General features: G+C 54.3%; 1 protein-coding gene across 1 annotated transcript; it reads right to left on the minus strand.

Annotated features, from left to right (window-relative positions):
• Positions 1-10,150: 10,150 nt before the first annotated feature.
• On the minus strand, positions 10,151-112,144 carry PHACTR3 (phosphatase and actin regulator 3). The gene is made up of 12 exons (XM_042930519.1): positions 111,988-112,144; positions 108,313-108,390; positions 101,576-101,758; positions 92,408-92,620; positions 87,650-87,824; positions 86,676-86,923; positions 52,274-52,427; positions 20,830-20,885; positions 16,773-16,834; positions 15,635-15,775; positions 13,317-13,393; positions 10,151-10,655 (listed from the first exon to the last, which is right to left on the minus strand). Exons 1-12 carry the CDS (start codon positions 112,142-112,144, stop codon positions 10,640-10,642), a joined length of 1,560 nt encoding a protein of 519 aa, XP_042786453.1. The 3' UTR covers positions 10,151-10,639.
• Positions 112,145-143,351: the final 31,207 nt, after the last annotated feature.

The following is a 143,351-nucleotide window of genomic DNA, read 5'->3' on the forward strand; positions in this document are numbered from 1 at the left end:
TACTATCTCAACTTGTACACTTCTTGCTTGCGCTTCACCCTCCCTCAGCCCAGCTGCTTTACTTACTATTTCCCCGAAACGACTTTTTATGAAAATCATCAGTGATTGATTTTACCAAGTTTAATCTCTATCTTCTTCTTAACTCAGCTTCTCAGTGCTTTGTCACCCAGACTTGGCCTGGCATATTTTCCATTCCTTGTCTCGCTCCCGGCTTCCCCTTTACCTCTGGATGTGGGGCTCATTCCTCAATCTATACTTCCTCCTTAGGTAACTGCATCTGGTTCCACGTAATCACCATCTCTGTGTTGATGACTTCCAGATGTATCCAGGTTCTGACCCTTGCTTTGGACATCAGCATCTCATACACACTCGTTATTGACAGTTCTAACAAGCATCTCAGGTCTCAAAACAACCCTTGATTTCTCTCCCTTGGCATTCCTTCTCAACACCAAAGGAAAAATAAACATCGTCTCTCCATCTCAGTAAATGTCGCTTTTAGCCACCCGACTATGCAAGCCAAAACCTAGAAGGAATTTCTGATTTCTCTTTTTCCCTTAACTGAAACTAAGTGGCCACTTAGTTGATCAGATCCTGTGGATTTTACTGCCCAAGTATGTTCCAAATGTGTAATTTCTGTCACTTGCACTGTCACTACTATTGACAGTGTCACTATTTGTCACACAGACTACCATACCAGCCTCCTGAATGGCTCTCCAGCACTCACACACGTGCTCCCACAATACTTTATTTACTTTGCAGCCAATATATTCTTGCTAAGTCATAAATCCTAGCGTGCCACTTCCTTACTTGAGACTCCAGTGACTGCATCCTCTTACCTAATGGGTCAAAGAATAAATCAAAGGGAGATGAGAATATACTTTGGGACAAAAATGCAGCATCCTGGAACTTCTATGACACAGTGAAATCACTGAGAGGGAAGTTTACAGCTGCAAATTTATAGAAGTTAAAAACGAAGAACTCCAATCAGTAACCCAACTTTAAAAAACTAGGAGAAAGAGTGACACCCAAAGCTGTTAGAAGGAAGGAAATAATAAAATATTGGAGATTTAAGAAAAAAACACAGAAAAGCAACAGAAAATCAAAACCAAAAGTTGGTAAACCATTATTAGACTGAGATACACAGAAGACTAAAATTTCTAAAATCAGGAATGAAAATTTGGGACATTACCACTGACCTTAAAGAAACAGGATCATGAGAATACTATAAAGAGTCATATGGCAACAAATTAGATAATTCATGGGAAAGTGGTGAATTCCTAGAAACACAAACTACCAAAACTTAACTTCAGGAGAAGCAAAATCTGAACAGTCCTATAACACGTGAAGAGATTGAATCCATAATCAACAAAGAATTCTACCAAGTATTTAAACAAGAATTAACACCAGAAGATAGAAGAGAGAACGTTCCTAACTCACTCTATGAGATCAGCATTCCCTTGCTCCCAAAATTAAAGACATCACAAGAAAACTCCAGACCAGTATACCTTATGAACACAAGGTAAAAATCCTCCACAAAATAACAGCAAGCTGGATTCAGCAGCACATTAAAAGGAATGCATTTAATGAAGGAGGTAAAAGATTTGCACATGGAAACCATGAGATGTCAGTAGAAATTAAAGATCTGAGCGAGTGGAAAGACATCTTGTGGTCGAGTGCAAAACTTAATATTGTCAAGATGGCAGTCCTCTGAAGTAATTTACAGATTAAATGCAATCCCTGTCAAAATGCCAATGGCCTTTTTGCAGAAATAAAAAAGCTGATCCTAAAAATCAAATGGAAATGGAAGGGGCCCCACAAAGCAAAACAACCTCAAAAAAATAATACAGTTGGAATACTCACACTTTGTAATGTTAACACTTAACTACAAAGCTGCATCAATCAAAATAGTGTAGTGCCTCAATAGGGAAAGATACCTAGGCCAGTGGAATAGAAACGGTGGTCCAGAGGTAAGCCTGCTCGCCTGTGGCCAACCGAGTTTCATCGAGAGTGCTAAGCCATTTGGTGGGGAAACGAACAATCTTTAACACATAGCTCAGGACAGCTGGCTAGCCCCATGCCAGACAGGTTGTGCCCTGACTTTACACACACATAAAAGATAAACTGATCCAAAATTCTTAGGAAAGTACAAATTCTTAGGAATAAACATAGGAGTAAGTCTTCATGACCTTGGATTTAGCAGTGGAGTCTTAGATAAGACACCAAAAGCACCAGCAACATAAAACAAATGGGACTTAAAAAAAAAATAAAAACCTTTGTGCAAAAATAATAAGAGTGAGAAGGCAGCCTACAGAATGGGAGAAAATGCTTGCACATACCTGATTAGGATCTAATATTGAGACTATGTAAAGAATTCTTACAACTCAGCAACAGAATGACAGATGACCCAATTAAAACATGGGCGAAGGACTTGCGTGACCATTTCTCCAGGGAAGATGTACACCTGGCCAACCAGCACACGAACATGCACAGAATATCATCAGTCGTTAGGAAATTGCAAGTCAAAACCATAACGAGATGGCACTTCACACCCGCCAGAATGGCTAGAGTCAAGGAACAGAAAACACGCGTTGGCAAGCTTGTGCAAGAATTGGAACCCTTGCGTGTTTCTGGGGAAGTAAACTACTACCAGCCGCTGTGAAAACCAGTTTGGTGGTTCCTCAAGAGTTAAATGTGGAATTATCCCATGACTCAGCAATCTCACCCTTTGGTATCTACCCTAAGTATTGAAGACATATTTAACAAATACCTAAGAATGTGTACCAGTCACAACGGCCAATGTGGACACGACCCAAGTGGGCATTAAATGAATAAACATATGTAGTGTATCTACACATGGACTATTTACTCAGCCACAAAAGGAAGAGATACTGATTCGTGTTACAGTGTAGACGAGTTTCCAGAACATTATGCTAAGTGAAAAACTAAACATGAGGTTACACCATAGAACTGGACTATTATGCAATCTCCAGAATGTGTAAGTCCACGGAGACAAAGCAGATGAGTGGCTGCCAGGGGCTGGGGGAGGGGGAAGCTGAGGAGAACCTGCTTCAAGGGTACAGAGCCTCTTCGTGATGGAAATGTTTTGGAACTAGATAGAAGCAGCGGTTGTATGGGCTTGTGAGTGTATTAAATGCCACCAAAGTGCACTCAACATGGTTAGCTTTAGGTCGTCTGAATTGCACCTCACTTTACTTCAAAATGAAAAACCACCACCCACAAAACCTCTCCAGAGGTGTCCTTTGCACTTTACAACCCGCCTTTATAGTGGGACCTAAAAGTCCCCACGTGAGCTGGCCTCTGTCCCTTTCCTCACCCTTATTTCCTACCCCTCTTGTTCAGACTTCAAGCAACGTGTCTTGAACAATCACATTCCTTCCTTAGAGTCTTTGTTCCCAGGAACTTGCTGTCCTTCAGGTCCCATGTAAGTGAGACCTCTTCAGAGAGATCTTCCCTCACAATCCTGTTAATGTTAATATCACTCCAGAAATTTCTTTCTTCTTCCCTTCCATAACCCCACTCCTATAAATCCTACAAGAACAGGAAGCTTGTCTTATTCACTTGTGAACAGTAACTTACACCACTATTTCCAGAACCTAAAAAGTGCCCTAAAAAGCCAGCTTGCAACAACGTGAACAAGTGAACAAATGTAGCATTTCTAGATAGGACTTTACTGAAACCAGAGAGGGCCAATGTACCTAAAACTCAGACCCTCAAATTTTATGGAGTTGCAGCATTCCCATTAAAATTGATAACAAAATATTAGCCAATCAGCCACTTGAGCCTCTGTTAGAGGACACATACTGTGCTCCACTCTAGACACAGATGAGTGAGAGATCAACCCTTTCCTTTTACTTAAAAATGAAATTCAAGGTAGTGATGCAGAATCCTAGGGACTTCCATTTGCTTGGCCCCTTGGAAGAAATGTGTAGGGGTATCAATTGTGCATAGATGTTATCAAAGAAGAAGTTATATTTTTTTTATGGCTGGGCTTGTAATGTTTAGTTTGGGGAGGTTTTAAAACACATCGGGTCAAAATATCCATGGAAATATTCTAAAATAACATCTAGAGGAAAAGAATTCAGTACATCCCCGCCCCCCGCCCCCCCCAGGAATACAGATGTTTATTTTTTAGTGTTTATTTTTGAGAGGGGGTGGGCAAAGAGAGAGGGAGACAGAATCAGAAGTAGGCTCCAAGCTGTCAGCTGTCAGCACAGAGCCCGATGGGGACCTCGAACCCACGAACCAGGAGATCATGGCCTGAGTCAAAGTCAGGCACTTAACCGACTGAGCCACCCAGGCACCCCAGGAATCAGATGTTTTTAATGAGATTTGTCTGTTGTGCTATCTTGAACTTCAGATACTAGAATTTTGGTTTATGCTGCAATAGCATTAATTTTAAATGCAAGGGAGTTGGAGGGGTGAGGGTTTTCACACTAATGAAATGCCTGCCTTAACATCAATAGGGCCTTTATTATTCACCTAATAAAATGTGCATTTTATGCAAGTCAAGTACTGTCAGTATGAGATTACAATGAATACTGATGTTTGGGACAGATTTCATGTTTAAACAGTTTTAAGCTTATTTAGAAACAATGTAGCTGTTTCGCTTTGTTCTGTGTAGTTGATTTTTAACATTTTCTATTATATATTTATTTAAACTTAAGAAAAATTAGAGCAGCCGTTGGTAAATTATCTAAAAGACCATACAGGAAATGTTTTAGGCTTTGTGGACCGATAGGAAAATTTGAGTGCCGGAAGCCGAGCTATCCAACCGGCCTGATGGCAGGGCCCGCGCGGTGGACGGATCGGGACTGCAGGGCAGCCTGCCAACAGTAAAGCTTCTTGTGCTCCGGCTTTTATGTAATCTTGCCTTAACAAAAGTACCTGGGGAATTATGTGTTGGGGAATTGCCCTCGACAGGCCTCCTGGGAAAAGAACCATTGGGAAAGAAAGAAGGTTCCGCAAGGAGACTGTGTGGCCTTACATTTAGCCCTTGCCACCCCCTATAAAGACTCCTCTACCCAAAGGAAGGATAGCCTCATACATTTCCCAGCCAAGGAAGAAACAAATGGATTTGAAAGCCCCACTCTGGCAACAAAGGAGTGTATCTGTGGGCACAAGTTACTCCAACCCCTAGGCCCGCTTGGCCCCCAGGAGGCATTCCAGATGATGACTGAACCTAGTCGGTTAAGGTACAGAGTGGTTCATTAGTTCCTAGGTGCATTGTCTCTCTGAGAATGTGTAAGGCATGGGTTCCTAAGGCCCTCTTGGCCCCCTTCTAGCACCTTGGACCGAGGCGAACACTTTTGTTCCTCAAGCCACAAGTGGTTCAGGGAAACAACTAAGAGGTCATGTCCCTGTAACTGTTCCACTTGAGGTGTTGAGAGATAAATGACCTTTCATGAAAACAGCAAGGCAAATGCTTTATAGATTATAGATAAACGTACATAATGAAAATAATGTAAGAAATTAATAAGCAAAGGGCAGGAGGGAACGTTATGAGAAAATTACCATGTTATTCCTTAAAGGGTGATTATCCATAGGAACATTTTTAGAATCAGGTAATGCCAGAAAACATAGATGACGCACAGTACAAGGAAATTGCCAACAAATATGCCACGTTTGCCACAATAAAGCGGCCAGTTCAACGCACTGCTGTGGTCTGTGTTCATTTTTATTTTTGTTCTATTTTTTTTTTCACTTTTTCGCCGACGCTGTTCATCCTTCGGGAACCCCTGGACCTAATGGAGCAGGACTCTGGCATTTGAGAATATATATATAGGTCTTGTATAAACATGTCAAGTTGTAACCGTTTAAAAATGTACGATCCATTTTTAGCCTGCAGGGCATTAAAAGGAAAAAAAAAAAAAGGCCAGATTTGGTCTGTGGGCTGTCGTTTGCAAGACCCCTAGTGTAGAAGAAAACTTTTAAAGATCAGCTCTCTTCTTTATTATAAATTTCTTTCTTAATGTATCTTACTATTTAACAAAAATAGTGATTTAAGTCAATTTTGCATTAGCAGAGGCTAATGATAATGTTAGTTAACTAACACAGAAGTACGACTTCTTGATCCTCCTATTTCAAACACGTTAAAAATAAATGATCATTGGGGCGCCTGGGTGGCGCAGTCGGTTAAGCGTCCGACTTCAGCCAGGTCACGATCTCGCGGTCCGTGAGTTCGAGCCCCGCATCAGGCTCTGGGCTGATGGCTCGGAGCCTGGAGCCTGTTTCCGATTCTGTGTCTCCCTCTCTCTCTGCCCCTCACCCGTTCATGCTCTGTCTCTCTCTGTCCCAAAAAATAAATTAAAAACGTTGAAAAAAAAAAAAAAATGATCATTATAGCCAATAATTTATATTTCTTACCTGGATTGCAACTTAACACCATGTTGGTGTAGGTGTATCGCACCTCCTCGACCCAACCGAGCTGTAAAGTGGTAACTATTCCAGAAGAACATGTGGAAGAAAGGGAAATTTTGCGGCATTAGTATAGCCAAGCAGACACGTAAATCCTTGGCTCTACAGACGTTACCAGACAGCCCCAGATGCCACCACATCCTGATACCACAGACGGCGAGCAGACCCTCTGAGCCGTACTCGACTGTGCGGGTTCCGTCCAGGGCTTCATTCCACAGTAAACTGGAGGTCCCCGGTGACGAAGTCGGCTCCAACCTCAGCACAAGGCGTGAGGCTCCCAGCTGTGGGAGGGAGTCTTCACCCAGCTGTCAACACCACCTGTTGGCCGGTAACCCACTCACGGTTACCGTCCACGAACTCATACTCCGTTCTTTAACAGCGAGTGGAAAGTTCAAGAAAGCAGACAAGGAATCATAACTCCCATGAGGAAACAACGAAAGTAGAATTCTGATCACAATAACACATTAGGAAATAGTAGCAACAAACAAATGTAAGAGCAAGGTGTGAGGTGTTCCCGAGACCGTCTGTGCCACACCGGGGGTCACCAGTGTCACCCGGTTCTCTGGGTGGAAGGCAGGGAATGGACCATTCTCTCAGGGCACACACCTGCGCTGAAATAACACTTCCAGTATATGTATCTTTGAAAAAGAATAAATGCATTTAGAAGGCAATAATGCATATATAATAGCATGTTTCTAAGAATTATTAGCATTATGCCACATCCAGCTTTCTCTCCCATTGCCTATTGTCAAGAAAGTGTGATTTTTAGAATTTCCCTGTTCACCTTCTTTCATCTCAACTGAAAGACTTAAAAGTTATTATTCTAAACATAAAACAAGATTGTTTTTCATAAAGCAGTGGACCTGATAGCTAGTAGCTTTTCCATTGTTCAGTCTAACATCATCTAAATATGAGCTAGTGATCTGTTCCTGAGATCACTATCAATAAGTCCACAGAAAAATTAATTTATGGTAATTCACTGTTTAGAAATATTTTCATATGTTCTGTTGGACTCTCAACATGTTCAGTTTCTTATCAACGTCTCAGAGGTCTCTTTCACACGAAAAACTGAAAAAAATCTCTGGAAAAGAACTTGGGTAAGTGGAGATTAGAAGCATGTGAGACTAATGATATTATCAATAGAATTATCCATTACTGGACTTGAATTTGCTATTAAAGAACTGTGGGTATGTAGCTAAAAACTTGGATTTTCATCTTCCAGAATTTAGACTTGTAATTACCACATATTTCCACAAGATGGACTTCTTGATGTTAGGGTTTTGGGTTCAGGGGGCTTTAGACATTTCAGTTGTCTCAAAATTATTCATGTATAATTTCAAAGCCCCTTTTAATGTTTAAAAATGTAGTTTTTACAAAGACTTATAATGTACTATTTCTCCTATATTGGATTAAAACTTGGTATTTCTAAAAGTGACTTAATTTCCCCCATAAAATAATCAATTATGGTTTTTAAATCTGTTCAACTGCTTAAAAACAATTTAACGACTTCATGTTGTTACTTTAATAGCTGATCTTATTTTGTAAAAATTAGAACAAATGATTTGTGAAGTCAATGCATAAAAACCTCATTAATGCCTCCCAGTTGTGGAGAACTGTGATAACTCAGACACTGTATGTGATTGTTATTGAATAAGAAGGCAGACGTGGTTTTTCCTAAGTCTCAAGGCTCTTAAGTACGTACACTTTCTCCTCAAATTTATCGAACACATGTGCGTTTATATACACATGCATGTGTATCACCCATTCCGTGAGATTTATACGCTGCTTTTTCATCTTGTTCCTCCAGACAGGATAAGAGACATTCGAGATGGCATACCAGAGCCTTCCTTAGTGCAGGGTGGACACACTCCATTCATGGTTTCAGTTCATCTCTTGACCTCTAGGATAAGAATGTGAACTTCAGAAATACAATTTAAAGGAACAGTTTATGATTAAGACAACGTAGAAGTTAGATACTGTTGCTAAAAATTTTGATTACAGTGAAGATGTCTTCTGGTTTTAGGATATCTTAGAGCCCTCGAGCCTGAACCACACCAAACCCTCCATCGGGTATCCTGTATCTTAACTTTTGAATTTACCCATTAGTTACGGAACTAACCGTACTTGGGCAAAACTACCCGAACACGTGTCCCATCTGCCGAGCCACCTCTAACCAGAGGCCTAGTTTAGCCATCTTCTAAACAGTACCGGTCCCTTCTGCTTTGGGGGCCAGGATGGTTTCGAGCAGAAGGACCCCTCTCTGTTCCTCATTTCATAGGAAGTAGGTGGGTATTTCTATATGAAAGAGATGGAAATCATAGTGTTACACAATCTGGGCCCCAGCTAATACTTTAAACGGAATAAAACAAAGTAGGGAGCTGCTAGTATGTACTTTAGGTTGACTGGCTACAAATAATGGCTTATGAATACAGTAAATATAGGTATATGCTAAATACATCATATATATATACATACACATAAACGCTCGCAAAAGCATAACCAGGCTTCTGGTTAGAAAATGTTTACATATCATCTCGTCTCACAGGCAAAGAAATTGAGGCTCCGAGAAGTGAACCGATTCACAGAAGGTGACACAGCAAGTTAAGAGGTAGCTGGAAGTTTGCGACCAACAGCGATTGCTTTCAAAGAGTCGAATTCAACCAACTACCACTGTGTTTGCCAGCAGCCAGGATCCAGCGCCTGTCCCTTAGGACAGAGTGCTGCCACGAGGGCCGAGCAGCTTCCACGGGCACCCTACCCGCTTCGGTCATAAAGCAGTTGAGCAGGAGGGGTCGTGGGAAGCAGTGAGGCCGTGTGTGCAGGAGGAAGTCATAGGGGACACGCACCTGCTCCGGGGCTCCCTGGCAGGCCCACGAGCAGGTAACATTCGCCAGATGCATACAACATGCCGGGTGCTGTTCCCGCATTTAGAAATTACAGCCATGTGTTGAGAGAGAGACAGAGAGAGAGACAGAGAGAGCGATGATCTTCCTAGAGAGAAAGTCGGAATCTTGGTGAACAGCGCAGAGCTGGGATTTAAGCCACAGGGTCTGCAGGCTTCTCAAGGCATGCTCCGAGCCCTGGGCTTCCCGCCTCCCCATGTCTCCAGAGGCTCTCGGGTGGGCAGGCGGGCTCTCTTCTGTGAGGACACTTCTCCAAAGGCCAAGTAAAACTACCTTTCGGGGAACGTTAATTTGTATTTATTTTCCCCCTTGGTGCCAACATTCCTTTTTACCTTTGTGCTGGGGTAACTTTCCTCTTTATAATCTGCACTCCATCTCAACCTTTGTCTCTTCTAACGGTTTTCAACAGTGTTTACAAATGCAAACCTGAAGATACCCTTAAAGAGGGCCTCATCTTCATCGTGGTAGAATTCTCCCGCCGAGCTGGTACTTACTTCCAGGGTCATTTCTCTATGATACGTAAACTCAAATTAACTTGACAAAGATAATTTGATTTCCCAAGGCACAAACCACATACGCTACCAGAATTTACAAAACAAAAGCACACAAAGTTGGAATTCTCTTTCACGTGTTTGGATTTGATGGCTCAAAAGTAAGAAAACTGGACTTCTATCACAGATCTCCGATCTAACACACCTCTCTCATCCCACCTCCAAGAAAACGTAAAACCCAGGTTCGTTGCCTGCAATAAGTAGTCATTTAATTAAAGAACAAAATTAACAGGAATCAAAATGTTGCAGCTGTATTTTTTTTGTTAGACATTATATAAAAAAAGAAAAGTATAATACAGTAAATAATTTTGTATAACGTGAACTTAAAGAGTTCTCAAATTAACTGTGATCAGAATAAAAATGTCTTTCCAACAGAATACTGAACGTCACTGTGCCGCACGTCCCGTGTCGGGGGCCCGGAGGGGTGCCGGCGCCTGCCCGTCGCCCGCCCTCCGTCTCACCGCAGGGCTGCGAAACAAGGTTCAAAGGCAAAGGACAGTTTTCTTCTGGGAGAGCGACTCTGGGTCGTAACTGGTCCGACAGTTCCTACCCCTCAGACACCAGAGAGTGAAGGCCGTCCCCTGGTTTCTCCTCGTACAGGTGAGCACAGCCCAGACCACCTGCCCGCGTGATCCTGCTCCTGGCGCTGACACAGCAGGGGGTCTGGAGCTGAACTTCAGGAAAGTTCCCTGACGAATGTTCAGTGTTGGTATCAAAAATTAAACAAAAATTCTTCTCAGAAGAAAATCTCTATGGCCTGTGGAATCTAGGAATTACGAAAAGACAAAACAGTTTAAGGCTGTACACTTCTAAGTGAAAACGGCCAAAACCTTCCACTATTAAAAGCTGCTCAGACATCCACCATATAAGACCCAAGGATGGACGTGCTCTGCGTCAAGCAGCGGGGGCCCAGAGGGCTCCCGGCTCCCAGGCCCACGCTGGGCCCCCAAAGGAATTATACGCTGAATTCCAAAGACTTCCTAAAACTCCGTTTGAAGGGCTGCCTGCCAAGCCCTTGGTGTGCACAGAAAAGGCCAAGGCTTTGCTACATCGGTAGAAGTAATGAAATGACGGATGAAACAAACTATTGGAAGTCCTAGTACAGCTGTGGTTTGGTTTTATTCCGGTAGAGCTGGTAATGTGCTTGTGGTGACGTTGAACACATCGAAGAAAATCTCATGTGGCTGGTGGTGTTCTTTTAACAGTTTATACCAAGTGCTGGCATGCGGTATATACCACCTTATCACTGTTTCCTGATGTCCAGGTTTGGGGTTAACTCTTAAAATCCCATCATCTAAGAGAGGCATTCAGGGCTTACAAGAGAAAATAGATCTCTTTGGTAAACAACCCTTAATAATGTGCAATGAGAAAACGTATTAAATGTTAACATCCAGAAGACCATGTCATAATTGACAGCCTTTTTCCTCAACACAGGGTGATCACTAAAAATAGCTTTGGTTTTACTGGGCACGGTTTATTTCCTAAACATTTTTGAGTGTTTTGAATAATCAAAACTAAGACGATCTATTCCTGCCAAACGTATGCCAGTCAGGGGGAGGGAAACCTTAAAGTTTTTTAAACTATTTATTTGTATCATTTTCTCCTGCTTTTGCAACCTCAACTTCCTCCCTCAATATATTCGTCCTAAAACTGCCTTGTGGGATAGAGTTCCATCACACCTGCCTCTGCTCCACAGCCGCACTGACCTTACAGACGGAATGTTTTAGAGAACTGCAGGGGCCACCTTGGGACAACCAGAAGAGGAAAGGAGTCCCACTATTTTAGTTTAAGGAAGTATCTACACCCAGGATTTCCATTCTCCTTGCATCTGGGGCTGGAGCGCCTTGAGGCCAAGGGAGAAGTGATACGGGAACTGGTTCAGGTGAAGGCTGGTAGCCACACACCCACACTCGTCAGGATTAAACAGGAGGACTTTCATCGGGCGTTACGACTCGTGGCCATGCAACGAACACGCAGCCAGTGAGCCAGGGCCGCTGCGTCACCCAGAGGCCACCCCGTGGCATCTTTATGATCACACGAACACGGAGCGCATTCACCTTGAAGTGGAAAGTCTTGGGCATGGATGAAGGCCAGTGTATTCCCACCGGAACAGAGGTTCCCTGCAGAGGGGGCCTCCGTTAGCTGATGCAGGGCTACGTTCTCAGCACCTGCAGATGCACTTGGCACACGGCAGGTGCTCAAATACGTGAGTGATGGGGAAGCATCAGCTCGTGTTAAAGATGTGAACAGAAATTCAAGCCAGGAACAAGTACCTGGGAGAGACTTCACGGCCTCCTGTCAGTATCGAGGAGTGGGGTTCTATAGTGGGGACGTCTGGCCTTCACAGGAGGCGGAGCTAATGTGCTGGCAGATTGCTCACATTACTTTGAGGCTTTTCTTAAAGGTACATTCACTACTGGGCACCTGGGGGGCTCAGCTGGTTAAGCATCTGACTTTGGCTCAGGTCATGATCTCACAGCTCGTGGGTTCTAGCCCTGCGTCGGGCTCTGTGCTGACAGCTCGGAGCCTGGAGGCTGCTTCGGATTCTGTGTCTCCCTCTCTCTGTCCCTCCCTGCTTACTCTCTCTCTCTCTCTCTCTCTCTCTCCCTCTCTCTCAAAATAAATAAACTTAAGGGGTGCCTGGGTGGCTCAGTCAGTTAAGCCTCTGACTTCAGCTCAGGTCATGATCTCATGGTTCATGGGTTTGAGCCCCTTCTCCGGCTCTGTGCTGACAGCTCAGAGCCTGGAGCCTGCTTTGGATTCTGTGTCTCCCTCTCTCTGCCCCTCCCCTGCTCGTGCTCTGTCTCTCTCTCTCTCAAAAATAAATAAATATTAAAAAAAAAAAAAAGTCCTACTGTTTTAGTTTTTTTTTTCTTTTTTTTATCTTATAAAACATAACTAAAATATAAACTTAAGGAGGAAGGCACTAAAGGTAAAAACATGGGGCGCCTGGGTGGCTCAGTCGGTGGAGCGTCCGACTTGGGCTCAGGTCATGATCTCGCGGTTTGTGGGTTCGAGCCCCGTGTCGGGCTCTGTGCTGACAGCTCAGGGCTTGGAGCCTGCTTCGGATTCTGTGTCTCCCTCTCTCTCTGCCCCTCCCCTGCTCGCACTCCGGCTGGCTTGCTCACTCACTGGTGCGGGCACTCCCTGTCTCTCGCAAAAATAAACAAACGTTAAAAAAAAAAAACAACCGTACGTTAACTACTTAAATAAACCCAGGACCCACGGTCTACACGCCACCTTCCCCCAAGCCCACAGGAGCCGTGACCAAGAAGGAGGCGCACCGTCTATTCAGTGCATCTCTCAGCAGAAATACGGGATCTGTTTGCCTAATTACATAGATCTCTGTGGCGTTTTATCTTTTCTTTCTAAAGGAACACCGTGTTGTAAGTACCATGAAATCCACACGAACATCTAGAAATCTGACCTTGTCAAATGCTTGCTTGATGCATGGACCTCCATCTCGTTACTTTTGTATTCATTGAGCTCTTTGCGAATGGCTGCCTGAAATGTAAACACAGGACAGGAAGAAGCCGACATAGGAAATTAGTACCCTGGCTGTGGCTCAACAACAGTTCGCCATCCTGGTTGAGTTCTGGTGTTTTGTAATGTAGTTCAAACAAAGAAAAAGAAACCACTTGTGGCCCAGGATTCAGCCTCTTAGCACGTGCACGGCCCTGATGCTGGTGTCCGGGAAGAGGTCAGTGAATTGATTTGCTATGTCGGAGAAGGAAGACAACGCCCACCTTATGTGACAGGTGGCCCCGGCACGTGCTTAGGAACTCCAGGAAGTAGGGACACCAAATTCACGAAGGAGGTCGGGCTTTTGGTGGACTTATTTGGAATTCTGCAATTAGATCATTGAGAAGCCATTCTAATTTCAGCATGAGGTCAGGCTTGGTGTCACGTGAAAAACAGTATCGTGGCTACACGCGGGTGGGGTGGGGGGCGCATCTCAGTGTTTCAGGGCGGGTCCTCGGGCTCTTCCAGCCGTCCCCTGCCCCCTGGGACCGTGCACTCCCTCACATAAACCCTCAGGGGCCAGCAGGGGGCAGGGAGAGGCTCTGAGCCAGGGATCCCAGGGAGCGCTCCTCCCGCGCTCAAACCCGGGTGCTGCCAGAGACGTGCTCGCTTCTCCCCTCGCCCAGGGAGCCGAGGCTCGGTCCGCCTGCCGGCTGGCTGCGCCTGGCCAAGGGGATGCGACACCTGCGTGCATTTACATGTCACCTCACTTATTCACGGTCCGCACGCGGGGAACAAGGAACAATGAGCGCGTTCGGCCAACTCGCTGGCTGAGCAAATGATTTTGCTCTTCCTAAAAGCTGTAAAATCATGAGCGGCCAGAGGGGATGAGGCTTCAGTCCTGTCCGTCCACAGCATGGGACCATGGACAGGAACATACCCTCTGAGCCCGTCCAAATCATCTGTCCGATAGCACCTCCATAGGGGTGATAATGACACATCTCTCACGGGGACTTTCTGAGGATTAAATGAAATAATAATGCCAGACAGGCCGGTTCAGTCCAGGACAGGGCGAGGGTTGGGTGAACGTCCATTCCCTCTGCTCCGTCCCCGAGTGTCTGGGACCCACTGCTTCCTTGCTCTCGTCCCGCACCCAGAGCGTTCAGGTCACACTGCCCTGGAGGCTCCCGGGACCTCACACCGGACCAGTCCTGGATGCATCCAGAGCCTCCTCTGTCTTCACCGCCAGGGTTTTCCTGAGGGCCTCGCCTGTCTCCCTCTCTTCACCCCTCTCTGTCTCACTGTAGCTAAGTCTGTTTAAACCTCTGTCCCCTGCCTCTTTTCCTCCAGCCTTGCCTGCTTTTGGTTCATCCAGACCATAGTTCCTCAACTTCCATACTCTTGACACTCAGGATTGGAGAATTCCCTGTTGTGGGGCCATCCTGTGCATTACGGGACGTTTAGTGGCATCCCTGCGTTCCACCCGCTACACTCTAGTAGCACTTGTCACTTGTGACAGCCAGGGATGTCTCCAGACATTGCCCCCTAGTTGGAAACACAGCCGTGACCCCAGATTGGCTTTGTGAGACCAACAACGGGGCTCAAAGCACAGGCTTAATTTCCAGACCTGGCGGCATCCGCTTTGGTAGGGTCCCCTCTCTAAGGAAAAAAAAAAAAAACACCTCAGGGCAACCTGGCTATTCACGTATGTGACAACATCCCTCACGACCTTGTAACATGAGACCACTTAATCAGACTGCAAGTTTGTATGTTACCATATATGAGAGACAAAGAAGTAAACATATAAAAAAACTACGCCACATGGGGGCACCCGGGTGGCCCAGTGGGTTAAGCATCCGACTTCGGCTCAGGTCACGATCTCGCGGTTCGCGAGTTCAAGCCCCGTGTCGGGCTCTGTGCTGACAGCTTGGAGCCCGGAGCCTGCTTCAGGATTCTGTGTCTCCCTCTCTCTCTACACCTCATCCGCTCACTCTGTCTCTGTTTCTGTCTCTCTCTAAAATCAACATTAAAAAAAATTAATAAAAAAAACAACCCTACATCACGTGGCGTTCGGGGCTCAGTTCTTCGGGTACGAACCCAACTGAGCGGTGCCGGCACGAAGAAACTCAGGAAGGAAGAGAGAGCCTGGGTGTCAGGACTCTCTGGGCGAGAACCCCGCTCACCACCATCCAGGCACGAACTCCCTGGCATGTCGTGGCCTGCCCTCATCACATGATGCCATACCCCACCCTACCCCGACCAGCAGACGGATCTGCTCTGTACCTTGTCGGCCGCTGACAGTCGTGTCCACGGCTTGTCTGCCCGTCTGTCATAATCCTGAGCTTTCGCCACCTCCACATAGTCACTGAACCGTATCAGAATCTTTCGGTCTCTTAGCTCGTCAACTGTGGGTCTCTGATTAAGCTGAAATACAAGAGCGTCACAGTTAGCTATTACCACCTGCCAGACCAGCTTTCTCCGGAAACTCCGAACAAACACGTTTCTATAGGTAAGCGGGAAACTCTGCGACTGTGAAGTAGAATGACCTAACGCCTACAGTCTCCCACGTGAAGGCTCAGATTACACGCTCTTAAATTGCAGCCCCCCCGGCACCTTCCCTCAGAGGGGTCACTCCCAGGAGCCTGGCTGCACCCTGTACACCGCGCAGCCTCAGGGAAAGGGCGGCGAATGAATGGCGAGCAAGCTGTACTCCAGCAGCCGCCTCTTCCACTCTCGTTAGAGGAGCTCTTGACAAAAAGTCCCCGACAGAGGGGTCGCTGCCACACCAGACTCGCAAGTCGAGCTCAGGAAGGATAATCGATGAACCTGAAGCCCATGGGTCGAGACGTCGTCGTCATCACTACGGAGCACAGAGAGCCCCCAGGACGCTCGAGTTCAGACACGGTGGGCACCCCGAACCAGATGGGACTGTGCAGCTGTCACCCAAGCTGGCCGGGGCCAACTTCACCCTGGCCGTGTGCATCCCTGATGCACGGCCCGGACGCCAATAAGAAGTTTCTGCCATCAGGAGCTTCTCGACAAACTGAACGTGCCGAAGGGCGTCACAGGGACCCGAACGCTGGCACCCAGGGGTGCACTTCTCAGGCACCGCGTAGAGATCCAGGGGGATGAAGAAAAACGCCTTTAAAAACTTATCCCTGGACATAAGTGGTGACGGCATCGGGCTTGTCCCGCCACACGAGCTGTTCCTGTGCCCGGTAAGGGTCTCACCCGCGGGCACGGAGGGTCACAGCAGGGGTGGCAGGGGCACTGGGGAGTGAATCCGCTGCTGGCCAGGAAGACGTCGTCCAGTGACACAGGGACGCCCCCCCTCACCCACCCCAGCACCGCCCAGGCGGCTCTTCTCCAGCGCGCCTGTCCCTCGAGATTCAGGGCGTAAAAGGCGCTTAAATCACAGTACCTTTCTTGTCAATCTCTGCTTGATTTCTCTTCTTTCTTCCTGCTCTGTCTGATCGTTCCTTTCTGTGAAAGGTTAACACAGAAAAAAAAAAAAGAAAAGAAAAAGAAAAATGGGTTTAGACTTTCTTCTTTTTGGTGGAGAAGTGAGCTCACGGCCTCCACTTTCTTGTGGCTGAGGCGGGATGTCAAGGACGCCTCACGGGGGGCACTTTTTTCCATGTCACAGCTGGCTCTCCTCCACTCCGCCAGCCACGGCTCAGACCGTGGTCTCACTGCCACACAGAGACACGTGCGCGGGGGTTTGTTCTGCCCCCATCCCAGCCTCCCTCCTGCCCTTCCTTGGGGTCATCGGTCGCTGGCCCCCCTCGGCTGTGCATTTATTTGCAGGAGAAGCAGGGAGTTCTTCCCTCATCAAATATCGCATCTCTTTACGTCCAGGAACGTAGACGGCACGCACAGACAGTTTTGGTGGGACGAGTGAGTGTGCACACACAGGTCTACTCACGTATATCATCTATGAATATTATACGCGGATACTAACAGAACTGTCCCTGCTTGCTGTTCTCTTCTCCTCCCCCCGAGGTATGCGGACTTTTCGCCAGCCAACATCCGACAAGGAACAACCTCTCCAGACTCTGGGCAACACGGGCTTGCCTGGAATTTATACTTCCAGGGTGTATTTCAAATCTAAACATAGCACGAACCCAGCCGACTCCCCGTGGCAGAAACGAGCACGCTTAGCACACTCTACACGCCGTGCCTTTTAAAGGAGCCTCCGTGCCTCACGGAGCTCGGCTCTGCTTCTGAGTTGTTACTATTAACATTCAAGCTGTCCTCGTACCTACACCCGGGAGCTAAAAATAGAGAATTGGGAGCTGCGGTGTAAAACGCAGGCTTTGCCCTGGGATATGAGATAATGGATGTCCTATTTCTGGCACTCTCTGTTGCTAAAGAAAGCCTCGGGACCCATTCTGGGAAGGGACGCTCACCTGCCAGCACTCACTCCTAGAAACCCGGCTGCTTGGAGGAAGGGAGGGAGGGGAGGGAGCCCGCTGCCTGCAGGTGACGCAACCCCACGTCGCCCGCCTTTACTTAAGACATTCTGCACGTGTGTGCGCTTGCGGGACTGGGTGCGGGATGTAGTGTACGTTTCAGTAAGTTTTTGAAAAGGGAGATTTATTTCCGGTTTGAATGTTTTAGAAAAGGAAATGAAACCCTGTTATGTTCTTGGTTTTTAATCCAAGTGATAAACCAGAAGAAAACCACAGTTGCAAGGTCTCATCAGGAAGCTGATGATACGGTCAAGAAAAAAATGGTGAAAGTATCCATTCAAGGCCAACCGTGAGGGATTGAAGGGGTGATGTGAAGCGAATTTTTCAGATTTCTTGAAAAACAGGCCACGGGCAAAGTCCAAGCAGTACAGGGACAGAAAACCAGACCTTTGTTTTTCATCATCAGCGACGTCATCACCAAGGTCTCGGTGCTTTGGAGCGCTGGTCTTGGAAGGCGGGGTCCCCTCCCCAGCAGGGTCCCCTCTGCGCCAGGTGCTCTACTGGGCACTGACCCCAACAAGGCCTTCCCCAAAGCCCGAGCCCCCAGGTTGTCTCCGAGCTCCACCTAGCGATGGCTTTGTGGGCCTTTTGTTCCGAGACCCAGAAAGGCCCCCAGCCTTATACACAACAAGGGACCCATGACCATGGTCTCCACACCCACACGTCCGGAAAGAGTGCCAGCGGCTTGGACAGCCACATTCGAGTCTTCCACAAATAATCAGAGATGCATTGCTGCTTCTAAGGCAGGGGCCAGAACTGGCCCGTGGAGCCAGGCAGCCTGCGGCTCTACCTCTTTGCCAAGGAAATGGGACAGCGGTGCAAACCACAGGACTCCGTTGTAACGTTGTAACGAGTAACCGGGCGGGCACAGCAGGGGGGGCCTAAGGCGGACGTATCAGGTTTGGTGCCTTCACCTGGAAAGGGGCCTCCGCGTCTCATCCAGGAATAACAACCCAGGCCGAGCTCTAAGTGTCCCTGAGACCCGATCGCAGTCAGTCACGAGCTCCCCGCTTGGGAGGGGAGCAGATGCGACGTGACAACATGCTAAGAAGTGATTATAGGTAGGAAACGCACTGTAGCAGGAACGTTTGGAGCCGGTGTCGGGGGCCCGTGATTATATGCTGTGTGCTGGACCACATGTGGTTACCCTATTCTCAGCTCCCCAGAACAAAACAGAGCCAACACCCGCCATGAACTAGCAGTGACATCCGCAGATACTCCCACTCAGGGGCCTTGAAAAGCTTCCGAACTGTGGCCGGCTCGATGGCGAAGCAGGGATCGCCATGGCCACGGCGGAGGAAGCCCATTTCTCCCTTCCTCTCACAGAAGGTGAGTGCAGGAAGTTCCACGTAGCCACTTACCCCCTCTATTCAAGCACCGGTTCTATTTTTAAGGCTCTGACGTTTCATTGTGAAGGCTGCTGCGATCCCAGGTGCTTACTGGCCAGAGGACCTGGTGTCCCCAGCAGCAGGGGAGAGGTCCACACGGAGGCAGAGCCCCCTCAGCTCACTGGGAAGCCCCGCCCCCTGCCCCCCGCGGTGGCAGCAGACCCCTCCCAGGGCTGCTCAGTGAGTCCACACCTCGCCCACCAGCTCCGAGCTGCTTTAAGGACACCTGTGACTTAGCAGCCTTATAAGTAAGTGATGGGATTTTTAACAAACCAGATACTTGGGGGACGGGTGGGCACCTGGGTGGCTCAGTCAGTCAAACATCTGACTCTTGATCGTGGTTTTTGTGGGATCGAGCCCCGCATCGGGCCTTGGGCCGACGGCATGGAGCCTGCTTGGGATTCTCTCTCTCTGACCCTCCCCCACCCTCTCAACATACATAAGCTTTTTAAAAAATTCAAATACGTGATAACTTAAATAGCTTGACTTTCTCATCTGTCTATGTGATTAGGCAGGTAATCAATGACAAGTTCTTCTTTAAATCCCCAGACGTGACCAAGTCGATACAACACAGAAGACCAGATCCCCTATCTTAAATTTGACAACAGAAACGTGCAATCCCTCGGCATAGGGTGAAATATTTCCAACCGTCTACGAAGGAGGGGACCCCCTGGCAGGTGAAGGTGCCCAGGCAGGGACAGGAGACAGGGATCAGCAGGGACTCAGAGCCCAGACCGTCAGGAGGGCCCACCGCCCGGCTTCTGGCACAGAGTCAGCGTGGGCACTGCCCTAACTTTGTGACAAGATGTTCGCAGAATAAAAAACCAAACTCAGAGGACATCTGTAGTGTGCATCATGTCAAGACGAAAAACAATGAAGCACTTTAAGGAATCCAGGCCCTAAGAAGACACTTTTTGCAGAAAATGTTTTGAAAACTAAAGTCTGTGGACCAGTGAACTATCTGAGAAACGCTATCTGAGAAACACTTCCAAAGGGGTTTGACTGCCCGGAACCACCGTGGACTCTAAGGAGCCCGAACAGCATTCCCTCTGTTGCCGAGGCAGTTTGTGGACACCGATGATCACACACCTGGGGACCCCCATGCGGGTGGAGCCGGGGAGGGGGGCCAGGGGATCCCCGAGACAGAGTTGTGACCCCCAGGGCAGGCTTCCCGTGACTGCGCCCCTTGGAGGTGTGGGCTTCCTTTCCCCTCCTGTCTCGCCCTGGTGCCACGTCCCCCTCCCTACACTTTCTGACACTGTCCACACCCTGCCCGTGACCTCTGCGGCCGTCAGAACTCCCACCCCAAACTGCCACGGAGACCTGCGTGAAACCCACAACGCAAAGAGAGAATCGAGCCATTTCCCTGAGATCTACAGGGTTAATTAAATAACCCTGAAAACAGGAATATCTTTAATTATGCTGGGAGGCAAGCTTTTTTTTTTTTTTTCCTCTTAATTTTAAAAGGAGATATTTCCGACCAAATCAACTTTCCTCTAGGGTTTCCTTTCGCAGCCCGGTGGGACCTCACAGGGCCACGGGGAGCGACAGCCTGCAGAGCTGGGTGCACCTGCCACGGACTCGCCCCCACGAGGAGCCAGGGGTCACAGCTACTCACGTTTCAAGATATTTCTTCTCTCCAGTTCCTCCACGGCAGGTCTTTGGCTCAGCCGTCTGCGGAAAAACACTAGAATTACATTTTGCACCATGGTGGCCGCCTGCAGATTCCTCCCGGGCTCTGCCGGGGGCAGGGGTGGCCGGCGCGCCCCCGAAGATGGTGAACCCAAAAGCTGGAGGGAGGGAGGGGACCTCTGGCAGCCGCCTCTTGCTGGCGCTGGAGTCAGATCCCCGCACAGGAGGGGGGTCACCGGCTGTCCCGAGCTCTGGGGCCGACCCCCCGTGCCACCTCGGGACCCGAGAGCGCTGCCGGCCGGCGGGACGCTCCCCCGGAAGGGAGGAGGCCCCTCCTGCCCAGCCGAGCAGCGGTGGCACCTGCTTCGGCCCCAAGCAGCCTCGCCAGCAGCCCGCGCAGGGGGAGTGACAGCGAGCGCCGCCTCCTGAGCCGCGCGGAGCCAGCCGCAGCCCGGGGAGGGGCACACCCCCCCCCCCCCCCCCCCCCCCCCCCCCGGCGGCCTCCCCCGGCCCAGCCGTCCCCACCCGCGGGGCGCAGGACCAGCCTTTCAGGGGGATTCGCGTTGAAGGAGTCGGCGGTACAGCGAAAACCAAATACATACGGCAAATAAAAGGCTTGTCAGGAGCGGGAGTCATAATTAGCCAGAATGAGCGCCAAGCTCCAGTTGTCCCTGTAACTCCGGCGACGCTGTGCTTGGGTCCCAGCCAGGAGCCGCCCCGCTTCCGGACCCTCGCGCCACCCCAGGGCGACGACAGGGCTGAGCCTGCGAGCGCCCAGAATCTGGGGCCACGATACTTTGCCCCGAAGAGGATGCTGCCTCCAGAAATATCGGTCTTCTATTCACACTCCCTGTCCCGGCACAAAGCCGAGGGCGTCCCCAGGGCTCAGCTGCTCCCGCCTCCTGGGAACACCACAGGCGCGGGCTTTGTGTGCGCCCTTCCGGGGGCGGCCGCTTTGACATCTTGTCCTGATGTCTGGTGGGGACCGAACCCGCCCCTCCCCCCCCCCAACAGCCCCCCATCTGCCCCGGGGAAGGGAAACCTGGCTCTCAGGCGGGGCTCCCTCACCGTCCCCCCGAAACCTCCCAAATGCCATTCGTCGGTCAGCAAAGGACTGTGGAGTATCCGCTCTGTGCCAGGCAGTTCCAGCCCCCAGACACAGTGGCAAACAAGCCTCCCCTGTCCTGGAAATCTCACAGTCTAAACGGGGAAGGCAGACAAACAGTAAAAGAAAAAAAAAAAAGAACAAAAACCATTGCAGAGAGCGCTAGTGCCCCGGAGAAAATAAAGCAGGGGCTGTGACAAATGAGTGACCAGGCAGGGGAGGAGGAGTTTGGGGAGACCCATCTCCTCCGAGGCTCACCTGAAGAGGTGCCGGCCCTGGGAAGATCACACCCTCCAGCCTCAGTGTCCCCTAACTGCTCACACACTGGGCTTGAAGACGGTGGGGAGGGAGGGGGGAAGTGATCATGGCAGGCTTCATGGAAGAGGAAACTTTTGGCAGAGCCATGGAGAATCTACAGGGGGCAGAGCCTGGTGCCTAGTGACTGCCGGCTGCTTAGCCAGGATGCCCGCAGGGACACCCGAGCGCTGAGGCCGAAGATTTCCTCAAACCTGAAAAGTATCTCAGATCTACACTGGCAACGTCCCCCCACCCCCGAGCCTTTTCTTGCCGGAGGACCGTCCGCTCTCCCAAAATGACAACCCAAACAGACTTTCCCAGAGGTGTGAGAACAGAATGAGCCAATGCACCGAGTGTGTGTTAAACGCCTGCTTGGTACATAGTAATCTCTCACGAAAACCCAGCCTGTGAGTCCTCAGTCATGGAATGAGTTCCCAGAAAGGCATTTCATCTGATTCCTAGTTCTCTAAAAAGTGTGGACAGCTCGTCACCAAAATCTAAGCCATTGGCCTGAGGGGTGAGGCAGGTCGGGTCCTACCACGCACTGCAGGGCTCCTCCCAGAGGCCACCAGGCTGAGCACACAGCTGGCCCCCGGGGTACCTCTCAGCGAGCAGGGAACAGCCCTCTGGGTGGACACAACTCCGCGGGTACAGTCGTGGGCACTAACCGACCCTCCCCCTCAGAGTCAGCCCAGGGCTGGAGCAGAGGACCCCAGCCCCTTCCCTGTGTGGTTCTTCCCAGGAGGCAGGAGCCCAATCACCGAGGACAGGTGCCCCTGGGGGCGGCGCTGCGTGTCCAGAGTTCCAATCCAGACCCAGCCCTACCCGGGAAGGCCAGCGGGCACCGGGATCCCTCTTCATGAGACTGTGAACTTCTGCCTTCATCAGACGTTCTGTGCACACTCATAACATGCCTGGCCCCTGGTGAGAAGTGAGACCCAGCCCTGCCCCCGGGGCCTGCAGGCTCCCTCGGGGGACACACCCTCTGCCATCACACAGTACTAGGAGGAAGAACCGAAAGTGATATGAAAGCCGAGTGTAGGCGGGCTGATCTGGGCAGGGCCGGCTCCCTGGAAGGTGACCCCTGAGATGAGAGCCAAAGTGTAAGTGGGGATTGCTAAGCGAGGAGGGGAGGAAAGAGCAGGTGCAAAGGTCCTGAGATCGGGAGGAATTCGGCAAGCGCCCTTTAGACTGAGTGGAGGGTGTGAGCCTCTGTGGGGCAGGGAGCTGGGTGGGGCACAGCCTGGCGTCTGCGGTGAGGAGTCCAAGAAGGTGGTTTGAGGCAGGCAGGGGTGGGGCGGGGGTGAAGGGATGCCAAGACCGGATCAGGCTTCAGAAGCACTCTCTGGACCCCTCCAGTTTGCTGTCCGAGAAAGGACGGGGCGGAACCAACCACCAGGAGACGCAGGCCTTCCCGGGGCCAGGACCCCCTTCGGACGCTCAGGGCAGGTGCTGTGGACCCACACGTGGCCGAGGGCCCCATAAAACGTTCAAGACGTGCGGAAGATGTTGGCCCTGGAGGAGGGCCGGTGCCACTGCAAGTGAACACCCGTTAGACTAAACACATAAGCCCACCGTTCCGTCCACTTCCTGCCTGGGCAGGATGGGGCTTCCGCTGTCCAGCAGCGACAACAGTCCCACGTGCCTTCCGACGGCAGGAGGCCGGACTACGCCCACTTGGCAGAGACGACCGCGAGGGCTCAGAGAGGCAAACGTGATCAGGTCTGACGGCCCACGTAGACCCCGGGGCCCGGCACAGGTGGGCAAAAGCAGCGAGACCGAGGGGCAAAGGGGCGCACGGAGACCCCTCTCCCTCCGAGGCGTCCGGCGGAGCCTGGGGGGGTGGGGGGCGGGATGAGGCCGGACCATCTTCACTCGGGAGCCTCAGCCGCGAGGGGCTCTTGGAGGACCCGCAGACCCAGCCCTGGGGCGGGGGGGGGGGGGGCTGAGGCCTCGGGGAGGGGTGCGGTGGGGTCCAGCTCCCGAAGGGTTTCCCCGGCTCCTCCTGGAGGCTGCTCCCTCTCCTGATCCAGAAACACAGCCCTGCCGGGAGGAGTGGTGCGCAGGGGCCAGGGGCCGCTGGGGAAGCCACGGTCTATTTCTGACTCTTCCCGCTGAGAAAGCTGGGGCGCGGGGAGACTCTTCCCGCTAAGCTGGGGCGTGGGGCAGCACCAGGAAAAGAAACGCCGGGGTAGAGAGAGGCTCCCGCCCGTCTCCCCGCCTGGTCCCCACCTGGGCACACAGGAGAGGTGCGGATGCCAGCGCTGGGCCAGGCCCAGGGATGCGCTGGACGGGCCTTGGGGACTTGGACGGAGCACCCGGCCAGGGGCGGGGCGCCCGGGGGAACTGTGTGCACCTGTGGGTCTGCGTCCTCGGGGGGGGGGGGGGGGGGGGGGGGGGCCACTCCCCCGGCACCAGCTCGTGCCCCTGGTCCCCAGGGCCCGCCTGCCCGTCCGCCGAACGGATCCGTGAACTTCTGCTCCGCACCGGACCCTGTGCCGAGAACACGGCAAACGGCGGAGCAGGGACGAGACCGCCGAGCAGATGACGGGCGGAGAGGACGGGTGGGTGCGTGGCAGGGAGCGGACGCGGGCAGCTGGCCGACCGGGACGCCCGTGTGGGTCGTACGAGAATCAAGGACGCAGCAGCACTGTCCCCGCTCCTCAGGCTCTGCGGAACGCGGTCCTGTTTCCATCCCCCCAGAACCGGCACCGAGTCTCAAGGGGAGCCTCGGTTCTGCCACCTGCCAACGCCCTCTCCCGCCTGAGCCTCCTGTCCCCGGCCCCACCTGCCCCTGCGACCCACGGGGTACTGAGGGGTGAGAACACAGAAGGCAAGGGGCTGGCGCGCACACGGGGTGTGTTGTTATCGTCACTGGCATCCGTATAGTTCACCCGGTCCCTCCCGGCCTCAGCCAAGGAGCTGCAATCTCTGTCCTGCCAGCAGCCTCCGTGCCGGCCGGGGTCCCCAGGAAACACTCGCCCACCAGACGCTCACTCACCCCTTCCTCCACCAGACGCTCACTCGCTCCCTCACATGCTCACAGACCTCTCTCCCTCACTTGCCCCTCCCTCCCCCATCAGACACTCAGCCCCTCCTCCATCAAACACTCCCTCCCTCCCTCCCCCATCAGACACTCACACAGACCTCCTTCCCTCACTCAGCCTCCTGTCGGACACTCACCCACTCCTTCCTCCATCAGACACTCACTCACACCTCCCTCCATCAGACGCTCCCTCCCTCCCTCCCCCATCAGACACTCACACAGACCTCCTTCCCTCACTCAGTCTCCTGTCGGACCCTCACTCACTCCTCCCTCCATCAGACGCTCCCTCCCTCCCTCCCCCATCAGACACTCACACAGGCCTCCTTCCCTCACTCAGTCTCCTGTCGGACCCTCACTCACTCCTCCCTCCGTCAGACGCTCCCTCCCTCCCTCCCCCATCAGACACTCACACAGGCCTCCTTCCCTCACTCAGTCTCCTGTCGGACCCTCACTGACTCCTCCCTCCATCAGACACTCACTCACTCCTTCCTCCATCAGACACTCACTCACTCCTTCCTCCATCAGATGCTCACTCACACCTCCCTCCATCAGACGCTCCCTCCCTCCCTCCCCCATCAGACACTCACACAGACCTCCTTCCATCACTCAGCCTCCTGTCAGACACTCACTCCTTCCTCCGTCAGACACTCCCTCCCTCCCTCCCCCATCAGACACTCACACAGACCTCCTTCCCTCACTCAGTCTCCTGTCGGACCCTCACTGACTCCTCCCTCCATCAGATGCTCCCTCCCTCCCTCCCCCATCAGACACTCACACAGGCCTCCTTCCCTCACTCAGCCTCCTGTTGGACACTCACTCCTTCCTCCGTCAGACACTCACACAGGTCTCCCGCCATCAGACACTCAGCCCCTCCTCCATCAAACCCTCCCTCCCTCCCTCCCCCATCAGACACTCACACAGACTTCCTTCCATCACTCAGCCTCCTGTCGGACACTCACTCCTTCCTCCGTCAGACACTCACACAGGCCTCCCGCCATCAGACACTCAAGGCCTCCCTCCATCACTCGCTCAGTCGCCTCCATCAGACACTCACTTACCCCCTCCTCCATCGGATTCCTGGTACCCCATCCCACGGCCCCCGCCCCATCCCCCTGCCCCGTGACCGTGGGCTCCGGAAGCCGACCTGGGCCAGCCGCGTGGACGCGTCCACTGCTCTCCAGGGCCTGGGGTCTCTCCGCATTCGCCAGCCCCCTGCAGCCAGGCAGGGCCGCACGGCCGGTCCGGAGCAGCGACCGGGAGCAGGACGGAGGCCGGGTCTGGGCTGAGCCCTAGAAAAGCCGCGGGACCTTCCACAGGCTCCCTTCCCCTCCACGGCAACCCGGGCCTCGCCCCAGGCGGCGGAGCCTCCAACCCGAGCCGCACGGGCCAGCCTCGGTGAGAGGACAACTGCCCGGAGGCTCGCCCTGACCACGGTGGGCCGTGTGTGCGAGACACGCCCCGTGCCGGGCGAGGCCGCTGGGGTTCGGGGCGTGACCGCAACACCGTGCCGCCTCGCCTACCCTCATACACGGGAGGCACGGCTCGGACACGGACACGGGCCGTGGCTGGCCGTGACGCTGGCCCTGCCCCGCCCCCCCCCCCACCCCCCGGGGCACCTCCTCCCACCTCTGCCTGCAGCCGGGACGGCCTCCTCCAGCACCCGGCCGGGGGCAGGGAGCCCTGGAGCCCAGGCGGGCCCGAGGTGGGCAGGCACTCCTCCGCCTGACCCCGTCGGGGTGGGGGGGGGCGGCCTGGCCCCCAGGCCCATCAGTGCTTCATGTCCAAATACAGCAAGCAGCTGCATTTCGGGCTCACACGATACTTTAAAAAACGAGAACGTGAAGTGACATTAATCGACTGGACGTTTCACTTTTAAAAGTCCGTTTTCTGGCTTTCCTTGAAAATGCACAAGAATCGGCTACTGGGATGCGTGCCCCCCGCCCCCAGGCAGAGCGGGCACCCTGGTGGCTGGTAGTCCCCGGGGCTCGCCTCCCCGTGGCCTCACCCCCATCTCCCGGGCTGTCCGTTCGCCCTGCCTGCGGGGCCCGGCTCCAGAGCGAGCCGGGCCCTGGGTACCACCACCCGCTCCCTGTCCCGAGGACCCCCTTCCTGCCTCCCAGACGCACCTGGGGGGAGGGTGACTTCTCAGCTCGGAGGCCCAGACAGCAGGTGCAGACCTGAGCTGAGGCCAGGAGTGAACGGGCCACCTGGCGAGCAGCCCGTGGGAGCACCTAGCCGCCCAGGAGCTACTCCGCACAGACGGGCCTCTCGGCACGCCAGCTCGATTCCGGAGGACCTGGGATCGGGCACGGGGGCATCGCTGTGGCCGTGGGTCTGCCATTTGACACCCGTTTCTCCACGGTTGCTCTCCGGGGGACCCTCTCAACTAGGGGCACGCGGAGGCGAGCTCCCGACGCCTTGGGAAGGGGAGAGGAACCAGGTGACGCCGTGCTTCGTGCTAAAACTCAGGGACCAGAAGGAAACGGGGTTGCGGGAGCACAGGGTGAGGGCTGAGCTCTTCTGTGCATAAAGCCCCCCTCGGACGGCATCACGACGTTCCACTTTTAAACAATAAAAGGTCACACGATAAACAGGCTGCAGCCGCCCCCCAGCTGGCCTGCCGTGTGCCAGTCACAGGCTCCGTGGCCCCGCGGGAAGGAGGATCCAGCTGAAGACCAGGCTGCCCGCCACGGGGCCAGACACGGCAGGACGTGGACCCCAGGCCCCAGCCAGCAGAGCAGGGGCACCTTCCGGTCCCAGGCCGGGGACAAGCGGCATCTCAGTAGCTGACAACACGGCCTCTTCTTCCAGACACTGGGCACTGGGGGTCCTGGTGGGCGAGGGGCTGGGCTGGCTGGCGTGAGTGCTTACAGGCTCTGAGCCCCTCTGCCCGGGCGACTCCAGGAAAACGGCCATCGTCTCCTGGAGGGACCAAAGCTGTGGCCACCAGGCCTCTCCTCCTTCCGGACGGGTCAGCGGTCCTGGCCAGACCCCGAGCCCAGGGCCCCAGGAGAAGGGGTCACGATGGGGACCAGAGCCCGCCCGGCGACAGGGAGGGAGGCTGGTGAGGGTACAGGTGCCGCCTGCGTGCCCACCCCCAGGCCGTGCTCCGGGCGGTTCTGTGCCCAGGCCACCCGGCCAGCTGCTGGTGGGGGATTCGTGCGAGGGTCCGGTCATAGTGCCCAGCCGGTGCCTGGGAACCCCGACTCAGCGACCTGTGCTCACCTCACCACCTCTCATCTGCAGGGAAACTGAGCCACAGGATCTGCCAGGGAAACTGAGTCACAAGAATCGCAAACTCCAGGTCACCCTGACCCCCGACCATAGTGCCACCATCACCGCGCCCTATAGGTCTTCTTTTCACCTGCAGCCTCCCCTCGAGGCCAGCCGCCGACCGGGCCCTTGGGCAGACGTGGAGGCTTGGCTGCCACAGCCCTGCCCGTCCCCGAGGCCCGGGACTCCCCCAGCCCCTCCCTGGCCCTAGACGCTGTCACCCACTTCTGAGTACCCCTTGCTTTCTAGCAAGGGTTTTTCTAAACCACAGAACCCCCAAACCGAGGTCCTCATGAAACTGCTAACGAGAAGCCAGGGGAGCCTCCGAAACCGTGTTCCGTGGCACCAAGCCGTCCCTCACACCGTGTGCCTGCCCGATTCACCGAGTCAGTGGCTCCTTTCCTGCAGAGCAAGGAGCACCGGGAAGGAGCACCCGGAAAGGGGCATTGCTGGGGCTCAGAGCCCGAGCCCTCGTGTCTCACTGTGCGACCTGCTCGGTCCCTCGAGCCCGGGCCTCCCTTTCCTCACCTGCCCTATGGCTTCATGTCAGGGCCCCAGACGCACACTGGGCTTATCCTGCACTTCTCGGCCCGGCCCAGCTTGCCCTCGCCTGCGATGGCCCCTGTGCCCCGTGTCACCTTAGGTCTAGGACTTGCACACCTGGGGCACCTTCTGCCAGGTGGTGACGTCCCTGCCTTTGCCAGGGCTCACCCCAGTGTCCCCACGTCCCTTCCAAGACTCCCAGCCCCTGACGGTACATCCGAGTTGACTCAGTCCTGCCTAGAAAAGTGTTCTCGGGGTGCGGCATCTGCTGTCAAGGTGAAGGGCACGCATCTCGGCCCAAAAGTCATTCCAGACCTTCGGTCCCGAGCTGCCACCTGGCCACTATGTGACACAGGCCTTCATCTCCCCCCAAAACAGGAGGATGGTGACACCCGCCCCCCGGGGCCGCTGCCTGGTGCCCGGTGCCCGGCACACAGCAGGCCCAGGGCTGTGGCGGCCGCTGAACTGTCCCCGCACTGCTCTCGGGCTGCAGAGAACCGGACCGGCAAAGGGACGCCCGGCTGGGCGGGGAAGGGGGGGCAGGGGTCAGAAGCAGGTGCTCCAGCGGCCCCCTCTGTGCCCGAGCCCCAAACCCCCACTACACCCACGGCTGAGGTCCTGACGAATGACTGAAGTCACCTGGGCGTCAGGCGACAACGGAGAGCAGATTCCTTCCAAGAGACAGAAGCTCAGCTGCACAGCCGACATCCCCACGCCCACGGGCCGCCGGGCTGTTCCCCGCGCTCCTTCCCGGGAACACCGATCCCGCTGCTGCGCCAGCCTCCAGTCAGCAAGCCACGCTGTGTCCCCGCCTGGGACGGGATTCCCCCCCCCCCCCCCCCGCCCAACCCCGGCGCGTCTCCACCGCCATTCAGCGGGGATTCCTCCTGCCACAGGCAGGCCCGCGCTGGGGAGCCCCACGGCGGTGCTGTTGGGGCAGCAGAACCCCAGGGCCCTGTGGGCCGGCCTGAGAGGGGGCGGGGAGGCCTCTCTGGGGGATGAGCCTAAGACCAGGCCACAGAAAGAGCAGGGACAGGCTGCAGGGTCTGAGGAGGGGCCTTCCACGTTGGGGAAGAGCAGCCCCCCAAACTTGAGCCCCCTTCATCCTCGCAGTCACCCCACATTGGTTCTATCCCTCACTGTCTGTGCCGAGAACCGGGCCCATCCACGGTTGTCTCTTATACCAGGAGACAGGAACCCGAGGCCCGGTTCTGACACAGCCGCGGGGTGGCCCGGGGTCAGCCACTGGCCAAGCCTGTAAAGGACGCGCCCACGGCTCCCCTACCTGCCGCACATGCTGGGGATACGGAGGCCGTGCGCGCAAACCCAGGACAACGCGTGGAGTGGCCTTTCAGGGACCCGAGACTCCCGGGGGAGGCGGGGGGGGCGCTTCGTCCATCTGGCCTCCTCCCTCCCCCTTATTCCCTCGGCTGCTGCCACATCCCCAGCACCTGGCACAGTGCCAGCCACTCAGCCAGGGGTCCCGGGACACCCTAAGCCTCCCCGGGGGACACTGGGCTGCAGCTGTGGGGAAAACCATCATCCCTCACCCAGATCCCGCGGCAGTAACAACGACGGACCACCAGTCGCCGGGTTACCGCAGAAGGGCGGAGAGCCAAAAGGGAGGAAATTCGGTGTTGGCCGGAGCGTAGACGAAGAGTCGCCCCCATTGGTGGGACCATCGGTGCCGTCTGCCAAGATTATAAAAATGCCCGTATGCTTTGACCCAACGGTCCCAGTTCAAGGCTGATGTGTTCAGAAGTGCCCTTAGGGGCACAGACGCATTAGAGCAAAATGCAGGGAGAGCCCTTATGCACTTTTAGGGCCTGGACAAAGAGAGCAGCCGGCCGGCAACAACCCTGTGCAGACACGGGAAAGTGCGGGCCGCGTCTACCCTGGCCTTTCTTGGAAGGGTCGCCCAGCCGGACTCCGGAAAGAACGGACAGAAAAGCAGATGCAAAAAAACACAAAATCGCGTTGTGGTTGAAGAATCTGGGTTCCAGACCCGGCCCCGGCTGGGATTCTCACTTCTCCAGCGATCAGCTGCGCGACCTCCCACCTGCTCACCAACGTCTCACTGCCTTTGGCTCTGTGACAGTCAGAGGTGTCCATCTGACAGGGTGACAGGCCCAGGTGGTCGTTCACTCATCCAGGTGCTGCAGTGGAGGTACTTAGGAGATGCGAATGATGTCCACTATCAGGTGACTTTACGTAAGGGAGACTGTCCTAGGTGCTCTGGGTGGGCCTGGCCCAATCAGTTGAAAGGTTTTAGGAGCTGGGCTCAGGCTGTCTGGTGAAGAAGCAATTCTGCCTGTGGAGAGCGGCCTCTGCCTACGCCTGAGGGTTCCGGCCCTTCCCAACAGCCGTGTCACGGATTCCAGACCTGCCTCGCCAACGCCCGCACCCGCAATAAATCCCTTATTGCAGATAAGGGATTGCAATAAATCTCTTTATTGCAATAAATCCCAGATCCTGCTGGGTCTGTTGTCCTGGTGCCTCACTGACACAACCCCCTTGTCTATATGGGGATGGCAGTACTACGGGGGAGGCTCTGTCCAGTATCCCCACTCCCCGACTCCGGGTGAATCACCGTCCCCATCCTGGAAAACCGGGACCCGATGACCACACTCAGTCCGTAGCCCCTGCCCATCGCTGTCTGTCCTCAACAGCGAGCTCTGTGCCTGTCAGAAACTGGCTCCTCTGTCCCCAAACCTATGCGCCAGGTGTACTTAGTTTGATAATTAGGAAATTTAATCAAATTTTATGCACATTGATTAAATGACTTACTACGGGTGTAAAAGGAAAACGTCATTTCCAGGAGAACGGGGTTGAACGCTTGGAGTCGGCAAAGGCACGACGCTAAAAATCCTGCCGTTGGCTAGCGCGGGAGAGAGTGCGAAGGTGGGGACGGAATCAAACACTCAGGAAGGATCCTGCACTCAGCTCCTTCCAAGCACCTCTGAAACCTCAGCGCTCCTCTGGGAAATCGACCCTAGAAATCGTCCAAGGTGCGTCCCACGCTTGTGTCACAGAAGAACTCCAATGTCGGTCCCTCCTCAGCGGAACATTCTCGACTCCACCCCAGAAACATGGCTAAGTGTGCACCTGTGTGACTTGGGACAGTAAAGCATTTGGAGCAACACCAGATCGTGTTGGTCCTTTCTTCTTCCAAGCGGCTTTTTGGTTCATCACGTCTCTCTCTGTCCAGTCTCCTTCGTGGGCCTGGGGGCTGAAGGCGGGGCTGGCACAGGGCGGGGGCCTGGCGGGGCCGCAGGAAACGGCCCATCCCCGAGACCAGAACACCAAGGCGGACTGAAACGAGAGCTCCACTCGAAGCCGTCCTTGATGGGACGCTGCCACCCTACACGCCGGATGACTTCTACGGGACACGGAACTTCGTCACGACCGCGTGGAGCGGCTGGCCCTCGCAGCCCAGAGCGGGGGAAGCTGGTAACCGCGGGGCAGGGGAGGGGGACACAGGAGGACCTGCACAGCAGCGCCCCTGCACCTGGCCTGCGAGGGGCACTTCCTGTGTCCCCGCAGCTGTCACACACCGGCTCGGCTCACCTCCCTCCCCCGCTGTCCCTCGTCCCGAAGGCAGCGCCTCCAACCCTTCCTCTGTCCCCAGCGCTCAGCGCAGAGGGCGGCACACAGAGGTCGCTCAGGAAGCGTCTGTCCTTGAGCTGAGATGTCGTGGGAGGGGGTCTCCCTGGGGAAGGACAACAGTATCTGTCCGTGGCACCCCAGCTTCCCGCCAGCCCCCCCAGATCGCCTCAGCCCAGTGCTGGACTGTGCGCGGGGCACCGATAAACTAACAGGTGTCAATCTCCTGAGCCCAGGGGCTCCACGCAGACTCCTTGGACCAGACCGCATTGGAAACCGCTGGTCCCTAAGGCAGACTGTTTTCATTCACTCGTCCGTGTTTGCTCGTTCCTTCCCCCTCTCTCTTCAGTCTGTCCACACAACAAAATTAACTTGAACACCCACAGGAGCACAGGCTGCTAGTTTCCCGCCCAATCTCCATTCTCCCTTCCGATGAAGCATCAGAAAGAGGATTCTGCTGAAGACAACCTCTTTTTCAGCTCAACATCACCACATGGAGGGGTTCCAACCTTTAAAGGTGTGCTGAGGAGCCTCTGGGAGCCTTTTCAGCTTGGATATGTGTACCTCTGGGACTTAAATATGATGTCCGGTGCTCCTGCAGCCATCTTAGACCACAGAGGATAAATGCCAGTGTGAGCATAACTGAGCACCTGCAATAAATCCCTTATTGGTCTCCTGCTGGGTCTGTTGCCAGTGGAACAAGTGACCGTGGAACAAGCATGACAGACCTGATGGTCTGCAATTACTCCACGAAGCAGAGAGTCTCCAGGCCCAGTGTTCAGAGCCAGCCTGCCTGGGTCAGATCTCAGCTCCATGGCATCCTACTTGTGTCACTCTGAACATCTCCCTACCCTCTCTGAGCCACATTCCCTTAGCCATAAGATACAACTGACAAAGTACTTATGTCTTGGGCTTCAGTGAATACAGGCAAAGCACAGTCCGCGGCACGTAACACAAGTTAATGAATGTAACAAGCCACCCGATTCTCGGCAAAGCAGGGCAGAGTTTTGCAGTCTCCGTGAATGCCTTACACACCCATTTCACAGGCGCAGACCAGTAGTGTGATTCGCCTGTGCTCAGTCTGCAAGTCCCAGCCGGGGACCTTTCACCCACCAGACCACCTGCTCTCCTGGTTTGGGATTCGTGTTTTATTCATCCTGAGGGGAGGGTGGGCGTCGTTTTGCATTTGCTTACAAAACCTGCTGTACTTTCCTTGACAGATTCCCAGGCAACCCAGGAAAACAACAAGCAGCTGGCCCGGGGCTGACTCAAGGCCATGGGCTCACCACACCGTGGTCCAAACAAGGGAGCCTGGGCCCCGCCTGCAGGGACCGCTGAGCCCCACACACCCGTGACCCCTGCAGACCATGAGCTCCTCCCAAAGACCAAGACTGATCGTTATGTTCCCTGAGGATCAGAGGGGCCCAACTTTCCCCGATTTGGAAGCGCAGCATCTCGGTCTAAAAGCAGAATGTCAAGGCCCACGCTTTACAGGCACGGCTTTGACTGGATCATACCGGCCTTGCCTGCTCCCCAGGCCTGGCAGGACCACCTGACACCCTCCACCCCCCCCACTCCAGGGCAGAGGGTCAACATCCCACAGAGCCTGCTCACAGCCCTGCCTCTCCAGTTCCTTTTCCATTTTTGCAGCAGACCCAAGAAAGTGCCCTGATAGATGCAGGCATTTCTCCTGACTTTGGGGGCCATGTAATACCGGCAGCAGGTCCCTAACCACAGCGGGAGGGGCCGGCGGGTGCGGTCAGGATGGCACCCGAGAGGGTTTAGCAGGACAGAGTAGACCTGACCGCATCGTATCTTGAGTTTCGAAACAGATAGAGAAGGAAAGTCCCCGGAATGCGCCGGAGCCCCCGGCGGGGGTGGGGCTGGGAAGCAAGTCAGGTAAATCGGCCTCACCAAGAAGGAAAAGAAAAGCAGAGAAACTGCTCAACAGAGTCTTTGTTCCTAGGATCTCAAAATCTAAAGACAGTCATAGAGCTGGCCCTGCACACCCTGGCCGAGGGGAGAAGAGAGCATCATCCAACCAGGGACGCTGCCCGCGACAGTGACCTGAGCCAGGCACGCAGGGTCTGTGATGTCCCGGCCCCGCCCCACCGCTTCCCGGCCTCCCTTTTGCTGCAGGCAGGGGTCAGCGTGAGGCTCCTGACCCGGCCTCAGATGTGCACTTCCGTCCCCCGAAAGGTGGAGCCCCTGGACGCCAAGGGGCTGAGAGCCAACGTTCCCTAAGTGCTTTCTATGCAGCAGACAGGACACGTCAATGACCACGATGAAGACAGTGAGAAAGATCCTGGGAAAGATGATCGAGTCCAATGAAGACAAAGCTGAAGGAGACCTTGACACTAACACTTGGTGACGTCCAGGCCGGGCCTTTACAAGCAGCCGCCCTCCAGCCTTGTGACCATAATCACTGTGCATTCAGTGCCCCCGTGGTGCAGGGACCCTCCTGGGGATCGGGCTAACGGCAGGGCTGCTTCTGGCAGGTAATGGAAATGGTCTGACATTGATGCTGGGGAACACACAACGCTATGAGCACACAAAAACCACTGAATTGCACACTTTGAAAGCATGCGTTGATCGGTACAGAGACTATAACTCAATAAACTGTTGAGACAAAAAGCCAACTCCCCATTCTCATGGAACTCTGTTTTTCCCTGGGTGCTTCCTCCCCACCAGGCACTCGTAAGCATTTTAGGGGTCCCATCTTACGGCATCCATTCTGTGGTCCCGCGAGACAGACTCCTCTGTAATCACCCCCATTTTACAGAAGAGCAAAGGGAGGTGCGTGTCAGGGGGGTGGCCGCCCGCGGTCACACAGCTGGAAAACAGGGCCGGGACAGGAACCAAGGAGTTCTGGCCACAGCTCATGCCTTCACATCACAAGGGGATGCTGCCCTCGATCGAGGTGAGCCGAGGGTCAGACCCCAGGTCTTTGAGTCGCTGCTCGTTGCAGAGGAAGTGAATTCCATAGACCATGCACGGGACATCGGTGGTTACACCTGTGGGTTTTGATGCTTCTGCCGTTGACAGCCAGTTTAGATCATGGTGCATTATTTCCCTACGCAGTCAAAAATCCCCTAATCTCAGGGGCGCCTGGGGGCCTCGGTCAGTTAAGTGTCCGACTTTGGCTCAGGTCATGATCTCATGGTTCACAAGTTCAAGCCCTGCGTCGGACCCTGTGCTGACAGCTCAGAGCCTAGAGCCTGGAGCCTGCTTTGGATTCTGTCTCCCTCGCTCTCGCTCCCTCTGCCCCTGCCCCATTCATGCTCTGTCTCTCTCTCTCTCTCAAAAATAAAGAAACATTAAAAAAATTTTCTTTGATCCTCTAATCTCAGAACAAGAATGAGCTTCTCATAAAACGAGCACATAAGGGACTTTATATCAGAGGCGCAAATAGGTGGCCCCCAGGCCAAATATGGCCGCAAATGTGTTTCATGGGGTCCATGCTTTCCCGTTTTTAGAATGTTGAAGAGACTCCCAACATTTAACGGAAGGAAATTTCGCATGAACATTTCCGGTTTCTCTTGAGAGATCCCACCGCACTGGTCTGGCGTTCCAGGGGGGACACGCACGCTTGGCTTGACAGCGGCTGCCCCCTCGGCAAGGACACACACTTCCCGCCCGCCACAGGTCCGGCCTGGCCCAAGTCCCTATGGAGCCCCTGGGATGTGACTTCTACTCCGTGAAATCAGCTGTGGAGACAGTCTGACTCCCCCTCTGGAGAGTCACAGGTTAAGGTGAGTCTTTGTCCTGCAGGGAAACTCCACTTCCTCCTGAAAATGCTCAGGAAGCTTTTGGAGCAGCCCTGCTGTCCACCAGCTTTCCGGTGACGGTGAGGGGGGACCTTGGGGTACTCCCACCGCAGGGCCTGAGGCCCTGCAGCCCAGGTGAGGCCCGGCCTGGCCAGCTGGCCACAGAGCAGCTGTGCAACGGGATGTGAGTCCCTGGCCAGGACACACCCCCAGGACAGAACCAAACTCCACGTTGAGGAACGCCCTCTGTGGACCCGAAGGTTCACACCACTCACAGATGTGCTTCGGAATATGTTGGTTATATATCAAGCCGGTGAAAGGAATCATTGCTTCAAGTTACCTGAAGACCCTACTACTTAAAGCAAATCATTCATTCAATACATATTTACTTTGTGGAATTGAATTTTACTGACTTGCATTCTATCCACGGAGCCGGGTCCACCTTGATGGCCATCCACCCAACCATCCATGTACCCAACCACCCATCCACCCCACCCATCCATCCATGTACCCAACCACCCATCCACCCCACCCAACCATCCATGTACCCAACCACCCATCCACCCCACCCATCCATCCATGTACCCAACCACCCATCCACCCCACCCATCCATCCATGTACCCAACCACCCATCCACCCCACCCATCCATCCATGTACCCAAACACCCATCCACCCCACCCATCCATCCATGTACCCAACCACCCATCCACCCCACCCATCCATCCATGTACCCAACCACCCATCCACCCCACCCATCCATCCATGTACCCAACCACCCATCCACCCCACCCATCCATCCATGTACCCAACCACCCATCCACCCCACCCATCCATCCATGTACCCAACCACCCATCCACCCCACCCATCCATCCATGTACCGAACCATCCATCCACCCCACCCATCCATCCATGTACCCAACCACCCATCCATCCCACCCATCCATCCATGTACCCAACCATCCATCCATCCCAACCATCCATCCATGTACCGAACCATCCATCCACCCCACCCATCCATTCCAAGCATCCATCATCTACCCACCCACATAACTATGCAACCACTTAACTGTCCAGCCATCTCTCCATCTCTCTGTCTACCCACCCACCCACGCAACTACGTGACTATCCAAATCCCTCGTCTAGCCATCCAGCTACCCATCCATTCAACAGCTGCCATCTGAGAGCCTGTTGTGTTCCAGGCACTATGGTAGGCACTGAGGTCAAGGCATCGAAGAAGTAGGGTCCTCCCTTCCCCTGCCTCGGTGGAGAATCATGAGCAATTCAGCGGTTCTGAACCAGGGATGGCTGGTGGGCATCTTTCAGGGTGCTGTGATGGGGCTACAGGCCGTGGGTGCTGAGGGACAGGACTCAGCTGGGCAGGCTAAGCTCAGGCCCTCACTCACTGACTACTAACAACTTTGAGCCTTGGTGTCCTCACATGCAAAATGCAGCTTGTGACATCTATCACCTGGGGATTGGCTGCCATGACGTCACAAGGTCCCAAACCCATGTGGACTGTGCCAGAGAGGCAGTGGCTACGAAAGTAAAATTCCAGAAATGTTTATAAACTTTAAACATAAGTGTTTATATTTTATGCATAAAGCTTTCATCAAATTTTAAACCCATGACCTCGAAGGTTAATCATCACGGGCATGATCCCCCCTTTTGCAAATTGGGGATTCACGGTGAAAAGGAAAGCCCATGATAGGTCCAAATTCATGCTCCACACCACAGCTGCATTTCTTTTCGAAGATGCCCAAGCTATTCATTTTTGGCTCGTGAGTTATCTTGGGCACACCCAAGATTCTATTCTATTCATCCCCTTTCTTCCCGCCATTCTCTGAAAACCCCTTTGGAAACCGACCCACCGGCAGCTTCTGGGACCGAGCCCATGAACGTGCTCTTGTGCATCAGGGAGCTGAGCTCACCCTGTGAGGAGTCTCACCAAGCAGTCAAGCTGGTGCCGGAGAGCATTCTGCGCTCTCGTCGTGGAAGGCTGCTGCCACTCAGGAGCGGTCCTCAAACCGACACCTCTCCTGGCTCTGAGTCCCAGGTCACCCCTGATGGGTCAGGAGAGCCCAGGCCCCACCCTCCTCGGCATCTGAGGATGACTGAAGCCTTCCCCCCGGCCCGTCTTATCCAAACAGAAACACTCGGCTCCTAATATGCCCAACCCCAAATCCCGAATTATTCAACAAGGGCCAAGCGCTGGAGCCCTGAAAGCACTTAGAACAAAGAAAAGGGGATTCCAAATCCTCTCTGTTTTCCTTTGATTGCTTTAAATGCTGCCCCGTTTCCAGGAGATGGAGAGGCTTATCAACCCTAGCACAGGGACTTGTTCTGTCCCTGGAGGCCACTGAAAAGCCACTGACCACTCGATCTCTGTGAAAGGAGCGTGAAGTCAGAGGGACGACAGCGTTGTAGGAAATGAACCGACATTAACAGGAAACACCCTGTGAAACACCACACCTGTCTCCCAGTGCCCTTGGTCCATCAGTTCAAAAACTGCCAGCAGAGGCCCCCACGTGGTCTGCACACTCCTTTTTTATTTATTTATTTTGAGAGAGAGAGAGAGAGAGAGAGAGAAGGAAAGAAGCAGAGGGAGAGGGAGAGAGAATCCCAAACAGGCTCCATGATATCAGCACAGAACCTGACGTGGGACTTGAACCCACGAACTGTGACATCATGACCTGAGCCGAAGTCGAGAGTAGGACACTCAACCGACTGAGTCACCCAGGCGCTCCAACCACACACCCCTTCCACAAGCCCCCCCCGCACTCACGGATTAACTGCAGCTAAATGTGAAAGGGACCACCCCCCCCCCCCCACTCTGCCCAAACCCAGACACAGAACCTCCCTCACACATCCCCCTTCCTCCTTCCTGTGTCCCCTCTCCCGGGGTAGAGCATCCCAACCCACCCGGCAGGTGAGCTCCTCAAGCTCTCGCCGCCTACCCCAGTCCTGTACCCCCCCAAGTCCAACCCCCCAGCCCCATCGCCCACATGACAGTGCCCACCTCCCCGGCCAGAGGCACTGCCCCATCCTGCTCCCCAGCCCCCCTCGTGTTAGCACAGTGGTCTTTCTCAAGACACCCCTCATCCCGCCACGCCCCTCCTTGTGATCCTTCAGGCATCCCTGTGCGCCACTTAGCACCAACTTATCGAGCGCCTACTGAATGCATCGGGGACACGTCAGTGACGAGACAGAATCCAGCGTCCTGTGGGAAGACGGACCCTGAAGAGGCAAACCAAGATAAGAGCTAATTTCGGGCAGCACTACAAGAAAAAACCACAGAACGATGTCTGGGGGAGTCGGGGGGGCGGGGGTGGTCACAGCAGGTGACCTCCCAGGAGGTGATAAGTTGGGGCCGGGAGGAGCAGAGGCAATCACGTGCGGATCGGGAGCACGGAAGGCCCACACCCGGCACTGCTGGGCCCTCTGGCCTTGCGCCCGTCATGCCCCGCACAGCCCCGCCCCACGTTGGCCACAGCCCCGCCCCATGCTCCCCACAGCCACGCCCATTCAGTATTTGGCACTTTTTTTTACTTCTGCTCGCAGCCTAGGACACGTGACACTCCTGCCCGCACGCTAACGGACACCTACCATCCTTCAGCTCTGCGCTGGGAACAAACCACGCTCTGACACCCTCACCCATCCCTGCCTCCTCCTCTCCCTCCCAGGCCCTGCGCCTCTGTGGCTGGTGTAGACATTTGCCTTTGAGTGTGTCTTTTCAAAAAAAAAATTTTTTTTTTACCTTTATTTATTTTTGATAGAGACAGAGCACAAGTGGGGGAGGGGCAGCGAGAGGGAGACACGGAATCTGAAACAGGCTCCAGGCTCCGAGCTGACAGCACGGAGCCCGATGCGGGGCTCAAACTCACAAACCCGGAGATCATGACCTGAGCCGAAGTCCGACACTTAACCGACTGAGCCACCCAGGCGCCCCAGACATAGTTAGGGCTCCCAGGCGGTTCTGCACGTCGCAGGAACCTGGCGTTTCTGTACCCGGGGGTGGGCGCCCCGCACATGTCCCAAAGCATTTGGTGTAGCTGGAAAGACAAGGCCTGTCCTCCTGCGGTCCCAACTTCCCCCTGTAAGTGATTTAAACCCTCACCTTCTAACCTCAGCAACCACGGATCAACTGCAAATTTTCTGAGAATTTGTAAGGACACAGCATAACTTATCATGAGGGCAACATACCCCGCTGGCCGTGGCCAGGCCCTGGTCTGGGGGCATGACGTCCGCACACATGCTCAGTGACGGCTGCAAGGTGGGACCGGGCGTGATGTTCTAAGGACCAATGCAGAGACACGTGCACAACGTCTCAGGCCACACGGGACACAGAGCCAAGTCCCAGGGCTGCTGACACTGGAGCAGGCCCACTCAGCCCGGCCGAGATGGCTGTTAACAGCTTCATTAGTACGACACCTACCAGAAGCTGGACCGTATCCCAAGTCATTAGCCTCCTACACTGTGTGCAAGATGAGGGCAAGACACCCTGGGATCGGGTGGGGGCAGGGGCTCTAGAACCTACCGTCTGGCTGCTCGCTAATCCTGAGACGCTGGGACACAGTGTGGCCTCTCCGGCCGTTTCCTCATCGGCAGAGCGGGGACAATAGGCTCTGCCTGGGACTGTGGTCAGGCTTAGAAAGCGGTCAGCTCAGCGCCCTACCAGCAGTCAGGGGCCAGTCTGTCCAGGATGCTGCTGCTGTGGTCATGACATCTGAAATTTACCAAAGGACACTTCTGTGGACGTGAGAATCACGGGCTTCAAGGGTTCAGGTGCAACAAAGAAACAAAGGCCCAGCAAGACCAGGCTCATCCCCGCCCTCCGCTGGCCCAGGGTGATTCTCCCCCCCGGCCAGCCTGAGCGAGGGCTCCTGTGGGCACCACGTCTGCGTGTCAGCACGTTCTGTCCCAGGACCTAACGCAGACCTGCGTCACCTGCATCTGGAGACCGGAGATTCTCCCGACTCAGCTGTCACACTATGCTCTGCAGGGAGGAGACCACACCTGTGGTGATGCCTTGTCCCCACGAGGCTTTGAATCACAGCAGGTGTGCAGACAATGGGCAAGTGTGAAGACAGCAACCAGGCTCTCAGGCCACATTCACTGGGGACACCCTGAATCCGTGTCCCCTGTGCAGATGTACGGTTAGGGCCCCCGGGCGGTGAGGGCAACGGGCCGGAGGTTTAACGACCTACCTAGGGCTGCACAGCCCAGTCCAACGCGGGCCAGCCTGACTGTGGGATCCTTGCCCCGGGGCAGGGCTGGATCCAGACCCCCACGTAGCAGTGGGTAACCCGACCCAAGTCACCAACATTTGCTCAGATCGGGCCGACCTCCTTGCCTTGATGTTCGTGACGTGTCGGAACAGTGTCGCCCAACCGAAGCAGCCGGGATGTCGGCTGGAGCTGCCCCGGTTGCTCACGTCTCGGCAACGGTCCCGAAAGCCAAGAGGCTGGGGAGACTTGGAAAGTCAACTGGCCCATCGTCTGCCATCACCCGCTCCCCAGGGGAGCAGAACCTGCTGAAGGTGACGGGTAACCATCACAGCATCCTTCTTCTCCTTCTTTAAACTCCCAGAAGTGGAGGGGCGCCTGGGTGGCTCAGTCGGTTGAGCGTCCGACTTTGGCTCAGGTCATGATCTCGCGGTCCGTGAGTTCGAGCCCCGTGTCGGGCTCTGGGCTGCCGGCTCAGAGGCTGGAGCCTGCTTCCGATTCTGTGTCTCCCTGTCTCTCTGCCCCTCCCCCGTTCATGATCTGTCTCTCTCTGTCTCAAAAATAAATAAACATTAAAAAAAAAAATTAAAAAAAAAAAAAAACTCCCAGAAGTGGAATGTTCGGTTACAACGGGCCAGCTATCACAGAGCTCTCCGCGAGCCCTGCTCAGTTATTTCTGGCCACACGGCTGCCAGTGGGGTGTGTGTGTGTGTAAATCACCACCTCACTAGGGCTGATAGCGTTCTATAGTTTCATTATTATTACTTCTATTAATACGGATAGTAAAAGGTACGATTTCAAAGCAGTATTATTTAAAAGTTTTATTGTCGGGGCGCCTGGGTGGCTCAGACGGTTGAGCCTCTGACTTCGGCTCAGGTCATGATCTCGCGGTTGACGAGTTTGAGCCCCACATCCAGCTCTGTGCTGACAGCTCGGAGCCTGGAGCCTGCTTCCGATTCTGTGTCTCACTCTCTCTCTGCCTCTCCCCTGGCCATGCTTTGTCTCTCTGTGTCTCAAAAATAAATATAAACATTTAAAAATTTTTTTTGGTTTTATTGTCATTTTAATTGAGGATGAAAGGCTCTTTGTTACTATGAATTTTTACATCTGCATTTCCTAGTGAAGCTGAGAGCTTCCCATGCATTTGTTTACAAGCTTTGCGCCCTTTCTCCTGAGCCCAGCGGTCCAGGCTTTTTCCCCCAGTCGGATCTGTTGGGATCCAGCTGACAAGTGGGCCTTATTCTGGAGTAATGACCTTGTCTAACTCAATGTTCTTTTCCTCCTCCTGCTCTTATGTTTCTTCTCTTCTTCCCATTTCTTGAAGTGTAGCTCATGAAAATAATCCATAAAGAGGAAGACATTGACGTGTGAAAATGAGCCTTGTAGTTTTACCTTAAAAGCAAAGATCCCAAGTCTGTGGATTGTTGGGAGGGAAGAGCGAAGCCGGCAGACTTATCTGGTCCTGGGATACGAGACACTATTAAAGATGAACATTTGTAGGGCGCCTGGGTGGCTCAGTCAGTTAAGCATCTGACTCTTGTTTCGGCTCAGGTCGTGATCTCGCAGTTCATGAGTTTGAGCCCCGCATCAGGCTCTGTGCTGTCAGCAAGGAGCCTGCTTGGGATTCTCTCTCCCCCACTCTCTCTACCCCTCTCCTGCTCACACATGCACATGCTCTCTCTCTCAAAATAAGTAAATTTTAAAAAATGAACATCTGAATACTGTGTCACAGTATGGAAACACTTCTGACACGACACTACATGGTAAAATCTCATATACCCTAAGAGGGCCTCCATAAAAAAATATTTTTTTTTACAGTATTGCCATGGGAACCTGCGCACTTGACTCTGAGAGTCCCGGCGGCCAAAGCAAAAAGGGAAACGCAACTGATTACAAAGTGTGCATTCTCCTTAAGATACCACCAGGCAGCTGTGGTGCAGAAACACAGCACAGTGTGATCCTGAAACCTCAGAGAACAGTCTTCCAAGAGTCCCGAGGCAGGGATACAGAGCATCGTCAGGCACCGGGGACACTTGGGGAGGAAGGGCCCGTTACAATACAGATTCCTACTCAGGAGGTCTGGAGCGGGGTCCAGGAATCTGTGTGCTCCCAAAGTCCCCTGGTGATCAGATGGGCACACTGACGTGACCAGGTGACCAGCTACCCGCCCACGTTTCCTGCTGTGCGCGCAGGGGCAGGTGACTGCGCTGTTCTGAGGCACTTCTCCTCATCTGAAAAATAGGACCATTAGGAGTAGCTACCCCCAGAGTCCCTGTGAGGCTTCGAGGAGATAATGTGTATGAAGCACTCAGCAGGAGGCTGGTACAGAAAAGACGCTGAATAACTAACAACCATATTAATAACCACGCTGCTCTGTCCCCATCTCGGAGGATGCCTGTGTCCCCATCTCGGAGGATCCTGGGCGACTGGATTCAAGTCGCCCAGGATGAGCTGGGTTCCCACGCTGCAGGTTGGGGGGGGGGGTGCACAGAGCGACGGGTCCTCAATCGGCAAATATTTATCAGTGCCCCGCTGCTATCATAACCCCCCGGCCCTGCAATGAAGCTTCAACTCTGCCCAAATGAGTGGCTTCCTTTCCAGAAATTAAAAGCCATTTTTTTCTTCCTGGTAAGTCCACAAAAAAGAAAGATTTCTGTGTTTTCCAAATTCTGTGTCCACAGAACTGAGACCCTGCACGGGGTCCCCACTGCCTGTGAGGCCTCAGTGGACAACAGGCACCAAGGCTGATACTCGGGTCCCATAAAGCCGTGCCAGCCTCCACCCCTGTCCTTAAAGGCCTCCAGCCAAGGGGGGCGCCTGGGGGGCTCAGTCAGTTAAGCCTCCAACTTCAGCGCAGGTCATGATCTCACAGTTCACGGGTTCAAGCCCCGTGTCGGGCTCTGTGCCGACAGCTGGGAGCCTGGAGCCTGCTTCAGATTCTGTCTCCCTCTCTCTCTACCCCTCCCCTGCTCATGCTCTGTCTCTCTCTCTCTCTCTCAAAAATAAATAAACATTAAAAACATTTAAAAAAACAAAACAGCATCCAGCGTCTTCCCTAAAATTCTGCAGGTTTCGAGGTGACCATGGTGGGTGGGGGCAGCTGTGCACGACTCTCTTTTTTTCCTGCGAACTTGTTTCCATGGAGGCTGAGTGGTGGCAGCCTGTTCCGGATGCAGAACGAAATGTACAAAGGGACACGACGAGGAGCATTTAACTCCCATGGTGGCATGCTAAGGACCAAGTCCCGAAGGACATCACTGAGCCTTAATCAGCTGCTCACAACACAGCCCCAGAGCGGAGAACCCCCACCCCCACCCCCACGGGACACTTAATAGAAAGTTCGTGCAGCACTCAGGCCCCTCTGTCTCCAGGAGGGTCACACGACAGTCACAAATGAGAACAAACGAGAACAACGATCGCATCATCATTAACAAGGATGCGGGGCTGCTCCCCGACCTGTAGAGGCTTCTATGGCCTCCACTCAAGCCTCAGTGCGGCCCACCGGGTGGCCTCCTCCTCTATGGAGGTGACAGGTGACAAACAACCCAGGTGTGTCCCAGCCAAGCTCCTGCCAGCAGCAGCTCTGTCTCCCTGAGCGCCTCCTGCCAGGGATACACTATTACGTTCTTTCAAGGACTAACCTAGAACCTCCCCAGGAGCCCCAGGGGTGCTGCCGCGGTCTCCATATGCAGGCAGGAGGGGACCCAGAGGCGGCCCTTGCCCTACTCCCACCGCTGTGACAGCGAGGCAGGGATCGAGCCCGCCTGGCCCCGGTTCCCCAAAGCCTATGTGCGGCTAAGGGGCCCTTTCTGGACACCTTCACTCACCCCCACTGCTCCGCACCAGGGGACACTTTGCATCATCTCTGTGCCCCCCCCCCCTCCTGGACACAGGCAGGAAGGACTGGGAGCCCAGAGGCCGGACGTGTTGGCCGGAGACCAGAACGCACGGTGATGGGAGCCAAGCCAACATTGGACCGTGCAAAGCCCGAAGCGGGTGAGGCAGCGCTCCGGCAGGAGGCCTCCCCTGAGCCCGGGTGTGGTTCCAGGGCGAGTCCCCTAACTTCTTGGAAAGGCTTAGTTTTCTCCTCTGTAAAGTGGAAAGAAGACCCATCCTTCCGGGTTCCTGCGAGACTGAATCAAAAGAGGGAAAGTAAGTGACACTTACTGCCCGGGGCCAGCACTTAAAACTGAAAGCGCGCGGGCGTCCTTAACCGTCGCTCCCCTTACACCGTGCGCACGACACTCTGCGCCTGTGGGCATCATGTCCAGAACACGCCTACTGTGTGACACACGAGGGCTGAGGGTCCTTAAATGTGGCGGAGTCACTGACAGGGTCACTCACAGAGGTGAGCTGGGCTCCCGTCTGGAGAGATGCCCCCCACCTCGCGGAGCCCCCACACCCGGCACCCGGCAGGTGCCTGTGCCAGGGAGCCGGGGACAGCGGCCACTTCACCCGCGACAGCCCTGGGAGCGCCCGGAAGAGAAACCATTAAAGGTCTGGAAATTAAAGAAAATAAAACAAAACAAAAACACCCATCGCGCTTCAGGCTGCTTCGGTGGAGGGCACGTTGCCATGGCAACCAGGGCTGAATTATTCAGCAAGCGATGGCGCAAAGACCCCGCAAGGAGGCAAAACAAAGACAAAGGGATCCAATTAAACCGTGTCTGTGGGGAGACAGCAGCTGACCCTCCTCCCGGATGCGGATGCGACTTCTCAGCTGCCTCCCTCTCTGGGTCCCGGGTTGCTTTTCTGTTTGTAAACCTGGTGACAAAAGTCACAGGTGCTCCTCCGTTCTAGTCCAAGGTTTAAGATGCGTGACAGACTCAGCGAGTAAGGGAGGAAACCCGGTCCGGGACATGTATTTCGGGTTCCTCGAAACTGGGGGCCTTCCAGGGCCTCAGGCTGGTTTCTGGCCCCCGCCTCCTCCCACCTCCCCTCCTGCACCCACAGGCAGGGGTGGGGTGGGGCGGGAGGGGGTGGCCTGGACTTCTCTTACACCAAGTGTCCTCGTGATGATTTTGTCCTGGTTTTGAACCACGTATATACCACCACTGTTTACTATTTTTCCTTTAGATCAATTCACATAATACTCTATTTTGAAAGAGAACCTGGTCTGTTTGTTACATAGAAAACCATTATCATTTGGCAGAACTAGAAGGCAGGTGCAAAAATAGTACAATAAGTGACTCCATTCTTGAGGCACCTGGGGGGCTGTCGGTCAAGCATTGACTTCGGCTCAGGTCACGATCTCGCGGTGTGTGAGTTCGAGCCCCGCGTCGGGCTCTGCGCTGACAGCTCAGAGCCTGGAGCCTGCTTCGGCTTCTGTGTCCCCCTCTCCCTCTGTCTCTCTCTCAAAAAAATAAATAAACATTTAAAAAAAAAGAGTAAGTTTATTCTGTACCTCTGGGTAGGGAGGGATTTTTTAAACATGACACAAACAGCAGAACCATAAAGTGTATCGGAGGTCGGCAAACTCTGTCCCACGGGCCGCTATCTACATTTGTAAATACAGTTTTCTCCTCGGCACAACGCCACACGCACTCATTCCACACGGGCTAAGCCCACGTTAGTGCTACAGTAGCACAGTCGTGTTGTTACAACAGACACTGTAGGGTCCACAAAGCGGGAAGCATTGACTTGCTGGCCCCTGACAGAAAAGCCCGCTGATGCCTAAGGAGTATGACTGGTAATCCAACGACCTTACAATGAAATACTTCTGCACACAGGGAAGTATGACCTAAATGAAAACACGAGCCCCAGAGAACGGCTGTGTAACTCACCAAACTGAGGAAGGAGTCGAAGCCACAATTTCCAAAGCAAACTCCTAAAATCATTAACACAAAGAAACCTGCAGGTGAAGTTCATGAAAAGAAGAAACAACCAAGGAGCCAACAAACACTGAAAACACGTCCAATCTCACCAGAAATAAGAGAAACAGAAGACCAACCCTCACGCAAGTGCACATCCCATCGAGGAAACCAGCAGCTACGCAAGCCAAGCTTGATTAATGAGCATGTTCCCTCGGCCACGGTGATCGGTTCAGTGATGAGCATGTGATCTAAACGTGTCCAGGGAGCCCCTTCCGTCCCTTTGGTCAAGGTGATCGCTTCAGGAATGGGCTCCCATATAGAGGTAAGCCTGGAGCTTCCTGGACCAGGATGTGGAGCAAAATAGCCAGAGAACGAAGCCACACGGAGCACAGCCAAGCCAAGAATCAGAAGCAGACCAACTCCTATCAATGCCGTAGGAGCATCTGGATCCAGCCATGCCTGCAGCATACTCAGGTACAGTAAGCCCCACAGGGCAGAGACTACCTCCGTCTTGTCTGCTGGGACACCTCACGCCCAGCAGCGTGTCGGGCACGTCACAGCCATTCGGCAAATACCTGCTGAGTGCATGACTGCGTGAACGTGGCCGGTGCACCAACAGAAAGGGGAAGGCCGCAAAGACGTGGCGGAGAGAGGGTCAAGACAGGCCATTCCAGGGGCACCTGGGTGGCTCAGCCGGTTAAGCAGCCAACTCTTCATTTCGGCCCAGGTGATGATCTCACGGTTTGTGAGATCGAGTGCTATGTTGGACTCCACGTTGACGGCTTGGAGCCTGCTCGGGATTCTCTCTCTTCCCCTCTCTCTGCCCCTCCTTTGCCCCCACCTTCTCCTCTCAAAATAAATACTGGGGGCGGGGGGGGGGGGGAAGATCATTCCAGCACACCTGCAGGAGACTTTATTCAGGACGCACACCCCCCTCCCTGTGGCTTCTCATTTGAGGCTCAGAACCACCCCCACCGCACCCCCTACCCAGGTGAAGAGTTAGGAAATCTCTTCTCCTTTATTTAAAAAAGAAAAAACATGTAACGAGAACACGGGACTCAAGGCTATCACTGATGAGGCTGAGGCCAGGGTGAGTGAAAGGAAACTGAAGGTCGTCAGGCACTCAGGGGGCCGCAGACCGAGAAGCCCCCTCAACGGTGCCTGCCGTTCGGGAAGCACAGACTGTCCCATTCACGTGAAACGTTGGAGCTAGACGTCCACGGCGGCCTGGGGTCAGTCAGTGCTGGGACTATAGCCCCGGCGCCCGGGAGCCGGACCCCAGCAGCCTGCGGCCCCACTGCGGGGCCGGGAGCCCGGCCCACAGGCACAGGCAGTCGGGGCTCCACTGAGGCAACGGCCATCAAAGTCCCCGGGTGGTGGCACCAAGTCCCCAAATCATCCCAGGACGTGGAGACTGTCCCCACTGCCTCCCTGGCCCACGGTCTGACATTTTTTCCACTGTACCAGCAGCTCCCCAGAGGGGTACAAGAACCTCCCTGCCTGCCGTGGGTGAGGTCTGGACACCCCACGGCCCGCCCACGGCGCCTGCAGCACAGCTGAGGCCAGGCATGGCGACACCCCACGTGGCCGTGGACGTGGCTGTGCCCGTGCCCTCAGGTTCCCCTCACTCAAGAGGCCTCTGGCACAGCATGGTGACTACAGCCGCGACCCCGAAAGGGGCCTTGCGACACCCAGGAGGAAAGGCCTCGGGGCCCCACAACCGGGCCCAAGCTGCACCTCGGACAACCGCTCACACCCGACACCTGCCGTCTCTCTCGGAAATGCTGGTCCAGACCCCTCTCCTCAGGGGGCCTCTGGGACAACCCCCGGCAGCAGGGGCAGACCTTGGTCTGGGGCCCTGTGTCCACAGGGGTCCCCTCCGCCGGTCCAGGCCTCCTCCCCGTCTGTGATAGCTGGACCCCTCCCGAGGGGTTCATGCATTTGCTTCCTAGGCTTCCCTCCCCGCTCCCTCCCGCGCGTGTTCCTCCGGCATCTGCCCCACACCAAGCAGGGGGACCAAGCACGGGGGCGGGGGGAGGGGGGGCGGTTCAGCCACACAGGAAGAGGTCTGAGGCCGTGGCTCTGCAGGAAGGCGCGAGCTGACAGGAGCGATCTCCGCTGCCCAGGGCCCCTCACACGAGTAAATTAAGTCCTTGACGCGTGACCCAGATGCAACGATAAGGGCTTGAGGGGCATCACAGCCTCATTCAATCCGCTAATATGGGCTCACACTGGTGGCTTGCCTCAGCCCACCCATACCAGGCAACTTGTTAGAATGTTCCGGTCTCGGGTCTGGACGGGGCTCACCAATCTGTTTTTTTTTTTTTAATTTTTTTTCATGTTTATTTATTTTTGACGGAGAGAGAGAGACAGCGTGCGAGCAGGGGAGGGGCAGAGAGAGAGGGAGACACAGAATCCGAACAGGCTCCAGGCTCCGAGCCGTCGGCACAGAGCCCGACGTGGGCCTGGAACCCAAAGACTGAGAGATCGTGACCTGAGCCGAAGTCGGACGCTCAACCGACTGAGCCCCCCAGGCGCCCCATCAATCTGTATTTTAAGAAGCTTCCCCGTGGGGTTCCTGAGCCCCAAGTAGCCACCAGACACCTTGAGAGCGGTCTGTGTCACAGACACCGTTGGCCACAAGGCTTAGAGATGACGCAGGAAGAGGCCCCAGCTCGCAGAGGTCAGCAGCCCAACCTGCCGAGGGGCAGGTGCTGTGTAACACGCCTTCCTTACGGGATCTCCCAGAAACAGACGATGACCTTGGAAGGTCAGCATCCCACCTTAAAGATGAGAAAAGACCCGGACAGGGGTAAGGTCACCCCGGACATCAGCGCAGAGTGGAATTTGAACCCAGGTCTGTGTGTGTGACTCCAAGTGTCTAGGACCCCAGCTTGGGGCCCCTGTGCCCTGCTGAGCCGGTCCCTCCTCTGCCATGGGCCTGGCAGCTGCTATCACCCCATTTTACAGGTGAGAAAACCGAGGCACAGAGAATCCTAGCACCTGGGGTCTGCACATTCCCCGCCCTCCCCCCTCGACAACATTCAGTGAGTGATTTCAGTGGAAGATGGGCTCAACAGGGCCCACGCTCCCTGGTGCAGAGCGGAACAAGGGCTGAGCCACCCAAAGAGCCCCGTGCCTCAGGCAGAGGAAAGACCCCCGGGGGGGAAGAAGTCCAAGTTGACCTTCAGATCAGTGCTTCTTGACCGGGACGATTCTGTCCCCCAGGGGACACTCGATAATGTCTCGAGGCATTTCTGGCTGTCACAGCTGGGTGGGTGGGAGCAAGATAGGAGTAACCCCTCCCCCCCACCGGGCGGAAGCCAGTGTTGCTGCTAAACGTCCTAGCCTGCCCAGGACACCCCACCACAAACTCACCCGGCCCCAAGTGTCAAGGCTACCGAGGCTGGAAGACGCTGAGGGTGGCCCACAGACCAGCGGCACTGGCGTCCCCTGGCGCTTGTCTAAACACAGACCCCCAGGGCCGCTGCAGACCTGCTTCATCGGAACCTGCATGTTCCCGTGGTCCCCGCAGGTGACCTGGGTGCAGGGGTCAGTGAGAAGCGCCCGTCAAGGGCAAATCGAGGGTGAGGCACGGGGACAGCGGGTCCACCATCGGGATGCCATCCCTTCCTGCTCTGCAGGACCAGTTTCTGAGGGTTAAAGGGGGAACGGGTAGGCTGAGGGAGTCCGGGACCCTGTCCCTCCAAGCCCAGCCCCGCCCAGGCCATACTCCAGAAGGTGCAGCAGGGAGGTCAGGGAGATGGCAACAGGTGTGTGCCCGAGCCCCGTTAATACGTCCTTTCTGACACCCGCACCCCCAATCCTGGGGCTACGATCCAGAAGGCTCGAAGGGCCTGATTCCCACAAAAGCCCTGTGGTTCATGTTCAGCTGCTCTGGGCCAGCTTCGTGGCAGGGGCCGCCGGTGAGAGCGGGACTGCCCCGTGTGCTCTGGCCCCTGGTTTTTGGGGAGCAACCTAGAAAGTCCTCCAATGCTGGGCCCACCACGCGGTCACAGCCTGTCCCCCTACTGGTAACAAAGCATCCTGTCCCAGGGCGCATCCCTGGACCCCGGCAGATCCCAGCCACAAAGACCCACAGCTCCACGCTGTCCGGGCCCATCACACAGCCAACCCTAGTGACCGCCCTAGGGGACGCCTGGGGGCTGTAAAGCAGAGGGCGCTCACTCGTGCTCTGGGTCACAGCCAGACAGCAGACGGGCTCAACTTGGTGCACGTACTGTCCCCCCAGTAGATTCCAGCTTTCCTTGCAAAACTTAGGCGATCTGGCAATACGGGATGCACATCCCTGCAGGAAGGTGGCCCGGTGGAGGCGAAAACAGAGCCTCTCCCCCAGGTCCGGGACGCCCACAAGGCATGTCCTGCCCACGCTGTCACAGCCCCTCCCAGCCGTGGCCCCTTCACTCCTTCAGGGGGCTCGCTTGCCCTCTACAGACCGGTGCTCTCTGCTGGGGGCGATGTGCCCCCCCCCCCCCCGCCAGGCAGGTGGAGATGTGCGGGGACAGTTCTGACTGTCACAGGAGGATGTCAGGCGTGAAGACAAGGACGGCCCCCAGGACAAAGGACTGTCCGGTCCCCAGCGTGGACGGTGGCGAGGTGAGAAGTCGCGGTCAGAGCCCCGTCTGGGAGCCCTGAGACGGCGCAGGGCAGGGAAGACAGGGCCTCAGCGGGGTGCGGGCTGCGAGGGGGCCCCCCCCTGCCCCCCGCCTCTGCCTGAGGCGACAAGCCACTACTTACTTGGAGAGTTTCATCTCAATCTGCTGTCGGATTTCCTGTCTCTCTTCGTCAGTCCTCCTGGGGAAAATGTTCCGGTCTTCCAATTCCTGCTTGCTGGGCCGATTCCGTAGCTTCACCGCCAAGAGCTCCTTCTTGCATTTTCTCGGCAGTGTTCCTGGGAGCCGCCGGAGGGACGGGAGGGAAGGGACAAGGACACAGGTATTAGTCGGGTGCTGGCCTGCCGACCTAGCCGCCCCCCTGCTGCTCGAAGGAGTCTGCACCAGGGCAACGGGGATGTGTCTGTCAGCTTGTGGCGCCTTCGGACGGGCACGGGGGCGATACCGGGAGAGAGTGATGTCACTGCCTGTGGGCCATGCGTTCCACGGGTGGGCGATCGATCACAGAGGACCTCCAGGGGCAGACCTGTTCCCCCAGGGTGACTATGAATGGCACTCAGGCTTCCTTCTGAGTCTGGGCCATAACCTACAGTTACTTCCCATGGCAGTCCCCTCCCCTCCCCTTTCCCCTCAGGGTCCACTCTCCCCGCTTCCCCAGTCCCGAGAGCAGCCTACCCCGGGGCCGTCGGAGCAGGTCTGCCCCCCACAGGCCACCCGGCTCTGCTGGACCGTCCACAGCCGGCCCTGTCCCCACAGCCAGCCTCCGTCCTTCTCAAAGGGGCCCGCGGGGACTCCAATCACCACGACACCACACCGTGAACTCCCCCTGGATCTGAGCTCTTCCCCGTCCGTCAATTTATCGTCTCCTTCACCAGACTTTGAGGTCAACAGCAGCGTGCCCTCCGCGGGCCCCGGAACAGCGCTGACGCAGCATGTTACCAACGAACACGGAGCAAAGGAAAGGATGGGCTGACTCCGGGTCCCCAGGCTGAGGCTGATCTTTATTTCCACACACGCCCGGGCTCAGCGAACATCCGGGTGCGAGTAAGATCTTAGAGGATGGGATGTCTAAATTAAGAGAAGTGGGCTCGGCGGTGTTCACAGGCAGAGAAGGATGGTATGCTGGGAAACGGTGATGTGCGGAGTCGGTGAGTTTCTGAATGAGACACCCCCCTGCCCCCCGCCCCTGGCAGGTAACTGCAGGTGGCAGTTCTGCAGCTTTACCAGGACATGGATTTCAATCCGGGGGTTCAGACCATCCCCCAACACCCCCTGGGTGGAGGCCAAGAAAAATGGCTCCCCGAGAAAGCCGACGCCTAGCGTCGAAGACGGGGGTACAAAGCCAGAAATGAGTCTCAGAACGTGACAGTTTCACAGAAGTTGGGGACAAAGTAAGACACAAAAATAGGGGGCTCCGCTGAGGTTTGAATTTCTAATATGAGCTTGTTTGCTATGCTTTATAGAGAAAGAGGAACATAATGGCTCCCCAAACCATTTCAGCGAGGGCTCTAGCCTGAATTTGTTTTAATAGCTTTATAAATGGCTAGAGTCCTACATTTACAGGATCACAAAGAGCCTGAAGGAGTCACGTGCATTTTTCGGTTAGTCTTTACTGTGTGTTCCAGGGGAAACTGACAGCTTTGGTGGCATTCACGAATTAAGGGCATCTCAAAGGTCTCGGGACAAATCCTTCATGAATGTCAAGGGTCTAATACGCGGCAAGAAGGGATTGCCATTTTCAGAGACCCAGAGTATGCTCAACTATGAAACCACACTGAGTGTGGTTTAATCTTTTAAGCTTTTGATAACGAAAGTCTTTTTAAGCCCATGGCAAATGTCTTGGGCTTATTACAAACTTTAATCGTATTTGTTCTTAACTGAGAAAAAGAACCTTCGTCAGAGATTTCCAGATGGAAATGAGAATTCGCTCCACATAAAGTCCCGGTGCCGGGAGCAAGCAAGCCGTTCTCCCAGCCTCTCTGGGCACGGTGCGGGCACACAGTAGGGACACGACGAAAACTTAGAGCCTGGTATCAGGTCTTCTCTAGCGTGTCAGGAGGTTACTAGGTTTTGTTACTGAGAAGTCAACAAAGGAAATTTCCAAATAGCTTCCAAATGAGGCTTTCCACGAATCCGGCCAGCACTCCCACCCAACCTTCAATTGGGTCAATTTGGGTTTTTTGTTGTTGTTTTAATGCTCATTTATTTACTTTTAGTATTTTTTTATTATTTATTTTGCGAAAGATACGGAGAGCAAGTGGGAGAAGGGCAAAGAGAGAAGGAGACAGAATCCCAAGCAGGCTCCGAGCTGTCAGCACAGAGCCCGACACGGGGCTTGAACCCACAAACTGTGAGATCATGACCTGAGCCAAAGTCGGACGCTTAACCAACTGGGCCACCCAGGCGCCCCTAACGTTTATTTATTTTGAGAGAGAGACAAAGACACAAAGAACACAAGCAGGGGAGGGGCAAAGAGAGAGGAAGAGAGAGAATCCCAAGCAGGCTCCACCCTGTCAGCACAGAGCCCCACGTGGGGCTCGATCCCACCAACCGTGAGATCGTGGCCTGAGGTGAAATCAAGAATCAGACACTCAACTGACTGGGCCACCCAGGCGCCCCCAGAATCGCTCTGAACGAGCACACATCCCAGAGCGGTCTGACTCGGAGAAGATGTGAGGCTGAGGACCCGAGGTCAGGAAACCTTTCTGTCCCGACCGTGGGAGGCAAGCAGTCCTCCCTCCCCAGATGCCCCCAGACGCACCGGTTTCCCTGTTTTGACACAGAAAAGTGGGACAAGCACAGAAAACCAGATACAAGGGTGCTCGCCCAGCGTCATTTATGAAAGCAAGAAATTAAATAAACCAAGATACCCAGGATGACACCTGTCAGATGATGGCACATCGTATGTACCATGAGCCTCCGCAGACCCATCGACAATGGTGGCAGGTAGGTCACTGAGTGCCAGAAAGGCATCCACGGGATGCTGCTGACGACAGCAGGGGTACGGATGTGTGTGTGCCATCCCCAGAAACGTGTCTGTAGATGTGTAGGTGCCGAAATTTTAAGTACATATGACATTATAATTGGCCCAGGGAGGTCAAGAATTCATCATTTTCTGTACTAATTTTGCTTTTTAGTATTGTGTGTTTTTTTATCATAATTTCCTTAAATGAAAATGAATAATTATTTAAAGAGAGAGAACACTGTTGAGCAACATTAGGAAAGATAGTAGAGAAACTCTCTCCTCCATAAAAGCAACAACTGGAAAAAATGGTCAGGGTCACCTTTTCCAGAACTCTGTACATAACCCACGGCCGCAGCCACACAGGGCAAGTTCATCCAAGAGGAGGAGGCTGAGTCTCTGTGAGAGGGTCTCACTCGGTCTACGGTAACATGCTCCTCCCCTCCAGCCCTGCGGTGGTCTTGAACTCTGAGAGTGTGCAGATCTCGGCGGAGACCGGCCGCCTGGCAGTCAGTGGAGGGAAAACACTCGTTTTCTCGCTCCCGGAGAACTGCCACCATCTGACTTGTCTGCTGGCTCCCCCAAAGTCCCCACGGGCAAGGCTGGCTTCTGGATGTGGTCAGAGCTCACCTGCCTCAAAATGTCTTTTCCCTGGGTGCATCTGTGGGAACCAACACTGTCTTTCCAAGGGCAAGACTCTCATCTACCTTCAGACCGGTCCTGCCTAACACCCTATGGAGTTATTGGCAAAAACTAAAATCAACGTAGAAGCCAAAAACTTAAGTAAATTAGAAGTCTGATGGTACCAGATCTAATTTGACTCTGGTGAACGTTGGGGGTGCCTTTCCAATGTGCAGCAGACAGGCGGGGCAGAGGAGGTAGGGTGGGGTGATGCTGCCTGTCCCCTGGTGCCACAGTGGCCGGGACAGCGCTGGGTGGCACTGCGAGGGCCCTGGCTCAGCAGGCAGGAGGCAGCCTTGCACGCACCTGCTCATGGGCACACCAGCAGGTATGGAACTGCCAACGTGCCCCAGGCCCCTGTCTCGTCAGCTCCTATTACCTACCCCAGTGGGGCAGAGGGTGCCTTTGGAGACCCAGAGGTGGTCGGCACTCCCTTCTTTGTGAAAGGCTCCCTTCCCTTTCCCCATAAGCCACCACTCCGGTCGGCTGTCCTCCCACCTTGATGGCCCCGCCTCAGTCTCCTTTGCTGGCTCCTTGACGTCTCCCCACCTCTACATGTCCGTGTGTCCCAGGACCCTCTGTCCACACCTGTTCCCCACATGACCTCCTCTGTCCCATGAGACACTAAGGCCCGACTGCTAACGGCTCGGGATTTCCATACGCGGTCTCACCTCCTCTCCTGTACTCCAGGCTTGCTTTCCAGGCTTCCTTCAGGACGTCCCCCGCCCCCCCCCCCCCCCAGTCCCTATCAGGCACCTCAAACTTCGGCTCAGGTCATGAGCTCACGGTTTGTGAGTTCAAGCCCCATGTCAGGCTCTGCACTGACAGTGAGGAGCCTGCTTGGGATTTTTCTCTCTCTTTCTGCCCCTCCCTCGCTTGCTCTCTCTCTCGCTCTCAAAATAAATAAAGTTAAGAAAACAATTTAAACCTAAGAGTTGCATTCAGCACAAATAGTCTGAATACCCTCCTGGAAGGCAAAAACTCTCAGATGGATAACAAAGCAAGACCCAACTCTATGCTGCCCACAAAACACATACTTTGACTATAAAGACACAAACAGATACGAGGGGAAAGACGCACAGCTCTGAACCCATCGAAGGAAAGCCAAAGGCAATCGTGAACATCACGCAAGGTAGATTTCTGAGCCAAGAACCTTCTCAGGGATCAAGGGCGATCTCAGAGTGCTAAAGGGACGGCTTCATCCGGAGGACGGACCAGTGCTAAAGATTTGTGAACCTGTTGAGAGGTTCAAAACCGAAACGCGACACCTGACAGACTGAGAGAAGAAACAGAGAAACCTCAAGGCGCTGTTGAAGATCTCAAGACCTCTCCTGAGGAAGTGATAGAACAAGGAAGGCGAAGTGGAAGGGAGTGGAAGACACGAGAGCCACTAACCGGCCACGGGACCTGCTTGACATTTAGAAAAACCCTGCCCAGGACACACGCTCTCTTCCCACGTGTGTGCACGGCGGCTGCCAGAAAACCACACACACGCTTAGAGGCAGGTCCCCATACGTGTGAAAGTGCTCCCTCCCGTCGCAGAAAACACACTCTCTGATTAGAGTGAAATAAAACTGGGAATTGGTGACAAAAAGCTCTCTAGAAAAGTACCCCCATCTTTGGAAACTAAATTAAAAAAAAATCTTCTGACTAACCCATAGTCCCAAGAAGAAATCAAAAGGGAAATTAGAAAGTATTGTGAAGCAAATAAAAAATACAATATATCAAAATGGTGTTGGGGGAGATTTTACATCATTGAATACCTATCTCCAAAAAGAAGAAAGCCTTCAAATCAGTGCCCTCATGTTCCATCTTAAGACACTAGAGAGAGACGAGCCAATTAAACCCAAAGAAGCAGAAGGAATAATAAAGATCAGAGCAGAAAGCAGTGAAAACTGGGGGTGCCTGGGTGGCCCAGTCGGTTAAGCATCCGACTTTGGCCCAGGTCATGATCTCACGGTTCGTGGGTTCAAGCCCCGCTTCGGGCTCTGTGCTGACAGCTCAGAGCCTGGAGCCTGCTTCGGATGCTGTGTCTCCCTGTCTCTCTGCCCCTAACCCACTCACACTCTGTCTCTCTCTCCTTCAAAAATAAACGTTAAAAAAAAAAGAAAGCAGTGAAAACTGAAAATACAAAAACGATGAAGGAAATCCTTGAAACCAAAAGCTGGTTCTTTGAGAGGAGCAACAGAATTGATAGAACTTTAGCCAAACTGATTGGGGGGGGGGGGGGCGGAGAGAAAGAGAAAGAGAGGGAGACAGAGAAATTACCAACATCAGGAAGACGAGTGGGCTCTCCATCTGATTCTATACCATCTACCAAGGCTCACTCAAGAAAAAAAAAATACAAAACCGGAATAGACTTTTATCTATTAAAGAAATAAAATCTGTAGTTAAAACGCTTCCCCCCTCCCGCCAGACAAAAACGCCTGCGGGCCCAGAGGCAAACATTGACAATGAAGCATGTACTAAGTCATCCAATTCTGCATAAGTTATTTCAGGAAGTTGAAAGATGGAGGAGGAAGGGGGGGGGGGGGACTTTAAAACCCCTGCTACGAAACTAGAATTCTCATTGATGTTAAAACCAGAAAAGATATTTGAATCAAAGAAAAGTTAAAGACTGACAACCCCACGAACATGGGTGTAAAATTATAAACAGTTTTTGCGAATCAAACCCGAGGATTTGTAAAAATGACAACGATACCATGACTGACAGGGGTGCAAGGTGGCTTAACATTTGGAAAACAATCCAGATAATTCACGACATCGACACGCTTAAAGAAAACCCGTCCGATGACCTCAGGGGACCACCCTGCACCTACAGGGAGCTCGCCCCGACTGTCGGAGCCGGAGGGGGCCCACCAGGCCCCAGCCACCCACGAGGGGAGGCACCAGAGGGACCACGAGGCTCACAGACACAGGAGCTGTCCCAGGTCACAGCAGAGAGCAGAGAGCCACCTGGCTGCCTTCCGGCTCCCACAAGTCTGTTCCCTCAGCTCCAAAAAGAACAGGTACCTGCAGACAGCTTAAGCCCAAAGCAGCGGTAGGGAGGGAGGGCGCCCTTTCCGCCCACGTCTCCCCTCCAGAAGAAACCACTGCTATGTTCTAGGAGCCTTACTTCCACGCCTACTTCTCTACAACTAACCACTTACTCAGACTTCGCTCTTCCGTCTTACAGAAGTGGAACCACACCGCACACCGCACCTGCCTCGCTCACACGTTGGGCTCCGGTTCCAGATCAGGGTGCTTCAGTCCGGCTCCTGGCCTTTAAGGGCCACCAACTATCCCAGAGAGTGACGGTCGCGTAACCCCCCGGAACGGACACACAGGTGTTCCTTTTGGTCCTCTGGCCACAGCTGCAGGGACTGTCCTCCCTCTGTCCCCCCAGCACAGGGGTCAACGCTCCCATCCCCCCAGTCCCCGGGAGGGGGATTCCTGAGCCAAAGTGGGGCTGATTGTATCTCTGACAGGTTTTCGTCCCCCCACCCGCCCTGCTTGCCTGGCCTGCTGCTGCCACCAGAGCCACCGTCTCCGTGCCTTCCCGGGAAGGAGGACGACACGTAAATGGGGCCGTGGATACATACGAACATATGGCTGAGAGGCTCCGCGGCGACAGACAGACAAGCCAGCCATGAGAAAGCTTTTTCTCAATCAGTCCCACGTTGGAACTGATCCTGAGGCTGTAATCACGGGGATGCACAAGTCTGAGCTCCGAGGAGGCACCGCCTCCTGCCGCTAATGCAGCCGCTTCCCAGCCGGAACCGGCCATCCTGGGGCCCGCCGGGCTCGGCCCGCAGGAGCTCGCGTGCGGGAAGCGTTGGCATCTGAGTGGCAGGGGGCGGAAAAGGGGGCGCAAGGAGGGCTGGGTGCCAGGAGAGAAACGAGGATGCCAGGGGTCCCCCGCCCGCCCCAGGTCCTGGTTCACGAGCCCCTGCGTGAGAACGGCCCCCCAGCCTGTCTCGCACGAGAAGCTGACACTGTGGGGCCCTTTTCAATTGGCTGTGAAATTTCCATTTCAGCCACTGTATCTTTTCTGTCTACAATTTGCATTCGGCTCCCTTATAGTTTCTGCTTCTCTGCTACGACTCTCCATCTGTTCCTCCATCTTGTCCTTCAAGACCCTGAACACACTTCTAGCAGCTGCGAATCTATTTTGGTTTTGAACGTGGTCCTTCATGACACGCTCCCTGCTCCTAAGACTCAGTCTCTCTGGACTTTCAAGAGACCATCCGTTGTATTCATCCAGGGCTCTCCGTGGACTGGGCTGGGTCCCCCTGCACCCCCCGACCTCCAGCGTCAACATCCAGGGCTCTCCGTGGACTGGGCTGGGTCCCCCTGCACCCCCCGACCTCCAGCGTCAACATCCAGGGCTCTCCGTGGACTGGGCTGGGTCCCCCTGCACCCCCCGACCTCCAGCGTCAACATCCAGGGCTCTCCGTGGACTGGGCTGGGTCCCCCTGCACCCCCCGACCTCCAGCGTCAACATCCAGGGCTCTCCGTGGACTGGGCTGGGTCCCCCTGCACCCCCCGACCTCCAGCGTCAACATCCAGGGCTCTCCGTGGACTGGGCTGGGTCCCCCTGCACCCCTGACCTACAGCATCATGGTTCCATCCTCACTCCCTTAGGTGACCTCTGCCGAGCCTCGCGGATCTCTGCCTGCTGGGGAGCACCCCGGCCTTGACCCACTCAATCCCCTTGCAAGTGTCTGAGGACCCCCTTTGCACAGCTCACTCTTTTCTTTTTTTTTTTTTTTATATTTTAAAATTTACATCCAGATTAGTTAGCATCGCTCGCTCTTTTCGAATTCCCTCTCCTACAAATTCCAGCTGCTTCGACAGCCCAGAAGCACCCTCTCCACTCTCCTCATCTCAGTGAGGCCATCTCCCTGCACCTGCACAGGAAGACGCCCGGGCGGACAGCCAGACAATCAGTGCGGGGCTCACTCTGCGCATCTCCCGTCTTCCAAGGATGACCGCCCTGCTCTGCCTGCCGTTCAGGGCCCCACACAGTGGCCCCCCGCACTGCTCTGTCCGGGCCAGAAGGGTCAGGGCCGGACCCCTTCTAAAAACAACAGCGATGCCTTAGAAATGCTTCAGTTGGACCCCCAGAGTCTTGGAGTCTCAGACTCACTCCTGCCCATCTCTCCCCCTGACCCCACACGCAGGCAGGACACAGCGTGTGGCTCACATCTCCTGACTCAACAGATGACTGTGTTAGGGGGAGACGGGGAAGGGGAGGAGGAAAATGCCGCGGCTCGAACATCTAGAAACACGGCCAGGACATCCACAGAGAATGGAGGCCCAGGAGGGCGGGCAGGTTTCCGGGTTGAGGGGACGGCGTTGGCTTCGGTGCTTGTGGAGTCAGGGGGAGGTCAGGGCATCGACGGGGACACGAGCAGAGGACAGACGGACACAGGGGGCTTCAGCGCCACGGAGCCCCGCCGCGTACAGGGAGAGGCTGTGGGGACAGCGTGTGCGGGTGAGCTAGAGAGGGACAGGCAGGGAGCTGGTGGCACACCCACATGTGTGGCGGGGCAGGCACAGGAACCGAGGGAGCAGAGAGCCAAGGAAGCAGGGAGGGAGCTGGGGGCGGGGGGGCCGGGGTCACGCAGAGCGAGTCTGGAGACCGGTGAGCACGGGGACCACACACAGAGGGGGCTGTCTGGATGCCCCTCTCCTCCCGCCTCGGGGGGGGCCGCAGGTTAGGAAGTCCGCCACTCTCGTCCACGGGGCCCGAATTCCTGCCGTGCCTTCCCAGAAAGCATGCGGTGGAGCAGCCTGCCTTCTAGAACTACTTCTTCCTCCTCCTTCTCCTCTATCTTGTTCAAAAGGAGACGGCACTTCCTAAGATTTCTCAGCCTGATGGGGGAACCCAGAGACCGGCATCCTGGGCTGACGACCTTCCCCAGGAAGAACACGTTTTCCGGCGTGTGCCTCACACGTGAGCTAGTGCTGCAGTCGTGTGGATCCCGTGTTTCCACGTCCCCAGGGCCAAGCCTGGTCTCAGGGAGGAGCACGGGTGCCGGTCACAACGAGGAGCTCGAGGGTGTCCTGCCTTATCTAGCTGTCCACTTCCTGACCCCAGAAACTACGAATACGTGACCCTACCCGGCAAAGCGACTTTGCAGATGTGACAAAGGACCCTTAGGTGGGGAGAGAAGCCTGGATTAGCCAGCGGCAGCCGATGTAATCAACAGGGTCCTTATTGGTGGAAGAAGGGGGCAGGAGAGTCAGCATCAGAGTGACGAGACGTGAGAAAGTCACCACTAGCCACTGCTGGCTTTGAAGACGGAGGCGGGACCGCAAGACCCGGAACGTGGCAGCATCAGAAGCTGGGAAGGGAAGGAAGCAGATCTTCCCCGGTGTCTTTAGAAGACAGAGCCGGCTGACCTTATGATTCTAACCAAGTGAGACCCTCAGGATTGTGGGATAGTAAATTCCTCTTATTCAAAAACGCCAAGTACGGCGATGTGTTATGGCGGCAGGGAGAGGAGACTAACAGGTCCCCAAAACTCTGATCTCTGACCCGTATCCTTTCCATGTCTCTGCGGCTGCATCCTCGTCTGGGCCCCGAAGGGTCTCGGGTTCTCTAACTGTCCGAGCGAGGATACCACGTCCTTCTGAGGGAAACTGAGGCTCTAACAAACGTGACCCCCGAGGCCATGCATGCCAGGGTCTGAGCGGCCAATGACAGCTGAGAGCCCAGGGCCATCCTGCTGCAGTGGACCGGCCCCCGCTGGGGGATGGGGACGAGGGCTGTGGGGGAAGGGCAGGCGAGACAGGGAATCACCTAGAAGCCTTGATCATCACATGGGAAGGATATTCGGATTTCTGAACCAAATGGAGTGTGGGACTTAGACTGCATGATGCTTGGAGACCCGTATGAGCGAACAGAAAGCTCATGTGCCACTTGGGTTTCACCGGAAGGAGGGGATGAAGAGGGAGTGAGGAAAACAAGACCCCGTGGCCCCGAGGATCACCCAGGTGCACACGCTCACTTGTGTCCCCCCAGTGGCACTTGGCTTCGCTCACCACGCATGCAGAAGGTGCTTAATAAATGCTCTTGAGGGACTGTGAGGTCCCCGGTTGATGATGAGCTGGGCAAGTCTCCTCCTCTTGTGAGTTCCTAGTGCAGGGGACCCCTCCTCTCCCCTGAATTCTGAGCTAGCGGCCTCCCCCCACCCCCATCCTCCCGCTCTGGCCAACCTCTCCTGACTTAGTGCCCCCTGCCCCCCCCCCCCATCCCAGCACTACGGACTAAATGGAGCCCCCCTCAAAATTCATGGCTGAAGCCCTGCCCGGATATGTGCCTGTGTCAGCAGACAGGGCCTCTGGAGGGGATTAAAGTTAAGAGAGTGTAAAGGCGGGGCCCCGATCTGATCAGACTGGTGTCCTTAGAGGAGACACAGAAGTTTCCAGGCCTCCCCTTGTGCACACAGAGGAAAGGTCACGGGAGGACACGGTGAGGAGGTGGCTATCTGCAAGCCAGGAGGGGGCCCTCAGCATAAACCACATCTCAGACCTCCAGCCTCCAGAGCTGTGAAGAGAGAAATACGTGATGTCTAAGCCGCCCCGTCTCTGGCATCCCGTTACCGCAGCCCGAGCCAACTGGTATACCCTGTTAGCCTCCCTCTGCAGGCCCCCCCTCGCAGGACCAGGGCCCTCCTCGCGGCCCCTCTCCCACCTTCCTCCCGTTGCCCGCATCCTGACACAGCCTGGACGCCTCTCTGAAGCGGGGTCAGGACCAGTGGGTCCACAGTTTTGATGCATTTCCTCCAGGATGGGACGCACGTCAGAGCATTTTAGGGCACAAGCCGGCCCGAGAGTGGAGGCTTCAGGGAGGAGAAATCGCACACGTCCTTGGCTTGTGCACATCCCGGGACTCATCCCTCAATCCTGAAATTGCATCGAGGGGGTCCTCCCTCCCCCGCCTGCTGTGGGCTGGCTGTAGGCGGGGCCTGGCCGCACCTCCTCATTCACAGCACAGCGGGAGTTTGCCGATGGAGGACAGAGTGACGCTCCCAGCAAGACATGAGAGGGAGCGGTGCTCCAAGTGGCTCCTTCCTTCCCCTCTTTGCCTCCGTCAAAACGGGACAATACCCTCATGAGGCTGCCACGGGGACCAGGTGGTGACAGCCTGGCGAACCACCCGGCGGGAAGTGACGGCTCCGAGAAAATACGGCTCGGCTGCCGTGGGCCATCACTGGGTCTGTGAGCCCCGCCCCCACAGCGCTGCTCGGTGCCCAGCAAGATTCACCCACACCTGAGCCTCCACCACAGAGGCCACCAGGTCGTCCCAAAGGCCGGGCCTCCAGAGCACCTGCCCGAGCTACCATCTGCAGCGCCACCTGGTGTCCGTGGGGGGGAATGGCCGGTGCCATTCGGGCAGGGAGCAGGCGCTCGCTCTGTGAAGGGGCCTGGCCCCTGGGGAGGACAGGGGAGTCCTAACTCCGCACAGGTGACTTCACAGGATCCATCGCGAGCAGCTTTTCACACGCCCTCTGCTACATTTAAAACAGGATTCAACGAACACACTACATCTCAGCTTTTGCTTTTCACTAAACGTGACCCCCAGGAGAGGGTCCCGGAGCCCGCAGGGCATCACCCCTTCTGCCAGCTCTGCCAGAGCAGGAAGTGCTCACCCTCCCCTCTCCCCACACCCAAGTCCACCCAAGCCCCGCCCAGGGTCCTGGGATTTCCCACCCAGACATGCCCCCTTCTCTGACTCCTTCCTTTCTGCCAATAGGCAGCTTTTCAACTTTAGCCAGGAGCCCCCGGGACAGTCTGGTTTATCCTTAAAACGCTTGGCCCAGAGCTGGGACGTATAGTACTTGTTGAATAAACAACAAAAGCATTTGTAAAAGCTTAAAAAAAAAAAATTCTAGTTCTTACACTATTTCACATCAAGGATGAACTCTGGATCAAGTGCATCACAGTCACCCCCCAGCCCTCCCCCAACACGCACACTTGTGCGCTCAGGGACCTGCCAGCTTCTGGGCCTCCCTCCCAGGATTCCGTAGGTCAGGCTGCGGGAAGAGACAGAGTGTGAGCAGGGGGAGGGGCAGAGAGAGGGAGAGACACGGAATCCGAAGCGGGCTCCAGGCTCCGAGCTGTCAGCACAGAGCCCGACGCGGGGCTCGAACCCACGAACCGCGAGGTCACAACCTGAGCCGAAGTCAGACGCCCAACCGACTGAGCCCCCCAGGCGCCCCTTCCTTACCATTTCTGTGTACATTTTATGACGTTTACAATATACTCACATCATACCACTCATATAGTTTACAAATAACATACATATATCCGGGGTGGACTGTTTTGCCCTCTGCTACTGGGGTGCACCATCAGAAAACTTTATGAACTTCTCTTTACACTGTAGGTTCCAAATGCCAATCTGGTCACGCTCCTACTGAGCGGTGTTTGATAGGCGCCCCATCCTCAGGGGTAAGCCTGGCCCCTGACCGTCACCACCTGTGGAGCCGACCACAGCAGTCCTGTCTCGGTTCGAATTATCATTTGGATTCACAAGACCGTCACGACCCTGTGTCTCCCTCATCTGCTCAGGACAAAGGAGTTCAAGGGGCCAGTCCTGGTAGCAGGTCACAGAGCTCCCAGAACTGTCCCCACCACCCCAGGTGATGCAGTTCGGGAGGGAGAAGGATCTGGCAGGTGTGGGAGCCGCCCCACAGCCGCTCAGGGATCACTTCCTCCAATCCCAGCTCCCTGGGGTGAGTTGCCAGGGTCCCCTCAAGACTCACTCCACTTGGGGTCCAGGTGCTTGCTGTTTATTTACTGACTTTCCAAAACAGATGCAATTTGACAAATAGGGTCTTTTTTTTTTTTTTTTTTTGCCATTAGCAATATTGGCTAGTGACCCCACGGCTGGTGTCCTTAGCCTTGTCGGGTTACCCGGGGACTGGGAAAAGTGATAGAGAGTAAGACCCTCCCTCATGCGCACACCCGGATCCCAGGCAGCCCCACCAGCTTCCTGAATGTGCCCACCTCTGCCGAGTCTCAGAGACACTGCACACGCCTGGCAAGTTCTTCTTCGTTCTTCAAACCCACAGCAAACTCCTCTGCCAACCCCGTGACATCCGCCCCCCACCCATCCTGCTCCTAGCCCTAGGGTCTGCTCCCTGGTTTGGGCTCTGTCAGGTTCACTTGGCACCTGCTCAGTGTGACTGAGTCCTCAAGGCAGGCAGGGGACCTTTTCACAAACAGCCTTTGTCTGTTCGCAAATGATAAAAGCAAACAGGCCCATTCTGAAAAGCAGAACAGTAAGAAACTGTAACAACTTCCTCAATCCCTTCCGATTGGGCGGTTTCCCAGCCCTCCTCTCGCCTCCCTCCCCAGGAAAGGGTGCTGAAGGCAGTGGGGGGACTGGGGGCTCCCTGCTCTGCCTGGAGAGGGGAGTTCACACAGCCCTCACCCAGGCTTCCCACCCCCGGTCGACGTGCAAAAGGCACAGGCGTATCCACCTGGCATTTCCTTCCAGGACTTCCTTCCAGAGATGCGCTCACCACACTGCCTCAAACAGGAAACAGACCAGACGTGGTGCATCAAGCCCGGGGACAGGGATCCAGACGCACACAGAATTCTCTCTCTCGGTCTCTCTCACACACACGCAAACACACAAGCCCTCTCTCTGCGGGCCTGGGCACCTGCGGGAGATGCTCTCACCCACCTGTGCTGGGCCAGGTGGCCACAGCTGCCCTCGCTCCCCGGCCCTGGGACCGCGGCAGCTCGCAGGGGGGAGGCTCTGCCCTCCCAGTTAGTCCTGGACCCTGGCAAACAGCTGTTTCTTTCCAGATCTGCTTAGGAAAGAAGCAACAGGAAAGAACTACAGTAGCACTGTTCTCCCGAACTTTGTAACAAGTACAAAGTAGGCGCAATCTCTACGGATCCAGGAGAAACTCGGGCACCCCAACACTTTCGAAGATTACTTTCCTTGGCACTTTCTACAAAGTTTAAGATAACAAGGACTAATGTAGTTTTTACTACTCAAAGAACTGGAAAGAAGCAACATGGGGAAGGAGTGAGCTCCCACATTGCTTTGGGAAGCACCTCACCTCCTACTCTGTCTTCTAGAACTTGAACTAGACGCCACAGAAGGCACACAGTGGGTGTGTTTTCTGCAGGGACCTGGGGCTCCGGTCCCAAGGCTCCCAACGGGGCCCCGGCCCACGACAAAGAGGGGCAAAGAAACGTGCGTTTGTGTGTGTAGGGCTTTTGGTATTCCTGCTTTACGTTGAAATGATTTGTTAAACACAGGTACACATCATTTTTAGATTTCCAACTTTCAGCAGCTATTTCGCCTAAAACATAATTGGCTGACACAGTCGGTAAGAAAATGCCTGCTTTCTCTGGTTTACTCTTCTTCCTTATAATATAGAGTATGGCTGTGTGTGTGTGTCGGGGGGGGGGGGGTTATTTTACATGGGTAACAAAACAACAATCTTCCAATCCTTTCCGTCACTTGACAACACACTTTGGATGCACTTCGTGTTCCAGAGCTGGAACATTCTGTGAAGTACCTGTGTCCACTGCAGATATGGGGGAAAACCTGTTGAACTGGTCCCTGACTGATGCCCACTGGGAGGGTTTCAGTGCTCCTATCGCAGTGAGGACACAGGGGACGTCCAGATGCACCGGTGTCTCTCCCCCACAGGTAGCCGCCCTCCTCTGTTGACATTTGCCAGCATCTGGAGACATTTCTGGATGTCACGACTGGGGGGCGGGCTGCTTCTGGCTCCAAGGCTGTACAGGCCAGGGACGCTGCTAAATATCCTACAACACATAGGGCCCCCTCTGCCCCCCAGCAGATGACTAATTGGCCCCAGATGTGACAGTTCCACGGCGGTGAAACGGTCGTGCATATGAACCATTAGGTGTGAGGGCTGGGTTACCGGGGGATAAATTCCTGGAAGCCAAGTTGCCAGAAGAGAGAGCGCATGCACTGAAAATTCCAACCGCTCTTTCGGGAGGTCACGTCCATTTGCGGCTACACCGAAGGGCACGAGTGCGGACTTCCCGTCCCTGGGTCTCGGCACGCTGTCCTGTGCCACTAAGGGGTCTGAGGGCATAGGGGTGCATGCAGACTGCCCCCTCTGCCACCTTGGGCTTCTCTTCTGACCTTGACTGCCCACAGAATAGCATTCGGGGCACTCACGCCTCACAGATTACTTCACCAGCCTCAGCACAGCCAGGAACAGTCACCCCTTGTCTGTGGTTACTGTCCTCACTGACGACCCGATAAGTGCTCGTCAGTGCTCGCTGCTCATACGGTCAGCGGCACAGGCAGCAGGATGTGGCTCCCTTAGAACACAAGCAGACGTGAACGTGGGGTTCGGAGTGGGGAAGACACACACCGGCAGGTAGTACAAGGGCCGAGCTAAGCGGACAAGCCGCTCCCAGGACTGCTCCTGCCCTAAGCGAAGCCCATGGGCCGTGCCTCCCTCCACCTCTCCCCCCACCAGAGGTCCCACCCACTGCCATCGTGGTTGGGGCAGATCTGGTGCCTGGATGGCACCTGCTATGTGTCAGGGACGTTAAATAAAGGGATCCAGGACGCCTGCTGTTACAGGTACATGGGCATCAGGATCTGGGGCTCAGACAAACGTTCCTTGTTCTCAAGCGAGGAGGAGCAAGGACGACACGTGATGGCGGCCACCACGGGAGCCCTGCAGGTGGTCACAGGTGACGGCTTGTCAGCCTCCCGGCAACCTGACCAGGGAGGCCCAGCTGTCTCCGTAAAGGAGGCTACGGCCTGGGGGTCCTCCCCCCCACCCCCGACCCGGTCAGGGACAGGTGCCACCGGAGGCCTTCTTGTGGCTTTTCTGCCCGGGGCAAACAGCCCTCGGCCTGTCCCGCCAGGGGCCCACCTGGCAACTGTCTATTCTCCGTGTCCTCGTTCCAGCCTACAACCACGTCTGATGACACAACTGTTCAATTTCACTTCCCAACGGAGAACAGACATGCCTGCTTGGCTGCAGGGACTTTGACACTCTTTTTAAACTAACGAACTGGTTGAGGGAACGAGGAACAAATCAACTATGGAATATCCACAAAATCGGAGGCGAAATTCATTCAGATCCCGGGCACAGTGGCACTCAGGCCCTCCCCTGTTCCTCTCCGCTCAACGGGCGACGATGGGAACAGGGATGGTTATTACTGCAACACCACTCACCCAGCATGATGAGCCAGGACTCCCCTGGGTGAACTGATCCTTTTAACCATCAGAATAACCCTCTCATCAACCCCATTTTACAGATGCTGTAGCTGAGGCACAGAGAGGTTAAGGAAATTAACCAAGGTCACACAGCTAGAAAGGGATACATTGAGACAGGTGGAGTGAGTGCAGACATCTGTCTGTGCACTCAGTAAACCCCGAGACAAAGGCGCATCTGAACACACAGTGAGCCCTCAATCACGAAATTCCCGATGCTTCAGATTGAATGTTTGTGATGGTGTAGGGAGTGGGGCCTTTGGGAGGTGCTTAGATCACGAGGGTACAGCTCCTTATAAAAGAGACACTAGGGGCACCTGGGGGGCTCGGTCGGTTAAGCGTCCGACTTCAGCTCAGGTCAGGATCTCAAAGTTCGTGAGTTCGAGCCCCGTGTCGGGCTCTGTGCTGACAGCTCGGAGCCTGGAACCTGCTTCAGATTCTGTCTCTCCTTCTCTCTCTGCCCCTCCCCTGCTAACACTCTGTCTCTCTCTCTCAAAAATAAACATTAAAAAAAAAAGACACTAGACTGCTCCCCCCTGTCCCTTCAGCATGTGAGGACACAGCACGAAGATGGCCACCTGCTAAGCAGGAAGTGGGCCCTCACTGGACTTTAGATCTGCTGGCACCTTGACCTCAGACTCTCAGACTAAGGGTGAGAAACACAGGTCCTGCTGCTTCGGCCCCTCAGTCTACGGTATCTTGTCACAGCAGCCTGGACTACGACACCCCACACGGGTGAAGTGGGGGGACCCGCTCCATCAGAATGCGGAACACGGCCAGGATGCACCTGTGTGTCCTGTCTCTGTAGGCTGGCTGCGGTGAGTATCTGGGGCAGAGACCGTGTGCACCAGAGGACACGTGGGTCAGGCCGCGGACAAAGGTCTGGGACCCTCTGCCCTCCCACACCGGTGACCCCGTCTCCCGCAGCCCCGCTTGCTGGGAAGCCCCTCTGCCCCTTGCTCCCCCTCCCCCCACTCACCGAGCACCTGTCATGTGTGTGTCATCCACTGGGATGGTGCAGGGAGAGTGGCACAAACTAGACAGATGGGGTCCCTGAGTTCAGGCCAGGAGAAAAGATAAAAAGCAAACTTCTTGGCCGGTTTGAAACTTGAATCTTGGGGTGGCAACAGCGTAAAAACTGTTGCTTGTAGAATTCACCTCCAAGCGAGGAAAATCTGTTTTTCGGGTCTGCATATAAAGAGCCCAGAAGTCACCACCCTGTTCTAACACTGAGTAAAAAGCTGAACAGACTGGAAATTGTTACTTCCTCTTGGATCCACAAGAGAAGGAAGACACGGGAAGTCTCTGCCCCAAGACCGGAGACGGGTGAACACAGAGCAGAGACTCCCCAGCAGCAGCCTCCACGGGAACCAGCGCCACGGGCGGGGGGATGCGGGGGGAGGGGGCGCGGGGAACCCGAACGACGACTGGGGACTTGCTGGGGGCTCAGGTGGACGAGTCGGAGATTAAAAGCTACAGATCCAGTCCTAGAGGCCCCCGCGATGCTGTGCATTTTACCACCACGAGTTCGACCAGATTCCCACACTGAATGTCTGAAAAGGAATCCCCTTCTGCTTCCTTCCAGCAGGGGAGCGGGGAGCAACCGTTCCGAAATACCCCAGACCACTCTGTTCTCCTTCACAAGGTCTCCCTCCAGGGAAACCAGTTAACTGCAGTCTAACCTGCTGGGGTATCATCAGAGCCTAACAGACCTGGCGGAAGGGAAACCCCCAACTCCAGCCCCAAGAGCCATCCTGTCCCACCTGAGGTGGAGAATAAAACTGAGAAACACTTGTGAGGGTCACAGCCCAGAGGCATGGCTCCCTGAAATACTGAGACCCTGTCACAGGCTACAGACACCTGCCTCACCCCCACACTATTGAAGCGCAATTTAAGGCAGTTCCTTCCACCCAGGACATCACGTCCAGATATCAGGAAAATCTTACAAGGCATACCGAAAGGCAAAAATCACAATTTGGAGAGACAGAACAGCAAAACCAGGCACGGCAGGGATGTTAGCATCACCAGACCAGGAATTGAAAACAACCCTGATTAACATGCTGAGGGTGATGACAGAAAAAGTAGACAGTTTTCAAGAACAGATGAACAACAAGAGCAGAGATGGAAATCCCAAGAAAGAACCCAGAAGAAATTCTAGAGATCACAAACACCGTGACAGAAACGAAGAACGCCTTTGACGAGCTCATTAGTAGAGTGGACCCAGCTAAGGAAATAATCACTGAGCTTGAGGACATCTCAACCGAAACTTTAAAAACTGAAAAGCAGAGAAAAAAAAAACCCTAAAAGAGAACGAGAGAACAGAATGTCGAAGGATTGAGGAACAATTACGAAGGATGTAGCATTCACATAACGGGACTATCAGAAGGAAAAGAACAGAAGAAATACTTGAAACGATAATGTCAGAGAATTTCTTCAAATTAATGTCAGACACCATACCACAGATCCAGGAATCTCAGAGAATGGCAAGCAGGATACATGCCAAGAAAAAAAAGAAAAAGAAAAAGAAAAAGAGAAAGAGAAAGAGAAAGAGAAAGAGAAAGAGAAAAAGAAAAAGAAAAAGAAAAAGAAAAAGAAAAAGAAAAAAACCCAACAACTACACTTTGGCATAACATCTTCAAACCACAGAAAATCAAAAATAAAGAAAAAGCATTCTGTAGGAAGCCAGAAGAAAAAACATCTCCAGAAACACAAAGAAAAGAATTACATCTAACTCCCCAGAAGCCACACAAGTAAGAAGAAAGCAAAATGAAATATTTAACATGTTTAGAGAAAAAAACCCCACCATCCTAAAATTCTGTACCCTGAGAAATTATTCTTCAAAAATGGAGAAACACACACTTACTAAGATCAAAAAAATGGAGGGAATTTGTTGCCTGCTGACCTGCCTTGCAAGAGATGTTAAAAGAAGGTTTTTTTTAGAGAAGGAAAACAATGTAGAGTAGAAACTTGGATCTGCATACAGGGAGCGCATCAAAGAGGAAATAAGTAAAGGTGAAAGAAAAGCTTTTATTTTTCTTATCCTTTATCTAACAGATAACAGCTTGTTCAAAGTGATAGAAAATGTATTTAATTACTTATGTTTATGGAAATATCATACAAAGTATATTTGTACACTTGTGCATATCTTATGTGTACATATGGGCTTATATGTGATGAAATGAATGACAGCAATGACACAAAGGATAGAGGAAGGAATCAGGATGATCTCATCACTATGAGGTACTCATGTTACCTGTGAAGTCATCTAGCGTTATTTAAAAGTGAACTTGGCTTATATGTGTATTATATACAATCTATAAACTCAAGGACAACCACGAAAAAAAGTATGATACATAAAGAAAGGAGAGACAATGAAATTATACCAAATGCTGAATAAAATAAAACCCACAAAAGGTAAGGATCACTGGGAAGATGGCAGAGTAGGAGGACGCTAAGTTTACCTTGTCCCATGGATACGACTAGATAATACTCGGGTCGGCATAAGTAATCCAGAAAGCCCGAAGACTCTGGCAGAACAAACTCCACCACTAAATGTGGAGAAGAGGCCGCATCAATGGAGCTAGGAACTAAATGGACCACAGGACCGTATGTGGGAGGGAGGAACCCACAAGTGTGGAGAAGGAAAACAGACGATCACGCCAGGGAGCCTGTGTAGGGAAGACGATTCCCCATGATATTTGGCTTTGAAAACCAGAAGGATCGGATTTCTTGAGTTCTTAAAACCAGCCGGGCTTAAAACCTGGAATTTTGAAAATCAGCAGGCAAGAGGAAACTGAGTCCCAGCCCTTAAAGAGCACCACAGACAGTCTGCAGAGATACAGTGGACTGTAGAGGTAGAAGCAGCAGTTTGAAAAGCTCCTGGGTCACAATGGAGGGAGTGTTAGTTACTCATTTCAGGGCATGTTCTGGAAGGACAGAGATTGTACGGAGACTCCTCTAGGAGCCAAGGAGCTGCCAGGAGCTGTCTCCTTCCCCATCCCCCAGCATAAATACACGGCCGCCCGCAGGAACCAGCACGGCACTAACACCCACTTCCTAACTTATTTACCCCTGCCCTGCCCCTGCCATGCTTCAGCGGATCTGCCCCCTCTAGCTAGGCCTGCCTCAGTCCCAGTACTGCAAGTCCCCTCCTCCAGAGGACCAAAGCAAACCTTGTTAACACTACGTCTCACCCCACTCGCTTTGTGGATCGTCCCCTCCAATAGGCTCCTGGCTGGAGCCCATCAAAAGGGGTGCCACAAGCCCGGCAGTGTGCAAACAGCCCCCGACAGGGACCAGGGCCACTTGCTGTCCTCAGGAAGAGGGACACCAGTCGGACTGCAGCCCCAGCAGTGGGCACACATCCGGTCTGATTGCAGGCCCTGCCCACTAACGGAAGCATCTCGGGGACAACACAGATGCTACTGCATCTCTGGCAAACCCCTGGTCTGACTCAACTCAAGCTCAAGGAGGCCCCAGGCCCACTGACAACATGGCGACCGAACACCGCCCACAACATGCAAAGATTATCATTGCAGACAACAGGACTGAAGGAAAAAGTGGCTCGGCCACAACAGTAGGGTGCCTGCAACACACATGGGAGACACCCTGAAGCATCAGGTTCTGGCGAACAGGGGACACGGCACTGCAGGCCGCGCTTCATAAGGCCTGGGCCTCTGCTTCCTAAGGCCACAACGTTCAAGAGAAGGAGACGACGTGCACCTCATTAAAAGGAGAAATGGAGTTAGACAAAATGAAGACACAGAAGAATTCTCCCAAATGAAAAAACAAGACAAAACCACAGCAAGAGACCTAAGCAACATGGAGATAAGGGATATGCCTGATAGACTATTTCAAGTAATGATCATAAAGATACACACTGACCTTGAGAAAAGAGGATTTGAGACCCTTAACAAAGAGATTTTTTTAAAAGAGGACCAATCAGAGATGAAGAACACAATAAATAAAATTAAAAATACATTAGATGGAATAAATAGCAGGCTAAGGGAAGCAGAAGAATGACTCAGTGGCCTGGAAGACAGAGTAATGGAAAGTAATCAAGTTGAGTAAGTGAAAGAAAAAAAAACATGCCAAATGAGAACAGACTCTGGAAACTCAAGAACACTATCAATAATAATAACATTCACATTACAGAGATTTCTGAAGAAGAGAGAGAAAAGGGGGCAGAAAACTTATTTGAGGAGTAATAGCTGAAAACTTCCAGAATCTGGGGAAGGAAACAGACATCTGGATCTAGGAGGCAAAGAGATCCCCCCAAAAATTCAACCCAAGGAGGACTATGCCAAGACACACAGCAATTAAAATGACAAAAAGTAATGAGAGAGAATTTTTAAGCAACAAGAGAAAAGAAGACAATTACATACAAGGGGAAACTCCACAAGGCTAACAGCAGATTTTTCAGCAGAAACTTTGCAGGCCAGAAGGGAGTGGCATGCTCTATTCAAAATGCAGAAAGGGGGGCACCTGGGTGGCTCAGTCGGTTAAGTGTCTGACTTTAGCTCAGGTCATGATCTCACGGTCTGTGAGTTCAAGCCCCGCATTGGACTCTGTGCTGATGGGTCAGAGCCTGGAGCCTGCTTCTGATTCTGGGTCTCCTCCTGTTTCTATCCCTCCCATGCTCATGCTCTGTCTCTCTCTCTCTCTTGGTCTCTCAATAGTAAATAAACATTAAAAAATGCAGAAAGGGAATAATATGCAGCCATGAATATCCAGCAAGGCTATCATTCAGAATAGGAGAGGTAAAGTAAAAAACAAAGGTTTAAGGAATTCATCACTACTAAGCCAGCCCTACGAGAAATGTTAAAGGGGACTCTTGGAGTAGAAAAGAAAGACCGTAAGTAAGAGTACGTAAAGTAGGAAGCACAAAAGTAGTAAAAATGTCTACAAATCAGTCAAGGGACTCATAAAAGGATGTAAAGTATGATACCATATACTTAAGTCACGGCAGGGAAAGGAGTAAAGAATAGGTTCACATGTAAGTGACCATCAGCTTACTACAGACTGCTATATGCATAAGATATTATATTCAAACCTAAGGGTAACCACAAATCAAAAACCAGTAACTGATATGCAAAGAATAAAGAGAAAGGAATCCAAGTACATCACTAAAGAGAGCAAAATAACCATGAGAGAAGACAGCAAGAAAGGAACAGAGAAGAACTATAAAAACACTGATAAAACAAGTAACAAAATGGCAATAAATACATCCTATCAATAATTACATTGAATGTAAATGAACTAAATGCTCCAGTCAAAAGACATTGAGTGACAGAATGGATTAAAAAAATAAATAAGACCCATCGATATGGTGCCTACAAGACACTCATTTCAGACCTAAAACATATGCATATTGCCAGTAAAGAGATGGAGAAACATTTATCATGCAAATGGATGTGTTAAGAAAGCTGGGATAGCAATACTTACATCAGACAAAACAGACTTTAAAACAAAGACTGTAACAAGAGACAGACACTATCTAATCAAAAAGGGAACAACATGGGGGGGGGGGGTGCCTGGGTGGCTCAGTTGGTTGAGCATCAGGCTCCTGCTCAGATTGTGATCTCCTGTGGTTTGTGAGTTCGAGCCCCTTGTCAGGCTCTGTGCTGACAGCTCAGAGCCTGGAGCCTGTTTCAGATTCTATGTCTCCCCCTCTCTCTGTTCCTCCCCCGCTCGTGCTCTGTCTCTCTCTCTCAAAAATAAACATTAAAAAAGAAATTAAAAAAAAAAAGGGAACAACACAAGACATAACAATTGTAAATATTTATGCACCCAGCATAGAAGCACCCAGATACATAAAACAGTTAATAACAAACACAAAGGAAGTAATTGATAGTAACACAATAATAGTATGGGACTTTACTACCCCACTGACATAAACGGACAGATAATCCAAACAGAAAATCAATAAGGAAATGATGGCATTGAATAACACTCTGGATCAGTTGGATTTAACAGATACATTCAGAACATTCCATCCTAAAACCATGGGATACACATTATTTTCAAGTGCGCATGGGACGTTCTCCAGATAGATCATATATTAGGCCAAAAAAATTCACAACAAAGTCTCAATAAATTCAAAATGATCAAAGTCATACCACACATCTTTTCTGACCACAACACTATGAAACTAGAAATCAACCACAAGAAAAACTCTGGAAAGGGCACAAATGCATGGAAGGTTAAATAACATGCTGCTAAGCGACAAATAGGTCAACCAAGAAAGCAAAGAGGAAATCAAAAAATACATGGAGACAAATGAAAATGAAAACACAATGTTCCAAAATCTTTGAGATGGAGCAAAAGCTGTTCTAAGAGGAAAGTATATAGCAATACAGGGCTACCTCAAGAAGCAACAAAAATCTCAAACAACATAATCTTACACCTATCAGAGCTAGGAAGAACAAAACCCCAAACCAGTAAAAGGAAGAAAATAATAAAGATTATAACAGAAATAAATGATATAGAAATTAAAACACACACACACACACACACACACACACACACACACACACACTATAGAACCAATCAGTGAAACCAGGAGCTGGTTCTATGAAAAGATCAATGAAATTGATAAACGTCTAACGAGACTCATAAAAAAAAAGACTAGAAGAGAATATTTAAGTTGGACAATCTAGAAGAAATGGATAAATTCCTAGAAGCATATAAGCTCCCAAAACTGAAGCAGGAAGAAAAAGAAAATTTGAACAGACCAATTATCAGCAATGAAATTGAATCAGTAATCAAAAAACCCCCAACAAACAAAAGTCCAGGACCAGATGGCTTCACAGGTGAATTCCAAATGTTTAAAGAAGAGTTAATACCTATTTTTCTCAAACTATTCCAGAAATAGAAGAGGAAGGAAAACTTCCAAGTTCATTCTATGAGGCCAGCATTACCGTTATACCAAAACCAGAAAAAGACACTACCAAAAAAGAGATATTGGCACTATAGGCCAATATCTCTCATGGACATGGATGCAAAAATTCTCAGGGTGCTCGGGTGGCTCAGTGGGTTAAGTGTCCGACTTCAACTTAGGTCATGATCTCACAGTTTGTGGGTTCGAGCCCTGCGTTGGGCCCTGTGCTGACAGCTCAGAGCCTGGAGGCTGCTTCAGATTCTGTGTCTTCCTCCTCCTCTGCCCCTTCCCCACTTACACTCTGTCCCTCTCTCTCTCAAAATAAATAAACACTAAAATAATTTTAAAAATCCTCAACAAAATATTACCAAACAGAAGCCAACAATACTTTAAAAAATCATTCACTACGTCAAGTAGGATTTATCCCAGGGTTGCAGCGGTGGTTCAATATTCACAAATCAACAAATAGGGTACATCACATCAATAAATGATAAAAATGACATGATCATTTCAATAGATGCAGAAAAAGCATTTGACAAAGTACAACATCCTGAGGGAACATACCTCAACGTAATAAAGGCCCCATATGGAAAACCACAATGAACATCATACTCAATGGGGGGAACCTGGGAGATTTGTCCCTAAGGTCAGGAGACAAGGATGTTCCACTCTCACCACTTGCATTCAACATAGTACTGGAAGTCCACCCACAGCAATCAGACAACAAAAATAAAAAGCATCCAAGTTGGTAAGTAAGAAGGAAAACTTTCACTACTTGCAGATAACATGATACTATATAGAGGAAACCCTAAAGACTCCACAAAAAAACCTACTAGAACTGATATGAGAATTCAGTAAGATTGTAGGACAGATGCACAAATCAATGTGGAGAAATCCATTGCATTTCTATACACTGATAATGAAGCGGCAGAAAGAAGCATTAAGAAAACAATCCCATTTACAATTGCACCAAAGATAACAAAGCACCTAGAAATGAACTTAACCAAGGAGGTGAAAGACCTGTGCTCTGAAAACCATGAAGCACTGATGAAGGAAATTGAGGATCACACAAATGGAAAGATATTCCATGCTCATGGACAGGAAGACATATTGTTAATATGTCCATACTACCCAAAGCAGTACAAACTTAATGCAATCCCTATCCAAATGCCACCAGGATTTTTCACAGAACTAGAACAAACGGTCCTAAAATGTGTATGGAACCACAAGACTCCGCATAGCCAAAGCTATCTTGAAAAAGAAAAACAAAGCTGGAGGTACCACGACTCCAGATTTCAAGATATGTGACAAAGCTGTAGGAATCAAAGGAGTATGGGACTAGCACAAAGACAGACACACGAATCAGTAGAACAGAATAGAAAACCTGGAAATAAACCCGTGATTATATGGTAGGAGGAAAGAATATACAATGCAAAAAAAAAAGAGTCTCTTCAAGTGCTGGGAAAATTGGGCAGCGACAGGCAAAAGAATGAAACTGGACCACTTTCCTACACCATACACAAAAAGGAACTTAAAATGGATTAAAGACCTATGGGGCACCTGGCTGGCTCAGTTGGTTGAGCGTCCAGCTTCAGTTCAGGTCATGGTCTCATGGTTCGTGAGTTCCAGCTGTGCTGACAGCTCAGAGCCTGGAGCCTTCTTCGGATTCAGTGACTCCCTGTCTGCCCTTCCCCCACTCATGTTCTGTCTCTGTGTCTCAAAAATGAACAAATGTTAAAAAGTACAAATAAAAAAAATGGATTAAAGACCTAAATGTGAGACTGAAACCATAAAAATCCTAGAAAAGAACACAGGCAGTAACTTCTTTGACATCAGCCATAGCAACTTCTTACGAGATAGGTCTCCTGAGGCAAGGGAAACAAAAGCAAAAATAAACTATTGGAACTTCATCAAAATAAAAGCTTCTGCACAGCAAAGGAAACAATCAACAAAAGTAAAAGATATGCTACCAAATGGGAGAAGATATTTGCAAATGACATATAAAGGATTAGTATCCAAAATGTATTATATACTTATACAACCCAACACCGAAAAAAAAAAACGCCAACCAATTCAATTAAAAAATAGATAGAAAGCATGAAAAGATATTTCTCCAAAAAAAAACCATACAGATGGCAAATGGACACATGAAAAGATGCTCAATACCAGTCATCATCAGGGAAATGCAAATCAAAATGACAATGAGATATCACTTCATAACTGTCAGAATGGCTAAAATAAAAAAAACACAAAAGCGGCAATTGTTGGCGAGGATGTGGAGAAAAAGGAACCCTTGGGCACTCTTGGTGGGAATGCAAACTGGTGCAGCCTCTGCGGAAAGCAGTATGGAGGTTCCTCAAAAAATTAAAAATAGAACTACCCTACGACCCAGCAATTGCACTACTAGGCATTTACCCAAAGAATACAAAAACTTCACATTCAAAAGGATAATGCACCAATACGTTTATAGCAGCATTACTGACAATTGCCAAATTATGGAAGCAGCCCAAGTGCCCATTGATAGATGAATGGATAAAGATGATGTGGTGTGTGTGTGTGTGTGTGTGTGTGTGTGTTTATGTGTGTGTATACACACACAATGAATATTTTTCAGCCATCATAGAGAACGAAATCTTGCCATTTGCAACAAAATGGATGAAGCTACAGGGTATAATGCTAAGTGAAATAAGTCAGAGAAAGACCAATACCATATGATTTCACTCATAGGTGGAATTTAAGAAACAAAATAAATGAACAAAGGAACAAAAGAGACAAACCAAGAAACAGACTCTTAACAATAGAGAACAAACTGATGGTTACCAGAGGGGAGGTGGATGGGGGGTGGGGGAAATAAGTGATGGGAATTACAGAGGGCACTTGTGATGAGCACCGGGTGATGCATGGAAGCGTTGAACCACTATGTTGTACAACTGAAACTAACATGTAACACTGTGCGTTAACTATACTGGAATTAAAATGAAATAAAAGCACAAAAGGTAGTATAGAAGAACAAAGAACAAGGGCAATAAACAGAAAACAGAAACATATATGGTAGATATTAACCCAACTTTATCAATAATCACTTTGACTGTCATGGCCTAAATATACCAATTAAAAGACAGAGATTGTTAGAGTGGATCAAAAAATAAGACCCGATTCTATGTTGTCTAAAGAAACTACTTTGGATATAAAGACACATCGAGATTAAGAATAATGGATGGAGAGAAATATGCCATGCTAACCCTAACCTAGAGGAAGCAGGCGTTTCAGACAGAGCAGACCTCAAAGCAAGAAAGGCTGTCAGGGATAGGAAGGGCATTCCATATGATAAACGGGTCATTTCTTTTAATACTCTTTTTTTTGAAATTTGTTAATGTTTGTTTATTTTTAAAAGAGAGAGAGAGAGAGAGAGAGAGAAACAGTGAGTAGGGGAGGAGCAGAGAGAGAGGGAGACACAGAATCTAAAGCAGGCTCCAGGCTCCGAGCTGTCAGCACAGAGCCCGACGTGGGGCTTGAACTCAGGAACCGCAAGATCATGAGCTGAGCTGAAGTCTGACGCTTAACCAACTGAGTCACACAGGCGCCCCAAAAGGGGTCAATTCTCAACACGTAACGGTTCTTAACAACTACACGCCCAACAACAGCATGTCAAACTTTGTGAGACAAAAACAGAACCGTAAGGAGGCACAGACGAACATAGGATCATAACTGAGACTCCAACACCCCTCTCGGAAGCGGGCAGATCCAGGAACGGAAAATCAGCAAGGACATGGTTGAACTCCACAGCACAGTCGACCAACTGTGTATAAGTGACACCTATACACTACCTCACCCAACAAGAGCAGGGTATACGTTGTTCTCCAGCTCATGAGGGACATTCACCAAGACAACAGCACATTCTGGCCCATAAAACACAGCCTCAACAAATACAAAAGAATACAAATCATATAACGTCTGCTCTCAGACCACAATGCAGTTAAACCAGTAATGGGTTACAGAAAGGCAACCGGAAAACCTCAGTTCCCATGGAGGTTTAACAGCACACTTTGAAACAACGCATGGGCCAAAGAAGAAATAAGAGTAATTTTAAAATATTTTGAACTAAGTGAAAATGAAAACACAGCTTTTCAAAATTTGTCAGATGGAGTAAAAGCAGCGCTTAGAGGAAAATTTATAGCACTGAATGCATGGATTGGAAATGAAGAAAGAGCTAAAATCGATACCCTAATCTCCACGTTAGGAAACTAGAAAAAGATGAGCAAATTAAATCCAGAGTAAGCAGACGGATAGAAATAAGAATTACAGCAGAAATCAGTGAGAGTCAAAACAGCAAATCAATAGAGAAAAATCAATGAAACCAAAAGCTGGTTCCTTGAAAAGGTCAATAAAATTGATCGGCCTCCAGCCAAGATACCTAAGAAAAAAAGACAGAGGCCACAAAATTGCTCACATCAGGAATGAAAGAAGGGGCAGCTGTATGGACCCCCTGGACATTAAAAGAATAAAGAAATACTATGGACAACTCCATCCCCACGAACTGCATGGCCTACATGAAACGGGACCAATTCCTAGAAAGACACAATCTGTTCAAAATCACAAGAACAAATAGATGATCTGAACAGGCTTATTTTTATTTTTTTAAAGTTTATTTTTAATTATTTTGAGAAAGAGACAGAGAGCAAGCAGAGGAGGTGCAGAGGAGGAGACAGAATCTCAGGCAGGCTCTATGCTGTCAGCTCAGAGCCCGATGTGGGGCTTGAACTCACGAACCGGGAGATCGTGACCTGAGCTGAAGTCAAGAGCCAGACACTTAACCGACCGAGCCACCCAGGTGCCCCTGCACAGGCTATATTTATTAAAGAAATTGAGTCAATAATTAATAACCTTCCAAACAGAGAGCGCCAGGCCGAGATGGGTTCACTGGTGAATTCTACTGGACTTATAAAGAAGGTATTATGCCAATTCCCTATAATCTCTTGCAGAGAACAGAAGCAGAGGACAGGAGGCTAACTCATTCTATGAGGCCAGCATTACCCTAAAACCAAAACCAGACAAAGATATTACAAGAGAAAAACCACGATGGACCAGGACGTCTCATGAACACAGGTGTACAAATCCTCAACAACATATTAGGAACAATTATTTAAATTGTTAGCTATTAGGGGCGCCTGGGTGGCTCAGTCGGTTGGACGGCCGACTTCGGCTCAGGTCATGATCTCGCGGTCCGTGAGTTCGAGCCCCGCGTCGGGCTCTGTGCTGACAGCTCAGAGCCTGGAGCCTGTTTCAGATTCTGTGTCTCCCTCTCTCTGACCCTCCCCCGTTCATGCTCTCTCTCTCAAAAAAATAAATAAACGTTAAAAAAAAAAAATTAAAAAATAAAAATAAATTGTTAGCTATTAAATATGTTAAATTTAAATGAAACATTAGAATTCTATGTTCATCTTAAATAGCAAATTAGCTAGAAGTGGACAGCCCACGCAGAAAAATGAATCTCGATACATACCATGAGACATTCACTAAATGAATCACAGACCTAAATGTAGAACTCCAAAGTATAAAACTTGGAGGGTAATGTGCGAAAACCCAAGTGAGCTTGAGTATGACAAGGTCTTTTCAGATACACTGCCCAACGCATGATCCATGACAGTTAATGGACAAGCTAGACTCCATTAAAATTAAAAACTTGTGCTCTATGAAAGACAATGTCAAGAGAATAAGACAAGCCACAGACTGGGAGAAGATATTTTCAAAGGTTACATCTGAGAAAGGACTGCCGTCCAAAATATAAAGAAACCCTTAAAACCCAATAGTAAGAAAAGAAACAACCCGATTAAGAAATGATGGGTCCAAAACCTTGCCACCTCACCCAAGGAGATGCACAGAGAGCAAGTAAGCGTATGGAAAGTTGCTCCGCAGCGTCGGTCATCAGGGAGACGCAAGTCAAAACGACGAGACAGCACGACAACCTCTTAGAGCGGCCCAGATCTGGAACCCTGGCGACACCCGATGCTGTGGTGAAGACGTGACGCAGCCGGACCTCTCGTTCATTGCTGCTGGCAATGCAACGCAACATGGCACGGCGCCTTGGGAACACAGTTTGGCGGGTTCTTACAAATCGAAACATAGTCTTACCATACTGATCTAGCAACCTCACTCATGGGTATTCACCCAAAGGAGGTGAACGCTTACGTCCACACACGCAAAATCGCACGTGGACTTTTGTAGCAGCTTAATTCATAATTGCCAAAACTTGGAAGGAACCAAGATGTCCTTCAGTAGGTGAGCGGGTCAACTGGGGCCCACCCAGACAACGGAATATTACTTAGCACTGAAAAGAAATGAGCTATCAAGCCATGAAGAGACACGGAGGAAACTTGGATGCACGGTACTACGAGAAAGAAGCCAGCCTGAAGAAGCTACACACCACAGGATTCCAACTCTATGACATTCTTGAAAGGTTCAACCACGGAGATAATAAAACGATCCATGGTTGTGGGGGTGGGGGGGGGGGGGAGAGTGGAACAGGTGGAGCACAGGGGATTTGGGGAGCAGTGAAAATTCTCTGAATGACAGTATCATGATAGACACCAGTCACTGCACATTTGTCTAGATGCCCAGAGCGCACGACATCGGGAGCGAACACTTAGGGTGACGAGGGGTCAATGTCGGTTTATCTGTCGTAATAAACGTACCAGTCTGGTGAGTGAGGCTGGTCACGGGGAGGTGGGGCGGGGGTGGTGGTGGGGGAAGGGGGTTGGAGGAGGCACATGGAAGTCTCTGTAACTTTCTCCTAATTTTCTTGTGACCCTAAAGCTGCTCTTAAAAAATTAAATCTTAAGAATTCACCTTGGACAAACCGGAGAATGTTCTCGGTGCCCCGTTTTCACCCAGCACCGACTGCGCACAGCTGTGAGGGGTGCCCCTGTGTGCACACCGCAGTCTGGCAGGAGGCACGAGGTAGAAACACACGGTCTGTTGCGCCCCTTTCTGTGCTGACCACGACAATGAAGTTGCCCTGCGCACAAGTCCAACCGTCAGACTCACGACAAGAGACATTTTTCTCTACAGCTCAGTCAAGCAGGACGGTCTTTCCGTCTTCCAGCTGATTCACGAGGCAACCTGCCTTGGGTGGGGTCACCACCAGCTCTGGAAATGAAACTCTGGTGCCACCTTATTAGAGAATTCGGGTTGACCCATCCTGGGACTGCTCACGTGAGACGGGACGATGCCTCCAAGGTTCCGTCAACAGTACGCTAAATAGATAGGTAACATTGCGGGGTTTTTGTGGCCAATAATTGGTGAATCTACTGCTTTGCTGTTTTTCTGCCTCAGCACCACAGGGACTGACAAATAACCTACCAGCCTTGGGCGCAGGGCTTGAACCCGGGAGAAGCAAGTAACAGCCACTGCTGTCCTATCGAGCAAAGCAAAATACTTTCATGGGTCTTTCCTACGATAACATTCTCCCTAAAAGTAACATTTCTAGGCTTTGTCTAGAACCGAAATAGGTTCTTTTCCCCCCTGCAAGTACTTCGGCTGAGAGGTTCATAACTTTGAGGGAATTACGGACACACGTAAGAATGTGTAAAAGCAAAGAACCCATTCTCCAGACTGGTTCCCAGGCTTCAGGAGCCCTGGACTCTCCTGGAGATGAACACCCAGAGGCTGAATTTGCAGAAGACCGGGGTCTCCAGATATGCCTGATGGCGCGCGTAACAAGCCCAGCCCACAACAGGATGTTCTTGGGGTTGAACGTGAGGCCTCGACCGTGAGGCGGGAACACGGGTGCCCGCGGAGGAGGGGACGGAGGACGGGGTTGCTCTGCTCAGGGTCTGCAAATGCAGTACGCGCATCACGTTCCCCAGGAAGCTGGGCAGCGAGCCTGCGCGCGTTAGCCACAGCAGGGTTTCTGGAGTGAATTCTACCCCCCCTGCTCCCGTCAGACCACAGTCAAGCGCTGCTCGCTTGAGGACACATTTTGAGGCACACGTGACAAGAGGTGCAAGTTTGGCCCATGCCCCAGGAGAAACCCCGGGAGAAACAGCTAACTGCCCACGCGACAGCGCAGCTGAGGACGAGGGCTCCCCAGGCTGGTACCTGTTCATACGTGACAGGCACCCTCCCCTTGAGCCCCCTGATGGCCTGGCTCCACTGACATCTAGTGTGCACTTGGCACCCCCGGATGGCAAACACAGCACGAGCTACTGGACGAAGCCCTTGACCTCGTGGGGTCTATGCTCTGGGAGGGGGGGCGCGTAAGCCAAGTCAGGGGGACACGGAGGCGTGGGGAAGGTCAGGTGGAGCGAGGGGCTGGCAGAGCTGTGGTGGGGAGAGCCTCACTTGTGTGCCCAGGGCCAGCTTCCAGGAAGAGGTGGGGTTTTTTTTTTTTTGTTTTTTTTTTTATTATTTATTTTTGGGACAGAGAGAAACAGAGCATGAACGGGGGAGGGGCAGAGAGAGAGGGAGACACAGAATCGGAAACAGGCTCCAGGCTCCGAGCCATCAGCCCAGAGCCCGACGCGGGGCTCGAACTCACGGACCGCGAGATCGTGACCTGGCTGAAGTCGGACGCTTAACCGACTGTGCCACCCAGGCGCCCCAGAGGTGGGGTTTTGAACCCAGAGGAGCCACACACACAACCCCCGTGCAGAGGCCAGGAGGATGCTGTGGTTGGCAGATGGTCGGTGCGTGTGAAGAACAGCGAGGGCCCGTGGCCGCGTCCAAGGGAGTTCAGGGAGAGGAAGAGCCCAGGGGTGACAGGGACAGGCAGGGACACAGGGCCCGGGGAGGACACGGCCAGACCTGGGGTCTGCTCCAAGGAGGAGTCCAGAGGACCCGTGACCACCTTGCCTGCTTGGCAGGTGCCACTTCAAGAGAGCGTCAGGGTGGGTCCGGGCCACAGGGAGGGCAGAGGCGCTGTTTTCAGGGACGGACAACAGGCCAGGTTTGGGGGCCAAGATCAAGAGCTCAGACCTGAAGATCTAAGGCTGGAGACACCCACGAGACCCTCTGGTGGACACACGGAGTCGACACAGCAATGTCTCGGACCTCAGGGGACCCAACGGCCTTGCAGACAGTATATAAAGCCATTCATCCATCAGCTGCTCTCTCACTCCTTCCGACCAGGCACCGTGCGGACAAGGGCGTACCACTGTGTGATACTGACCCTCCTCCAAGTAGTGGGCACCCAGCACGGCCCCCAGGGCCCGCAGGTGACCCTCCCTGCTCCTCCTGGTCCCGGCCTGCACATCCTCTGCCCCGTCGGGGCGGCCGCGATGCGCTGCCTCCCTGAACCTGTGTCCTCAGGGTGAGACACAGCAGTCACTCTGGCTCCGACGCCTGTCATCTCAAGGCCCGTGACCCTGTGTTCCCACACAAGCAGGTGTGGTCACACGTGTGCCACGTCCGGGATGGCCGCCGGGCCCCATCCCCTTCCCCCTCCCCCTTCCACCTCATTTCGCTTTCCTGGTAGCATTTTTTACTATATTTCCAAGCACCGGACCTCCGAGCACCGCCTGTACGACTTTCTGCCGTGTGTTCCCAAGCAGCGACGCTCTCAAAGCCGAGCCTCTTTTACGTGTTTACAAAAACGTGAAAATCAATACGCAGTTACCAAAATAATAGAGGCTCGGTCTGCATCTCCTACTCCCAGCCCAGGGCCTGTCCGCACACACCCCTGCTCATCCTCGGAGGCGTGTCTCCCTTCCTTCGCCCCCACCCCTCCTCCGCGCCAGGGGCAGAAGCGCCTGGTCAGCATGGCCCCGGCGACCCCACCCTCCCCTCACCAGAGATGATGGAGTCGTTCAGAGCCTCTTCATCCTGATACACCAGCAGGTCGTCCTTGAGTTCGGAATTCACGATCAAGTTCTCCTTGTTCTCCTCTGAGCCCTTGGCTGCCGTCCGCTTGCTCTCCGAGACGCCGTCAAAGCTCCAAGCCTCCTCCCTCTCCTTGCCCCGCTCCATGCTGGACGTTCTCGACAGGCGGACGTCCACCCGCTTCTTCGGGGACGCTTTACTGTCCCGTCCTGGAAAACTGAAGCGGAAGACAGTTTGGGTTATACGCTGTCCGCTTCGTCCGAGGACCCAGCATATCGACTTGGGGGCTTCCGATAATATTGCAAATTCCCCAAGTACGTGCAGCGTCCAGCTTCTGATCTGAATGCACAGGGCACGCAGCCCCAGATGGCACACAGGCTTTGCGTCCAGGCACATGGCTGTCCTGAACAGCATACACACGCCCATGATGAAGCCTGACATGCTTAGTACGCTCGGGGCCAGGACTTCCCGAGAAAGGACGTGTGCAGCGTTTCTGCCAAACCACACGTGCGTCCCATTCCCTATCTGCTTTGCCCTCCGTCCACTTCTCCTTCACAGCCTGCCTACAGACACAGGAAATGAAAACTAAACGTGCAAGCTTCAGGAACAGGCTTACCTGTACTCTTGCCTAACGAAAACTCAAAGCCTGCAGAGGCCGGGACGGCTCCTCCTCCTCCACGGCACTCCCTAACCTGGATCCTCCCGGGGAAATGCAGGGGCTTTGTGGTCAGGCTCCCACGGTGTCCAGCCCCTGAATGTCCTCTCCTGGAGTGTGGTACCCAAGACCAGAGCCCGGGGCGAAGGGAAAAGGCGGGGCTCTTGTCCCAACCTTAAGAATTTCAAGACAGTGACAGCAGCGCATGGAACTCAGTCCGGGCGCATGACGCGAGACTGGCCTGGATGGAAATCTGGGCACACAGGTCTCCCTACCAGGGCGGCTCACCTGTCCTGGCGATGCTTGGTGGCCAGCGCCCTGTGCAGCTCCTCAATGACGCGGCTGGGGGGCAGTGGCCGGTGGACAGTGGCAAGATGTGGAGACCCCGTGGGCGTGGAAAGCTGTCCTCGGAGGGGAGGGTCAGTGTTTTTCCCGCCAGAGCCTTGGAAGAGTGCAGGCTGGCCTGGAGCACGAGAGGGACCGAGAGGAACGTGAGCCCCCGGGAGCAGGGAGGAGGGACTCTGCAGAAAGACATGAGCCCAAGGGCAGAGGACACAGCTCCCCCCACCACCCGGCCAGGTGACCTTGACGCCCTGTTCCAGAAGTTGTGCCAGGTCCCCTGCCCCCAGAGCCAGAGACAGGGCTCACCTCTGGCCGGTTCCATCCACGAGACCCCCCCCGCCCCCAAGCCTGGGGGATGAGCTCCACAGACATCAGTGCCAACGAGCCCCCTGCAAGGTCTCGGGCACAGAAAACCGGACGCCCCTCTCCTCCCACTTGGAATCAGTGACTTCACTGGGCCTGCCCTTCTCACCCGACTTTGTGACTCTGGGCAGGGCCCAAGTCTACCTTTCTTGCTGCTGTATCCCCAGGCCTGGCACTTAATACATGTGCAATAGACGTCCGTTTGTATGAAATGATTTTGAAGACTGAGAGTAGACTTGCTCCAACCCTGCCTGAGAAGGTGAGGCTTCTCTCGCTCCTCTAACAGATGCTCCCTGAATGTGCACTCCAAGGCCCACATGGCGTCAGGCGCTGGGGGCAGCAGAAGGCGTGGGTTTGGTCGTTACGCGGATCTGGCCTCCAGTCTCAGTCTGCTACTCATCAGCTGTAAGACCTCCAATGCAAGTCCCCAAAACTCGGGAAGGCTCAGCCTTCTTATCTGTAAAATGGGCCGACAGTTCCCTGGCGGGGCCAGCAGGAGCCCGGCAGCTGGGTTAGGGCCTGGCACCTGTTCCATCTTCATACACGGACTCGTTCCCAGAGAGGCTGAGGCAGGCTCCCACTAGACTGATACAAACAGACCAACCCCTTCTTAGCCTCGGCAGGAAGAGAGAGAGAAACAGAGAGACAGACACAGAGACACAGAGACCGAGACCACTCCATAAAAAACAAAGACTTTCTGACGCCATCCTGGAACGTGGATGTCACTCACAGGAAGACAGAAGGAAAACTGTAGGTCTCATCGGGACACATCATTTAGCGGTCTTTACAAACACCCGTCTTGGTGGGCACGGCCAGGAAACACGCACCGCCCAGGCCTTGCCCTCGATGGGCCTCTAGGCCGGCCAGGTGGGGCCAAGAGAGGAGAGGCAGACAGAAAGCCACTGGAGAAAGAGCTGTGCCAGGAAGGGGGGCTGAGAGCACCTGGGGTCGGGAGCACGTGGGCTGGGCTACGGAGGTCAGGCGAGGCCTCTCGGCAGAAGGGGACATCTGAGCTGACGCCCAAGGATGAGACGGTGCCAGCCATTCACAATGTGGCCAGACACAGGGCACAGGCGGGGGGCAGGGTGGGGGGCGGGCTCCACCCGAGAGCGGCCCCCAGGGCCGTCCCCAATTCTCCACACTCCACCAGCTCATCCCCCACCAACCTCCACCCCTCCCGGGGCGGCCCCTGCTCATCACAGGGACCGCCTCCCCTGCAGGTGTTGCTCTGCTGCCTGGAATCCTCGCCCACACCTGCTAGGAAGGCATCCCCGGTCCCAGCGTACAGGTGGGGAAACTGAGGTGGCGTGGCTTGTCTGTGCTCCCTCAGCCAGGACCCTCGCAGGGTCGCCACACGCTGGCAATCACGAATACACTGAACGAGCGCCCCCCATTTCCTGCTCTGCTGAGCGCTGTACCTGGCCCGCCTCGTCCAGCCACCCAGGGCACCAGTTAGCATGCCCCTTTCTCAGATAAGGAAACTGAGGCTCAGAAGCCAACCCCAAATCGTGCCTCCAGGGTATGACAGGGGCTGGGATTGGAACTCGGTGGCGGGATTCCAAGTGTGGTTGGCAGAGGCCGTGGGACCCCCATACGTGGAAGCGACCGTCATCCAGCTGGACAGGGAAAGCTTCATCCTGAGGGGGTGAACTCACACGGGTCCAGGGTCCAGGCAAGTGAAACGCAGGTGAGTCAAGGGACCTCACGCAATTCATACGAACAGGGGGCGAGGGTTTTGGTAAATACAAGAGCACCTGCTCACCTTAATGGGGCTGTTGTGACTCAGGGGTGGCCAGATATGAAGACTTTTCAAGAAAAGCCAGAAATCTGGATTCCAGGTAAAACTGACATGTTTTACACATGTTAATATTTTAATGCTTAAATAGATTTTAATGTTTAAAATGTTGGCAACCCGTTAAAAAAAAATTCGACACCATGCTGACCCGGCAAAGCAAGTCTGTGAGTGGGTCTGGGGTGGGGGGAGGGGGAAGACAATGCCCTGACCTCTGGTGGAGGGTCGGTGAGGAGGCCTGCAGGCAAAGACCCCTGTGGGGACTCAGCTTGTGTATGCTGTCCCCCCCTGGTCCCAGTTAAGCCCAGCTAAGGGGCCTCTCTCCTCCTCTGCTGCCACCTAGTGCCCACACGGTGAAGCAAACACTTTCCCCCCAAAGAGAAGAAAAAAGAGAACAGAGGAAATAAGACAGAGTCGCCAAAATGTGGTCTCAGCTGTCAAAAAGAGATCCAGGCTGAAACCACCCTCCCATGCCCTCCAGCTCCTAGTCTAGTTCCCCAGATTAATCCCCCCGATGTTCTGGAGCTCCTCAAAAGGGAGGGGCGGGTCCCAGAGCACGAGGCCCTCGAAATCCAGAATTTCAGCCGTGCGGACAAGCAGAGGAGTCACGGCAGAGGAACCTCACCGTGCGGCCTTAGGTCTGATCTGTCCAAAGCACAGAGGAGGCAGGACATCTGTGAGTTATCGAGGGTCCAGAACAAACTGTATGGGAGCCAGAATAAAACATGGTGGATAGTGCCTGATCGGATGGATTTCCAATTGTTTCAAGTCTCAACGGATGGAGAAGAAAACTCTCAGAAGATAGCAACAAGTTGCAACAGTGTGATTCTGCCTCGAAACTTTGACTCCTATCCGTGCGGCCACGTCCCCGGAAGACTATAGGCTTAGACTCATCCCAGAGAGGTAGGAACAAGCAGGCGGGGCTCAGATCGTCGCTTGTTCCTTCAGTCACAGTTGCGCGCACTCGCTAAGCACCTGCTGTATGCCAGCACTAGGACGTGGTAAGGTCCCGGGTTGCGGTCACAAAATCCCACAAAGTGGGTAGCTCAGAACAACAGGACGTCATCCGCTCGTAGTCGTAGAGGCCGGAAGTCTGGAATCAAGGTGTCAGCAGCTGGATCCTTCCGACGGCTGAGAGAGAAAGACGCCAGGCGTCCCCCAGCTCCGCCGGCATGGCATGACTTGCAGACAGCTCGCTCCAATCTCTGTCTCCACGTCCAGGTCGTCTGGTGGGTGCTCTTGTGTCTCTTATAAGGACACGCTCGTTGGATTTGGGGCCCCTCCCTCGCCAGGACGATTTCATGTTGATCCCGATCTAATCATGTCTGTGAAGACCCTCTTCCAAAGAAGACCGCAGTTCTGAGCTTCCAGGTAGACGTGAGTTTTAAGGGCACACTACTCAGCCCACCGGGTGAGGTGAATGAAGCATGTGGTAAGTGCCCCAAGGCCAGGCGCATGCTGCTGTGGGGTAAGGGTCAGGGACAGCGGCCCTGAAGGAGGGACAGAGACGCATAGGCACTGACCACGTGACGCCGGGGAAGAAGGTTTTAGCAGGAAGGGCGGTATGGGGGTTACCAGCCTCAGGCCCAGAACTGGGTTCCAGTCTCCGTTAGCCGTGGGACCTGGGAGACGTTGCTGGAGCCCCCGAGCCTCGGTCTCTTCGAGGTGCTGGCCCGTGCGTTAGGGACGGGCGGTGTGTAGCTGGGCCTCCTTGTGGCCCAACGAGAGGGAAGGAGTGGTGCTGTGAGTGGTGGTCAGGGGCTCACGGGCAGCAAGACGGCTCAGGTCCACCACCCACGTTGTCTTCATGCTACTCCCTTCAGGCAGCAGGTAAGGATCGACTCTTCAAAACAGCCACCTCGTACTGAAGGGTCTGCTTTTTCCCTGAGACCAGCAGCGTCTCCTATTTTCAGCAGTGATGGGACAAGAAATACCCAAACTCCGAAAGCAAACGTCTCAATTTCCAGGGACTATTCAGCCAGTGTGGCCAAAGCGATAGGAGCAGATGCCTCTTGGGGCCTCTGCGCAGCCGTGCTCCCCTCTCTGATCCCCACCCTACCATCCAGTGTTTATCCCTGCCTCCCTCTGCCTTTCAGGATGGGCTCACTGGAACAAGGTCATGAGACAGAGCAAGCAGAGACCACGAGAGATGGAGCCATCGGGGAGAAGTGGAGACAGACTGGGGAAGGAAGGGGAGGAGCAGGGGAGGGAGAGAGAATATGAGACAGAGAAGACACCTGAACATACAGACAAAATCTCCCTCCTGGGGGATGGCTACACTTTTGCATTCAGGTTCTGGAAGACTCCTTGGACTCCTGCCAATAAACTGCCTCATTTGCTTAAGGGAGCCCAGGGGTCTGCTCCTGACAACCACAGCTCATTGCTAAGAGCAGCCAGGCCTCCAGCCTCCAGTTCGTCTCCCCTGGGACTGCCTAGAGCCTGGATGGCAAAAGCAAAGGGTGAGAACCAGCCCGCAGCGGGAGCCCACCAAGACAGGTCGAAGGCACGGATGGCTGAACGGACGGAAGGATGCATGCATGCGGACCCACCTGTGACATTTTTCGTGGTTTTGCAGCCTGCCTTGGGTGGTGGCGTGGGCAACAGCGGGGGGCTGGGGAGCTGGCCCACGGATCTCTCCAGGGGTCTGGGAGGGCTGTCCAGGGAGTCAGACCCGGCTAAGGCTTGAGAGGGTTCATCCGCGGTAGGCGGGAGGCTGCCGGAGGCGTCTGCTTCTTCACCTCTGGATGCTGACGGCATCTTGGCTGGGTTCAAAGGCAAAACAGAGAGTTCACAAGCCATGCTGCTTCTGATGGGGTTGGACATGAGCAAGGACAGTAAAGTGGCTTGGGTGGGGTGGGACTGTTAACAGGAGCAGGGTACAGAGGGGCCGCTCAACGTACAGACCTGACTTCTGTGAGTTTAGAAGTCAATAGAACTGTTGGGGGTGGGAGGGGAGGAGGGAGAAGAGGAAAGAATTCAGGAGCAGGAGTAATTCTGTAATTCTGTTCCTTTTCTCGGTCAACAGGTGGCGCCAAAGCTCCGGTCCCCACCTGACCTGGGGATGGTCACGATCAGAAGTTTGGGAATGAGACACACCCAGGCTCCAGTCGGCCCCTGCACGGTCATCCTGGGAAGTGACTCAAACTCCAGTGTCTCCATTTCCCCACATGGGAGATCTGACAAACACCAGAGTCCCTCCCAGGGTTGCTGCAAGGTTTAAACGGGAGGGAACGATGTCGTGTGGGTCTGGCACCTGCAGACCCTCAAATTCAGCAGCCATTGACTTTACATGTGTGGTTTTCAGCAGCCCTGGCCCCTGGTACGTGTAGGTCCCAAGGAGTGGTTCAGGAGGCAAGGAGGTCCAGCTCAGAGGAAGGGTCAGCCCGCCCAGCGCCCCTGTCCCCTCTCCCTCCTGCTGCCCCTTGAGCACCGCCCCCCAAGACTGTCCATCCCTCCTCTGCTTTCTCCCCATCCACGAGCACTGTCTTTTCCCTTCTCCCTTCATCTGACTCAAGTCCTACTGACCATCACGCACCACGCATCCCACCCACACCCCCAAGTCCTCTGCCTTCCTTTCATTTGGGCTCACCCTGCTGAGTGCTGCAGAAGATGGGGAGACAGAAACCCCAGTGGCGGCCACCTCAGGACTGCCACGGTCAGGGCCCTCAGCTCTGCCTCCACCCTGCAGTCACGGCCTCAAACCTGCCTCCAGCTCCTCACCTCCCCACTCCTGTGTGGCCTCACCTCCAGGAGAAACTGAGGCCTTCAGACAGGGGTGGGGGTGCTGTTCTTAGATGCCTGACTCCAACACAACTGTCCCTGAAAACCCATCTTCCTTCCTTCCTCCCTGATACTAGAGAGGTGGACCCCCAGCCCCACCCCCACGTGGGGACCCCAGCACACCCTGCCCTCTCACAGCAGGTGCCCAGCCTGGTGTAAGATGCCTGCTGCGCATGGCCTCGTCTCATTTTTTACAACCGGCCGAGGAGGAAGATACAAACACTCCCAGAACAGCTTGGCAGAGCTGGGCCCACAGTCACCGCCTGGGGAAAGGTTCTGGAGGCCCTAAGGGGCGGAGCGCTGGCCGTGGTACTGAAAACACGGCGCTGGCCTGATACCTGCCCTTGGGGAATTTCCACGGAAACTCTGGAAGCAGACACTGTGCATCCCATGGATCCCAGGTTATTACCATTTCTGTGCCTTTATTGTCCACGGCCAACTCCATGGCCGTGACACTCTTGTGGCACAAGCCTGGGTCCTGCCATGTGCAAACATGGACGGGACAGTTTCTTCCTCTGAGTCCTGGGGGTCTGGACAAGGTGAGCAATGTATGTCTGGACTCCACAGGTTCCCTTAGCCAGGCTGCCAAGAGATGGGTTAACTGGGAGACTAGGCAGCCCAGGGCAGGGTCCCCATGCCTATGTCAGGCGGGGCAGGGCCGCTCGATCTCAGTTGTCCTCAGTCTCCATCACGTTCCTCTTTGGCTCCCAGACACCTGTTCCCCAGTTCCCTCCTGTCACGCTGTCTGCACATGCTCAGCCCCCTGCAGGCTCCATCGGGGCTGCCCAGGAGGACCCAGCCCTCAGCCTTCAGCCTAGGACCCATTCCTGAGTCCACAGCTCCAATCCTCTCATCTCATTTTCCCATCCAGTCCTCTGGCTTCAGAATCCAACCCATCTCTCTGTCGACCCCTGACCTTCCCTCCTAGCTCCAGACTCATACATTATCAGCCACTGTGACATCTCCATCTGGAGGTCAGAAAGGCAAAATGAAACATTCTCAAACCCATCTCTTGATTTCCCAAGGGAAAGCCCTCTCCAGCCTTCCCCTTCCTTCAGATGCATTCACCCATCAACCCATCTTGCAAAGGTCCTTCAACAATTATGGGGTTCGGGCACCCTTCTAGGAGCTGCAGACATGGCACCCAACCAGACAGACCCCCACCCCCACCAGGCTTCCTACACAGCTCAGCAGCCGTGCAGCCAGACTGGACACCCACTACCTTGCCTCCCGTATGTAATTCACAGATAAATCCTGTGTGCTCTCCTTCCAAAATATTTCTCAGCAATGTTCACTTGTCCTCCCTACGCAAGCTTCCCTGGCCTCTACCTGGACCTCAGCAATGGCCTCCTGGCTCCTTCCCTTCCTGCCCCAAATCCACTCTCTAAACCAGGGGTTTTGCAAACTTTGTCCACAAAGGGTTTTGCAGATCAGAGTATCTGTTGGTGCAGCAACCTCCAGAGGGCTGGCAGTTCAAACAGCAAAACTTCCCTGCCTGTGCCAGAAGTGGATGCACACATGCCCAGTGCTGCCCAACAGAAATGTTTGAGATGCTGGAAATGTTTCCTCCCTGTCCATTTCAGTAGCCACCAGCCATGGGTGGTCAATGAGCAACTGACAAGTGGCCAGTGTGAAGCTGAATTTTTTTTTATTTCATTTAGTTTTAATTAATCGAAATAGCCATGCAGCTAGTGAGTACTGGTGAGGACAGCTCCGGACTTCTGGGAGTCCGTGGTCTCAGCCCCCACCCCTCAACCAGAGATTGCAGGGCAAGCTTCTTCCAGCCCCACAGAGGTCTCCTCTTCCCACTAGCCCAAGGTGGAATGCGGGTCCCCCACCTCTGCTCCAAGAGCCCTGGGACTCAACACACCGGCAGGTCTCACCAAAATCCCCTCCAACATCTTCCCACAAAACTCATCCATGCCGGTCACACACTGACCTCTATGTCCCTGACCTGTCAGGGGCTCCACAGGCTGAGAAAGTGGAGCTCTGAGATCTTTTAGCCTCTATCCTCTGCAGTTCATGTGAATGTGTAGCTACCGTTACAGTTTGGAATCTTGACATGAACACCCATTAAAGTCTTAATGCTATATCAGAAAAAAGATGTAGAAGACAAGGTCAGTTTCACATGTTTCCCACATCTGAGATCCTGTCTGGAGCATGGGGGGGGGGGGGGGGGGGAGGGGGGGGGGGCACTGTTCCTTTGCTCCCCTGACCAGCAGAGGTCGCTTCTCACCAACCAAACTCTAAGCCAAGGCTCCCATGTCGCTGCACAAACCACAACGTAGGGCTCAGTTGAGGAACAGACACAACCGAAGCTCAACCAAGTGTGCACATCCAGGACTTACCAGCATACTTTAGGAAACGTTCCAGTGACATGCTTCTGTGTGGCCTCCACTCACCTTCCTGAGCAGGGGCTGATAAACTGTTTCATGTACAGGGACAGATAGTAAATATTTCAGGCTTTGCAGGACAAGAGGCCAACTCGAGAATATTATGTAGGTGCTTACGTAACAAGAGAAAAAGCTCTACCCTGCCCTTTGGTCTGGGAAGTGCCTCCCAGGCGGTGGGCATGCTTTGAGCCCAGTTACCACTCACTGGAGACCTTCCAAGACCAAGAGTGACCGGTGAGACAGGAAGGTCCCGGTGGGCTGGGGACAGCTGCTGTGAGTAGTTTCATGGCACCCCAAATACCTGGCATGTCTCAACTGGGACAGCTGGCCAAGGGCAAGGCAGCTGGCTGAGTCCCAGATGCAGGCGGGACGAGCCCAGGGTCTGAGCAGTGCTGAAGTGCACCCACCAGTCAGGGAGGGGCAGACTCGGCTTGGTGTCTGGGTTTACAGAGCCAGCACACTGAGTGTGCCATCCAGACAGGTGGCAGCTGGGTCTCACCTATAGCCTGCCATTCACCATCCCCTCCTTACTTCACAAACAACCCATATTACAGAGCATTCCAGAAGCACCTCTAGTTTGGATTGTAGAGTATTATGTTGTTGTTTTTTAAAGTTTATTTTATGTTGAGAGAGAGACAGCCGAAGCAGGGGAGGGGCACAGAGAGAGAGAATCCCAAGCAGGCTCTGTGCTGTCAGCAGAGAGCCCGATGTGGGGCTCAAACTCACACAGTGTGAGATCATGAGCTGAGCCAAAATCAAGAGTCGGGTGCTTAGCCAACCGAGCCTCCCAGGCGCCCTGTAGAGTATTATGGTTAAAAGCATGTCCGGGGATCAAACCCCAGCTTGCCACTTATGGGCTCCCTGGCCTTAGATAAGCAACAATCTCTCTGGGCCTTTGCTTTCTCATCTGAACAAATAGGGTTGTTAAGAAAATACAGTGAACACAGTACAGGTTTACTGAATGCCACTTTCCTTTTTTAATTCGTGCGTTCTTGAGAATGTCAGAGCACAGCCCTGCCTGGCAACAGAAACGCGGGACAGCCACCTGTCCCATTTAAAGTTAAAACAGATCCTTCTGGGCTTTTTAGGGAATGTTAGGCCACCGGTATAACACCATCCAAGTAAAACCAGAAAAACAAAATCACCCCAAATACAAGGGTCCAAAGTCAACCCAAACTCAAGTCACCAAACTCAAAGTGAGGGTCAAAAACCAAAAACAATGGTCAGGATCTTTGACAACATCCTTTTCCTAAGAGACCTGTGATTCTGGACAGAACCCCCACCCCTCCCCTCCAAACGGACACAGCAGTTGGGGACACATGGAAATGACAGCCCCAGCCCAGGTGTTACCACCTGGCCAAGGAGTGACGTCCCCTGAAGCCAGGAGCTTCTCCACGCACATGGACATGGGGCCCCTCCCGCGCCCCCTCCCCCAGCAAAGTTCGCAGGATGTCTGCTTTCTAAGAGAAAGCAGCTAACCTTCCAGGACACCGTGAACACCACACGAGTCCCCAGGGGATCCCATTCTGGGCCCCTGGACGTTTCCATGAACTTCCTAGGGTCAAGAAGAGACCCCAGGTGCAGGCTTGAGCACTCCCCAGACACCGTGGCTGCCCAGAATGCAGCTTTCTCTGCCACACATCGTTCCCAGCACAGAGGGACAGGCCTCCCTCGGGCGTGGAGGTGCAGGGCGCGGGGACAAGAACGACGGCCGAACAGAGTCTGATAATAGCCGGTCTCCTCCAGCTCTGCATAGTCCCTGCAGACCTGGGTCCCATCGTGCCCCCACAGCCACCTCACGCTTTCACTACAGCAGCCCCACCCCCGTATCTGCAGGGAAGACGGCTCAGGCCCCCCGCGGACGCCTAAAACCATGCAGAGCGCGCCGAACCCAGGAGGTACGAGGTTTCTTCCTCTACGCGCACACCTAGGATGACGTGCAATTTACAGATTAGGCACAGTAAGAGGTTAATGAGAACCCGTGAAACACGAGTGTAACAACAACTATAATCTGTGATAAAGGTTATGTGGTCTCTCGCTCTCTCTCGGGAAACCTCCTTGTGCGGTACTCACGCTACTTGTGAAGGGAGCTGATAGAAGCCTAGGGGAGGAGATGAAACGAGGGAAGGGTGCAGGCCTGGGAGGGAACACTAGGTCACCGTCGACCTTCTGACGACGTGTCAGGAGGAGGGGCGTCCGCGTCCAGACCAGTGGCTCACGGCAGGTGACTGAAACCGCAGGTCAGGAGACCACCGTATCCACTACGTGATAACGAGGCCCAGAGCGGATCAGCCCCTGCGGCAGCACAGGGACCAGGCTCCTTACCTTCCCAGAAGGGGCCGGGCAGGAGCGGACAGGGGAGCCCCTTGAAGGGAGTGGCCCCTTCGCAGCCCCCAGTGACCCCGGCTGCGTGGCAACGGCAGCCCGGGGGGGCCCCCAACGTTGAAGGTTTTCGCGAAAGCTCCGTATTTTTAAATGCTGACTTGCAATTATTTAAGCGGGGAGTTTAAAGCCTGTTAGACTGTAATCCGCTCCCTCACTGCAGGGCTCTGCTCAAGGCCAGGCTTCTCCCTACAGACCTGGTGCTCCCGGCGGCGGCGGCCTCGCTCAATAGCACAGCGCAGGTGGACACGCCTCCCAAAACACACGTGCTGAACGAGGCAGGGGCTCTGGGGCGTCTGCAGGCAGCCGGATCCTGCGTGTTAATGCCTCGCTCCCCAAAAGTTGCTTTTCCGTAGTGACGTCGACAACAATCACCAGGAGCAGACACTTCCGGAGCGCTCAGGATGTGTCCGGACAGAGTTAGGGGATTCCTGCGGAGTACCTAAATGCAGCAACCCCAGGACATGGTGAGGCATTATCCTCACGTGTAGTTGAGGACACAGGCTCAGAGAGGTTGAGTGACTTATTCACAGTCACACAGCTTAGTGAGGAGTTGAGGCACGTCTCAGACCCAGGTTGGCCCGGCAAACACGTTGCCCTGAATTCCCTAATTCTATACCCCTGGGCGAGCTACAGACCCCTGTACCTCCGTTTCACCTTGAGGGAAAAGGCAACGACACTAGTGATAAAAACCCAGAGGCATTTCCAGCATAAAACGAGCTAATGCATGTGCTCAGAACAGCGTCCTGCACACAACCGGCATCCTTCAGAAAAATTGGGCCTTTTCTCTGTGTTCCTATACTTTGGTTTGCTACGTTTTCTTTTACGTGAACTCACACTTTTCGTTTCAACTTGTTTGTTAGAAGAAAACCCGAATCACCACCCGCAGTGAGAAACCCGTTCCACCTGTGCTAATGAAAATAAACTTCGCTGTTAAAACGTTCTCTATTTGCCACAAGCCACCTCTGGAAACTCCTCTCCCACACCCTGGGGGCACAGGACCCACACCGAAGGCAGGAACGAAGAGTCCAGCTGAGGGGTGAGGCTGCATCTCTGGGGCCCCACACCGACCAGGGACAATGGTCTCGCTCCCCAGGCCCTGGCCCGCCCTGCAGCCCGGGGCGAAGCACCACAAATCCTCTGTGGCCCCACCTCCGTCCCGTGCCCCAGGGCTCCAGCTGCCTTCAGCCCCTCTCTCTCTATCTTACCCTGGCTCTGGCCACACGTACAGACCTTTAGCTCTGCACAAGTCCCCTGGTCTGTCCTGCTCCCTGGCCAACCACAGCCCCCAAATCCAGCCTCTGGGCTGCTTTCGTAAATAAGATTTGCTGGCACCCAGCACATCTTCTGTGGCTGGTTTTGGGCTACTCGGAAGCGGTGGGCAGTTTCACCGGGAACCTTCTGACCCACGAAGGCAACCGTAGTTAACCGGCTCCGTGCAGAAAAAGTTTGTGGACCCTGTGCTCTGTCTTTGCAGATGTCCTTCTCCCAACCGGGATGCTCTTTTCCTCACTCTCTGCCTGGCCAAAGCTTGTTCATCGCTAGGCTGCCCCAGCCCCCAGACTCAGGGAGGGGCCCCAGTGTGCACGCCCGCTGTCGTGGACTCAGCTCAAGGAGATCGGCAGGTTTGTCCGCCTTCCCCCATCACTCTGGGAGGACGAGACCCGGACACATTCGCCATTAGGACCCCCGACCCGACAGCACATCCCGTCCAGGAGAAAGTCCTTCACACGAATCTGTGGCCTCAACAAGCCAACTGTACTCTCGAGACTCCATCCCCAAACCAAGCACACAGGGAAAGAGAGCGCCGGAGGTTAGCAGGGGCGCCGATGGAGCAGGCAGAGCTGAGCAGCAGAAGGAACCTGCCAAGGAGAAGTGCCAGGCGCCAGTAGGGGGCTGGGTGCAGCAGCCTAGCACGCGGGAGGCCGGGCGGCCAAGGGGCAGGGCTCAAGCCGGGTCAGGCCGACCACCACTTTGACGCAAGCCTGATGCCTGGGGCCACCGGGGCACAGGCATATGCTGAGAGGGTCTCTGCAGGAGAGGCCAGGACTGTCCCAAGGGTCACAGCCCTTCAGACCGCAAACTCCTATCACATCTTCAAGCTGGGGTAAGACTGGGGAGGCACAGCCACCCCCAGGGAGGGCGGGGCACGGCTCTCAGCAGGCGCCCACTAGTGCCGGCCGGGGCGGCCGGTGGAAAGCGTCGGTGTGAGCCTTGTTTGGCAGAAGAAGGCAGCAGAGAACAGATGCCCACCCGGCTCCAAAGCCACAGAAGCCCCAGCAGGCCTGTCCTCACGGCCTGGATTTCCAACCTGCCACGCTTGTGCAGACGGTTCAACTTCCAACCCCCGCCCTGTGCCTGGCGTACTTATAGCTTGTAATTTTACGAGGGGAGAAGTTCCCAGCTTGACGGTGAGGTCCCCCCGAGTATTTCTGCAAAAAAGCTAATGGGTCAGAAGAAGAGGGGCGGGTGCTTCAAAGCACCACGGGCTCCTTCGGGGGGCTCGTGTTTTGCCTCCTCTCTGCCTTCCCTTCCTCCCCACCTCGCCCACAGCTGGCCCCTGTCTGGTCCAGTCAGTGAAAACCACCACGGCCACGGCCCCCGCCGTCCCCACGGAGGCTGAGAAGGGTGCACACTACCTTCTTCCCGCTTAAGAGAGCTGGGAAAAGAGGTTTCAAGCAACACAAGCAGCACGCCCTGCGGCGAGGTGGCGAGGACAGCCCTGCGCGAGGAACACGGCATCCGACGCCCCACATGCACCACACGGCTCCGGGCGCTGTGCGCCGGGCACCGAGGTCATGCTCTGTGGAGGACACAGCCACCTGCTGAGGATTTGGGCCACTCGGAAGGTCCCTCTACCCCATCCCGCCCTCCTGTCTTGGGGTCAACGAGGACGCCCCTACGGACACCGGCTCGCTCCCCTGGAGAGGATTTTCCTGCTCAGACGTTCCCAGTGGCAAGAGACTGTCCCGGGAAGAGCCAGAGAAAAATGCCCCGGCAGAGTTTAAACTGCACACGGCAGAGTATGGCCAGAGCATGGCTGTGCCTCCGAGGACAGGATTCTACCAGAACTATTGCCCAGGCCGTGGCCAGGGACCTCAGCTGCCACCCAGCCGGCGGCCATCCCGGCAGCGGCTCAGCCCCGCACGGTTACAGCCGTACCTGCGTCGTCAGAATGGGAGTCCGAGGGCAGTGGTGCGTCCAGGGAAGGCTGGTCTGCCCCGGTGGCCAAAGGGCTTCCTGGCTGGGCTTCTTCTGAAGTCAGCATCTCCTGCTTGGGGGTGGACGGTTCGCTCTGTGCCGCTCGGGGGCCCCCGTCAGGATTGCACACTTTGCTCTCAGCATCTGTAAGGAAACGTGGCGGTCAACGGAGCCCGCGCCTCCCTTCCGACACGCTTGCGCTCACGCGGGGTGCCTTCCTGGGAGACGTGCCATCCCAGGCCCTGCTGTGGTGCCCCTTCAGTTCTTCCCCACGCCGCCCCCCGGAGTCCCCCTCCACATCCGGTCTTCTTAAGGGGGTCCCAGCACTGCCTCACCCCCCCCCCCCCACCGCCGTCCCCGGGGCCTCTGTGCACCACCTGCCTATGGGAGCCTAGGAAAGCCTCCACCCACCTCCGTGGTGCGCGCCCCCCACTCCCGCGCTGGCCTCCGCCCTGCGGCTCGCTCGACCAACAGCGCATCCGCAGGTTGGATGCAGCTGTGCCTTTAAAAGTGCTCGCAGGCTCCTGCAGTCAAGCCACCACTGCCCTCGCTGCTGGGACACGCAGGGCCAGCGGGCCGGGGCGAGAGGCAGACGGTGCAAACCTGAGCTGCTCCTGTCCTGGCAGCAGAGGCCAACCCAGACGGGACAACAGACCCTGGCTGCCGTATGCCCTGAGGTGCTGCAGGCGTCTGCCACAGGACATTGTCACGGCTACCGGTAACCAATCCACGTTTGCACCCACCATTCCACAATCAGGTCCCTGGTACGCAAACCTTCTCAGTCCCCCACTGTGAGTCTGGGACTGGGCCCACCCAGGGAGGCGGGGATCAACAAGTCAGTCCTTGCCGGCAGGGGGCTCACACTCCCAGGCACCGCAAGCCCAGGACTAGGGGCACAGAGCGGGGAGTCCCTCGGTCTAGACAGGTGGCCTTCTCAGAAAAAAATAACCCCAGGCTCACGGTGCCTGAGTGGCTCAGTCCGTTAAGCGTCCGACTCTTGGTTTTGGCTCAGGTCATGATCTGGTAGTTCATGGGTTCAAGCCCCACATCGGGCTCCATGCTGAGAGTGCTGAGCTTGCTTGGGATTCTCTCTCTCCCTGTCTGCCGCTCTCCCACGCATGCTCCCTCTCCGTCTCAAAATAAATAAATAAACTTAAAAATATTGTTTCAAAAAATGACCCCAGGTTCCCAGTAGGGCTGAAACAAGGATCCAGTGTCTCCCCTTGCTTGGGGGCTTGGCTGCTGGAACTTGGAGGGTGTGGCCTTTGAAAATGAGGGGCTTTGTGCCCAGGTGCGTAACCGGCCCAGTCGCACGGCCACCAGAGGGCGGGTCCCGGCTGGGACACAGCCAGCTGATAACCATCACCCCTTCTGAGACACAGAGCACCGACCCATGCACGGGGCACCTGCACGGCCCCCTCAGGTGTCACGGCCAGTTCAGGGAGGTCACAGAGCAGCAGTGTGACCCACACACGTCCCTCCGTGGGGAGACGGCACGGCGGGGAGGTCAGCCTGGCTCGGGAGAGCTGCCTCCCACCCCCGTGGCGGGGGTGCCGGGATCAGTCTCAGGGTCAGGCCCCTTCCGCCTCCGCCAGTCTCACTCCCTACCTGCTGCCCTCGTGTCCTCCAACAACGTCCCTTTCACCCCCAAAGTTGGACAAGAAGTAGAAGGTCACCCTACCCATGCCTCCCATCCCACGGCAGACACCTCTGGGCATCCGCTTCCCGGCCTCCGAGACGGGGGTAACGACATCACTACTTGCTTCACGGCCTCCACGTGGGAATTAAATCAGTTCCGCTACGCCACGCACCTGGCCAAGAGCAGGCACGCGCCATGTGCTTGCAATTATCGTTACTGCCGTTGATGAGGCCTGACGAGGAAGCCTGAGGGCCCGGCCCCTGGGCTGAGCCCGCGCGCCCACGTGAGGGCGACAGGCTCCCTCGGCAGGATCCTCGCCGCACCCGGACTTGGGCCTGGTGCCCGGCGTGGGACCCCAAAGGGACGGGAGTCGCAGCTGCTGCCCCCCGGCTGCACAGCCCTCTCCCCAGGGAAGGGCAGAGAGGCCGGCCAGCCGGAAGTCTGGAGATTTGGGGCTGGGAAGGGCTCGTCTATGCAGCCAGGTCAGCTGACCAAAGGTCCTGGACGAGGGGCCGGCAGCCTCTTCCAAAAAAGGAGACGGCTGGTATTTTAGACTTTGTGGGCCACACGGCAGGTACTGCGTTCTTTTTTAATTTTCACAAAACCCTTTAAGTTTAAAAACCGTGCCCAGCCCGAGGCCTTGCAAAACCTGCTCCCGGGCCAGACCTGCTGCAGACTTGCAGCGATGGTCTGCCAACCCGCCCTGGTGCAGGCAAAGACCCAGATGCCAGCCAAGGGCGCAGACCCAGTGGGCATGGCTGAACGTCACAAAGCTCAAAACTACACTTTCCCGGACGCCGCTCAGGGCTGGTTTACGCGGACTCGACATGCAGTCGTGACGGTCTCTGCCACCAGCTCACTTGGTCCTCGGTGGCAGGGCGCAGAGCACAGCTGGCACCGAGGGGCCTGCCTGCCGGGGACACAGCACCGTCTCGGCCGGACCCCACACCTCCGCGAGGGGAGGCTGCCGCCCGCCGCTTACAGAGGCATACCCCTCCTTCGGAAGGACAGGCCGCTGGCGGCCAGGGACGACCGCTGTTTGAACCCACGACCCTCCCCTAATCATCACCAACGACAATCACGTGACCAGAACTCGCACGTGTGGGGCCCAGAGGCCTGCAGCCCGTGGCCAGCTCAGCCAAGGCTTCGTCCTCCCCAAACACGCGGACTTAGGGGCCCTCCCCTGCGTCCCCGCTCAGCGCACTTGTAGGACCTTTCTGGGCTGTGCTCAGAGCCCCGGTTCATAATCACGTTCAATGAAAAGTTGGCAGTTCCCAAAATAGCGCTGCTGGCAGGGCCGTTGCCTAGAAACGCCGTTGGGGGGGGGGGGGGGCGAGGAGATGTGGGTGGCTTGTCCCCTGTGCCTCGCCGTTCAGCCAGCCCTCCCTCCCGGCCTGCTCTCCATCGGATGTCCGTCCTCCCCCCGGGGGCTGTGGAGGGGCGCACGGTGGACCACCGGTGTCACACAGAGCAGCCACGGCGACAGGAACGTGCCACACACACACGCACCGCGCCCGGCCTTCCCGCCACGTAGCAGCCAGACGCACTTGACTCGTCGCCGCCCAACCCCCCCTCCCCGAGGAAGGAAACCACGCGTCTCTCGGGTCACCGAACACAAGTATCTTTTTTACACCCGGTGCTGGAACGGGAGATTCCTCCAGTTACCGAAGCAAATGCCGAGTGGGCGGAGCAAAGTCACTGGGGGGAAATGTGCAGGCTCCTGTCCCGTGGGCTAGGACGCGGGGGAGGGGCTGGGACGCTGCTGGCCCTCGCCAGCCACCCAGGAGTCGGCGGAGCCTGGCCAAAGCAGGGAAGACAGTGCGGGAAGGGTCACCTGCCCCCTCCCCACCCACACCCGGCACATCAGCAGACTTGCAGGAACAAGGGGGGTGGGGGGTCAGACTGCCTCATAAAACCACACACCCAGGAGGGACACGGGCTCATCTCCAGGGGACCCCAGGGCTCTTCCCTGCAGTCCCCTCCTGGGGACCAGCTCACATCATCAGGCTGCTGACTGCTCTAGGAGTGGGCAAACCCCCAGGTGACACACACGGAGACCGTGCGCGTGTGCGGCTTCGTCCTGGCCAAAGAAAGGCACGGGTGAGGTCTGGGGCAGCTCTGCAGGGTCTGTGACCCGAGCCCGTGGCGGCCTCTCTGGGTCCCTTGGTCACTGTCACCCACACCCACCACCCAGGCGCCCGCTGGGCATGAAGCCCTGGGTACCGCTTGGCCACAGGGAGGTGCTCCGGCTGCAGACAAGCAGCCTGGCTGGCAGCAGGTGGTGGCCACGGAGTCCTTCCTCCGAACCCCGGAGGGGGGGCTCACCCCCACACCGAGGCTACGCGGAGGCCAGTGGAGGGAGGAGGCTCAGTTCCAAGCCCAGAGCCGGAAGGGGGCACTCGGCACCCCCACCAAGGATTCCCAGCACCCAGCCGGCCATCCCAATACCAGGACAAATCCGGGGCACACACGGCCTCAAAAGGACTTGACCCCGCCCCCAGTGGGAAAAGGCATTTTCTAAGCAAGTGCTTGGCACGAACCCCAGTGTGGGGCAGGAGGCGCCCCAGGAGCCTGATGCCAAGCACCGTCCTAGATCCTGCTGTCCCTGCAGCCTCAGGAGCTGGAGCACATCCCCCTCCTCCCCCTGGCCCCAGGCCGCCTCCCAGAGGCACGCTGCTTCCCTAGCATGCCCCCCTCAGCGACACGCTGGGCAGGCTCACCGCAGACCCGCTCGGCCCGTGCCCCTGTGCTGCCCTGGGCTGCTGCGGCCACTTGGAAGTGCCTTTGTCACCTGGTAGCTTCCGGGGAGGGGGGTCTCATTTTGTTGAGGGGGTGCAGGGAAGATACAAGGCTCTGTCAGACCCAGGGCCCCCTCCACGCTTCCTACCTGCTTGCCCCTCACCCACCTTCTCCCTTCCACCGCGGGCCCTCCAGGGCTGGAAGATACGTCCCACTTCCCCGCTCTCTCTGTTTCTCAGCCTTGGTGGCACCAAAGCTGGAGGCAGCTGGGGAGGTACCGTGAAGTCCAGGTGCGTGGGTCCCGCCCCCAGGGCATTTAATCCAAGTGCGCGCCTGGCGAAGCTAACGCACAGCGCAGCTCGCTCTGAGACCCAGCCTGCTCTCCCGGGGCCCTGGGATCCCCCGCAGACATGACCCCGTGGCCCCCTGCCCAGGTCGGGTCCCGGGGTCTTGTTCTCCGGGTGCTCACCCTACCCCCCTCCGTGGTGATCCTGCATCTGTGGGACCATCTCCTGTGGCATCACTTAATGAGCACGGTTTCAACCCCTGAGGAAGGAGACCGTGTGTCGGACCCACCTGGTTCCCGGTTCATAATCACTCGGCGAGACAAAGTGTGATCTAAAGGGGGGGGGGGGGGGCGGGTGGCAGATGACACTCTGGGGGCCAAAGCCAGACGCCGCCTGCTCCATATGGCCCATCAGTCACCAGACAAAACCGTTTAACAAAGGTTCAGAGCTGAGGAAAGGCAGACTGCTCTTCTGGAAGACTCCCCTTCGGTTCTGCACCCACCCCTCTGTTTTCCTGACAGCAATCAAATCCATCCACTTACTTTTCATGCACCAGCGATAGTATTTTCTATGATAGATGATACACAGGCCTCAAGTCCGTTTTCATTTCCCATCCCCCTTCCCCAAGATCCAAAGGAAGGTTGGCTGGAAACATGCTCAAAATGCAGGATTTGGAGCTGTTTTGTCCCACCCAGACTAACACAGTCCAGGTTCCTATCAGCAATGACATCCCCCCAAACCCGAGAGTCGGAACGTTCAGCATCTGAACCCTGAAGGACTGGGTACCGAGCTCTCCTCTTACACGCAAGTTAGATCATCAGTCGTAAGCCATCTGCTACGTTGGTTTCCCAGGAAGACGGCGTCATCAAAATACTTCACTCTTTGGGCACCTGGGTGGCTCGGTCGGTTCAGCGTCCGACTCTTGATCTCAGCTCAGGTCATGATCTCTCGGTTTGTCGGACCGAGCCCCGCATCGGGCTCTGAGCTGACAGCACAGAGCCTGCTTGGGATTCTCTCTCTCCCTCTCTCTCTCCCAAAATAAATAAATAAAATTAAAACCAAAAATACTTCACTCTTTGAAGCTGAAGAAGAGACATGAGGACAAAGACCACAGGGGGTTTGAGAGCAGACAGGCAGGACGGGGGCAGAGCCTGGTATACATGCAGATGCCCTGACTTCGCAAGGTCCCTTCCTGGCCCTGATTCCTGGGCCAAACGACAAACACCCTAGTGAGATCTAGGACAGGAAGCGGGTAGGGGCGCCACGTGCCCTCACACCCTCTGGGAACTGGCTCCGGGAGGCCAGGACCCTTCAGTCAGGAGGCAAGAGCTTGGTCCGGCTCCAGAGAGAGCTCCCAGCGGCGGTGAGGTGGGGGGGACACCAGAGTCCCAGAGGAGGAGGACCCACAAAAGGTGTGCGTCGGGCCCTGAGTCCCGTGCCTCGTCATCACCCAGAGAGCAGGACGAGGCGGGGAGGCCACGAACGTTACGAATGACCCGCGAGCCACAGGTGGTGATTCTCAAAGACGCAGAGGTGGCCACGCAGACATCACCGTGGCGAGGCCTCCAGGGCACAGCGTGAGCAGCATCCGAGCGCTCCCGGGGGGCTGAGGGTGCTGTGAAGGGGTGAGGGTGAGGACGCTCAGCACCCAGAAAGCCGTCCACACGTCACAAGGACCAGCAAGGGTACTAGACGGCCGTGCGAGTAAAAACAACTTGCCCGCATCAGGAACAATGACGTCAACAGGAAAAAACCAAAAGCCAATCCTGCCACTTCGTGGGGAACCGGGACCCAGCAGCGGCCTGGCCCGGGCCCAGCTAGGGCAGGAAGCCGCCGGCTGTGGCCCCAAAGGCGTTAGCTCCGGGCCGCTTGCAGAGGTGGCCCCGTAACCTCACGGAGGGACCCGACGGTGAATGGCCTCCTTCGGGTCCAGCCCCTGTATCCCGATACCCGGCTTCCCGGATCACCGTTCCGCCCTTGACCTTTGCCGGGCGCCCTGGCCCAGCACCTGCCACCGTGGCGGCCCCACTTACCCCGCTCCATCATCTCCAGCAGACCCTTCTTGATGAGCTCCTCCCGACCTTGCCTGCCGGCCATCTTCTTCTCCAGTGCTGCACAACATACAAATAGGCCGGTGAGTCACGGGCAAGACCACGGGGCTGGGGGCCACCGGGCGGGGAGCGCCGTTGGGGACTTCCAAGCTTTCTTACTACGCAGCCTGATGAGCGTTGCACGTACGCACGGCGGAGGGGAGCACACTGAGTGCACTGTTCAAGGCAATGATTTCTGTGATTCATCTGCAAAGCAACGCCTCGGCTAACGCTTCCTTACGCTGACTCCTGCACATGCCTACCCTCCGCCAAAGGCTCCCCAACTTACCGGCCCAGGACCACACCCTCCCTCCACCCCCAAGACCCGGGGGCGCTTTTCTGTGGGTCCTGTTATGTTTCCAGACACCCTGGTGGCTCTAGAGCTCTGGTCAGAACATGGTCTTTTGTGACCACTGGCTTCCCAGAAGTTCCTCCGAGAAAACCCCGGGTTTTAAAGCTTTCAGAGAAGTTGCCAGACAGGGAGGGAGGACAGGGGCGGGGCCGGCCAAGGTGCCAGCTCCCACTCACCCCTACCCGTGAGGCTGGGGGCTCACTCTGCTTGCCGGTCTCCTTCATCCGTCCAGGAAACTATCTGCCTACAGGTAGAACTCAATTTCCAAATATGACCCCATGCAATTCCTTGGACCCCCTTCTTTGAAAGATGCAAATTTCTGGCTACTAAGCCTGATCCCAGAGGGCCTATGGGTCACCCGTGTGTGCCAGCGCTCTGCCCGGTGAGAGCTGCAGCGGGGAGCACAGACCGGAGCCGGCCTCTCCCCTCGGAGCTTAAAGACTGGCAGCAGAGGACAAACAGGTAAGGACGAGGAAGTTACTTAGCCAAAAATATCTACTGAGCACGCGCTGGGGTGTCCCTGGGAAGCAGAAACAATTCAGCCCCCCTCCCTCCAGGGCTCGAGTGGGAGCCAGCCGGCAGGGATAACAGAGCTGCTCAAATGCTTAGAACTAATAAAGCATTAACTGAGCACCTACGTTGTAAAGGCATGGGGGAGCCAGACAGGCATGGCCTCCGCCTGGGGGCAGCGCTGGGGAAGCTGGATGAGAAGCATCTACACCTGGGGCCGTGGAATGACCCAGAAGGGATGAGAGGCATCTACACCTGGGGCCGTGGAATGACCCAGAACCAGAGGGACTGGGAGGTAGGGGTCTGGGAAGCCCAGGCTGTGCTGGAATGTCCGGGCTGGCCTCCCTCAGGGCGCTCACACCGACAGCTGAAGACGGACAGGGAAAAGCCAAACATACCAGCAGGAAGACGTTTTCCGGCAAAGGGAGCATAATTTCCTTTTTTAGTCCAATTTCCAATCCAATGTCCGGGGGCCAGAAGTGTGCACGAAACTGAGACACTGAACTCTGACTTTGGGAGGTGTGAGTAGAGGGGCTGCTGTCCAGCCTCACAGACAGGGGTGCGCAGGACGGGGGTGGAGGTCCAAAGAGTCGCGCGATCATCCAGCCAGCTCGGGTCGCGCTCACGGGGGCCCGGCTCACACACAGGACATCGTCTGCTCTGACTCCTGAGCCCTCCCAACACCCCAAAGAGGCAGCTGCGAGGGTCTGCTGTCCCGTCTCAGGGGGCCGCCCCTATCACTGAGCCAGCCCCCCACAGCAGGTGCCAGCTCGGGGCCACTTCCCAAACTGCAGCCTCTGGGAGCCGTCCCCACGACGCTGCCCCTCCCGCCCCGCCCAGACCACTGCCGGCTTCCTTAGTGTCTTGAAATCACCTTCCTCTCACGCTAACCAATAGTGCTTGTGAAATGGCGTTTTTGAAAAGCTGAAATAACTAACATCCCACACTTCGGGGGGAAGAATGGTCTGGAATAAGTAAACGAAATGCAGTCCTCCTGAGATGGCCAGATGCCTGATAAAGGGCCTCCAGGTGGGGACCCTGCAGGTGTTAACCTGGAGACCTTCCATGCATCTACAGGGACCCTGCAGCATCCTGACGAACCTCCAGGCCACTCAGTGGCAGCACAGTGCCGAGGGGGCCTGCACGGCTCAACCCTCCAATCCCACGGCCCAGAGAGCATCAGGGGCTCCCCAGGTCACGGAGGCCACCCTGCTCTGGGCCCTGGTGCCTTCCCCAACTCCATGCCTTTGCGTGAACTGTTCCCTCTGCTGCAACGCTTTGCCCTGCTTTTCTCAAGGGGCCAATCACATCTCAGTTCAACGGTGCCTCCTCACCCGAGCCTTCTCAGATCTGCCCACCCACCCCACCCCTCCGCACTCCTCCCCGGCACCTGCTCAGCTCCCCTGGGGCCCCACCGGAGCCGTGACGTCTCGCATGCTTGCACGCATGCTCACTGGTCTGTCGCCCCACTCCCCGCTGGGCAGAGAGCCCTAAGTGCGCAGGGCCTGGGTCCCCCGTCTACTCTGTCCCTGGCACACAGGAGGTGTTTGAGATTCCTGCAGTAACACTGATGTGCTGCCCTTGTGGACAAGGAGAACGGGTCGATCAGCTTCTCAGGGGGTTAAAAATAATTTGTAAAACGTGCAACAGGTGTGAGGGAAAGACCTGTTGGGGTAGCCCTGTCTCTGCACGCCGCACGGCTTCAGGGCTGGGAAGGAGACAGGGGCCCTGGGGACCGTCAGAGACAGCAGCCCGAGACGGGCACTTACCAGGCTGGTCCCCAAGGCCTAGACTAATTCCACATGCGCGGCTCCCTCACTAATTGTTTCCAGCCGTAGCTAACAGGTGCACAGCTCAGCGGCGAGGCCCGTGGGGTTTGCTTCTCACGGCACCGACCCCCCTCCCCTTCACCAAGGACACCCTCTCACCCGGGAACCAGACCTTGGCCGCGGGACCGGCCTGCCCTCCCTGAGATGGGCGGGGTCACGGTAACGTGGGTGACGGGGGTGCTCTGAGTGTCTGGTTGGTCACTGCTCGCTATCACGGCCTGTTGTATTTGCTGTCACATGTGTCCGCGTGGTTGTCTCGTGGCCGTAGCTCCGGTGTGGATTTCGAGGGGGCAGGGGCAACGGTCCAACCCGCCGCGACCCAACTTCCCACAGAGCTGGGACCGGCAGGGTGTAAGGATGGGGCCGCAGGTGAGTGATGGAAGGGGGCTTCCGGATCCGGTGGTGGGAGGGCGTTGGGGGGGCACTGCCTGTGGGCACCCTCCTCGGGAAGAGCTTAGGAGCCCTGGAGCCAGCGGCCCTGGCTTCCAGCAAGAGGAGGAGCCTGCGGGAATTGGGGCCAAGATGCGGGCTCCGGCCCTCTGAATCACCTGGGGGGCTCCTAGGGACGGCAGGCCCCCGAAGTGCGGGTCCGGGTGTGGGGGCTGGGCGCGTGCTACTGCAGTGTGGTCGGCAAGGACTGCCGTCACCAGCTGGCCTCCCTGCCCCGCAGGGACCCCCAGGTGCGCATGAACAAGGTCCCATCCACCTCTGTGCCCCGTGGGTCTGGGCGGGCAGTGGGCTGCAGGTGTGCCCGGTGCTGGCCCCGCCCCCAGCCGGGTGGGTGGGGCCTGTGCCAGAGGAAGGAAGGGACCCAAAGGCGGAGCAGCCCCTGCTGTGGGAGCCCGCCCCCCGTGGGGGAGGGGAAGACAACATCAGCATCGAGAAGCTCGGGGACAGTGGCACCGGCTCCCTGTCCCCCATGCTCACCGGATGTGGTCTGCTTCAGTTTTTCGTTTTTCTTCTTCCTCCATTTCCAGGGCTTGAAGATCCTGCCCAGGGTGGCCAGTTTGCTGTTCCTCCTCACAGGGGGGGTTCGGGTCCCTGAGACCAGATACTCGGAGCGCGCTGGGGGGACTGGGTCCATCTCATCTGCAAGGGGAGCACACCAAGGAGGGGCCGGGTGATCACCAATCCCGCGTGGCTCCCCTCACCCACGGGGCCACCGGTGATTCTCCAAAGCCCGGGGCTGGCCCGCGCCCCTAGCATGCTGGCACGTGCAGAGAAAACGTCCGTGGGGCCCTCGAGCAACAGGGGCACTTGCTACTGTGGGGCCCGGGAAGAGAAAGACACATGCTTCTCCACAGGCCGCTCTGTAGTTCACGATGTGTTCATTGTTTAAGGAAAAAGATGGGTGAGAACGGAAAACATTGCAGCGGACAAGACGGTCAAAGTGCAGAGTCACATGAGCCAGACGGCTGCTGTCTCCACTGCCCGCCCGGAACCCTGTCCCACAGGCACAGCTCAGACCAGAGCTCGGGCCGGCACCCGGGAGGATGGGGGAAAAGCTCAAGATGCCCCAAACCCCTCCTGGGACAGGGCAGTGACGAGGTCTTGGGTGTGCTGAGTTTTAATCTCCCAGTGTCACTCGGGTGGGGGTTCACAGACCAGCCAGTGCTCCCCACCCAGCATGGCTGCCGGCACCAGTGCCCGGACCCCGGCCAGGACACCCCACGTGCACACACACACGCACACACACGTGCCACCCGGAACACATTTAGTCCCACAGCCAGTGGGTTAATTCACTTCATTGCAATGCACAAGCAGGGGCTGTGAGCCTGAGTTTATAAAGAGACAAGAAGCCCCAGAGGGGCCCAAATATGCTGGATGAGCAGGGCTGGAGTGAGGGGGTATCGGGAGGGTCCTCAGTGGGAGGCCACCAGAGGGGCCAGACCTGGCCCGGCGCCCCAGGTGATGGACGCCCCAGAGACGAGCCTCCTGGGCTAGGAGCAGCCAGACAGGGCTCACGGCACCCAGCCCCTCCGAGCCTCAGTTTCCACACGTGTAAAATAAAGATAATGATCGTCCCTGGCATCCAGCATTCAAAGGAAAATGCAGGGTGGCCCCAGAGGCTGGAAACTTAGGTAAACATATATAACACACAGTTGATCGAGAGTATGTTACAATCCGTGTAGAATGATATTAACTACGTTTTAAGACCGTATAGACACTCTGGTGTCTAAGACCATGCCAGCATGGCTGTCTTCTGGTAGAAATTTTCACAGTAATTTCTATTATATGAGGAACAAAAGAATTATCCTGGAGTAAAAGTCACTGCTTGTTCCTGGCCAGGTACCAACTAACTTTACCCTCACAGTAAATCTATGAGATACAGGACTCCTATCATATCCATTTTACAGATGAGCACACTGAGGCTCAGAGCAGTGAGTCATCTTGTGGACCCACAGAGCGAGAAAACGCTGGAGGTCGGGCATGACCTTGCGGGGCCTGAGCCCGGACCCCTCTCGTATCTGGAAGCTGCCTCTACGGTGACTGTGTGAATTTATCTCCCGGAGCAGGACACAAATGGGTAAGACACCAACAGAAGGCACAAAGCAGGACTGTCCCAGCCACCCAGGTTGCGTGGCCGCTGTCTCTGGCTATTATTAATTGAGTATTAACTACATACCGGAGACTGTCCCCGGTGGTCTACAAAGCAACCCGCGTGGAAGAACAAGCTTAGGGGTGTCTTGTTGAGAGAAGAGCCTGCTCGAGCTTGTCCCCAGTACCCGGCACCCAGCAGGGGCCCGGTGGGGGGTGGAGCCAAGGAAGCCCCAGGGCACCTGTCGAGGATCCCCCCCCACCATCTCCCCAGCACCGTGCTCCAGCCGCGGGATGCAGACAGGCCCTTCTCCTCCCAGAGGCAGCTTACTGTGTGTTACCATCCCCTCCTGCCTACGGGTGCCAGGTTCAAGCATGTGGGTCAGAGCCACACGGCACAAGGAGAGCTGCTGTCCTGCGGAAGAGAACTGGCCAGGTCTCCCCAGGCCTTGGGCTGGTGTGAAAATGAAGATCCCCAGAGATGTGCAGAGGGACAATGGACCATTGTCACCACTCCACAAAAGGTGGCGTCACAGAAACACACATGCCCCACACGATGAGTGCGGAAATCCAGAGGAGGGCACACACATGGCTCCGAGTTTCCTAGCAGCCAAAGCAAAAACAGAGCAGCACAAAGTAGAACCCGTGACCCTGGTCCAGGCCCCCAGCCGCCGGCGGCTCCCCCGCATGCCCCACAAGGCCTTCCAGCCGGTCTCCCCGCGATCCCCACCCTCACAAATATAACTGATCACATCGCCGTTCTGCACGCTCCCTGCCCTTCCCCTTCTCCTGTAGCACAAAGTGCAGATTGAGCACCACGTCTGTGTAGCTCCCCAGAGCTGCTCCTGGTGGCCACCCACTCATCTCCGCCCCCTATTCACAGTCGTCATCCCTGCGCGGCGACATTCACGGCACGCAGCATGCTATGGGAGGCAGTAGGGTGCAGTTGTTAAGAAAGCAGGTGCTACAACCAGGCATCTGGGGTTCACATCCTGGCTCTGTCACTCACTAACGGGGCAGGGCGTGCTGGCACCACCCCTCCCTGCACCCTCACGCCTGCCCTGGCCTCGCTGGGGAACCGAGGGCACGGGACTTCCCAAATCCCTGCCCGGGGCTCGGCCACATGGCTTGCTTGAACCCATGGAAGGTGGGCCGAGGGGCAGAGTCTCCCTCCTCGCCATCGCCTTCCTCCCCACCCTCCTCTTCCTCCCCACCATCATCACGTGAGTCCCTGGACTCCCTGCCCCCCCCACCTCTGCCCCCAGTGGCTGGAGCAGGTACCGGGGTTCCCAACGCCCCTCTGACACACAGGGTCCTCACGCACAGCCTGGAGCACAGAAAGGGCAGGGGCCCCAAGGGCTCGAACTTGACTCGAAATTCAGCAGGGAGCCATTGAGGGATCTTCATCTCATTAAAAACAGAATAAACTGAGGGCTGATGGGGGGTGGGGGGGAGGGGAGGGTGGGTGCTGGGCATCAAGGAGGGCACCTGTTGCGATGAGCACTGGGAGTCGTATGGAAGCCAATTTGACAATAAATTTCATATTAAAAAAAAAAAGATCTGATTTGTCCATTTAGCAAATATCCGCCTCGCTCGACCAGGACAGACACGTTCGTCTGAGCAACGCCTCAGGGACCTGCTGTCATCGGGGAGCAAAAGCCCAGGGCAGCAGGCTCCAGAAGGCTGAGGGCTGCACCCCCAGCACCCCCTCCCTCCTCCACCTCTCCCCCTGCGGGGCTCAGCCCAGGACCAGGCGCAAGGACAGAAACGTCAGAACAGACGCTGTACCCTCCAGCGAAGGGATCACAAGCACCTCGAGGACAGAGAGGGCACGACTCTCTCCGACTGTGCGCCCGGGGGTCTGTGTGAGCAAGAGGCGGGTGTGTGTCCTCCTGGGCACACCAAGGGTGGGTGTGCACGGGGACACGTGTGTACGCAGGAGTGGCTGTGTTCCCGCATGTGTGTGTCCCGGGGCGGGGGGGAGGGCGGTTGGCGCCCCTGCCCTCCTCCCTCTACCTCCGGCCCGTGAGTTCACCCAGTGTCTCTCTCAGGCTGCTGGGGAGCCCCCTTCCCCCACCGGGGGCATTCCCGGGGGTGCAGACACATTAGCACATCCCTCCAGCCTCCGAATGACACAGCGGGGCTGTTCCCGGGCCACCTCTGCCACCTGTGAAGCATTAGCAGTTAATTAATGAAACATGTTTCCCCACATCTGCGTGAGGAAGTAAAACTGGCAGCCACAGGGCAGGCGGGAGGCCTCCCCGGGTTCCCAAATGACGGATGGGGCAGGTGGCCCGGCCTGCTGACACGAGACAGGTCCGCCCCCCACACTCCAGCCCTCTCCTGGTCCCCAACCCTGCCTCCCTCCCCCACCGATGGATCCCACAGACCTACATTGAGGCACCGCTCTAGGACAAGGCCGGGAAGGCCACCATGACTGAGCTCACTGAGCTTACGGGCTCATTTTCATGCCTGGCCCTGGGCCAGCCCCTTCCTTCACGATATCCCCTCCACCCTCGCTCCCATAGCTCTCGGACATCCTCCCGGGACGTACCGTTTACAATTGCCATCTGTCTTTCTCACCTGGACAAACGAAGTCCTGTCCGTGAGAACGGGAGCTGTGGCTGTCTCGTTCGCCGTGGGCTCCTGGCATCTTTACTGGTGCCTGGCACACGGGAGGCACTCAAATAAACACCTGCTTGGCCTGTGACTCTGGCGCCTGGATCCGACCCCCGTCCATCGGACTCTGGAGTCCACTCCTTAGTGACCCCGGGCATTTCTGCTTCCCCATCTTCCATCGACTGACCTGTCTCCCTCTTCTAGCACGTGGCCTCTCCCCAAAACACACCACGGAGGGGACCCCCACTCGCGGATAACCCCCACAAGCTGAGTGGCTGGCCTCGCAGGGAAGACAGACAGACGCCCTCTCTATCAGCCAAAATCGGAAGACCGCTCTCTGCTTGCTTCATGCATTCATTCATTCCCAAACTCAGGCAGCAGGCATCAGCTGAGGCCCGCCCGGGGCCAGAGCTGCTCTGCATGGAGGGAGGCAGGCTCTGCGAAGGCTGCTGGGGGGCGGGTGGTACTTGATTCCGGCCTTGGAGGTTGAGGAGCTGAATAAAGGGTGCGAATCCATCAAAGCGCGACAGGACGTGGTATTTGGGCGATGGGAGATGAGGCAGAAAAGCAAGGTCTGGCGTCCTCATCTCGGAGGTCCAGAAGCCCCGTGAAACTTCCACGTGGGAGACTGACGTGCTCAGAGATGCCAACTTCCTACACTGCCGATTAACGACCAACACACGCACGCACACACCTGCATGAGACTGTCACGTATTATCACCACCACTGACCATAAATAATAGGCAGAAAAGAACCTCACGGTAAGAGAGGACTCTTTTAATTAAAAGTATATTGATAAGTGAATAAGAAACGACGCGGGGGCGCCTGGGTGGCCCAGTCAGTTGAGCGTCCGACTTCGGCTCAGGTCATGATCTCATGGTTGGTGGGTTCCAGCCCTGCGTCAGGCTCTGGGCTGACAGTGTGGAACCCGCTTCAGGTCCTCTGTCCCCCCCCCCCCCGCCCCTCCCCTGCTTGCTCTCTCTCTCAAAAATAAACATTTAAAAATACACATAAATGAATAAAACTGTGTCGTCCTTGGTGTTACCAATTTGCCAGCGTGGGTCTGTGCACTCGAATCTGAGAGCCTTCATCCTGGAGCTCGGGGTTTCCGGAATGGGGAGGGCAGGGGAGGCACAGAGGGCCAGCGTTGTGAAGGGGCCTCACCGAGTGCCGTGTGGATGACGGCTGCAGGGAGCCAGGCTGCAGGCAGGGAGGCTCTCTGAGAGGGGACAGGCAGCATGAGGGTCGCAGGCCGGCACAGAAAGGAGGGAGGGATCCAGAGATGTTGCTGAGTGAGAGCCCTCATCAGAGCCGGGAAAGCCCTCCACCTGGGGCATTGGTGCACAGGGAAGGATCAGGAACACCCAGGTCTGTTCCAGCAACAGCACATCTACGGAGCACTTGCTGTGTTGTGCGACAAGCCCCGTCCTGAGCACCGAATACGAATCAGCTCCTTTCGTTCCCATCAAGACCTTAGACGGCGGAGGCGCTTGGGTGGCTCAGCTGGTTGAGTGTCTGAGTCTTGATTTCAGCTCAGGTCGTGATCTTGAGTTTGTGAGTTTGAGTCCCATGCTGGGCTCTGTGCTGACAGTGGGGAGTCTGCTCAGGATTCTCTCTCTCCGTCTCTCTCTGCCCTCCCCGGCTCATGTGCTGTCTCATTCTGTTTCTCTCTCTCCAAATAAATAAACTTAAAAAAAAAAAAAAAAAGACCTCAGCAGGCAGGTCAGTCTTTTCATCCCCCATGTGACAAGGAGGAAGCCGGAGGCACAAAGGTGTGAGATAACTTTCCCAGGTCACACAGCTAAGGTGACAGGATGCTTACAAGTCAGGATGTCGGCTCCAAAAGCCCTCATCCTAACCCCCTCGCTACATCACATGGAGCGGGTGAAGACGGCACTGTCGGGGATGAGGGGCGAAAGCCAGGGCTGGAGCAGACCTAAGCATCAAAGCAGCGTGGAGCAAAACCGTGGCACTTAGCATCGAAAGACCCACGGCTTGTGGCCAGGCCACGAACGATGTGCCCCGACAGCCGTCTACGAAGGAAGTTCTCGGTGTTTTGATTGAACCGCCACCAGGACGCGTCTGAACCTCCAAACCCAGATTTTCAAAATGGATTTTAAGTCTCCCAGATGTACAAGGACTGTGGTTTGACTTTCCCCATTCCTGGAAAATTCTTGAGTGACGACCTTAAAGCAGGATATCTGGGGAGCACTGATCAATACGGACAGAACCAGGGCCCAGAGCCGAACACCTACGTGAGCCCACTCCACGTAACCGTGGCCGGGCGTGGAGGCGGGGACAGGTCGCTGGGGTGGGGAGGGAGAGGGCGGGGATGCAAGAAGAAGGGTGAATTTACTTAAAAGGGGAGAAGAACTTCTAAGGGCCGATGGCTCTATTCCCAGGACCTCTGCGGGATTTTCCTGCTGCTCTGCGAGCCTGTCCATCAGAACCTGTGGTCCCTTACAGCCCCCGTGCAGATAACCGCAGCCTCACCAGGCCACGAGGACCCCAAGAGCAGGCTCCCACTCCTCCTCGGGTGCCCAGCACGGCACCCGGTGTGTGGGATAAATGAATGATGGACTGAGTGAATAAATGAATGAATGAGACACATTGATCCTGCGGTAGGAAAACTGAAGTGGAATCCAAATGCAGGTCACTGGTTATGAACAGCGACCCTGAGTCACCTCTGCGCCCCTGGACGGCAGGAGATAATTACAATCCCTAAGCAACTTCCAGGCTTCATGCTGGCTCATCCCCTCCCCCGGCGGCCGCCACGAGCAGCCCTTGACACAGACGGAGGCTTTCTCGGCCCTGCCCGTCAGCCGAGGCGCCCAAGAAACACAGGGAAGGCAACAGGAGACCCTGGCGAGGCGTCGGAGTGAACACGAGCCCCGGGACCCTGCGGATCGAACGGACGCTTCGTCGTAGGAGAACACGGTTTAGAAGGCCGAGGGCAGCCGCCAAATTCATTGGCACGTTCATTCCAAGCAAACGACCCCAGGAGGCAGGGGCTACGTTTCCAGCTCCATTTGCCGTTTGGGAAGAGGAGGCTGAGGGGACAGGACCCACGTATGGAGTCACACAGCTGGTAAGTGGCAGGGCTGGCACAGGAGCCCGGGCTTTTGGGTGCAGAGCTCGCATTGGGGCGACACCAGTGTTTCCCAAAGCATGTTCCATGGAACCCTAGCTTGGGAGACGCTCTACGGATAAAGACCGATGGGAAAACGCTGCCTACACTAAAAGCCCTCCCTGAAGGGCTGCCGCGAATGATCACAGTGAAGGCTCTGAGAAGTCCTGCAGTAAGCAACCGCATACGGCTGCTTCACCAGCTCTTCCTAAACAGACAGATCAGGCAACCCCAATTTACACCTCGTTGCCCAGACAGCCATAACCATAACCACACACAGGCTGGGGCAACAACAGACTTCGAGCAGGAGACGTGAGATGAAGCAGTTTAAACATATATCCTGCAGGGGGCGCCCGGGGGGCTCAGTCGGTTGAGCGTCCGACTTCAGCTCAGGCCATGATCTTGCGGTTCGTGGGTTGGAGCCCCGCGTCGGGCTCTGTGCCGATGCCTCGGAGCCTGGAACCTGCTTCGGATTCTGTGTCTCCCTCTCTCTCTGCTCCTCCCCTGATCTTGCTCTCTCTCTCTCTCTCGCTTTCTCTCTCAAAAGGAAACATTAAAAAAAAAATTTTAATGTATTCCTGCTAAGAAGTGTTCACGACAATTTATTTTTGGAATATAAAAGTCTTATCCCTAATATCTGTGTTCCAAAGATAACGGGATTCTCTAAGAGCTTTGCAGAAGCTGGGCTTTGAAACTTCCCACGGCTCTGAGCCATGTAGCTGCCCGGGGCCCCCGCACAGCAATGGTGAGGAGAAAACGATGACGGGACAGTGGGTACCATCTATGCCCCGACGCCAGTGCAGAAACCAGGGCCTCCTTAAAGTGGTTTCTTTCTGCCTCGCACGTCTGGTGGGAAAACCAGCGCACAGGACGAGAGAAACCATCCGTTTAGCATCAACCCCGTGATCCTGCCAAGGGTCGCTGATGTCTGCCACACATATGGCCGGTTCTCCAAGTGAAAATCAGCTCAAATCTGCAAACCAGGTGGGTCTGAAAAGGCTGCGTGGGGTTTGCAACGAGGAATTAGACCACGAGGACCGTGGAGTTGGGGACGGCGAAAGGGGGGACCCGGAAGCCACCTTTGGCGTCTCGGACACCGGTGGTGTTGGCATTGCGCTTAGTAGGTTGGTCTGCACTTCGGCAAACTCCTGCAGAAATTGCTTAGCAAGAAGCCCATGGGCTTTGCAAAGACGAAAAGCTGCTTTTAGAGACAGCCGCCTAAAGATCTTCTTCTACAGAGGAGAGAAAAACGCGTATTTCAGAGAAAGGATAAACCGTAAAACAGCGCACCGAGAGACGTCAGCATCGCACTATAAATGGAGATAAGTAATATTCCCCACTGCCTTCAAAGCCCAAGCCCCAGCCCAGACTTTCCACACTAAAGTGTGACATGAGGCTCTTACATGCCAGTCAGAGCTTATGGACAAATGTTAATTTTTAGAAATACGCGTGCTTTTAGCATTTCTGAGAGGAATTACACACATGTCAAGGCTGGGAAGAGTCTGAGCCAACAGATTTGCATCTTGAAAATGGGTCCCACATGGGGCGCCTGGGTGGTTCAGTCAGTTGAGCGCCTGACTTCAGCTCAGGTCATGATCTCACAGTTTGTGAGTTCGAGCCCCGCGTCAGGCTCTGGGCTGACAGCTCAGAGCCTGGAACCTGCTTTGGATTCTGTATCTCCCTCTCTCTCTGCCCCTTGCCCACTCACGCTCTGTCTCTCTCTCTGTCTCAAAAATAAAAATAAACATTAAAAAAAATTAAAAAAAAAAAAAAAGAAAAGAAAATGGGTCCCACGTTCATCTCGCTCGGGTCAGGGGTGGGCAAATGCTTTCTGTAAAGGGCCAGACGATCTCTGTGGCAACTACCGGGCCACTGCATGAGAGCCATCCGTGATACCTAAATAATAGGCACGGATACGCTTTAATCAAGCTTGATTTATAAACACCAGTGGAAGGCACAAGTGCTCTGGGAGCTGACTCCTGCCTTAGGTGGTCCCTTCGGAAACGTCTTCGGGAAAAGTCCCACTGGACGCTGGGAGAAGAAAGAAGGCGGGAAGGAATGGCTTTGGCTCAGGATCCCTTACCTTCACTCTCGCTGCTGACCCCTAGGGTCCAGCCAGTGTCACTACCCACCTCCAACTCTAGCCTCAGACTGGTTTCCCAGCATCCGCTTAAGCCGGCCCGGCCCCCCCCGCACCCCCCCCCCCAGCAGGGCCTCGCATTACTTTCCTGCTTAATGTCACTGTGACTTTTCTGGTGAAACACAAGACCCCAACTGGGACCCCAATCCTTCTACTTTCTTTTATTTATTTATTTATTTATTTATTTATTTATTTATTTAGAGAGTGAGAAAGAGAGCGGGGGAGGGGCAGAGAGCGAGAATCCCAAGCAGGTTCCACGTGCAGTCAGCACAGAGCCCGAGGCGGGGCTTGAATTCATGAAACCGTGAGGTCACGACCTGAGCCGAAATTGAGAGTCCTTTGAGCCACCCAGGCACCCCCAGGTGACTGCTTCTTTAAGCTGTTCTCCACCCACGCCCCCTGCTTCCCTCCACTATCTCCCTTCTGCTTCCCGCTCAATTTCTCCTGACACAGGGCTGCCCCCATGCCAATCCTTCTGGAGGCAACACTCTTCCCTGATGAACTCCTACGCGTACCTCACGGTCCCATCCTCCATACCCACCTGTTATGGGTTTTTCACCATAGACTTCAGTATAATTTAGAATTAGCTCTTGATTTGCCTATCCGTGAACTGAATGTCCTTCTTGGCTATGTGACCAGGAGAGCAGGGACCAAGTGTGTCCCATGTAACCGCCCCCTGCTCAGGCCCAAACACAGAGCTCAGGAGGGTTCAGTGAGGGCTCAGCAAGCATTTGAGAACCAACTGTCCCTACCCAGGGACCTAGTGCAGGCGTAGCTGAAGTTTATAATCCTACACAATCAGAAGTTTCTCAGGCTTTACTAAGTTGAGCTCTTTCTGAACTTGATGCTTTTTAGCCACACTTTCTTGCCCCACGCCGCCTCCTTCTGGCCCCTCAGGGGTTGATGTGACGCTGCCCCCGAGACCCTCCCCTGAGAGCAAAGGCTGCCCTGCCTGAGCACCTGCACTTTGCTGTTCCCCTGGCTCCTAGCTTCACCACAGGCCCTGTCCCGGCCCCGGCTCCCCTGGTGCCATCACAGAAGTGACAGCGGGGCCGAGACGGCTCAGCGACCCAGCAAGTCTGCACAGCGCACACCTTCTGGGAACAGGCAAGAGCCGGTGACACCTGCCTGCTCGGAGCTTGCCCAGAGTCTCTGGCTGCTGGGAGACAGCCCCCGGGGGGCCCCCAGGCAGGGCCAGCCCCAGCTGATGGCCGCAGGGCTAACCCTGGCCCCAGTCACTGCTCTCCACCGCTGCGGGGCCCCCGGGAGCCGCTCTCACGCGGCAGCCAGCTCTGTCCACCCCCCACCGCACTGCACACCGGACTGACGGACTCACACTCAAGTGCTCCTTCCTGAGCACTGCTCTGGGCCCGAGACCCGGCCCTGCCCTCCCAGACCCAAGGTCTAGGGGAAATGGGTGGCAACAGCAGAACGGACAACTAGACATTGACCTGCACTGTCTTCTGCTCATGCACCCAGGCCCGGCCCCCCTCATGGCTCCCAGTTGCCTGCAACGTCTGACCCCGGTCATGTCATGCCACGATTCCTTCCCCCCACCTCACCCTGCTTAACCCGCTCCAGGGGCTTCCACGGGCATCAGAATAAAATCCCACTTTGTTCCCCAGCCCTGGCCTCTCCCTCACCAGCAGCTCCGGCCGCCGGGGGCTCTTCCCACCCCCGCAGCCCCACGCTTGGCAGCTCCTGGAGGGGCCCATCCCTCCCTCCTCCCTCCTCCCTCCTCCGCAGGCCACCTCTTCTTGTCCCTGGGTTCCCAGTGCCAGCGCGTCCTGTCCTTGGCTCCGTGGGCCCTGCTCCTCTGGCGCGTTCTCTCTCAGACTCTCCCCACTGGGACGGGCCTTGCAGGCTCGGCCCCAGCAGGTTCCCGAGAGACATTCTGGAAGGAATATCAGGCAAGGAGCCGATGAGTGGAAGGGGCTCCGTGACACAGAGTGAGGCTGGTGGCCCTGTGCCAAGGAGAGGACTGTCTCCGGACGCAGTAAGATTCCTGCCAAAGTGACAACACCTGATGCGATAAATACTAAAGAAAAGGCCTATCTCGTATATTTTACTTGTCGGTCCACCACAGCGCTGTGGGAATACTCGTGGACCAGTGCTCGCTTGAAGACCTATTTCTAGTGCTTTTGGGGTATACACCTAGGAGGGGGATTTCTGGTCTTCTGTTCCAGGTTTTGTTTTGTGTTTTTTTTTTTTTTATTTTGGAAGAGAGAGAAAGAAAGAGTGCCTGTGGGGCAGAGAGGGGGACAGAATCCCAAGCAGGCTGCGTACTGTCAGAGCAGAACAATGCGGGGCTCGAACCCATGAACTGGGAGATCCTGACCTGAGCTGAAGTCAGATGCTTACCCGACTGAGCCACCCAGGCGCCCCTGTGCCCTGTTTCACGGGCCAGCCCGTTTCCCACACGGCTGCGCCGTATCACACGCCCAAAAGAACGACACACTGACACGCGCCACGACGTGGATGAGCCCCCAGGACGTGATGCTGAGAGAAGCAGGCACAAAGACGTGTCTGTCCACTTACACGAAAAGGCCAGAGCGGATGTTAAATTTAGGTAATTTTACCTCAATTTGAACAGACACTATGTCCTGACCCAGTGGAGCCCTCTGTCGTGTCATAAAGCCAGAGTCAGAGCCATAAAACCCACCAAAAAGAGCGGTGGTTTCCAGCAGAACAAAGAGCAGACAGCCCTCCATTTTTCCATGCACCTGCACCTCGAGCGGTGGCCTGACCCAGCGCTGACGAAACCGATGTCCCGGAGAACGAAGCGCGCGATTGTTCCGGCCGCGGCGGGTCAACACCAAGCCGAGCAGGCTCCCTGTGCGCCTCCCGGCCTGGCCCCTGCGTGTCAACCCCGCCCTTCGCAGCATCAGGACTCTGGGGTCCAGAAGGAAGGAGGCCGGGGTGCCAGACGATAACCCACACGTGCGTCAGGACTGCGACTCACGCAGATGTGAAAGAGCCATAAAAGCATAAAGTCTCACGCAAACCTGGCAATGACCCTAAATTAAAAATTGTGAAGGATCACGAATTTGAAAGCGCTCCGGCCGTGGGAATCCGAAACTCCACGTCCGCTGACCATCGCAGACCTTCTCCCGCGTCAGAGCACCCCAGGAACCGCAAATTCGGAACTAGGTGGCAGCCCCATTCATCCAAGCACGACCAGGAGGACGTGGGCAGGACCCTGGGTGTGTCCTGAGCCCAGGGCAGGCTCTCCCTGGGTCCCCACCCTCCCGAGGCCACGACCTCGGGCCCTCCCAGTGTCCCTGTGAAAGAGCGGGCAGTGCTGGGGGTCGACACGGCCCGGCCGGCCTGAGCCGGTGACTTGACACGAGTAAAGTGCCGTCCCCTCGCCTCCGTTAGAGACAAATCTCAGGAGCTGCTCGCGCTCCAGGGTCCCCTGTGGGATCGGGGGCAGTGGCTCTCTGCACAGCCCTGCCCGAGACCACCCCGACTCGGCCTCTTCCTGACATGACTTCCCCTTTCGGTCCCTCCTCGGACCGCTTTCTTAGGAGTTACTTGCTCTCAGACCCACGTCCCAGGGTCGCCTTGCGATAAACCCAAACGAAGACCCCCATTTGCTCTGTGCCACATGCTAGGGTGACACTGACAAGCAAAACCGGGGTGACATGGTGCCTGCCCTCGCTGGGCTCATAGCCAACCTGGGCTCACTATCTACCTGCACTCAGTCCACCTGGGCTCAGTCTACCCGGGCTCGGTCTACCCGGGCTCACGGACACAGGGACATCAATCAAAGAATTGAATTCACAGCTGTACTGTGACAGCCCAAGTAAGTGCTTGGAGGGAGAAAGGCGCCTGAAGGCGATGATGGAGGTCTGGACAAACGCCCTAGAAGACATCTGACTCGATGAGAATGAGTCGGGGTGAGCACTTCCAATTCAGAAAAAAACAACGTGCGAAGCCACCTGGAAAGCGGCAGCTTGGAATATCCACATTCCCACCTTTCTCCAGAGAAAATCTCCACTGCCTGCTGATCTTAACGTGCATTTCCGTCAGGAGCCAGGCGCCAGAGAGACAAATGTAGCCCAGCAGGGCTGAGCGACTGGCCCGGGACCACACAGCACCAGTGACGGCCCTGGACACAAACACGGGGCTGCACATCTCACCGGGTGAGGGAGACTGCCGCACATCTCTGCTGCTCACCCGCCCCCGAGACCAGACCAGGGTGGCACAAAGTGCGCCCCGCGTCCAGCTGCTTTTACAAGCTCCACACACACTGGGGACCCCAAAATGACCCCGATCCTTCCCGCTCAAATGCCTTTTTGAAAGTCATCATTCTCAAACTCCCTTTATGAACATCATACGTTGAAAGGTCTTCGGTCACGGTTCCCAGCCTAATGAGTGAATCCCCAAGTGGAAGTTTAAGTGCATTGTTGAAACGGAGTCCATGGGGACTGCTCTGGTCTCAGAAATCATTTGGCCTCAGAAATCATTTCCTTCCTCATCCATTAAGTAAATGAAGTGAGGCCTGAGATCACCAGTCCTTCCGGCGGGAGCGGGGGGTTGAAATGAACACGGGCAGGAGAGAATGCGAGGGCCCTGCCCCTGAAGGCGTCCTGACCCCCGGGAGCCTGTGGATGTGCTGCTTCTCGTGTAGCCGAGAGCTGGCGGGTGCTATCGCCAGGTGCCTGGTTTGTACATCGCCAGGCAACCGCCGAGGACGAGTGTGACGGCGGGGGTCAGGGATGCTCAGGGACCCTCACGAGTGTGGGTGAGGATGTGAGGAAGTGTCACCCTCAACACACCACTGACGGGAACGTAAGGCGGGGCAGCCGTGGGAGACGGTCGGGCAGGTTCCCGAGCGGTTACACAGCGTCACCATCTGAAAATCCCGCTCCCAGGTGTTTACCCCGAAGAACTAAAAATATACGTCCACACGAAAACCCGAGCGTGAATATTTGCAACAGCGTGGCTCACAGTAGCCAGAGAGTGGGAAGAAATCACCCAAACTTCCAACAACTGATGAACGGATAGAACGCGGTCTGTCCCTACAGGGGACTATTACTCGGCCATAGAAAGGAACGTCACACCCACTGCACACGCCTGAGCCCCGGGAAAACATACTAAGTCACGGAAGCCCACACGGTACAGGATTCCATTTGTCTGCATTTTGGGGGTGGCGGCACACCCTGGGAGCGTGAAACCCCCATTCACCGTCCTCTGTAGCAAGAGCTAACCCCCTCCACCCAACCTCCGCGCTTGCTGTTCCACAAGCCACCGGTTGCACAGAAGTACAGTGATGGTCAGAGTTACAAATAGGGCCCGCCACCCCCTGCTTAAACTCCCTAGTGGCTCCCCGCTCAGTTTGGGATCACACCCAAACTCCTTGAGGACACTCTGGCTTCCCTCAGTACCGTTTCCACCCCATCTGACCCATTCCAGCCACGCTGACCGTACTCTGCGTTCCCCGAGCATGCCCGGTGGGCTTCTGCCTCAGGGCCTTTGCACCAGCTATCCCCTCTGCCAGGAATGCATTCCCCCGACATGGCCACAGGGCTGACTCCTCATCCCCAAATCTCAGCTGTCCCCACGTGCCACCCCTCCCCACCCACCTTCTCCATGTGTCTTTCCGGTTCCTTTCACAGCTCACTCCAAGACGTCACTTTGTTTCGCCTTCTTTGGCACGTGTCGCTCTCTGACGTGTTGTGTATCTGTTTACGTTCACATTGGCACAGAAGCTTCTTGAAGGCAAGGACTCTGTGGACCCAGCATGCTACAGCAAGGGCAGCAGGAACTCCATAAATTTCTGTTGGATCCCAGTAACCGCCCTGCTCAAGGTCAGCTGCCCTCTGGATGGGAGCCCAGGAGGTCCACAGTATCCCCCCTACGGGATCTGGCCTTGCCTGCTCTTGGCCTCCTCACCGATCACCCAGCCAGACTGGCCACTTCTTGGTTCCTGAGCGCCTCTTCTCTTTTGCTTCAGGAACCCTCCAGGTGCCTTCCCAATAAAACGCTTTCGCCCTGCATCTTAGCCTGGCCAGCTCCTACCCTGGCTCGCAGCTTACACCTCGCTTCCTCCCCAAAGCCCTTCCCAGGGTCAGGGCTGGGGGCCCTGCTCTGTGCGCCCCGGCCGTGTCTCACGGAGCATGGGAATCTCTGGCTTCGCTGGATTTCTGGCCACGGTGCCTCTGTCGGGCGTAGACACGGGTGGGTGCTGCTCACACGACCGGTCAGGACGGAGCCCCCCCCCCGACCCCCCGCACAAGCTCAGTCCCCCCCAGGAAAGGCTGCCGCAGGCCCACTCTGAGCTCAGCTCCACAGCCAGACGGACGGCCCGTGGCTGCGCTCTCGTCAGCTGCCGAAGCGAGGCCAAGTCCCTGGGCCTCTCCGGGCCTCCGTGTGTGCAGGGGGCATGACGCCAGCATGCCACTGGCCGCCGGCAGGCTACGCGACCTCACGCGAGTGGGAGTACAGCACGGTGACTGCACGCGGCCACCTGTCACACCCCACCACGAGCGCCCCCACCAGCTCGTCCTCGGTCTCTCTGGGCTCCCTGGGTGGCCTTCGTGCATCACAGTCTCTGGCACACGGCAGGCACTCAGTAAACACCTGCCGAACGCATGAGGACACCACAGAGGTCCTGGGCAAAGTCGCACAGTTTTCAAGGGAATCACAAGAAAGCAGTGCTGTGACTCAGTTTTTGATTTTCAGCCGTACGTCCTTGGGGGCCTGACGGAGACACGGCTGCCGAGCCACGCTCCACAGCCGTCACCCCCAGGAAGCAAAGGGGATGGCAATGGAGAGACTTTGTGGAAGGGGCCGTGGCCTCTGCCTGTTTCAGGCCCCACTGGCCTGTCCACGTGAGCCTGTGGCCTCCTCGTGGGTGCTTATAACGTCTACTGATGTGCATGTGTGCACCGTACCGGCCTGCGGGAGCCCTGTGTGGGGTGGGGGCCGCTGTGGCGGGGGGGGGGGGAGGCTCACCCAATAAAGTGGGGAGTTTGGGCCTCCTGGGAGGAGCTGTTTGCTCTTGGACACAGTGCCCTCCAATGGTAGCGTGGCGATGCCCCTTCCTCATTTCAGAAGCCACCCGGCACCAAACGGCCTTTCTCTGTGCCCGTCACACACCTATGATGAGCCAGAGCCGCAGGGACACCAACAAAATGAGCACAGGGCCTGCTTCCAAGGAGCTCACAACAATCTCATTCAACGACCTGAAAAGAGCCGGGGCTTCAGAGCCAGGACATTTGGGCTGGCTGTACCCTATGCTGGCCCCATGGCTGTGGTCCAGCCACAGACTTCCCCAGTGGCCCCGTGGCCGGACCACAGACCTCTCCAGTGGCCCCATGGCGGTGCTCAGGCCACAGACCTCTCCAAGTGGCCCCGTGGCCGTGATCGGGCCACAGACCTCTCCAGTGGCCCTCAGTGGCTATGGTCGGGCCACAGGCCTTTCCAGTGGCCCTGTGGCTGTGCTCAGGCCACAGACCTCTTCAGTGGCCCCGTGGTGGTGCTCAGGCCACAGAATTCTCCAGTGGCCCTGTGGCCCTCACCACATTGGTCATGCCCACGACAGAACCAGGGGAGGAACCAGCCATGAAAACCCATGCTTCAGCAAGCCAAACGAATTCCCCAATTGTGTTCAAACCCCCCAGAACAGAGGCTCAGTTGGGGACCACAGTTTGATCTGACCATTGCTCTGGAAGAAGGAGAGCAAAAGGCCTACTCTTGCTGCAAAAGTGCCAAGTCCAGCTAAAACCCCCACAGAATCCGGCCAACTTGAAATCACCTCAGATAGAAAAGTCAAAGGCAGAAAATTCCCTTGAAGGATCAGCGACAAGAGAAAGTGAATTTCACACTGAGGGCAGCCTGTGGGCCCCACAACCCAGTGGGGGCGGGGGGGCATGATTAATTTATTCATCTGCGTTACTGAGGGATACAAACTAATTTGGTGGGAAAAAAAAAACAAAACCTCATGCAATACACGTTGACACATTCAATTTTCATGAGATGCAATGGGTTCTTCTCTAGGGAAGGAAAGGCCTTTACGATTAAATCCCTGTCCTTTGGGGAGGTCTAGGGCTTTCTGGTGACAACAGGCCACACGTAGGCCAACCAGTGTGCCCTACCCACTAACCACTGCTCACCACACATGACAGAAATATGCTGAAATCCGTAGATGTCCTTTTTAAAACCCAGAGCCACGCAAAGGGCTAATCGGCCTACTCCTCAAAGTTTAATTTAACTTGTATTGGATTGAACCATTCGAAACTGCCAATATTCATCTGTCACTGCCTTACAGAAATGGTAGGTTCACACAGAGCAGCCTAATGCAAGATGAAACCAGATCCCATTCTAGAATGAAATACACAGAGATAGGAATATGACCGCAATGGTTCGGGGAGCGTTCTCCTACGTCATCAATAGGGGCCAGACCGAAGTTTGCGGGATGAGCCTTACTGCTGCAAATGATCGCCCTGCTCCTCTGCCCTCAGGCACGTGCACACAGGGAGCCGGCCTGGCCCATGGCCCAGGCAGGTGGCCCCGCTGGCCCCGGGGCTGGGTCCCGCTGGAGCTCAGTCACAAGCACAGCCCCCACAGCTTCGCTGCTCTGCGATGGGACCAGAGGGAAAGGTCGGTCTGGGCAGCAACAACTGCCTTGACCTGAGGTCACCCAGAGCCACATGGTGAGCAGGAAAGCAAGCGGGTGGCCTTGGGCGGCACTCACGGAGGAGGAGGGAACTTACCGCCACAGGTGTCCGGCTCCCAGGCCTTGGGGAAGCCGTTTCCAATCTTCCAAGGGAGAAAGTCTTGGGAAGAAAGGCAGGAAAGGGGGAATCTTTTTGCTCTTGGCCACCTAACGGCTAGGCTGCGTCAGCCAGCTGGCTGCTAAGAGCCTGTGAGAACATCACAAACCCAGAGTTCTTACCCCCTGGGACCTTTTCCCGAGCCTCATGGGACATCTGCAGACCTGGATGGGAGAGCTATTCCAGGACACGAGGACAAGCATGGAGGATGAGACTCGGTCCACCGCTGAATTAAAGGAACATGAATGATGCATGCATCCATTCAAAGAGTTTCTTCAAAGACTCGGGTGCCCTGGATTTTTGCAGTTTTCCTGACACGTTAGACTTACGGAAAGTATGATTCTGGAAGAACACTTGAAAACACAGACCAAAAAAAAAATTCTTTTTGTTACTTATGTCATTCTCTTCTTCAACGAACTGTAAGGAGCGACAGAGCCGTGTGTTGTCATTCACATCAACGTGGTTAAGAGCTTCCTGGGGTGAATCAGCAACACGGCGTGGAATGTGCCCGGTGGGGCAAGTGCCCTCACCTCCGTAGTGCCCCGGGCTCTAGGACACAAGCAGTGACACCGTCTCCCTTGCAGGGCCGTTGTAACAATGACATGAGAAGAAGCAATCTGCACGGCACCCCAAATGGGAATTAAAAGCTAACTGAGCGTGAGAAATTCAGGGGCTTGCCACCATGTCAATATCCTGGTTGGATACTGACACGTAAACTAAACACTCTAGTTCGGCACAGGTTGGGGGTGGGGGGGGGGGGATCCGGGAAAGGCCACACAGATCGCTCTGAACTATGTCTTAGGCTGCACTCAGGTCTAAAACCATCTCCACACAAGTTTCAGCTTAAAAACTTTTTTTAGTGTTTATTTTTGAGAGAGAAAGAGAGGGACAGAGCGCACGCAGGGGAGGGGAAGAGAGAGTGGGAGACACAGGCTCCAGGCTCCGAGCTGTCAGCACAGAGCGCTACGCGGGGCTCGAACCCGTGAACTGTGAGATCATGACCTGAGCTGAAGTTGGAGGCTTAACCGACTGAGCCTCCCAGGCGCCCCCACAAGTTTCAATTTTACAAAGTTAGCAGGCTGTTTTCATTATTAAGATCATTAATCCTGCCCCAAAGGATACAGTGAATGAACACTCAAGGGTTCTTTCAATTTTTCATGAAAACAAAAACTAACTGTCTCTAGGTACTGTTTGTGGCAGAAACAAGAGGAGCGTAAGAACAAAGTGACTTCCAAAATAATCTCACTGTGATGAGTGTTCTGTCTTCCTCTTCGAGGGAAGGAAACGTCAATTACCTTTCCTTCACTCATTCCACCAACGCTGACGGCAACGTGTGCCGGGCTCAGGGACCCACCGGGACCAAGCTGGGTTTGGTCTTAATCTGCATTTGGGGTTGGTTTCTGGTTATTTTTTTTCTTTTGTGTGTTTGTTTTGTTTTTTACCTACTAATGTCCTTCCACAGCCCTTCGGGAAGGAAGGGAAGAAGTGCACATTTATTGAGCACCTAGAGTGTGCCTGGCCGTGCATGGGGCACAAGGGCTTCACTGCTAAGCAGAACGAGGACAGTCTGTGTCCCTGGGAAGCGCCACAATTTGGTGAGAACAGGTAACATTAAAAAACAATAATCGCACGATTAAACTGCATGTTTGTAAAGGGATAGGCGGGAAGAGAACGCGGCTCTGAGGCTGTGGCCTGAAGATTTAGCCTCAGTGGCCGTATTGCCGTGGCTTTTATTTTCCGTATTCTGATGCTCTGACATCCAGAGCCTTGCTGGCCCTGGAGGGACTGTCCTTCCCCACACTAGCCAAATCTTAGAGACCGTGAACAGCTTGCCCACGAGCGTGGTTGGCAAATACAGACCAACCAACCCTCAGTGCGCTTCCTCATGGGGTCTCATTCTCTGGACAACCGCCCGCTTGCCCTAATCGCCCCAAGGCCAGGTGCCAGACAACAAGGGGCGGCCCCCGTGCCCCAGAGCCCACTGGCATTATGCTACCTGCTCACTGGGACTGGGTTGCTTCCCCGGGACACACAATAAAGGCTCTTGTCCCCACTTTCCCCTCGCTCCCTGGGCCTCCCGACCGACCCCAGGGCTTCCCTCCCGTGGCATGGTGTGGCTGTCCCCTTCTCTGGGGACCGGTAACAAACTATCTTTCCGATGGCAATCGTGGGCCTTATTACATTTCAAATTCTCTATGCGTTTACTACATTTAAAACAGCAGCGAGCGAAGCCCTCGCTGGAGAAGTGACCTTTAAGAATGTGCAGGGCTCGCGGAGGAAGAGTGAAGGTCAGAGCAGATCGTCAAGGGCCCCCGAGGCATGTGGGGCACAGCGCACCCGGGACCTGGAAACACGGAGGAGCCCGGGAGGAAGGGAGCAGGGCGGAGCCGGAGAAGGGGTCAGGGCCAGCACGCGCGGAATGTGGGGTGCTGGGTGCGGGGACACGCACTCTCAACCTCACGTTGAAAACACTCCTTTGTCCTAAAGGCAAACTCCCAGGCACAGGGCCTCTGGTTTGGCTCCCACCACGCCCTTAACACCCATCGGTGCCTGGTGCGCTCAGACGGTCACGGTATTTTTGCCGAAGGAACGAATCCTTCCCACTAAGGGGAAATCTGGACACGTACCTCTGCCTCTACCTTTTTTGATTTTCCTTAGTTTGCAACCACCTGACAAGGATGTCGCCTTTTCTAAATAGTTAAGTATCTGTTGAAGCATCAGTTGGATTGACAGGGAATCCCTCCACGCTCTTCGGGGAGAAATAACATCAGCCTCGGAGAGAATAAAAAGAGGGAGAACTTATTCTATGAGGCCAGCACAACCTTAATACCAGACTCGAAAAAGGGCGTGCCTAGAAGCAGAAAGGGCAGGCCAGTCTCTCTCGGGAACATACGTACAGAAATCCTACACACAAAGCTGGGAAATCAGAGACAGAGGCAGGAAGACATCACACACCGCTGGGCTTGTTCCGGAAATGACCGTATGACTTTTCCCCTGGATTCGTTCAACATTCGAAAACCGATCCGTGGAAATCACCACATTACCCAAATACAGGGGGAAAGTCACATGATCATTTCGATAAATACAGAAATAGCATTTGATAAAACTCCACGTGCATTCATAATTAAAAAACCATCAGCAAATTAGGAATAGGAGGGAACTTCCTTGACGTCACGAAGAATAAAGTATCCGCTGCAAACTCATACCTAATGATGAAATATTAAAAACTTTGCCTCTAAGATTGGGAATGAGACAAAAGTGTCCTCGTCTAAAATTGCACTAAGAGACATTAACCAGTATGATAGGAACAAAAAGTTTAAGTACACGATAGGAAGAAATGAAGCTATCTTTTTTTTTCCCAGAGTAATGTTTTTAGAAAATCCAAAAGAGCCTCTAAAATTAGAATAAGTTAATTTAGCAAGGTTATTACAGAGAAGGTCCCTTTTCAAAAATAAATTATATTTCTACATGCCAGAACTGAAGATTCAGAAAATGATATTTAAATAATGAGATTTAAAAGTCATCAAAAAATATAAAATATACCAGGATAAACCTAAGAAAGATGTTCATGAGGCATCTACAGAGAAAGCATTACTGAGAGAAAAGGTATATGATGTCAATATTAAGTGAGGCCCACCATGTTCACAGACCGAAAATCTGAATGTTTTAAGGATCTCATTTCCTCCCAGACTGATTCCCAGGGTCAGTGCAATCCCTGTCAAAATCACAACAGATTGTGTTGTGTGTGTGCATGTGTGCTTGTAAGAGAGAGAAAGAGAGAGAGAATTGATTCACAATTTAATAATTTTACACAGAAATGCATAGGACCAAGAATGGCCGAGGCAATCTCGAAGAAGATAAATAAAGTGGTAGGATTTACGCTATCAGAACATCCCAATCGACTATAAATCCACAACTACTATGACAATGTGCTGCTGTAGTGACAAAGAGACCGACGGAACACGGAATGGCGTAAACGGACCCACACCGACACGGTGCGGGATCCCGGGAGAAGGGAACACAGCCGTGCAGTGGGAAAGAGATCCGCCTCTCCAGGAAGAAGAGTGCTGTATCTATGGGACAGCCATAGGGGAACGCTGATTCCTGATCCCTCCCTCACACCAAACCAAAGTCGGCTCTGATTCTAAATGTCAGAGATAAAACGACAACACTTCTAGCAGAAATCCTTCATGGCTCGCGGATGAGCTACTATTCCTCAAACAAGATACAAGGACGAAAAACTTAAAGTGACCCACATTAAAATTAAATATTTCTTTTCATCAAAAACAATACCATTAGGTGAATGAAAAGGCAAGTCACGTCAAGGGAAAAAATTTGAGATCTGTATCTCCACTCAAATGCTCAATCTAGAATATACCTTTTTTTTTTAATCCTAGAGATTATTCCAGATTGGTACTGCTCTCTTCACGCTATTAGTGAATGTGAAAGGCATTTCAAAACGAAGACACACGAAGAACCTAAAGAAAATGAAAAGATGCTCAAACTTACTAGTTTCCAAGGAAATGCCAATTAAGCCACAATGTAGTATGCCCATACACACGCTACAACGACTAAGTGTTTTATTTATTTTTTTTTTAATTTTTTTAACGTTTATTTATTTTTGAGACAGAGAGAGACAGAGCATGCATGGGGGAGGGACAGAGAGAGGGAGACACAGAATCCGAAACAGGCTCCAGGCTCTGAGCTGCCAGCACAGAGCCCGACGCGGGACTCGAACTCACGGACCGCGAGATCATGACCTGAGCCGAAGTGGGCCGCTCAACCGACTGAGCCACCCAGGCGCCCCAACTAAGTGTTTTAAATAGCCGACTGTATCAAGGGCGGTGAGATGGACCATCGGACGCCTGTGCTGCTGGTGGTGAGGGATGCTGGAGTGGACAGTGGTTCACCCACTTTGGAAGCCTGTGTGATAGGATCTGCTTCTGCCGAACATATACAGACCATGTGACCTAGCAAATCCACACACACACACAATAAACTAAAAAAGGAAAAGAAGCCAGCCAATAAACAAAAACAAAGAATGTTCCGAGGGGCACTCTTCATAGCAGCCAGATGCTGGAAAGAAGCGAAGGTTATCGGCAGTAGAGCGGACACAATAGTGACCCAAAGGAATACTATACAGCGAAGAAATGACTGGCCTATCGCCACGTCCGACAGCAGGGGGCGCTCTGATACAAACTAGTGTGTATCATAAGGGTTCTACCCGTGTAAGGCACGGAACCCAGAAAATCTCATCTGTGCTGTTCCGTCATGACAGTGATTCTCTAGGCGGTTTGCACGCTTAAGAGTTTTGCACTTTTATGTGAGTGCGACGTGTCAATAAAAGGCTTCTAAAACTTTTTGAGGTTAAAAAAAAAACCCGTCTTTTGAAGATCTATTCTGTGCAAAAAAAAAAAAAAAAAAAAAAAGAATGGACACCTCCAGAAATGTATGCAAGCGTTAAAATGAAAACAGAAACACAAGCACACAGGAATGATTAAATTTTCTCCGGGTGTCTGCCCACCTCCCTGAATGTGAACAGATGCCCCAGATAGCATGTGTTCAAAGAGCGCTTAGAAGAGCCTCGAAGGTCATTTGGTTTCCCCGCATCCATCGTGGTTCAAACAGGGACTCAAACCCAGACCCTGACGTGAGAAAAGGAAGCCGCGCCTTGTGTCGCTCACCCAAGGTCTCCTTTCTGGCTGTTTCAACATCGTTTTATATCCCAGCGTGATCTTTCGGTTTGGAATACGAATAAGGAAATAAAAAAAAATTAAAACGATAATGTTTTGGTTTAAAATCAAAAGTAAATAATTTTTTCAGAGCGACTATAAATGACTGCTGGAAAAAGCCATCGCTAATGTACTGAGTGTCTGGTAATTACTAACAGTGCTGGGAGTTCAATTAGCTGGGACTGTTGCTTGGAGACAAAAGCCTAATAAAAACGGCATACGTTTGCTTCCTGAATTGCAGGTTGCCGAAAAATACAAGTAAACCAGAAAATGACCTGAAAGAAATTGCATACGTGATGTGACAAATACGTATCCCGGAGTTCTATTCCGCCAGCGCTGGGGGTGGGGGACACGCTGTGACTGAAGACACAGTCCCTGCTCTCAAGGCGTCAGCTGAGGAAACAAAAGCACGGCCACAAATCAGCAGAACCCCCGGAATGTGGAAGTCCCTCCGAGAGGGGACCGAGGTGAAAAGGAATGACCACAGGGGTCCTTCCCAGACCTGGAGACTCATTGCAAATCTTCAGGCGTTCCTATCCAGACCCCAGGACGTGGCCCCCTGGACCACCTCCAGTCAGCTCGCATACATCGCTGGAGAGGCGGCCTCAAAAAGTGATGGGGAGCCTCGCACACCTCCACAATGCAGCACGTGGCAGACTCCTAACCAGATGTTTGGGAGAAAGTCACGCTGGACCGTCACCGCGTAGTTACAGTAAGATAAACTCCAGTTTAAGTCATTTAAGTACAATGGTAGAAAGTCTGGGAAAAAAATGAAACGAATGGTAGAAAGTCCGGAAAGAAAAAATGAAAAGAACTAAGATGAACTTTGTGAACTTAAAATGATAAGTAATCATGGGTGCCTGGGTGGCTCCGATGGTGGAGCATCGGACTTCGGCTCAAGTCATGATCCCGCAGTTTGTGAGTTCGAGCCCCGCGTCGGGCTCTCTGCTGTCACCCGCAGAGCCCGCCTTGGATCTTCTGTCTCCTTCTCTCTCTGCACCTCCTGCTCATTCTCTCTCTCTCTCAAAAATAAATAAACATTTAAAAATGTATGTAAGTAATAAAGAATGAAAGAGTGGATCGTCCAAATTATGTAAGAATTTTTAAACTTTTCATTCAAAATCCACGTGAAAAACAGTCAAATGAACTCTGGAATAGATTCACAAGAAATGACAAAGCATAAAATCTTTAATATACAAAGACCTCTTTAAAACCAACAAGAAAAACAAAAGCCTCCCCCTGGAAAGTGTATGGAAGACTTAAACAGTCTTCTGAAAAAAAAAAAAAATAATAAGTAAACAGTAAAAAAAAAAAAAAAATTTAAAGAAAATTCAGTTCTACAAGTTACCCCAAAGAAGCTAATTACATACCGTTTCCCATTTTTGCCAAATTGGTAGCTGATTCTTTAAAAATCAACTCATCAGGGTCTGGAAAGATTTGGCAAGACAAACATACGGTACAGATGTGAGGGTAGAGTAACACCGCCTTCCCGAGAGGCACTTTGGCAATGTGTGTCAAAGGCTTTAAAATAGTTTATATACCTTGGGCATAATCATATTTCTTAAGATACGGACAAACATTTATGTACGAGTATACAATCTAAATAGTCCAAGAGCTGTATTTAAAAGCAGGATATGGGGGCGCCTGGGTGGCTCAGTCGGTTAAGCGGCCGACTTCGGCTCGGGTCATGATCTCGCGGTCCGTGAGTTCGAGCCCCGCGTCGGGCTCTGTGCTGACAGCTCAGAGCCTGGAGCCTGTTTCAGATTCTGTGTCTCCCTCTCTCTGACCCTCCCCCGTTCATGTTTTGTCTCTCTCTGTCTCAAAAATAAATAAATGTTAAAAAAAAAATTAAAAAAAAAATAAAAGCAGGATATGTAATTAGATCTACAATATGGCATCGGTATCATAAAATATTTTCTGTGTACGCTTGCATTAAAGAGGATGAATGTAAAATGTGTAAATATTTGCAGTGATTCACTGGGTGATATGACTGCAGGTGATTTTCATTTTATTTGTAAATATTCTATAATAAGCATGCGATGCTCTCAGATGCAGACAAACGCTGTTCTTCTCGAAGTCTTCCTGAAGGTACAGCCCTTGACCTCGACCTCGAGGGTGGGGAATGGCTCTCCGGAAAGCTGCGTTGCAGGAAGGACAGGTGTGGGTTCGGGGGCTGAGGGGAAGAAACGGTAAGAGAGGTAAGAAAGGAAGGGAGGGTGTGCAGACCCTGAAGGGACGTGGAAGCTGAGCTAAGGGCTGTGGAGCGTGAAAAAGACAGAACTGGAAACGAGGACGTCACTGATGGAGCCATTGGGTAAGGCGGTGGGACAGAAGACTCTACTGCAAGGGGTCAGGTATTTCCAGGAGCCAGAAGTGAAAAAGAATCGAGAGGCTAACTGGAGACTGGGGGGTGGAAGGGGGTGGGGGGGAAAAAGTGTATGTTCACCACCCGCTGCCTCACAGACTCATCCCTTCTGAGGTCCACTCAGACCCTGGGAGCGTCCAGCTCGGGACCAAAAACGAGAGAACACAGTGAATCCATGGGGCCACTTCTATCTGTGTCTTTCTTGTCCGCAATACCCAAATAAATAGGGTTCTCTGGGCTTATTACAGGATACAGCTACTGAATCAGGCAGTAAACCCTGGAAGATTTAAAGAAATCTCTCCAGAAACCAACCCGAAAAAGTAAAGAGAGGAAAGAGCTCCAAGCCGGAAAGACTTGATCATCCGACTGGACTTCGCCACCTACCAGTGCCTTCCCTGAAACCCAACTCTGTGGGTTCCACAGAGGACCAGACAGTACGATACATGTGACAGGACCCCAACAAGACGAGGTCCCAGTGACTGTGAGTACCCGTTACCTGCCCTTCAGAGACGTAGAGTCATGCAGGCTCCGGGACCTTGACTCGGGGGACCCAGAAGTGCTGAGTCAGTGTCCACAACCCAGTGTCCCATCCGCACCAGCTCCCCCCACCTCACCCAGAATTTCCACTGGCTTCTAAATGCATCGGGGACAAAGGGAGGCATGAGATACGAAACATCCAATTGCTCGTTACAGCATGTTAAGGAGAGGGGCGCCTGGGTGGCTCAGCCGGTTAAGCGTCCGACTTTGGCTCGGGTCATGATTTCGCGGTTTGTTGAGTTCGAGCCCCGAGTCGAGCTCTGTGCTGACAGCTCAGAGCCTGGAGTCTGCTTTGGGTTCTGTGTCTCCCTCTCTCTCTGCCCCTCCCTCGCTGTCTCTCTCTCTCTCATTCTCTCTCTCTCAAAAATAAACAGTAACAACAACAAAAAAGACGTGTTAAGTAAACTCAAGTCCCAAGTGGATGCTAACCTCAACAATGTAACCAATATATATGGAAAAATGCCCCCCCTGCTCAGCAGCAGTGAGAGAGAATTCAGAAATTCAAAGATCTGCAAAATGGGGAAAAGCCCCCTGCTTCGTTAGCACCAACAAGAAAAACACAAACACAAACCCAAGAAGGCTTTGAGTGACGAAGGGTGGCTTGCCCCATCTGCTGGCACACCCCCCATTAAAATCCCGAACGGATTTATTTGCTGTCTAGTAAATACTATCAACGGCCAAAATTGCTCAGCAAAGGGTCCGTGGCTATGGCTGTTTTGTGGGAGCCTGACAACGTCAGAGCACCCCAAATCAGACTCGCAGGGAGGGCACACCTCAAACAGAATTACAGGGCGTGGATGCTGGCAGATGAGGCCAACTAGAACCCATCGGGTAAGATTTGAGAAGTTCATACCTGCCCCAACTCTCACCAGATGACGAAAGCAGCTACCGAGAGCTGCGTGAAACGATCCTTGGGCCTCAGCCTCCAGGCTGCTTGCAGCCCAGGACAACCCTGTCCTTCACCATCTTCCCTTAACGTAAGAACCATAAGAGAAGAGGGCATCCTAAGAGGGGCAGCTAGGTGGGTTAAGAACCGTGCCCTGGGGGGCGCCTGGGGGGCTCAGTTGGCTAAGCGTCTGACTTTGGCTCGGGTCATGATCTCACGGTTCGTGGGTTCGAGCCCCGAGTCGGGCTCTGTGCTGACAGCTCGGAGCCTGGAGCCTATTTCGGATTCTGTGTCTCCCTCTCTCTCTGCCCCTCCTCCGGTCACACTCTATCTCTGTCTCAAGAATAAATGAATATTAAAAAAAATATATTAAAAAGAAAAGAACCGTGCCCTGGGAGCCCGTCCCAAGGGCTAAACCGGGGCCTGACCGAGGAACTTCCCTTCCCCTCTGCAGCCACAGCTCAGCAGCCGTGCCGACCTCCCTTCCGTCCCCTTCTCGAGTACTTAGTGCAGCACCCTGTCCCTGCACCCAACAGTAAATCTTCGGTGTGGGGGGCGGGGGGCGGATAACATGTCATGTCTCTGAACCAAGAGCCCCATCCGAACGCGGCAGAAGATGGGGATCCATCCCCCAAAGGTCCTGGACCCAGAGCTGTGGCAAGCGGCTGGGACTCTGAGGTCATGTCCGTTGGGACGGGGACAGGAACTAAGCATTTGGGGACCAGCAGGGCAGCCTGTTCGCAGAAGCCTGTGCCTCTCCTGGGAGAGAACTCCACGCCCCCATCTCGCTGAACTCGGCCTGCACACGTGACTGGCTCTCACCGGACGCTGCGGGGAAGTTATCTCGGGTGCCACTCTGGGCGGATGCTTCGCGGGCCACGTTTCCCGCCACTGTGGTCATGGGGACCCACGTTGACGTAGAGCCTCTGTCAAGCTGGGCCCCAGAGCACTTGGATGAGCAGAGTCCCCTTTGCTGCCCCTCGATCCACGTGGACGATAGGAGAGGGACACACGTCATGGCTGTGAGCCCCTCAGACGCTCGTGTTGTAACCGCAGCACGAGCCCCGCTGACCCTAACGCCCCTCCCTCCCACCCTCCGCACCCCCTAGACCCCCTCCAGCCGCACAGACACATGGCTCGGGCCTGTGCATCCGTTCAGAGTGTCTCGCCTCACCGGCCACAGTGACTGGCTCCGGGCGGCACGCGACTGGCCCGGACCGATGAGAATCAACCCCAGGACTTTTGACAGCACTGCAGAGACTAACATCTGTCTTCCCAAGGAAGGGCTGCTGAACTCGGGGAATTCGAGCCCGCCGCTCTGGACAGCTCTTTGCTCCCTCGTGGGGAGTGCCTGCCGGAGGGGGGCGGGGGCAGCCAAACCAGGTGGATGCAGAGAAGACCCGAGAGCCGATTCCGGCCCCCAAGGTCCGTGCCCGGGACGCAGCTGCCTGATCCCTACCCTGGACGGTTTGGTCCCGCGAACCCCCCACCACCCTTTCTCACCGACGCTCCCCCTGCACCTGTTACTACACACAAACAGAGTCTGCATTCTGTTTGGGAAGAAAACATAAGATGCTCCAAAAGAAGCACCGAGGAAAAGGCCCACGGACAGTCTGGGGGAGCTGGGCCCGTGCGGATGTTTTCTGCCCAGGAGACAAAGGCGATGGGCCGCGCACTCAGGGAGCCAAGGGCCTGGGCCGCAGGGACCCGGGCTGGGGGCGGTGCCCCCTCTGTCGGCCGGGCGTGGGTTTCTCACGCCAGAGGGCCCTTGGCTGTCCGGCCTTTCACACTCTCGTGTGACCGTGCGTGCTCACATGCGACGCAGAATCGCAAGATTAGAACGAGCAAAGCAGAACAAACACTTCTTTTCCCAATTAACAGCTCTTGGGGAAATGGCTCCATTATCTTCCCAGGCCCATGCGTAACGTCCATTAACGCTAATGGGATCCAGGCAGGAGCCTGAGGGACACTGACTTCTGGGAGCCAGAGACGCCTGGTCTCTGCTGTGGGAGGGGTGAGGACGAGCATTCGTCGGGCCCAGCCACCTGGGGGGGCGGGGCACAGTGCCATTTGTCACTATTCCCATGTTTGCAAAAGCCCCCAGGAAAGTCTGCATGCCCGACCGGAGAGGCACGGGGCACAGACGGATCTAGAACGTCCCGCGGTTCGGGAACTTCTCTGTGCCATATCCTTGTTGGCACTTAGCTTCCGAAGGGTGTTGTCAGCCTATCACACGGATTCTTTCCATTTCCCGGGACATAAGCCCATAGTCTGAACCCCCCGAGTGAACTGTACTGTCCTTCACGGGCGTCCAAACGCTGCAGGCTGGCACCTTCAGCGGCCTGACTATTGGGGTGGGGGGACCCAGACTCCGATACCAACGAGACCCGGGTGGCTTCCTAAGTTCTCTTACGGCACCCCATTATTCTCCTGGCACCTGCCAGCTAGATGGGCAGAGTGCTCACTATAGGCCGGGCCTCATCAGCGGACAAGACGCCAGGGCCCCTGCCTCAGGGGAGAAAGGAAAGCGCCCTCATGGAAGCGGGGACCGGGGAGACCGGCTTCGTGGCAAGGTCCAGGAAGACTTCCTGAAGGAGGCGGTTCTGAATGCACAGTGGTGAGCAAGATGGGGAAGGAGGAAGGGGCCTTGTCCTGGCAGACAGGGTGGCAGGAGAAGAGGCGTGAGGGAGGAGATTTCGCTGGGTCAGAGCGGGCACCAGTACAGGGAACCAGCACAGCACAGGAGCGGAGCATCCTGAAAAGGCCGGAGGAGGAGACAGGATGGGCCCAGCCATCGGAAAGCTGGGGTCCAGTCCCCCGTGGCCACTTCCCGACCGAGTGCTGACCTTTACTTATTCTGGGATCACTGCCTGCAGGAGGGCAAGGACAGCTTAAAGCCGGCCAGAGGGCTGTTCCCTGCACCTGCATGAGGGCCATCCCCGAGCAGGCCCCGGACATGTATGGGATGCACTCACCCCTTTTGGTACTGGCTCTGTGGGCTGCTGGTCGATCTCATCCACACTCAGAGGACTGTGCCAAACCACCTGGCAAGCTATTTTAAACACTAAGAGAGTTTCTAAGGTAACTCGTTACAAAATGAACGGATCCAAATCAGTATTTTTCCCTAATTAGTCAGCCACAGTCACCCAGATAATTCAATAGGGAACTAACAATCCCGTTGGCAATAACTGACGTACCGCATTGAACACACACAGAAGGCCTAAGACAGTATTGAACTCCTCGGGAAGAAGCAATAAAATTTAAACTTGAGAATACATTGATTTTTAAAATAGCAGAGAGACGTAGCGGGTTCCTGAACGGGATCACTCAATTTGGTAAAGACGGTCATTCCCCAAAATGATTTAAAAAGTCTCATGCAATTCTATTGTAATCTCACGGGATATAAATCATAATATTCTTCTTGTAGGATACATATGACAGAATGGACAGGTCTCATACTAAAAAACATAATGAATATACTTTGATTAATATATAATTATAATTAGTATATAGCATATAAATATGTAATCAGGGAGGTGGTATATTAAAATATATAACTGCAGTCAT

Source organism: Panthera leo, chromosome A3 (genome assembly GCF_018350215.1).
Source record: "Panthera leo isolate Ple1 chromosome A3, P.leo_Ple1_pat1.1, whole genome shotgun sequence".
NCBI lineage: Eukaryota > Metazoa > Chordata > Mammalia > Carnivora > Felidae > Panthera > Panthera leo.

What these genes read in the sequence shown, in the direction of transcription:
- PHACTR3 (XM_042930519.1), bottom strand. Translation starts at nt 112,144, where the DNA reads ATGGACCCAGTCCCCCCAGCGCGCTCCGAGTATCTGGTCTCAGGGACC. An exon ending in ACTGAAGCAGACCACATCCG is followed by an intron (nt 108,391 to 111,987) that starts GTGAGCATGGGG and finishes TATGTTGTGCAG; the next exon opens with CACTGGAGAAGAAGATGGCC. An exon ending in GACTGTCAGCGGCCGACAAG is followed by an intron (nt 13,394 to 15,634) that starts GTACAGAGCAGA and finishes TTTACATTTCAG; the next exon opens with GCAGCCATTCGCAAAGAGCT.